General features: G+C 43.3%; 1 protein-coding gene across 1 annotated transcript; it reads left to right on the forward strand.

Moving 5' to 3' along the window:
• The first annotated feature begins 5,600 nt into the window (after window positions 1-5,600).
• On the forward strand, window positions 5,601-76,759 carry PAH (phenylalanine hydroxylase). Its single transcript, XM_032645755.1, has 13 exons — window positions 5,601-5,776; window positions 13,209-13,316; window positions 27,150-27,333; window positions 42,582-42,670; window positions 55,511-55,578; window positions 62,317-62,513; window positions 64,685-64,820; window positions 65,881-65,950; window positions 69,489-69,545; window positions 71,901-71,996; window positions 72,525-72,658; window positions 74,035-74,150; window positions 76,215-76,759. The coding sequence occupies exons 1-13, from the start codon at window positions 5,717-5,719 to the stop codon at window positions 76,256-76,258; spliced, it is 1,359 nt and encodes a 452-aa protein (XP_032501646.1). The 5' UTR covers window positions 5,601-5,716; the 3' UTR covers window positions 76,259-76,759.
• Window positions 76,760-118,994: the final 42,235 nt, after the last annotated feature.

Here is a 118,994-nt window from a genome sequence, read left to right on the forward strand (position 1 = left end):
TATAATAAATGTAAATGGGTTAAACTTTCTAATAAAAAGATGAAATTATCAGATTAGATTAAAACACAAGATATGTATGTATACATACATACTTATAAACTATGTGTAAACGTTTGAATGTATTGTTTGTGTTCTACATCATTTTTGTCTGATTTATTAACTTCTGAAATGAGTATGTTAAAATATCTATATCTATCTATCTACTTATATCCGAGAAATAAGGAATACCTATTCTTTGCTAGCATGCCCGAACATTTACAAAAATTGACCACATGTGCTTGGCCACCAAGAAAGCTTCAATAAACTCCAAAAAATCATAATCATAAAGACTGGGCTCTTTAACCATGATGTAATTCAGTTAAAAATTTAAAAATGAAAGTTAAAAATATGTCAAGTACCTTGAATAAAATAGTAGATTACTAATAACTCTTGGATTATTGAGAAAATTATATTCAAAATTTAGAACCAAACAATAGTAAAAAACACTGACTGTATCAAATTAATGAGACACAGCCAAAGCAGTACTTAGAAACATTTCATTTTAAATGCATTTATCAGGAAAAAAAGAAGATTGAAAACAAATAAGTGTTCAACTCAAGAAGTTGGGAAAAGAACAACAAAACAAGCTCAAACAAAGGCATAATAAAGAAAAGTGGGGAGAAACAATGAAATAAATGACAACACAAAAAATAAAGAGGAGCAGTCTTATGTAATGCTGACTCACACTGGACAAACATCTGGCAGGATAAGAGAAGATTCAAATAAACAAAATACAAAATGAAACAGGAAAAATAAATGTAGACACAATAGAACTTCACCAAATAAGAAAAGAATGTTTTGAACAATAATATGTTAGTTTTGTTGAGACCTTGCAGACTGAATTAATTTCTGAAAAAAATATAAAATGAGAAGAAACAGAAAACATAAATATGCCAATAATAGTTAAATAAGTTGAACTATAATCTATTACTTTTCCTGCCTCCCAAACTTTCAGGTCCAGTATATTTACAAGAGGTCCTACCCTACCAAATCTTCACGAAACAAATAATTTCTATCTTATAGGTTGTTCCAGAAATTATAAAAACAGGGAAAGTTTACAAGTCCTCCTGTAGGGCTACTGTAATCTTGATGTCAAAATAGGATGATGATGGTACAAGTAATAAAACTGCAGTTCCATTTCACTAATAAACAGAGATGGGAAAATCTTACATAAAACATAAGATAACCATATCTAATAGTGTAATAAAAATTAATATATCATACTTAAGGAAGGTTTATCCTAGTTTGTAAGAAGAGTTTAACATCTAAAAAAGTCTACCAATGTGATTCATCACATTAATAGACTAAAAGGAATATGTCACATAATTTTCTCAGTAGATGCAGAAAAAACATTTGCTAAATTCATTGCTTTATGATAAAAATAAGCCTCAGCACACAGGGGGAAGAGAGGGTTTCATAAATCTGATGATAGTTACAACATCAAAAACATACATTTAGCATAATATTGACGGAGAAACTTTGGTTGCATTCATAACAAATTGGGACCTAGCATGTATGTCTACTCTTGACTACTCCTGTTTAACACAAGTGTCCCTAGATTAGCCAATACATTCAGAGTTAAAGCAATTGATGTCTCAGCTGAAATATGGAAGAACAAGTGTGCATTAATAGACAAATAAACTTTGGGAAAAAATACAGTCAAGAAGGGAGACTTGACAACCAGATATTAAGATATACTACCAAACCATATTGTAATAATAAATGCAGTATGATATGGATGCAAGAGAAGACATAATGCAATAAACCAATGGAATAAAATTAAGCTTTAGAGAAAGACTCATGTATAAATGGCAATTTCATCTCAACTCAGAAAATTCTGACCTAAAAATTGGGGAAAAGTCTTTGCCCATGTTATTGAAAAACTGACTCATGATATGGAGGGAGAAGAAAAAACAACTGGGTGATTACCATATCCCATATACAAGAGATACAGAAAGATTAAAGATCTGAATGTGAAAGAGAAAACTCTAAGGATGACAGAAGGAAGAAGAGAATATCTTAGCAACTTAGGAATGAGGAAGGACTTCTTAAAAAAGACCCCAATAGCACAAACCACAGCATTATTTTAAGATGGATTTTTATTACATCTGAATTATATTTTTTCTCAAGGAAAGACATCAGCTGACAGTTAACTGAGAGTGATAGTTTGGGAGATGGTATCTTTGTGACTTGAGAAAGGCACGAGGGTAATATCTAGACCATACAAATTATTCCTGCAAATCAAGACAAAAACCAGGAAACCCAGCAGAAAAATAGGCAAAGTATTTGATAATGAACTATTCAAAGTATGGGAAATCTTATGTAGCATGGTGTAGAAAGAGGTACTCAAACTCATTCGTTAGAGGAGGGATGCAAATCAAAAACAGCAAGAACATACCTTTTCACACTGAGTAGACTGGCAAAGAATCAGACACTTGGAAAAAGCCAAATACTGAGGATACCCAGCAACAGGAACTCTTTTGCCCTACTTGTGGGAGTGTGGACTGAGTACAAGCTGTTCAAAGGGGCAGTCTGGCAGTACTTTGTGAAATTACGAACGCACGTTCCCCATGATTCAGGAACCTACCCTTCTATCCCAGAAAAATTCTCACACAGGTATATAAGTGGACAAGGATGAGGATGCTTCCTGCAGTATTGTTTGGGGTGGTGGAAAATTAGAGATAGCCTAGGTGTCCATCACTGCGGAATGGAGAAATCAAATGTGGTGGATACACACGGTGGAATGCTCTACTCCAGTTAAAAGTACAGAGAACCAGTACATTCAGCAGCATGGCTACATCCTAAGAACATAGCTGAAAGAAAAAGTTAGAAACCATGAAATCTATAGTACATGTATATACCATAGTAAGTCTATACTACGACATCACTCATATCCATGAAAAATACATACACACTCCAATATTTCCCTGCATTTAACAAATCCATGGCTAAATATTAAAACATGTTAAGGATGTGGCCTCTGGGGTAAGGGAATGGGAGTGGGGAATGAAGATAAAAGAGAATGAATAAATAAAACAAGAGAGGAGCCTTGGAAGCTTTGATTTTTGGCCATGAACTCAGAGGTTATGATTAACTTACTTCTCTACCTGTGAGGTTAAATGAAAAGCGATTGATAACATGCAGTGATTGGGAAATCTTCAACTTCCAAATCAATGAAGGTCAGCCCTAAGTTTACCAGGTACACAACTGCACATCTTGCGACATGGTGCCCACCCCTTTCTGGCCATTCGCAATATCTCAGTGGTCTATAGGCTGAATTCTTGAATGTTCCCTTCTACATCAATTTTCTTAGGACTCAGCACTGCCCTTGTTCATAACAGCAACACATTATATTCCATCCCAATTAAAATGATAGTTTGAAAATCATCTACAAAATTCATGTCACCATCAATCTCATCCCAAGTGAGTTTTTATCTTATTTCATGGATACATTTTCCCTTTTTGCCAGAATAATTTTAAAAGAAGCTGTTAAGTGATTTTCTGTGAAGTAGCAGACAACTAGTTGCGCTCTCCTCCCAACACAGATCCGGGGCATTTTTATGTGAGAGGAAATTAAGAATTCCATTTTTAGTAGGTGTGAAAAGAAAAGAGAAGTGTGCTATTATTTTGTTGTCCTAAAAGTCAGTGTTGGTCTTATTTTAAAAAGGGAAGGAAGAGTATTTATGAGCCAGTGTCTTGGAATTGGGTGAAATGTAGTTTGACTTTGAACTACTTATCTAAACTTTGTGTCTCAGTTTCCTTATTTATAAAGTAGGGGTGCACATTTCAAGTTTATGAGGGAAGAAATGAAATCATGCATGGGGAGAGCTTGGCAGTGTCTAACATACAATGTGCATGTAAGTAAGTAGCTGTTACTGCTGTTTTCATTCATTGCATGCCTGTTATATGGCAATACAACAGGCGCCGTCACATTCATTGCTCTCCTTAGTATGCCAGCAACATCAAGGGTTGACGTGACGTTTGCAAGGCAATCCTAGGGTGCAGTAAAACTCTTCATTTCATGTCTACCACACTAGAAAACCACTGGAGTCAGATAAAGGATACCGATTCTCCTGAGGGTGGAAGTCAAGGTCTTGCCCTTCCATGTTCAAAAACACTGATCTTCCAACTTACCACAGAGAATATTAATCACACACCCAAGGACTTCTTTTGGACAGAAATTACACTTAATGTATATCTGTCTTCTTAGCAGCCAGTAGAAAGCCTGGCACATCATACAGGCTCAAAGAATCCTAAACAGCAACCCTTAAAGCCCCATTTTAAAGACAAAGAAACTGAGGCATGGACTTGACCAAAGTTAATCAGTGGTGGAATCAGGAGTTCATCTGTTTGTTTTGAATCCTGAGTCTGAGATTTTTTTTTCTCTTTTGGAAGGTGCTTGGTCATTCCGTCAAAGGATTATGGGAGGGGAGGGGGCGGATTTCTAGCAACCTCTATTATTGGCTTGTTTTCTCTTAGCCCATTGCCCTCTCCTGGCTAAATATTAGGCAGGCACTCAAGGTCTTGATGCCCTTGATTTTTTCACATCCTTTCAGAACTTCTGACTCCGCAGTGATCTTCTATATTTTGTTTTGCCTGGTGGCAATGAATGCCTCGTCTCGGTTCCTGGGTCTGAAAAAACTGAGGTGAATGACATTTTCCTGCCTACTAGCCCATCTCCCTATTTTATTTTCTTCAGAAGGCTTAGCTCTGCCTAAACTTATTTGTTTGTTTTCTGTCTCCCTCCCAGAATGGCAGCACGGGTGTGAGCAGGAGGCAGGGTCCTCCACTTAATTCACTGCTGTATCGCCAGGACCACCTGGCATGCAACAGAGGGGTCCGCAGTAAGCATTTGCTGTTGCATACTTTTAAGCAATACCTTCTAGTTATGGAGTGTTTAACTATATGGCATGAACTGTATTAAGTGCTAAATGCATCACCTCGTTCTTTCTCTTATCCACATTCTTAAAACATCCTGGCAAGACTGAGCTTGCGTCCTCTTCTGGGTGCTCCCAGCAGTGATGTAAACAGCTCCGGGACACATGGCTGCATTTCAACCCAGGTCGTTTATCTTATTATTCTCTTTGCTCCTTAGCCACTGTGCCCAGCGTTCACAACATCACCTATATGTAATGTTCTGAAGTCAGAGCACAAAAAAAGGCAGTTTCCTTAGTGGTAACATAGAAAGGAATCCCCCCTCCCCCATCTCGGTTAAGATCTTGGCTCTGTTTCTTATAAAGGTTATCATCCGGCTGTCACAGGTTTTCACCAATCGCAGAGAACCCGTGCCCAGGCTTCTGAGAGTCCCAGAGTGCCAAACCTGTCTAATCGCCACGGCACGTGTGGCCCTGCGTTCTCTTGTTGGCCTTCCTCCATGCAAGGCGGGCAAGCCAAGTCCGTACTCCCGTCACCAGCCACACCCTCCCCGGCCCGCTCCCCCTGACCCTCCCCTCCCCTCCGAGCGGTCCAGGCGGGGGTGACCCGGAGCTCGCCGCGTCAGGACAACGCCCACCGGGGGCGTGACTGTGGCGGGTAAGCGCGGCAGGAGACACCTTGGAATCTCTCCTCCCTAACGCCAGGTTAAAAACCTCAGCACCACGTGCTGTTTGCACTGTTTGCAAACCCGCCTGCGACTGACGACCCAGAGCTCCGGAGACCGCACGCGCCGGGAGCTAGCATGTCAGCCGTGGTCCTGGAGAACGGAGGCTCGGTCAGGAAACTCAGCGACTTTGGACAGGTGAGCCAGGGCGGGCCTTAGCTGCGCAGGGAGGGGAGTTTGGCCCCCGGTGGAAAGAGGTCTGAGGAGTGTTGGGTTTTCCTACTCCCGTGAGCTCACCAGGAAGGCTGAATTCGCTTGAAGATGATGAAAATGTCTAGGAAGTTGACAGATAACACGTGCTCAACAAATGTTTCCCAGTGAGAGGACATCTGTCCCGTGTGGCTTTCAGGGAAAGATCACGGCTTGAGGAGTCAGGGAGCTGGCTTCCAGAGCTGCCACCAACTAGTTGCCTGTCTTTGGACAAATCACTGCCTGTATCTTCTGTAAACTGGTCCTTGACAACTGGAGTGGCAGTTGGGGTCCACGCAGATCTGCTCTTCTTTGATGTTTATAAGTGTTCTCAGCCAGGTATCAAAATGGCAAAATTATGAGAAATTGTAGCTTTTTTTCACCTTTGGGAGAAAATGGGGTATGAAGACGTCTCACACTCAGACCTGAGGAAGAAGAAAATTAAAAAGAGAGGAAAATGCACAAGAGTTAGCCTTGGACTTGGAATGTAAGAGAGCCCTAAACGTGGCAGGGATAATGTCCAGGGTGTATTCCGTTCGCTAGAACTTTTGCCTTTCCCTTGAGGTGAACAACTGCAGAATATACTCTTTAATCGACTGATCACACTCTCGGATTCTGGGGTTCAGACTTAAAGCCCAGCCCTGGGAGATAACGTGGGTCTAAGGCATCTGTCAACTGTAGGATTAGTGAGAACAATCTAGAGAACAGGGAGCCTGGACAGGAGAGGATGATTGATGTTTTAGTATAACTAGAGACTGCAGAACTTTGGACTAACTTTTTTTGAGTCCTGAAAGAAAGACTTCCTTTGAAAATGGTACGTAGGGCTTGGGAGACAGAACTTGGTGTTGAAGAGGGACGGCATGGGCGTCAGATCCCAGAACAGATGCCAGCTTTGCCATCATTTAGCTTCTGTGCTGCTGGCCGTGGGGCCCCCGTGACTATGGCGGGAGGTTAGGGGCAGCGATCTGGTTAGGGAGCTCTGGGGACTAAAGTTTTATTTGTAGAGCACTTAGAAGATGGAGAACCACAAATTGTCACTGTCGGTGACTGGGGGTAAAGAGGAGGGTTTAGAGAGTGCTCTGTAACACCCGTGTGTTGAAAGCAAGGGATTTAACTTTGCAGATCCTCAGGTCTATTCATATGAAACATTGGAATAAAAAAATGCACATTCTAGAGTTAGTATGAGAATCAAGTGAAATAATGTCTATAAAGGTCTTAGCACACTTCCTGGAGCACAGGAAAGTGCCAGGGGTGTCTAGCCAGAAATGATTTGTTTGTTCAACAAAATGCATCAGAACATTGACAGAAGGAACACACACTGGGTCAAGCACAGTGGCTGGTGGAGCCTTGCAGTGGAAAGATGCCGGACCCGGAATTAGGAGTTGTGGGCTCTCGTGTTTGGTTTACTGAAGCTATGTACTGGAAAGTCACCTAATCGGGCTGGAGAGGCTCAGTCTGGTATCTGTAAAATTGGGGGTGGTGGTGCGGATTTTGAACCAGAATAGTCTTCAGGACTCCTTCCAGCTCTGACGATCTGCAAAAAAGACACATTTATGAACAGAACACACTAGATGTAATCCTGACATAAGGCTGGTCTCCACCTGCGAGCACAACAGTCCTGCGAAAGATGTTCAGCTCATTCATCCACTCAGCAAAGACTTACTGAGCACCTACTCTGAGCCAGGCACAGCAGAACCTCTGCCCTGATGAAAATTACATTCTTGTGGAGGAGACAGACAGTAAAATAAATTCACCAAATGAACATATACTTTCATGTAGAGGTAAGTGCTGTAAAGAACATAGAACAGGGTGATGGATTAAAAGATTAAGGGAACTCAGCAATCACAGCTCTGAATGGCACAAAGCCAGGTTTCAAACCCAGATGTGACTCCCAACACCCTGTGTACTCCTCCACCACACTGCTTCCTCCTGTAGATAAATTCTGGAATACAGAGGCAGAGTATGTCCAAGGCAGGATGTCTGCATCTTGTTTTTGGGTGTCTTACACTGTAGATGTGTGTATGTATAATCACACATGTGAATACACACCTCCTCCCATGACCCCAAAAAGCACTGCAATTGAAAGTCAGTGCCGCTGGAATATCCTTGCTACAGATAAATTGCTGGTAATTGTGAAAACTGCTCTTTTCCAAAGAGAACAGAATGTATTTATTAGACACAACCAAAGAGAATGTATTTCTATTGTTAAGGGCATTGCTCAGTGATCAAAATCCTTTCCTTCTTGGTTGCTAGTAAAGTTTTTGCTCCCTGCTCTTCCTTCTTTTCTAGTTTCGGAGCTACTTTTCTCTACCTTTGTGCGTCCTGAGTGTACATGTCTTTCTAAGTCAACTCATATGTCTATTGGAAACAAATAAAGTAGAGATTATGAGCCATTATAAACATGTTCTGGAAGAGGTTTGTCCAAGATCTCAGGCTGATCCGCATAACAATGCTGGAATCAGAATCCACTCAAGGCCACACCATTTCACAAAATTCCATGGGCTTCCTTTCATTTCAAGTCCCTCAAGCTTTGAAAAGGGAAGCTATTGTCCCAGTTGGGTCACTGGGGGGTGGATTAAGGATTTTGGAGTTGTTGGACCTGGGTTCACATGCAGACTCTGCCACTCGTTAGCTGAGTGTCCTTGGACAAGCCACTTAGTCTCGCTGAGTCTATTCCTTCATTTTCAAAATAACAGCACCCATATCATGGGGCAATCGTGAGGACTGAATAAGCTATTATATGTAAACTCTTCTCTTCTGCCAGTGCTAGTTTCTACCAATGGTGATGTTTATTAACTGTAAAAAGTACCAGATATGGCTCCGGGCACATGGTGGGTACTCAGTCATGGCCGGCTCTACTTTCAATATTAATAACAATAAAGAGTAGTGCCTTATGGTAAATGTGAATTTGCAGACACAGATGAGAAAAGTCATAATTAAAAAAAATAGGCTATATATTTATCAGTGGTTTCAAAATCTTCCATGGTTAAGAGACCTCTGCGATGCTTTTGAAAATGCAGATTCTAAGATCCTACACCAAATATTCTGATTTGGTAGGTTTGGGTGGGGCCCAGGAATCTGCATTCAAACAAGGAATCACGAGGTAATTTTGGAGTGGAGACCCAAGGAACACCCACTTAGAAACCCTGATCTAGAAAGTATATGGGGAGAATGACGAAAGTGAAAGGGGACAGACGTGGGAAGGTATAGGCTGTTAGGAGTGGTATTGAGTAACCTTCTGGTGATTGGACCAGAGTACAGCCCTTCCTATGCAAGAAACAGAGCCTTTAATGTGGACATTGTGTCCATAGCAGAGGGAATTGTATAGAATGAATGACATTTAGGAGCCTGAGTTCTTTTTTTGTTAATTAATTAATTTTATTGAAGTATAGTTGATTCAGAACGCTGTGCTAGTTCCTGCTGTACAGCCAGGTGATTCAGCCAGACATATACAGACACATTCTTTTCCGTTATGGTTTATCACAGGATACTGAATATAGTTCCCTGTGCTGCACAGTGAGACATTGTTTATCCGTTCCATATATAATAGTCTGCATCTGCCGATCCCAAACTCTCAATCCATCCCTCCCCCACCCCCCTCTCCCCCTTGGCAACCACAAGTCTGTTCTCTATGTCTGTGAGTCTATTTCTTGGAAGTCCATTTATGTCATATTTTAGATTCCACATATAAGTGATATCATATGGTATTTGTCTTTTTCTGTCTGGCTTACTTCACTTAGTATGATAATCTCTAGATCCATCCATGTTGCTGCAAATGGCATTATTTCATTCTTTTCATGGCTGAGTAGTATTCCATTATATATATATATATATATATATATATATATATATATATATATATATATACCACATCTTCTTTTTTTTTTCTCCGTCATAACACTTCTTTTTTATTTCACTTTTTATCTTACATGGGAATATAGTTGATTTACAGTGTTGTGTTAGTTTCAGGTGTACAGCAAAGTGATTCAGTTATACATATACAAGTATCTATTCTTTTTCAAATTCTTTTCCTAATTAGGTTGTTACAGAGTATTGAGCAGAGTTCCCTGTGCTATACTGTAGGTCCTTGCTGGTTATCCATTTTAAATACAGCAGTGTGTACACGTCAATCCCAAACTCCCTAACTATCCCTTCCCCTCACCCTTCCCCCACTGGCAACCATAAGTTCATTCTCTAAGTCTGTGAGTCTGAAATAAGTTCATTTTTTTTTAGATTCCACATATAAGCGATATCATACAATATTTCTCTTTCTCTGTCTGAATTTCTTCACTTAATATGACACTCTCTAGCTCCCATCCATGTTGCTGCAAATGGCATTATTTCATTCTTTTTAATGGCTGAGTAATATTCCATTGTATATATGTACCACATCTTCATTATCCATTCATCTGTTGATGCACATTTAGGTTGCTTCCATGTCTTGGCTGTTGTAAATAGTGCTGCTATGAACATTGGGGTGCGTGTATCTTTTCGAATTAGAGTTTTGTCTGGATGTATGCCCAGGAGTGGGATTGCTGGATCATATGGCAATTCTATTTTCAGTTCTTTGAGGAAACTCCATACTGTTTTCCATAGCAGGAGCCTGAGTTCTTAATCTGCCACCCACTGCCTGTGTGATGATCTCAGGTGGCCCATAGTCTCCCCATATGAAAAATGAGAGTGTGGAACTAGACGAACTCTTAAGACAAGTCCACCTCTTTGAGTCAGTTATCAAGTCCCACGTGGGTATCAGAGGCCAAATGGAACAAACAGATCAAGGAGGGATTGTTCACCTTGGCTGAGGAGTACATAGGTTTTCTGAGAGAAGTGAGACCCAAGAGGGCTTTTGAGGAAAGATGATGTATTTGAAAGGGGGAGAGGGAGGGGTGCAGTGCATTTACTCTAATGAGGAGTTGAAAGGGCAAGGAGGAACCAGTTTTCTGGAGGGGAGGTTCCTGTGGGTGAAGCTCAGGAGGTGGGGTACTAAGGGGACTTTTGAATATCACAAAGAGGTCTCGTATCCTGTTGGCCATGGGGAGCCCCTAAAGAATACTGAGTAGAACAAGGATGTGAGCAAAGTTCTGCTAGCAGGGCTCAATCACTACAGATCACTAAGAGCTGGATCACTGTGGTGGCAGTGGGAACCAAAGAACGACCTAACCCCGAGAATCATTTCTGGAGAAGGTCAGACTGGACTTGGTGATTGGCTGGACACACACAGGACTGGGAAAGTGGTGGATGACAGAGTTTCGAGCACGGTGCGTTCACATCGGAATTGCCCCAGTCATAGGTGACATCCATTGAGGTGTGTCAGAAATATGCTCCCTTTCTTGGAGGCCAACAGGAGAGGAGAATGTTGCCAAGTGAACTAGAAATGGAAATCTTTTGTCATTTCAAGGAAACTGGAAAGAACTGAGGGCTCAGTGTCCTCTCCTAGGAAGAAGACTGACATCAGAGACTGCTCTGCGTGTCTCTGGCAGAGTTTACTAGAAACAGAAGGTAGAGCAGAGCCTGCAGGAAGCTGTGATTCATGGACAGCATGCTGGGATCCAGTGGCATGGGTTCCACTGCTAACCATGCAACTCTGGACAAGTTACTTAACTTCTCTAAACCTTCATTTTGTCATCAATAAAAGGGGCACTTGAAAAGTAGTAAAACCTACTTTCTAGATTGTTATCAAAATTAAATGAGATAGGGCTTCCCTGGTGGCGCAGTGGTTGAGAGTCCGCCTGCCGATGCAGGGGACGTGGGTTCGTGCCCCGGTCCGGGAAGATCCCACGTGCCGCAGAGCGGCTGGGCCCGTGAGCCATGGCCGCTGAGCCTGCGCGTCCGGAGCCTGTGCTCCACAACGGGAGAGGCCACAACAGTGAGAGGCCCGCGTACCGCAAAAAAAAAAAAATAATAAATGAGATAATCCAAATCAAGTGCTTATTATAATATCTGGGACATTATAGGGGCTTTTAATGTACGGTAGATTAAAAAAATTTTTAGAAAGATAATATCATGGTCCATATAAGGATATATAGCAGTTCAGTTTTGCGATTCATTTAAGGCTTCCTCTAATCACACTTGCTGATAATTCTGGTTCTTCCTCTGCACCTCTGTTTCAGGTAAGGTTCTGGGAAAATCTGAATTAAAAGAATTTCATCCTGAGGGTCATCCATGTTCATACAGGGCTTATGATGCTAAGTCACTGAGACCCTGCCCAGCACAGCCTTCTCATGGAGATGATGTAACAGCCATTCCACTAATTTCGTTAACTTGCTTACAAGGGAGTAATTGTTCTGCATGGGGTTTTTTCCCCCCCAGTTTTAGGTATATGCTGTTTATTTGAAAGCACACATGGAACTCTATGTATTATTGTAAAACTTAATTTAACACTTAACTTTAAAATTTTAAAAGATTTTGGCAAACCCTTTCTGGAATGGCAACCCTAGTCCCACCTTAATCTGCTGTCACATGCATGTAGAAAGTTGCTAGATCCTTGACATTCTTTGCTGTTTTAAGGCATCCATCTTCCAATAAGTTATATATGTGCTCTTATGTACTTAGTGACTCTTTTTCAACAATTGGTGTCTCAGACCCCAGCATCTGGGAACAAGTTTAATATTCCCATGACATCTTTGCCGAAGACCAAGAAATCATTCGTGGGTATTCTTAGTATTTCCATCATTTTTACATATTTCTCTTAATATTATATTTAAACTATTTTATCTTTTTCATCATCTGAATACTGTTTTGACAGGGCTTGTCATGATTACAGATTAGCCTGCTTTCACACACGAGGAAGTTAAGAAGCCTAAGCTATCCCAAAGTGTTCTGGTTGGTAAATGGAAGAGAGAGGATTCCAAACCATGTCTTTGGACTCAAAAGCCTGTGTGTGTTCTATTTTTAGTATTTTCCACCCTGTATTTCTCAATGTTTTCTTGGGACAATTATTGTACCATATTATACCACCTCTAAGATCTTTTTTAATTTATCTCATTTGCTGTGTATGTGTCTACTAAGTCAGAATTTGGACTTCTGATGAATGGGGCATCCTCTCATTCATCTTTGTTTCTCTCAGAGCCCTAATTGTACCTAGCACTTGGTAGGTGCTCATTAAAAAGGCAGTGAATCTGTAGTGTAACTGGTGACATTTGTGAACAATTAGAGCTTTCTAAAGTTGAAGTCTGATCTAAGAGCACCACTGAACATTTTACTTCCCTTGATTTCTTATTTTCCACCACACATATACTTCTGTAGAGAATATATGTAGCTCATTGTATTCCAAGACTTAACCAGAAGAGGAAGTTCATGCTCGCCTCTTCCTTGGAGGCTTCACAGGGATGAATTGCTGAGCTGTGAAAAACATTTTACCCAAATGCATTTAATCCTGTAGGAAACAAGCTATATTGAAGACAACTCCAATCAAAATGGTGCCATATCCCTGATCTTCTCACTCAAAGAAGAAGTTGGTGCGCTGGCCAAAGTCTTACGTTTATTTGAGGTAAGTGCTTTATTCATTTCCGCCTTGAATAATGGCATAGCGGACTTCTGTGTTATCTTCTAGTTTGATGTAGCTAAAAGGACATAGGATCTGGAATTGGAAGACTTGATTTTCAGCTTAGGCTCATACATGACCCAACTGTGTGAACTTAGTTAAGTCTTTCATTCTCTCTGAGCTAAGGCTTCTCCATTTCATAATTAGGATCATTCGAAATCACTGGCTGCACACCAGGAAGCCAGTGTTGGACTCACTCTTCTTTCATCAACATTTCCGTGAATTAATTACAGTCAAGCCTTCATGTTTGCGAGTCCTACATCCCTCGGATTCAACCAAAATTTCTATCTGGGTTTGGCTGAATCCGCAGGTGTGCAGCCCATCGGTAGGGAGGGCAGACTGCATTCATTGTACCACTATCACCATCTTCTATAAGGGTCTTGAGCATCTGAGGATTTTGGTAGCCATGGGGTCCTGGAACTGTTTCTGCGTGGATACAGAAGGACACCTGTGCTATCCTCTCAGTGTTCCCGAGGCACTCTTTAACTTTTAACTGCAGCACTTATTTGCCTTGTGAAATGTATACATTTCTGTTTGACCCCGAGGGTAGTTTCTTCAGGCAAGGAGCCTTGTGTGCGTCATCTTTGTGTCAGACTCAGTTTTTTGTTTGTTTGTTTTTCTTTTAACATCTTTATTAGAGTATAATTGCTTTACAGTGTTGTGTTAGTTTCTGCTGTATAACAAAGTGAATCAGATATATGCATACGTATATCCCCATATCCCCTCCCTCTTGAGACTCCCTCCCACCCTCCTTATCCCCCCAACCAGGTGGTCTCAAAGCACTGAGCTGATCTCTCTGTGCCATGCGGCTGCTTCCCACTAGCTATCTATTTTACATTTGGTAGTGTATATATGTCCATGCCACTCTCTCACTTCATCCCAGCTTACCCTTCCCCCTCCCTGTGTCCCCAAATCCATTCTCTACATCTGCATCTTTATTCCTGTCCTGCCCCTAGGTTCATCAGAACCTTTTCTTTTTTTTTTTTAGATTCCATATATATGTGTTAGCATACGGTATTTGTTTTTCTCTTTCTGACTTACTTCACTCTGTATGACAGACTCTAGGTCCATCCACCTCACTACAAATAACTCAGTTTCGTTTCTTTGTACGGCTGAGTAACATTCCGTTGTATATATGTGCCACATCTTCTTTATCCATTCATCTGTCGATGGACACTTAGGTTGCTTCCATGACCTGACTATTGTAAATAGAGCTGCAATGAACCTTGTGGTACATGACTCTTTTTGAATTATGGTTTTCTCAGGGTATATGCCCAGTAGTGGGATTGCTGGCAGACTCAGTTTCAATATATATATTAAATGTTCAACTAAGAGTGAAATTTAATTTAAATATGAGCAAAGGAAATTAGACTTTTCAAAAACACTTTCGGGGGCTTCCATGGTGGCACAGTGGTTAAGAATTCGCCCGCCAATGCAGGGGACATGGGTTCGAGCCCTGGTCCGGGAAGATCCCACATGCCGCAGAGCAACTAAACCCATGTGCCACAACTGCTGAGCCTGTGCTCTAGAGCCCACGAGCCACAACTACTGAAGCCCGCACACCTAGAGCCCGTGCTCCGCAGCAAGAGAAGCCACCGCAATGAGAAGTCCGCGCACCGCAACGAAGAGTAGCCCCTGCTCGCCGCAACTAGAGAAAGCCTGTGTGCAGCAATAAAGATCCAATGCAGCCAAAATTAATTTTAACAAGAAGGTCTTTAAAAACAAACAAACAAAAAAACAACACTTTTGCCCTGGATTTTAAGAAGGAATATTTTTGAAGCAAGTAATTTTTTACCCCTAGTACTTTAATTAAATTCTACCTGGTGACTGCAATACATAAATAGATGGAGAAGAGACCAGTCTCCCAGGCAGAGGAATGCCAAATAATTTAAGTAGATCCTCTGGAGTCAGAGACGGAGAGCATAGCTCCCCACTCCTTAGGTCTGGGCCATGGAGAGTGACTTGATGAAATGGCCTTTTACCTCTGTGGCCTTCCTCCCCCAAACCCATAACCCCAGTCTAACTATGAGGAAAACATCAGGCAAACTCCAGTTAAGGGACAGACTACAAAATACTTGACCAGTACTCTTCAAAACTGTCAAGGTCATCAAAAACAAGAAGTGTCTGAGAAGATGTCACAGTGAAAAGGAACCTAAAGGAATATGACAGCTAAACATAATATAGTGTCCTGAGTGGGATTGTAGAGCAGAAAAAGGACATGAGATATAAACTGAAGAAATTCAAATAAAGTATGGTCTTTAGTTTGTGATAAGGTATCAACATTGGTTCATTAATTGTAACATTTGTTCCATACTAATACAAGACATTAATATTAGGGGAAACCGGATATAGAGTATATGGGACTTCTCTGCACTATCCTCTCAATTTTTTCTGTAAATATAAAATTGACCTAAAAAATAGTCTATTTTAAAGAAATTAAACTTGGATATCCAAAAGGAGGAAGAAAATGTCTGCCTGAATGAGAGCAAGAAATGAGTAGATGAGTAGAAAAGAGAGACAGAGTGCTGTCTGAATGACAAGCTGGTTGTAAGAAAGAATATATCCGTAAAATATAGGAATGTCACATTCTAGTCTTCGTGTTATACGGTTCATTAGCATTTTCCTCTTAAGAGGTCAGGCCTTAGTCAGGGTTAATAAATTAAATAATGGTAAATTAACAAGATGTTTTCAACCTAATAAATAAGCCACAAGTAGCTAAATTACTAGGGTGAATGCACCCAAGGAGCATGGACTGTATGTGGGAGGGTTGAATCCCAGAGTTCATTGACCTTGACAGGTTGTTTAACATGTGCGCCTTTGTTTACTCATCTATAAAATAGGGCTAATGATCCACACCTCCCTGGGGCCGTGAGATTTTATGTGCTATGTGAAATGCATGGTATGACTGAGGCCACAGATGACGCTCATACGATATCTATTCCTTTCCTCTTTTCACATGTGTTCTATGAAACCTACCAGAAATCTTTGAGAACATGTGAAGAGGAGAAAGATGACTAGAGACAGTCAAAAGCCTTGATTTAAATTTTTTTTTCCCCAAAAAAGTAAAAAAAAAAAACCCCAAACTTAGAATGAATTACTTAGTATATTTATAGCAAATGGCAACGGCCAAGAGTCAGGGCAGCGCCATTAAAGAAAAGCAGAGTAGCTTAGTAGAACCGAGGGATTATGGTGGCCACAGTGTATTTGTGTACTTCATGTCTTTCGTGGTACCTGAACGAGATGGAGATGTAAGTGTTAGATAAAATTACAGACAAACCCTTTAAACTGTGTAGTTGACACTAAACTTCTAGACCATATAAAATGAAATCAAAGGTAATAAATGGCAAAAAAAGAAAGAAAAAGAAACAGGAAAAATCTAAACTACACTTTTGGGCAGTGTTTTCTAAGCAATATTCTGTTGAATGCCACAAGTTAGTAGATGTTTTCTAGAGAGTTACAAGGGTAAATATGGCTGGAAAATTCTGCGTCTAGATTTTGGAGAGCCAGCATGCCTGTGAAAAAATTAAAGACCATGGAAAGCCCTGCAGAGTGGAAACCTATTCAATGCTATCTTACTCAGAATTTCCCAAACATTTTTGGTCATGGAACCTTGTTCAAGAAAGACCTTTCACCATTTTGCAGGCACTAGTGTTCCACTGAACTTATGCTATTTTAGAGTTAGGAGCTCCAGACTATCAGTTATAACCTAAGTTTGGGACCCTGAGGAGTAGAACAGCATTAGGATTAAGACTATATTGTCTGGAACAAAACTGTTTCAGTTGAAAAACCAGTTGTGCCACCTGTGAGCTGGGTCACCTTAGGAAAGTTATTTATCCTCTTGGTGGCTTAGTTTCCTCATTTTTCAAATGAAGGTAATAATAAGCTTGCTTTATAGGGCTGTTGTGAAAATTAAATGAATTAATACATGCAAAGTACTTATTAAAGTATCTGGCACATAGTAAGAGCTAAATAAATGTTTGCTCTCATTATTTCTATGCACCATAATTTTGGAGAGTCATGGAGCACCAGAGACTCTTAAATTCTTAGCTCTATGAGAAATAGTTAAAGGATTAACGGGGGCTTCCCTGGTGGTGCAGTGGTTGAGAGTCCGCCTGCCGATGCAGGGGACACGGGTTCGTGCCCTGGTCCCGGAGGATCCCACATGCCGCGGAGCGGCTGGGCCTGTGAGCCATGGCCGCTGAGCCTGCATGTCCGGAGCCTGTGCTCCGCAACGGGAGAGGCCACAACAGTGAGAGGCCCGCGTACCACAAAAAAAAAAAAAAAAAAGGATTAACAGGACTTCCCTGGTTGTCCGGTGGGTAAGACGCCGCACTCCCAATGCAGGGGGCCCAAGTTTGATCCCTGGTCAGGGAACGAGATCCTGCATGCATGCCGCAACTAAGAAGCCCACATGTCTCAAGTAAGACCTGGCGCAGACAAAATAAATAAATAATAAATAAATTATTTAATTAACAATTTTTTTTTTAAAAAAAGGATTAAGTTTAATTGGCTTGAAGAGGGAAGATGGAGTGAGGAAACAATAGGTTCATTCAAATATTTGAAGGGCCATTGTGGAAGAAGAATATTAGTTATTTTTTATTACTTCAGTGGCAAAAGGGCAAAGCATAGAAATTATAGGAAGCATATTTCAAATCACTTGAAGGAAACGTCTCTACTGTAGAAGGGTGCTGGAAGCCATTGATTTCAAGCATTATTACTATCAAAACAGCTGATAAAAGGCAGGGCAGAATCAAAGCAAAAATTATGGTATAAGTAAACTTACCTTTCCTTAATAAAGACAGAAGATAAAAATCTATTCCAAGGATTCCCTGGTTGTCTAGTGGTTAGGATTTTGGGCTTTCACTGCCTTGGCCCAGGTTCAATCCCTGGTGGGGGAACTGAGATCCCGCAAGCTACACAGCATGGCCAAGATTAAAAAAAAATACATTCCAGCTCCTCCAAGATTGGCAATGGAGGAGCAACATTCCATGTGGGAGAATCACCTGCTCCCTGTGAGTCCCTTGCTAAGTACTCCTGCAGTCACCTCCATGCTTAATGAGCACTGCCGTCTTTTCCCTAGATGATTAACACCAAAGTCGTCATCCCATTAAGGGATGATGTTGCCTGCCAATGGGCTTGTAGTCTACTAGACTTCAGCTAGTAACAACATCAGAATGCAACACAATAGGCTCGATTATTATAATGAAAATACAGATGTATAGTGTTTACATGTATTGGGTGGGTGGTAGGGACAGTGAAGCAGATGGTTTAGTGAATTGGGGCCAAATGATGAGAAACATACCCAGCCCTCTATCTGCCAACCCACAAACATCCCACTGTCCTCAGCAGATTCATCTCTCAATTCTCTGCATTTTCCATACCTCTCTATATTTTTAGCCTCTACGTGCTCACATCCCGCGCCTTCTTAGTCTCCTGAGAGCCTTTACTGCGAGTGGCTTAGTAATGGGCTATAAAATTAGAAGCAGGCTCCTGGGGGAAGCTGCAAAGAAGAGGTCTCCCTTCCTCTGCCAGCACTCCGCTAATCGTTTTACCGTGAATTCGCCAGGGGAAGGAACAAGCAAACAGGCAGATATACAGAGACCTAAAGTATCAATACATGGGTGTGTTCAGTTGTCATCATTTAATTGATGGAGACACACAGGTTCAGACTAAGCAAGCTGCCCAAGACTGGACACTTAGAGGTAAAAACTGCTTCCAAGTTCACCTTCCATTTTCATGGCAGATTGGTCTTTTGAAAACAAATCTATGTATTTGTTTATAGTCTAAATGTGATATATACAGTCTATGTTTGCCGCATTCACTTTCTACGTGTGACCTCTGCCCAGATGACCCACGCCTTCCCCTCATCGGATAGTCAATGAGCTCTTATTTTCTCATTTATGCATTCAATTAATGTACTTTGAGTATCGGCGGGGTTTTGTTTGTTTGTTTATTTGTTTTTATTGGAGTAGAGCTGCTTTACAGTGTTGTGTTTCCACTGTACAGCAGTGAATCAGCTATGCATATACATATAATCCCCTCTTTTTTGGATTTCCTTCCCACTTAGGTCAGCACAGAGCATCGAGTAGAGTTCCCTGTGCTATACAGTAGGTTCTCGTTAGTTATCTCTTTTATACATAGTATCAATAGTGTATATATGTCAGTCCCAATCTCCCAATTCATCCCACCCCTGTTTCCCCCCGGGTGGCCATACATTTGTTCTCTACTCTGTGTCTCTATCTCTGCCTTGCAAATAAGACCATCTATACCGTTTTTCTAGGTTCCACATATATGCGTTAATATACAGTATTTGTCTTCCTCTTTCTGACTTACTTCACTCTGTATGACAGTCTCTAGGTATCGGCTGTTGTCAGACCGTATATAAGTGCTGAGGAGACTGCGAAGAGCCAGGCAGTCAGTCTCTGCCCCTTTAGAACGTGGAAGAGCTCAAGTTTCCATGAGCTTTCTTAACCCAGGCTTAGGGAAAAATTGGCCAGGGGAGGTTTCTTGCAGATACAATGTTTAAGCTGAAACCTAGAGGGTTGGCTACGGGAGAGGAAGGGGGGACGTACATTCCAGAATGAAGAAACAGATGACTTGAGTTGAGAGAATAAACAAGTGTCCAGGTCACAGAATCCTCAAATCCCCTCACCATCTACCAACCTCAGTGTTCCTGGAGATAGAGGTGGGATCGCAGAGGGGACATTCGGTCAGATACGAGATGTTTATTACTTTAAAGTTTGGACTTTAAGGTCCTGCCTATGACCCCTGGGTCTTGTGAGCAGGACAGAATCAAGAGTGAATCACAAGGGTTGCTTTTGCCCCTTTGGCCTTAGGTCCAGAGCAGTTATGGCAGTAAAATGTTTACAGGGAATGTTCCATCTTTAATCAAAGTAAGAAGAGCCTTGAGTTCCACTGGAGGGAAGAAAGTTCTGACAACCCAGATGACTTTTTCATCTTATTTGACCCCCCTAATATAGATAATGATATAAAGAACGCCCATGTAACTCACTCCCTGCTTAAGAAATACATCATTACAGAAATGACTACAGTCCCTGCGTATCTCTTCCCCATGCACGTCCCTCCTCAGAGGTAGCTGTTAATCTGAATTTGATACATACTATTCCCATGCATCTTTTTTTTTTTGCGTTACGCGGGCCTCTCACTGTTGTGGCCTCTCCCATTGCGGAGCACAGGCTCCGGACGTGCTGGCTCAGCGGCCATGGCTCACGGGCCCAGCCGCTCCGCGGCACGTGGGATCTTCCCGGACCAGGGCACGAACCCATGTCCCCTGCATCGGCAGGCGGACCCTCAACCACTGCGCCACCAGGGAAGCCCCCCATGCATCTTTTTAGGCTTTTGTTATACAGACATATCCATTAAGATATATGGCATGGTTTGGCAAGTTTTGTTTTATTTTTTTGAGGTATAGTTGATTTACAATGTGTTAATTTCTGGTGTACAGCAAAGTGATTCATTTATATATATAAAAGAATATACAAATGAATAAATATATAAAAAATATATATATTTCTTATTCTTTTCCATTATGGTTTATCACAGGATATTGTATATAGTTCCCTGTGCTATACGGTAGGACCTTGTTGTTTATCCTGCAAGCTTTTAATCTTCATAAAATTGGAATCATATTGTAACCATCCCTCTGCAGTTTTCTTTTTGGGGAGAAGGTGGGGAACATTATTTTGATATTTGCACATATATTCTTGCTCATTTTCCCATATCTTCCATCGTGTGACCGTATTTCCTGTTGGTGGACGTTTAGCTTGCTCCCATTATTTGTCCATGCAAATCATGCTACCCTAAACATTTTGTGTAGGTTTGATGATCTAGCTATTGAATAGAAGAACCTCAGATGGAAAACTGGCACTGTTTTCAGCTGCTGACCTGTTCAAAGCTGGGCATATTTGAGAAACAGCAACACGGAGCTGACTTTCTAAACTTTCATCATGAAGTTAGATCCCACGCTGTGAAAATGTAGACAGAGTGCCGTGGTCCATTGATGGCACATGACTTGTGATTGTGCATCAGTAGCCTGGACTGAAACAGGCCCCGGGGCCATTTTGATTTTCTCTCTCCAGTGGCAAGAAAAGGGAGAAAGGGAAACTTGGGACAAGAAATCTCTTTTCTCTAAAGCCTTGAAAAGAGCCTGGATTAAGCTGCTAGCCCGGCTCTTCTCCAGGAAGGGGTTCCCTCCGAGTTGGACACAATCCCGACCACATGGAAGGGAGGGTGGGGGAAGAAATAACCTAACAAAGAGGGACAAGACTGAGGGAAGAAAAGACCAAGAGATTACAACAGAGACCCTTCCAGGAGAAGCAAGAGTGGGATCCCAAAAGATGGTCTCCAGGGCGTGAATCCTTCTGAAAGTTCAGCTGGAACCTGCCCAAGAACTCTCCCCCACAGTAGAGTGGGAGATGATCTTGAGCTCCCTCTAGAATTTAATTGTGCTTCTTCTGCTTTCCTGTTCAGCCCAGTGGGTTTAATTTTCAGACTCCTGGTCAGCTAGGGCTGTTGCTGGCCCTCTCGTGAGCAGAGATCAGTAAAAAATATACAGGAAGTCCTGCCTGTACTTCTGTGAGACTTATCTTTGTAGTTACCATTTCTCACCCCAAATGTTGACGTAGTCCCCACACTGTTTCTGCCTTTGTCCCACAACAGTCCGTTCTTCTTCTTCTTCTTCTTCTTTTTTTTTTTTGACTGCGCCATGCGGCTTCTGGGATCTTAGTTCTCCGACCAGGGATCGAACCCATGACCCCTGCAGTGGAAGCGCAGAGTCCTAACCACTGGACCGCCAGGGAAGTCCCCAGTCTATTCTTAAAATAGCTGCCAGACTGCTCCTTTGAAAACATGAGTCAAAGGATGTCTCTCTCTCTCTCTGCCCTATTACCCCTCATAGTTTCTTAATATCACTCCAAGTGAAAATTAAAGTTAAGATAACGGCCGATAGGTCATTCTTGGTTACTTCTCTGCCTCATGTCCTATTGCCTCCTGCCCCGTGCTCACTCTGCCCCTGTCACGCTGGCCTCGTTGATGGTCCTCAGTCATATTGCACAATGTCTGACCCCAGGACCATTGCACTTGCTGTTCCCTCATGTCCTACTCCCTCACTGACCTCAGGTCTATGCTTACATGTCACCTGTTTATTGTTTGAGGACTTCCTGACCCCATTGTTTAAATGGCACTTGCATTGAACCCCTGGAATATTCTGTCCCTCTTTCCTGCCTATTTCTGTCTGTTCCATCTGAAGGCAGTATATTTTATTTATTTATCATAGTCATTGTTTGTCTCTTCCTTCAAGAATGTAAGCTCCAGGAGGGCGGGGATTTTTCCTGCTTTTTTGTTTTTGTTTTGTTTGTTCTTCTTTTTCTTTGTTTTTGCCACGCCATGCATCATGTGGGATCTTAGTTCCCCGACCAGGGATCGAACTCTCACCCCCTGCATTGGGAGCATGGAGTCTTAACCACTGGGCCACCAGGGAAGTCCCCAGGTTTTTCCGGGTTTGTTTGCTGTTGTAGCCCAGCACCTAGGACAGTGTTTGGCACAAGGAAGGTGTTGGATCGGCTGAGTTATGAAAGCCTCCTGTCCGTTTGCTTGAGACCAATGACGTGGGACACCGTTTGTGACTGTCTTTGATGTTGCCCCCAGAAAGCTCTGAAACAGGCCAGGACATAACTTCATTTGCACTTATGCCAAGGCAACAGCACGTAGGGGGTCCAAGAAGCTCCCCCTTTCCAGTCTAGTCTCATCTAACAATATGCTTAGCACTTCCTTCTCCTTTCTAAAACGTGCTCTCAGGGAAAAAGCTGAGAAAAGTTTAAGGTAAAGCAAATATGAAAGGGTAAAATGACTCATTAGCTTAATGTGTTTCAATTCCCAGGGAAATGTGTCTCTATACCAGGTTGAGAAAGGTAGTGTATAATGAGTTCTTACTGAGTATCTGTGAGCGAAGCCACAATTGTGCTAGGTACTTTCCCTCTTTTTAATTCTTATTAAGCTGCCAGGTAATATTATGATTTTTATTTTAAACACAGACAAACAAAAGTTGAGAATGGCCAACTAAAGTATCCAAAGGTAGTGAGGAGCAGAACAGAATCTGAACTCAGACTAGTTCCAAAGCTCACATGCTTTTCGCTGTACCATTCTTCTTTCCTCGAGGAATGAAACGGAGGAGGAGAGGAAGGGGCCCTAAGCTGGAGGTCAAGAAAAGGTCCAGAAGCATGAACCTGTTTCCCACAATTCATCATATTCATTCTGTGTATCTATAGCTTTATCCACTTGTGACGAATCCCCTTTTAGGAAGATTTCCTCATGGATGGGAGCAAAAACGGGTTTCTGGTCAATCCTTGTTCAAATAGACTGTTCATTCCACTTTGCTTTTCTCTGGTCCCCACACCGTCTGCTCAAGAGTCCTGAGTAATCAAGTTGTTACTCAGCCATCTTGTATGCAGAAATTAAGTACTGGACAAATTGTGAAATTGTCTTTGGAATGTCTAACTCTAAACCTTTCTTGCCTCTGCTAAGATGTCCACGTGTATTAACACAAAGAATTCTTTCATTATCCCTCCCCCAAGGTGTGGTGAGTGTGTAGGGGTCAATTTTTAACCTGCATAGAGCCCTTGTTTAAAAATAAAAATTCATTTACTAAAAGGTAACTAAGATCATAATCAAGTTTGGAGGTTCATTTCTAAAGCCTCTCTTAGCAACCGAAGTTATTGGTGTCTATCTAACAATCCACACTATTAAACTGGAAAAACTCCACTAAGGAAATTTCATGCCAAGCTAAAGAGTTAATTGTTAACACATTGATTCAAATGGGAAAGGAGTCGTTTAAAAAATTTGGCTGGATATTCTTAGCCAGAAATTTCACTCACATTTAAAAGATATAATTTAATTTTCATTATATGCGTAATATTATAAGACATTTGGCAGATAACTAGAAGATACACATAATCTCGTCATAACTCATCATGACGCATTTCCTTCTAGTCTTTTTTTCCTTGGCCTGGGCATACTTTTTAAAAACATATTTTAATGATCACATATCTATATCCACCGTATTTTCCCAAGTGGCTGTGTCTTAACCACTTAAGACAGAAAGTTAAATTTTCATTATAAAAGTAATAAGTGTTGTTTTCAGAAAAGTTGAACTGTGATAAAAAAGAAAATAGAAAGGAGACAAAAATCACCCCTAGGCCCATCACCTAGAGACTGTCACTCCCATCCCGGAGTGCTTACGGGAGCTGTGTTTTGTGCATGTGGCTGTTGGTTCCTTTCTAATAGTTGCATAACCTCCACTGAATGATTACACTGCAGTCCACCTAACCATTCCCCCATTATGGGAATTTAGTCAGCTTACACATTGAGGTAAGAATTTTTCCCATAAGTTAGGTCTCCAGGATTATAAAGACCGAGTCACGGGGCACACGTTGTCTTATGGCTATTCCCAAAGTGCGAGTCTTCTCTCTGGAAGTGCTGTCACGTCGGGAGCGGTGGGGTATGGGTGGGGAACATTATCAGCCTGTAGTCTGCCTCGCCGGCCTTTTTTTCACTCCACACCCTTTCTCACCTCCTACGCCACCCGCCCTCCCACACTGTCTCGCAAATAACCACGCCGAAGGTGTGTGCACTCCTGGCTCTTGGCTTTGCTGTTTTCTCTGCTCTACACAAGGCAGAAATTGGTTATCTCTTCATTTGAAGTTTCAACTTAGGTAAATAGCGGGCGGAGCTTAACCATTCTCTATCATGATGAGCCAAGAAGGATGACACTGCTCTTGGCTGCGTTTAGGAGGTCACCTCTGTTTGCGTAAAAAGCTTTGGAGCAACCGCTATCTCTCTGGCCTTCTCTCCTCCACATACTCCGTCTCTAGTCGGGACTCCCACATTGGGATACCTGGTCAGGAGGTGTGTTCTCTGCAGCTGGTGCCCATAAATAATAGCTCCATCATGTACGCCTGAAAATCATGAGGAAGAAAGAGCAGGAAGGGTGCCTGCGTAGGAACGCTTTTTACTGTGTTTACCATACCCAGAGGTTTCATTTGGGGGGGGGGGGTGTTGGCATAATAGCAATAACAACGATAAAAGCTGATATTTGAGGGATGCTCACCGTTCTCTCTGGCAGGAAAGGCTGTGTGGTTAGAAGACCAATGTCTGAGATTAGAGGAAAAGGGTCTCCCTCTCCAGCCACTTTTAACAAAGCACCTTTATCTCTGATTTCATTTTTTACATGTTCCTTAACCTCTTCAGAGGTTTGTTGGGAAGGTCACAGAAAATAATTCTAAACTGTAAAGTGATATTCAAATGCGAAAAGGTACGGTTATTGTAATCACCCCTGTGCCCTTCAACCGTATGCCACTAACCATCAAGAAAAAAGATACACTTCTTGAACTACAAGGTCGATGAATTTCATTTCTTTGAAATTATAGAGTTATTCAAGTTAAACAATTTTTCTGGGTACATTTTGTCCATTTCAATGTTTGGAGCAACCCCCCCTTTTTTTTTATTTTAATAAAGTAAAGAGGCTTGGTTTTCTTCACAAAGAACAGTACTGTCAATGAAATCAGACTTTTGAATAAGTAGCAGATGAGTACCACACATTCAAATTTGAGGACCAATTTAAGTAAATAGTTCTTCTTAAATGACAAACCCCATAATAACTGAAGTACCACCAGCTAAAGACATTGAAGTTGAGACATTTTATTAAGTGAGTATTATTTTTGTGGTATTTAATGAATGCCTGTACATGAGCCTTCCCTTCTCAATGAGGCCTCGTGTGTCCGCTCTATTAAATACTGTAATCTCCCTCATTCCATCCCAGGACTGCCTGTTCCCTTCATCCTGCTCTGCTTTGTATTTTTTCCTTAGCCTTTATCATTATAATCATTATAAAATAATACACAAATCGGTTATCTTTTATGTTTGTCGTTTGTCTCTTCACAACTTGAATGGAAGCTTTATAAAGGAAAATATCTTTGTCTGTTTTGTTCACTGATATATCCCAACCACCTTGCAGAGTGATCAGTACCTAGTAGGTGCTACATATACATTTGTGGCATAACTTGAATGAAAAGTAATTATATAAAAATATGAATGATATTATACTGGATAATTTTAACTGAGCATTTACTAAGTACCTGGCAATGTGTTTGTATCATCTCATCCAATGTTTCCAACAAATTTATGAAGCGGGTACCATAGTACCACCAAATTGCAGGTGGAGAAATTGACGGTTAGAAATGTGAGAGTACATTTTATAAGGTCTCGTAGCCAATATAATTAAGAACTTTGATTTAAACCCAAGAAGCCTGACTCCTGTGGACTCTATTCAAGCAGAACAGTGTTGCTTGTATTTATTGATTTATTTATTGAGGTACTATTACTGAGATTCTGTGAGATGTCAGTCAGGAAAGGAGGTTTTCCTGTGTAAATATTTTTGGCAACCACTGACCCAATGAAATCTTATGTTTGCAACTCTAAGCCCTGAGCAGATTTCCACGTGATTAGATTCTGTGGCATTTGAACTATCTCCCCCACCTCTTGTGATTAGTTATTTGGTTTTGCAGAAGAAAAGGTAAACAACTTTTGCAGTGTTGAAGACTTTCTTCTATTCTTATATTTAAAAAACAAAAGACAAAAAAAAAAAAGAACTACTCTTCCTCATCTCTTCTCCTTTCGTTGTATTTTGCTCTGGTTTTGAGTGTTTGGTCTGTGTCAGTTCCAGTGACTGCCGCCTTCACATACTCCCTTACACCTGTTTTCTAGGAGAATGATATAAACCTGACCCACATTGAATCAAGACCTTCACATTTAAAGAAAGATGAGTATGAATTTTTCACCTATCTGGATAAACGCAGCATGCCCGCTCTGGCAAACATCATCAGAATCTTGAGGCATGAAATTGGGGCCACTGTGCACGAGCTTTCCCGGGATAAGAAGAAAGACACAGGTAAGAGACAGCAATGTTGCAACACAGATGACCCTACGTTCTCATCATAAAATAATGGCAAAAATAATCTCTACCGGGCTTGCCTGGCGGCGCAGTGGTTGAGAGTCCGCCTGCCGATGCAGGGGACACGGGTTCGTGCCCCGGTCCGGGAAGATCCCACATGCCGCGGAGCGGCTGGGCCCGTGAGCCATGGCCACTGAGCCTGCGCATCTGGAGCCTGTGCTCCGCAACGGGAGAGGCCACAGCAGTGAGAGGCCCGCGTACTACACACACAAAAAATAATAATAATAATCCCTACCCTGGAAGACCAGGATTAAGTGAGAGGATATAGGTTAGGGACTCAGACAAGTACCTGGCATATTTAGACATTTAATAAATGTTGTTTTTCCCCTTCCTCAAGATAGCTGTTTCTTATATTAGTTGTCTTCTGCTGCAATTTTCATATATTTTTCATTCGTGGATTATTTTGCTGTCAATTTCGTAATTTCTAGAGGTAGGATGATTAGGGTATCCAGGGTGCTTTCTATATAAATATAATTTCGAGACAAATTCTTTAGTTACCTCCATTTCATCTCATAGCCTCTCCCCAAGTCCTTCTCATGACATGTCAATTCTGGAGCTGGAGCTCCTTGGCTCTGTTCTTAGGTCTTTCACTGTCTCTCTGTCTCTTCCACTAGATTACAAGCTCCTTGTGGGCAGGGAGAGTCTCTTGCCTATGTTAATATCCTCAGAGTTTAGTACAGTGTTTAATATACAGCCCTCAGCAAATGCTTGTGAGCGATGGCTAAACAGAGCAGTTGTCATGACTTGTTCTGCCCCCTTATTTACTTACTGAAATTGCTACTGAGTCCAAACTTGTCCTGCTCGGGTCATGTCAGGCCAATAAATCAGGAGACCAGTTGTTAGGGCAAGGAGTAACGACTTTATTCAGAAAGCCCTCAGACCGAGATGATAGCAGCCTAGTGTCTCAAAGAACCATCTTACCTTATCGAAGAATTCAGGCCTTCTTTGAAACTAAAAAGGCGAAAGAGTTTGTTGCAAACTTCTTGGTGCAGGAATCCTTTGTTCTTGCAGGTGCCCACATAGGTCAGGTCCTGATATTCCTATAAACCTCCAACAAAACAAATACTGTTCTGCAACTAGTTATCCCTGTATGTATGAACTCTTAAAGGTCAGAGCCCTGAGAATAGGCTATCCTGTATATTTCAGGCTATAGGCAACATTCTTTTACAAAACGTGCAAAGCCGTCATGACCAAGCAGAAGCGACGGAGTACAAAGGTTAAAGTAAGAGAAACAGCTCTAATATGGAGTCAGATTGGTTCTTCCCTATTACAGAATGTAATTGATGTGCCCTGGAGGGGAGTAGGGCAGTGGAGCGAAGGAATTAGGAGTATGGGCTTGGGGTTGGACAGGCTTCAGTTCAAGTCCTACTTTTTCCACTTATTGGCTTTGAGACCCTTGACAAGTCTCTTTAACTGCTCTGACCTCAATTTTTCATAGGGCTTTTGTGAGGACTAAATGAGATCTTCCATAGTCGGTGCTTAGAACAGTGCCCAGCTGGATAAATGAGAGTATGTGATGGTTGTTAAATCGATGAGCCATGCTAATACGTTATTATTAACTAATACATTAGTTAATACTCTACATTAGGGATCATGCTTTGTATTGTGTAGTTCTGTTGGTTTTGGTAAATGCATAATGTCATGTATCCACCATTACACCTCATGCAGAATGGCTGCAATGCCCTAAAAATGCCCCGTTCTCCCCCTGTTCATCCCTCCCTCCTTATCCCCTCCCCCTGGCAACCACTCGTCTTTTTATTGTCTCCATGATTTTGACTTTTCCAGAATGTCATACATTATGAATATGGAATCATAGAGAAGATATCCTTTTTAGGCTGTTTTATTTTTACATTTAGCAAGGTTCCTCCATGCCTTTTTGTGACTCGATAGCTCATTCTTTGTAATTACTGAGTAATGTTCCATCGTATAGAGGCGCCACATCTTGTTTATCCATGGGTAAGGCTGTTAAACACTCACGTGCAGGTGTTTCTGTGGACGTAAGTTTTCGACTCATTTAAGTTAAATACTTAGAAGTGTGATTGCTGAGATGAACTACTTTTTTCCCATATAATCAAAAATTTTTTTCTACCGTAAAATCAAAAGCTTTTTTTCTCGCCAAAACATTGACGACTAGCTCAAGAGGATTTCAGGCTCTGTACCTGAAAATAGTATGTTAATAGGCAGAGGTGCTTTAAAATGAGACAAGACCCACCTCTTTGCATAGACCATTGAAACATTTTCCAAAAGACACCTCCGAGGCCATCCTAGGAGACCTCCTCTCTTCCTGCTCGTGTCCTCCTGTGGCTGTAATCAAGGCAAGGAAGTCCATCCTGGGCTTCTGCCTTGGCCAGGGGTGCTCAGCGATGCACGCGGTCTCTGGTCACTGGGGGCGCGTACTTGGAATTCCTCCTCAGATTAACCCTATCTGCCTTCCTTCCTCTTCCACCTCCCAAGTGAGCTGCTGCCCTGATGATGATGGCCTTCTCTCGCTTTTCCGGCCACCTGCTCCCAACAGGAGCCACAGGCCCTCAGGGCAAAGGGTCTGCCGAATCGTGGGTCAAGCTCTGTCTCTGTTCAGAGCAGGTAGAGGGCAGGCCAGCTGGGGCCCTGGGGTAGGAAGTCAAAGCAACTGACAGGCAGGCAGGCAGCCCCCTGGAGAGGCAGGGAAGATGCACAGAGATCAGCTGAAGGGCTGGCAGCCTGAACGGGAGGCTCAGAAATAGGATGTGGAAGAACAGTTAGGAGCCCAGACTCCGGAACCAGGATACACACTTGGTGTGACTTTGGGCAAATTACTGATCACCACAGTCTATCGCTGTATCATTTGGGAGTACGAGTCTCTGCCTCACGGGATTAATGAAATAACAGCAGTGGAGCATCGAGAACAGCACTGAGCGTGTTTAAGGGCTTAACAGAAGTTCTCTATTAGCATTATCATCCTCATTATTATAAATTATGACCTGAGCACGGGAGCCATGAAGAGCCAGCCTGTACGCAGCTACGTTTTCGGAGATTCTGGGACCTAGAAAATAACCTCACGTGTCAGGCGGCCCAACAGACTCCTTAATTTTTCATCATAAAAAATGGAAGCCGTGACTTGCCTTAAGGCACAGAGTGAGTTCTGTGCAGCTGTGGGCAAGCGGATGTCTCACACTGCTCCGTACCTGGCACTGTGCTTGGAGCTGGAAGGAGAGAGCGTCAGCACGGCCCGTCCCTCGTGAGCTCACAGGCTGGCGAGGATGACAGGACAGCCAGGTGAATACAGAAGAGGGGCGGGCGCTGTGATGGAGACACGTCTGGTGGAACTGGCCCTCTTCTCCACTTTTGACTCTGAGGACCCAGCAAGCGTGAAAGTGAAGAAGCCAACGTTCTGACACGGAGGCACCACGTCATTGGTGTTGGGCTCGTCAGAGGTGGCACGTGACACAGGTTTGATTCCCTGGTGGGGCTCAAAACGGCAGGGCGTTGATGTTTAACATTGGATTGATACTTTACCTCGTGAGGAAAACACTGCTCAGACTAACCCTTTAAAACAACACGTGTTTCTCGACCCTTATTTCTTTGGATGGCTGTGCACTCTGTCCCATATTGGCTGCCACTCCCTGACACGGTTTCCTGACCTTCATGTCCACGTAACGGACCGGCTGATCTCCATGCAGTGACGCTGAAACAGCCCAGTTTGGCACCTGCTGAGAGACACGGGCCCTTCGGGTTTCTGGGGTAGTTTTTGTGAACTGGAATCTGGGCCCAGGAACAGACCTTTTCAGGGGAAACAACCATCCTTTTGCAGAGTTGTTCTTTCCGTTGAACCCCACGGGAGGTTGATTGGAAGAAGGAAGGCATCATCATAGATCCGAACCTTTGATTCTTTCACTTGACAAAATGCCCTTTCTATCGAGGGGCTCAGATCTCAGGGGTGAGTCTGACAGCAGGTTGAAGGGGAGAGATCTGAACCCCTCAAATCAATTAGGCTAAACCACTTTCCATTCTGGTTTTCAAACCGTTCAAAAGGCCGTGTGGGCGCTAGAAAATGAAAGTTTTCAGTTTCTTAATTGCTAAATTTCCCCACCCAAAACAGCTTAAGGGAAGGCTAATTATGGTGACATGTTAAAGAAACCCCAACCTTCTAAAATGCGTCCTAGAGAAGCTGATGGGAGTTTAATAGGATTTTAATCCAGAGTCTTTTGAATACTTGAGGTCTATTCTCCGGCTACCCTCTCTCCTGATGACCTCAAATCCTTCTCCAACCCAACATGAAAGAGCATTAATATCTTCCATCGATCAATCTGCTAATCCTTTTACCTTTCCCTTTGAGTCTTCTGCATGACATTACATTGAGCGGGGGGAGTGGAAAATTCCTACATGGAGCCACATTGCAGCCAGGAGAAGCAGATGGACAAAATGACTTGGCTAGACAGAGGTGTAGGATCATCACCTTTTGAGAAATTTATCCGTTTGGCGTTATTTTCCAAGAGCAGTTGGCCATTGAGTAGATTTCGTTCACGCTGTGGTGGTGATTGTAAGGGTCTTGCTGTGGAAACAAAGGGAGTCCAGACTGCCAGGACAACTGCGATTTTCTGTGGGGAGTAGAAAGGCTATCTATCTATTTATTCATCTCTCTATCTACTACCTATATCTAGCCTAGGGGCTCTTATGATTTTGTCTTCTTATTTGGATGAATTCCTGAAGCAATGATTTAAGTGGAGAAGACAAAGATTTAATTGTGAGACGACAAAGTAGCATCACTATATTTATTCCTTCCCTCGTATATGCCCCTCTCCCCTCCCAGCCCTCTTGAGTTTTTCCCTTTTCTGCTTCAACATTGCTGCCGTGAAAGGCAGTGCCATGGTAAGTCTGCAGTTTCAGATCCGTCGTGGGAGGAGGAAGGGTAGGGTTCCTCGGAGGAGTCTGAAAAGCCCCTGGGATTTTGGGCAAAGTGGTACATGTGCACCTGCATGCATATTTTTTAGGAGAGAAGATTTTCAAAAGGGTCATTGTTCCCAAAGAGTTGCGACCCTGTGGAGAGAAGCTGCTTAGGGCAGGAGGGGGTCCAGATGGTCGGGGGTTTTCCCCATTTCCGTCACCTGTGCCTGCTTTTCCTCTCTCTCTCCCTCTGCTCCTCTGTTCTGTTTCCATCATCTTTCCTTTGTCCCCCTCCTCACTTCCAAACCTCCTCCCATGCATTTCACTCAGCCCGAAGTGTGCCTCAGGGCTGTAGATGTTCGTGGCCCTGGGCCTGCAGGAGACCCAGGGTCGGCATGTTTGTAAAGACACACAGGAATGACTGACAGCCTTTTCCAGTCTACCGGGATGCTTGCTGCCTGTGTCGATGTTGCCGGAAGTCCTCTGGCAGCTGGGGACGGGACTTCCGTTTGCACTCTGCCTCATCGAGACAAGCAGACTCGCCGCTGAGAGGATAAGCCCATTGAGGGGAGGGTGGCATCAACCCTGCAACTGGAAGCCGGTCCAGGGCTTGCTGCTTCGCAATCTGTTAGAGGCAGCTCCGTTCACTGGCAAGGGAAGATCCCGAGTAAATGCTGTGCTTGTAGCCAGTCTGTTTGCCAGGTCGCAGGGCTTCAAGCTGAGGAAGATCATAAGATTATAAGCAGGCTTTCATTCTAACAGGAATTCCTTATTTGCATGCCAAATCCAAACGATTTTCCCCTTAGGTTGTCTCGTGGAAGCTTCGCCACAGTCAACTCAGATAGCCAGGGCAACAGATAACGTGATTCTCACTCTCAGCATTAGGGAGTGAGACAGTGGTACACTTGAACCGTGGTGTGGATTTTGGAGTCTTCACTTTTCCAGTTCAGTTCCAGGGCTGTAGTTGTTTTGGCCAAGTTACTCGCCCTCTGTAGGCCTAGCTTTTCTCGTCTGTAAGATGAAGATATATCTGTGTGCCATTGCGGTTGTGTGGATTCTGTGATACACTTTGCACAATGTGCCTGGCATAAAGGATCCATGCAAAATGGTCAGTAAACTTGTCCCTGAGTCTTTTCTAAGGACACCCGGTGAATCTTACGGTTGAGGCAAAGCCAGAATCCCCAAACTCCTGTTCTTTGGTAAAGATAGGCCACCGTGATGTGCTTTTGGGATTGTGAAAATTACAAATAATTACACTGAGAACCCCTTTTCTGTCTGTGACAGGTGTGTTCCCTCGACTGAAGGGGTAATAAAGGAATATGAAATGATTTTAACTGAATGTCAAGTTGCCATTCATGCTGGATTGAGGGAGTATCACAGGAAGTCAAAAAGAGCAATTAGTTTAGAGTCGAGAGGCGGGATTTGGAGTCCTGTTCTGTACACTGCCAGCTAGGTTTGAATCCCATCTGACTCCCTGCCATCTGGGAGACCTCTTTACCTCTCCTTCCTCACCTGTGAAGTTGACCTAAGACCCACTTGGCCACCTTCTAGGGCTCATGGGGTCTTCGTGCAAGGCACTCTGCGTGTTAGGGTGTTTGATGGGTTGAGTTGAACAGGCCCTTGATATTATTCCTCCTTAAGCCTCAATAAGGGAGGAGCTTTACGATCTATAACCTCAGCTTAATGTCAGACTATTTGCCACCACCAGCTCCATCGGGTGGACACACTGACCAGGCTAATAACACAGAGGGAGTTGGTGGCAGTCACCCCCTCACTGGGGCCAGCCTCACCTCGCAGCCAGGGAGATAACTTCCTCTTTGGGAGGATATGGGGGGCCCTGGGAATGGTATCTCATTCCCAAAGCTGACTTCCTGTGAACATGGTTTGGACGCTTGACATTATCCACTTGGCCATGTGTTATATTGGAAATAGCCCTGGTCTAGGAAACAGCTTCACATTCAGATTTCCCGCTTTTTTCCCTCCCTCCTTCCCTTTTCCCCCCTCCCTTTTTTCCTTCTCTTCTTCCTTACCACCCTGACAACATCCATTACCAAAAGCAGTAACCTCTTTCTTGCTTTCATCCTCTTTGAAATATTTGTAGCCTTTGACGCCATTTTCCCCCTAGAATTCTCTTTTTCCTTAGTATTTTATGAATTACGTGGCTCTTACCTATTAAAATCCTGACGATTGGGGTTTTCTTCCTTTTTCTCTTACTACTCCTTCTCAGAAACCGGAGTCTGCTTTACCACCTTCTTCTCTTTCATTCCCATTTATGCCCTAGTTCGGTTGATCATTCATTCAACTCATTTATTGAGCATCCATTCAGTGGCAGCCACACGGAGGGATGCAGTACGGAAAACAACACACGTGGTGCCTTGACTCACATGTCCTGTGGTGTAGGAGGTAGTTGCTGTTTGGCCATGTCTATGCAGGAACAGGGAAGTAGGCGTGTGTCAGGAGCACCTCGAAGATACACTGAAGTCATTCTTGGGCATGGTGGGGAGAGGGGGAGCAGGGCCAAGGAGGGGCTCCTGGAGGGGGACAGACATATGGAAAAGGCTTTCGATGCATTCTGTTTGATCCAATGGAGGTTGACTGTAACTCCAGCTGTAAGTAGCCAGTAGTCAGATCTCAGGGCAACGTGAGCGCTCAGAAAACAGAATTCAGTATTTGGGAATATGGTGGACAACCTGCCAATAGGTAAGTTTATAAGATAAGTGACATCTTAAAAAGGCTATGAGAAAAAAAAAAAAAAAAAAAAAAAGGCTATGAGGAGGATAGCTCCAGGTTAGATTGGTGTTTGGAATAAATGCCCTTTTCCTTATTCATTATTTCCCTTGTATCTTTCACTCATTCCATCCATTTATTCATTTCCACACCATTTCACTCTTTACTTCCTGCTAGGTTCCTTTTATTCATCTGGTTCTCATTCTCATTTTGACATGTGGAAGGAGAGATCAAAGGCTTTGCCTGGGCTGTCAGTGATAAAAGTGGGCCCTGCCCTACCACGCCTGCACTCCATCCAGGAGGCAGGGACCAGCTTGGCTCCATCGGCCAGCGTTTGGGTCACCCGTTCTCGCCAAGACCTTCCTGAAGGGCGTTCCTTCTTCAAAAAAGAAAATAGAAGCTCCTTAAAAGGGAAAACTAACCCCCTCAGAAGTCTTCATCTGTTGTGATCAGCACAGCAAAGGCTTCTCTGCCCAGCTGGAGGCCATAGGAGGCTTCGGAGGGGACATCCAGGAGCCTGGGAAGAAGGGGTGCAAAACACCCTTCTATTTTGGGCCTAGGAAGCCGAGGATTTATGGCTCTCCCCGAGACAGCCTGGAGACAGAAGTCTGGGGCAAGCCTGGGTGCCTTGTTGGCGACACCCTGGGGCTGGTGGAGGGAGGGGGTTAGATAGGACCCAGGCTGCACCTTGAACTGCTATAAATTTAATGGGCCAGTTCTGACCCGCTGGGAAGCAGGCTCCAGCCAGGCCTGGGGGCTGCGGAAGGCTTTTGCTCAGGAACACCCCTGAGCCAGCCGCCCCTCGGCGCCCAGGCTGAGCAGTTGACCCCGACTTAATGAGACCACGACGTGGGTGTCCAGGGCCAGCTCTCCCTCGGGCTGCTTCCCTTGGAGCCAAATCAATATTTATTAATGATCCGCACCCCGCCCCCACCCCGGATGTCTCTTTCTTCACAGAGGGCCTCTGTTGCACCAGCCTGCCCAAGCCATTCATTAACTGCGGAGCCCCGCAGCCCGTGAGCCCGTGGAGGGGCTCACAGGGGCCAGCCCACCGCGGATGTATTTGCAAAGGTCATTAATGAGCTAATCTGATTTAACTTTTCAAAACAGAGGCCTGGGTCGCTGGGGTCAGTCTGGATTCCCGGCTTTGTGAGTGAGACTGGGTGGGAGGGGAAGGGCCTGTGAGTGTCACTGAAGAAGAGAAAGGAAATGTGAAGGTGTCTTTGAGGAACCGAGGACTTAGGTGTTAAATAGTCACCTCCCCTAAAGCCAGGGGGGCTCGGGATGGAAGGTGGTGAGGACCCGAGGCTGTCCTAGGGATTTTCTTCAAGCCCCTCTGAATTCCTGTGTTAGTTTGTCATCTCCTTCCCCTCTCCAGGCAGGAGAACAGAAATCTAAAGTCAAGGGCCGCTCACCTGCACCTTATTCTAAACCAGCCTAGCACAGCTCAGCGCACACGTTCAGGGCACAAGCTACAGGGTTCGGATTCCCTCCCAGCCGGTGCTGTGATCTTGAACAAGTCGTTTCCTCTCTCTGAGCCTCAGTTTGCCCATCAGTGAAGCGGAAATAATCGTGTCTACCCCCCTAGGGTTACTCTGAGAATTAAAACAGACAATGGAAGTAAAGTGCCTAGTGCAGCATCTGATGTATGGGAAGCTCACAAAACATGTAACTTGAAAAATAGGTAACTGTAACTTTGGGGCTGGGGAAATTAGAAGAGCCCAGGTGTCGAGGATGGAGACACAAGTATGAGCCCTGCCCCTGCCACCAGTGGCCTGCGGAACCTTACTTAACCGGACAAGTGTCCCTGGGACTTTTTTGTGAGAGGTTCAAGTGTAATGATGACACACAGGTCTACCTACTGGGGGTCAGTGGCTTCTCATCCTAACCGAAGAGTAGGTGAGCGCTTGGCTGCCGCACCTGTTTCACAGATGAGAAGCCAGAAACTCAGGAATCAAGGAACTTTGTCTGTGGGAGGGATGGGTAGGAAAGCTGAAACTTGAACGCAGACCTACCGGCTTCCAATCGGTTCTCTGCAGTCTCCTGCCTGTAGCACTTGCGGTCCGCACCCTGTTTTGCTTCCCAGCCGTGCTCAGCTGGGCCTCTTCCCCAGGCAGTGAGCCATGGCAGGACCTTGGTCCCCCCTGACCCCCCAACACCCAGAACTTGCCTCTCCTGGGTCTCATTTCCTTAAGCCCTGCTCGTCCCTGCTCCCCAGGCTGACAGCTGGTGAACTACTTCTCTTAATCGTCAAGCCCAGCCTGGGTCCTCTTTTCTACCACAGAGGCTGTACCCAAGGGCCTCCGGGAGACGACACCTTAACCTCACGTGAGGTCTGGGGAGGGGATGGGGGAACCGATTCAAAGGTAGCACTGGGCTGCTGCCTGGAGAAAGTGTGTAGCAGGCCCCTCCCCCCTTATTACCTGGCTTTCTCTAATGATAATAATGATCACGATAGTGATAATAATACCAAATACTCATAACGCATCTGTGCCAAGCACTGTCCTAGTCCTGCCTTAGCTCATTTAACCCTCACACACTCGGAAGTACATACTCTTATTATAGCCGTTTTACAGATAGGAACCTGGGGAACGAAGGGGTTAAGTAATTTGCACAAAGTCTCAACGTCTCAAAGTAGCAGTGGTGAGATTTGGACCTAGGCAGTCTGGCTCCAGAGTCTGTGTGACTATAGCCACAAAGCTTTGCCACTTCTCTAGCCTGCTCTGTTCTGGGCCTTTTCCACATGATGATGGGGCCCAGAAGCCACTGAAGGCCCCTGGACTTGGGTGAGCACCCCATGGCCTCGCAGTGCCCCCTCCCCTGGGGGTCCCTGACAGTCTCCCTGACTAGGTCCTGGGGCTTGCTAAGCTGCTTCGACCTTTGCCTTCTCTTTGTCAAGACTTGAATCCTTTGAGTCTTTGCAGCCCTCTCAAGTTCTCTGATATTCTTTTCCGCCAAGAGGTCTGAACCAAGCCATGTGGCCCAACTACAAAGTGTTTTCCCTTTGGAGGAGAGAAGAAAAAAAAAAAAAAAAAAAAAAAAGGTCAGCCAAAGCTGAAAATATGCTGCTCTGCTGCCCTCTGGCGTTCAGTTGGGAGCCGGCCAGCACACCCAGCTGTGAACCGAGGCGGGGACAACAAAGCTTCTCTCCGGAGTAGAGCCCTGTTTCTTGGGTGAGAGAAAGGGAAATGGTGGGGGCCATGCATTTTGGATGCTGAAGAAGTGCAGTGGCTCTACTTCCAGAAACAAGCGAGGCCGACACATTAACTGACTGGAAGTATCAATATATTTTCATGTGTCCCCTGGCCAGCCTCAGCCCTCCATAGTTGGAATATGAAACCCAAAAGGGACTACAGCGGCTAGTGAATCCCCCAGCTCGAATTTTATACAGGGGGAAACTGAGGCCCAAGCTCAGGAACGCTGGTAACATCAGAGCCAGATTGAAAAGGAGCTTCTAACTCCAGTCTCCCTTCTTTCCTCCTCTTCCCCTCCTCCTTTTTCTTCTTCATCATCATCATTAAACTTTTTCCCATCCTAATTGTAAACACCGATTGAGCACTTACTGTGTGGGCCAGTCACTCTGCTAAGATGTGTCCCATTTCCTATAGCATTTAATGTATGCAATGATGGCAATAATAGGGAATGACAGTTTTAATCCATTTCGTGGCTAAAGAAACTAAGGCTCTGAGCGATAAAATAGGCACTCAGTTACACAACAGAATAAGTGGTTGACTTCCTGGCCTCGCGGAAAGACTTTCTATTCTGCTCCCTGCACTATATTAACGGCAGAGTAAAAAGAAAAAAAAAATCCCTGGAGCTTGCGGCTGAATAATACTAGTACAGACGTACCTCTTCTGTTGTGCTTTGCTTTACTGTGCTTCACAGATTCTGTGTTTCTTACAAATGGAAGGTTTGTGGCTGCCCTGTGTCAGGCAAGTCTACTGGTGCCATTTTCCCAACAGCATTGGCTCACTTCCTGTCTCTGCGTCCCAATTTGGTAATTCGCATAATAGTTCAAACTTTTTCATGATTATATTTGTTATGGTGTTCTGAGATCAGTGATCTTTGCTATCACTACTATGACTCATTGAAAGCTCAGGTGACGCTTAGCATTTTTTAGCAATAACGTATTTTTAATTTAAGGTATGTACATTGTTTTTTCATACATAATACTATTGCACACTGAATAGACTACAGTATAATGTAAACATAACTCTTATATGTACTGGGAAGCCACAAAATTCACGTGACTCACTTTACTGTGCTATTCTCTTTACTGCGGTGGTCTGGAGCCGGACCCACAATATTTTCAACATGAGTCTGTATTTACTATGTACCAGACACTGTTCTCAACAAATCACACATATTAACTCTTTTAAACTTCTGTTGTTTCTATAAAGTATACTTTATTATCCCCACTTTACTTATGGGAAGACTGAGGCGCAAAGAGGAATAATTTGTCCTGGATGCCACAGAGGGTAAATATAGAGACAGCATTCAAGCCTAAGCCTGTGTGGCTCTGTTATCCAGGTCCTTAACCATGACCAGTCTGTGTCTCCCTGAGGCAAATAGGGAACCGGATCTGGGACAGATCTAGGAACAGACTCTGGCTATTACAGTCCCCTTGAGCCATGGCAAGGTCGTGTCATGTCTCTAGGACCCTCACCCTGGGGTCTGGAGCCACAGGATCTTATATAAAATAGTATCCCCATCTCCTTGCACTACTTTGTTCTTCTTCAGGAGCTACCCGGCATTGTTATATATTTAAATTTATTTATTGTTTATTCCTTGTCACCCTCACTAGAATATAAGCACCACAGGCATGAAGACTCCACTGTATTCACCTCTCAATATCCAGTGCCTGGTAGTAGTGGATGCTCAGTACATAATCATGGAAACACCTTTGGCAGGGCTAACGGCCACGCCGCCCCCCCCAAGTCAGAAAGGGGTGCAGCAGGAAAGGGCTGGGGGCAGCTGTTATTGCCAGAATTATGGATAATTATTAGGCAAAAGAGAGACTATGAACGAGTGGGGATGGGCTGCCTTGGAAGTGAGGTAACAGGACGACAACATGCTAGAGAACCAGGAAGGGTCTTGGAGGAAATCCCGAGTCCTGGCTGACTGCAATAGGATGTCCTTCCTCAAGCCCTTCCAAACTCGGGTAGGGAATAGACCCCATTTTCAGTGCTGATAACAGAGGTCCATTGTGCAAGGGAAGGCACTGGATTCAGGGAGAAAGAGAAGCTTGAGGAGAATTCAGGTGACAAAGTGGGAAGTCAGGTCCCATGCTAAGTGAACAGAACATGGCGCTGAGTCATCCCAGACTCCAAAGTCTAGCCTTTGGGACCGCAGAGGTCCTTGAAGAGGTAAAGTGTTTAGGGCACTGCCTAGCACGCAGCAAGAACTATATAAGCATTAGCTGGAATTACTGCGTCTGTTCCCATTATTACTACCATAGGGAGCTCACCTTGAGAAGTGGGCTGGTTTTAGGGGCATGGAAGCCTTCAGGTGGGAAACTGTAAAGACAATCAGGCCGTCAGGCTCCAGCCCTCACAACCACTGTGCGCCCCACCCCCATACCTGGCAGGACAGATTTTGCGGTCCAGACCTGAGACCACAGAGTCATCCAAGCCCGAGTTCCAATCCTTAATCCACTGTTTCCTAGCAGTGTGTGTATTTGGGTTTGTCACTTAACCTCTCTGTATCTCAGTTTTCTCATTTATAATATGGGGAGACCCACAGTACCCACCAATAGTACAAATACTAAGCAAAGTATTTAGAATGATACTCAGTGTTAGTTTTTATTACTAACATAGGAAGTAGAAAGCTTAGCATCTCAGATCTATGGAAACGAGGCTCTAAATGGACCGTTATTACCGCTATTCAGATAAGCATCTTCTTTTGGTGGAATGCAGCTGTTTCCCATCTGATGCCGTTATTATAGACCATGGAAGACAGTTCCTCACTCTGGCCACTAGATGGCATGCATGTTCTTTCCTGCCCCACCCGAGCAGGGCCAGAATCAGAAATAACGTGCAAGAGATGGAAAGCTACCTTTTTGTGGGCCACTCGGCTGCACCCTTTGCCTGCATTCTCATTTACACCCCGCAACAATCCCCAGATTAAAGGAGATATTTCACCAAAGATGCTAAGCATAGAGCCTGGCACATGGTAAGGTCTCAAAAAATGTTTGGGATGCTTTCTATCGCTCTTGCTGCTATTCTCCGTTTTACGGAGTTGGGACTGAGACACAGAGAAGATAAATAGGCAGCTAGGGCCTAGATTCGAAGCCAGACCTAACTGGCTGTAGGTTCAGCATCTTCTCCCCTAACCTTTCCTCCTTTCCCTCCATGCACCTAGAACTACAGTACACTCCTGCCTGGTTCCTGACTGCTTGGAACTTACAGTTCAAAATGTCCTGGTCTGTTCATTCTTAGGATGGCTCCACTCCCAGTGTGTCTTCTTTCTTGAAGGCCACATCCATTTAGGAGCTACCATCTGCGCTTTGCCCCGGGGTCCCTCTGCAGGACCCAGTCACTGTGGGTCACACAACGCAGACCCCATCTTCTCTCCCGCTATGCCACTGCTTCAGAACGAGCCCACAGATTTTTAGGTGCTGCAAGGCATCGTCAAACTGCCGGACTGCATTCATTCTACGTCACCAGTGGCTTTCAAATTGACTTTGGCATCAAACGGTTTTGCTGGGGTCCCTGGGGGGCCCTTTTGGGAGGGAGACTCATGATAGGAAGATGGGGTCAGGAGAAGAGAGCTCACGGGCTCATCTGTGCTTACAGTAGAACAGCTCTGTTTTACCTAATTTATATTCCGGAATATGCCTGAAACACATATTACATGAAATATTCTGCTGCTACAGTAAACCTTCAAAAACCACTCCACTATGCTACGATAGGCGGAGAGGAGATGAATTTTGATACAATTCAGAGAAAATTTCCAGGAAAGAGAGTATGTTTAGGAATGTGTTTTCAAGTTAGTTTCCAAGGTGCTAAGTGAAATAAGTCAGACAGAAAAAAAAAAAGTTAAATACCACATGGTATCACATCTAGGTGGAATCTTCAAAAAGGTAAACTCATAGAAACAGAGAGTAGATAACTGGTTGCCAGGCGCTTAAGGGTCGGGAAATAGGGAGAGGTTGGTAAAAGGGTACAAACTTTGAGCTATAAGATGACTGAGGTCTGAGGATCTAATGTAAAACATAATGACTATAGTCGATAACACTGTATTGCATCAATGAAATTTGCAAAGAGAGTAGAATCCTCCCCCCACAAAAGATACATATGTGAGGTGATGCATGTGAATGGGGAGAATCCTTTCACCATGTATATGTCTATCAAATCCCCATGGTAGATGCTTAAAATACCTTAAAGTTTTGTTGATTATACTTCAGTAAAGTTGAATAAGTAAATAAAATTAGTTTCCAAGGAAAATAAGATTTGACTTTTGGGGGTTATCTGGGACCCCACTTGCCACCACCATGGACTTTAACTGGAGCTGGTCCCAAGCTTCTGATCTTGGTGAGGCCTTTGGCCGTGTCCTGCCAATCAGCTGCTCAGGACTTTGCCCTTTCTGTGTTGCAGTGCCCTGGTTCCCAAGAACCATTCAAGAGCTCGACAAATTTGCCAATCAGATTCTCAGCTATGGAGCGGAACTGGATGCAGACCACCCCGTGAGTCCATGGCCCCTCTGATGAGATTCTATTGGTACCTCCCCTGCCGCACCAGACTCCTCGCCCTTCCTTTGGAGCAATGTGTCTTTGTTTGCTTGTACCACAAATATTTATTGAGTGCCTACTTAGACATCTTCAGCAACATCGTTACCATGGTTACTATTGTTGAAGCAAATACAGATTATTATCTACATCCAGAAACTATTGTTTATGTATCATATATGTATGTAAGTGATGTGTATACAGACACACACACACACACACACACGTAAATTATCTTTATTTCTGACTTGGTCCAACTCCAGAGGTTTAAATCAAGCGTTTGGGAAACACTAAACTACTAACAACTCTGCCAGGTACAGTGGAGCTATAGGGAGTGGTGACACTGGAACTGGATTTCAAAGTCTAGTCCAATAAGGAACTGAGAGGTTTTATGAGCTGAGGGTACAGCATATGCAAAGGCTCAGCGTTCTGAAAGTATCTGGAATATTTGGGGAATGGCTGGCTGGCGTGTTAGGTGTGAGCGTTTGAGCGTGTCAGATTATGAGCCTGGGTGGTGGGTTGTAGTCAGAATTTAAAAGATCTGATGTATCTGACAGAGAACTAGGACTGTGTCCCGTGTCCTTTAATATTTCTAAGTGAAGGACTGGGGTCAGGGACCTTAATCATTCCCCTTTTCTAGGGCGGAGGGTTCCAGGGAGGAGCAGCCCGTAGGTGAGAAATGCCACCATCATGTTGATGGTCTTTTATTCTCTGCCCAGGCAAATGGTCCCTCAATCTTTAAATGACGTGGAAGCTGTTTTCCTTCACAAAAGCGATGGTTACTGTAACTTACTGGGAGCCTCTGCATTTCATCAGGACTCTGTTTTCTTCTTCCATTTATGTGGTCTTTACAGTTGAGCAGGTTGTGAACTTGCTCTTCACAAGGGCTCTTTTCAGTAAGCAAAACTGACGTTCCCATTTTACAGACAGATTCATTAAGGCCCAACATGAGTAAATAACTTTTCTAAGGTCCCATGCTGAACTTTGGATCCTTTGACTCTTACCTCAGTGCTCACGGTGCCTGAGGACAAACATTTAGCCAGTGGCAGAAATTCAGACCCCTTCACAGAGACAAAGAGCAAACTATTTCGGGGGTAGGCTGGCCTTTTAAAATATGAACAGTTGTTGTTCCAATTCAAATCGTAAACCCCTTAGAATGGACTCGAAAGTACAGAAAAGCATGAGGAAGAGAATGAAGATCATCCATAATCTCTTTTTTTATCTTATTTATTTCTCTTGGTACTATTCTGCATTTTTTTACACTGAGAAAGTGTTTTATAAACAGAAGCAAAGGTGAATTCCCCCCCTGCTCCTAGGCTTCAGAACAGAAAAAACAAAAATCACCTATTACACTGTCCAAAAATAATCAATATTTTATTTCTTTATTTAGACAGACATGAATATATATGTGTTAAATGCAGTGCCATAACTTACTAACCAGCCCCCAACAGCAAGCTTGTAGGAGGTTTTCAGTCTTTCACTGTTATGATAATTTGGCAGTGAATCTTCCACCTGTGTGTGAACTCCCAGAGCTTCTTTGATTCTTACTTGTGAAGTTACTTAATCTAAGGATAGAAATTGGATTTCAGGCTCCTCACCTTTATTTTATTTATTTATTTATTTATTTATTTATTATTGGAGTATAATTGCTTTACAATTGTGTCTTAGTTTCTGCTTTATAACAAAGTGAATCAATTATACATACACATATATTCCCATATCTCCTCCCTCTTGCATCTCCCTCCCTCCCACCCTCCCTATCCCACCCCTCTAGGTGGTCACAAAGCACGGAGCTGATCTCCCTGTGCTATGCAGCTGCTTCCCACTAGCTATCTATTTTACGTTTGGTAGTGTATATATGTCCATGCCACTCTCTCACTTTGTCCCAGCTTACCCTTCCCCCTCCCCATATCCTCAAGTCCATTCTCTAGTAGGTCTGTGTCTTTATTCCTGTCTTACCCCTAGGTTCTTCATGACATTTTTTTTTCTTAAATTCCATATATATGTGTTAGCATACGGTATTTGTCTTTCTCTTTCTGACTTACTTCACTCTGTATGACAGACTCTAGGTCTATCCACCTCATTACAAATAGCTCAATTTCGTTTCTTTTTATGGCTGAGTAATATTCCATTGTATATATGTGCCACATCTTCTTTATCCATTCATCCGATGATGGACACTTAGGTTGCTTCCATCTCCTGGTTATTGTAAATAGAGCTGCAATGAACATTTTGGTACATGACTCTTTTTGAATTATGGTTTTCTCAGGGTATATGCCCAGTAGTGGGATTGCTGGGTCATATGGTAGTTCTATTTGTAGTTTTTTAAGGAACCTCCATACTGTTCTCCATAGTGGCTGTATCAATTTACATTCCCACCAACAGTGCAAGAGGGTTCCCTTTTCTCCACACCCTCTCCAGCATTTATTGTTTCTAGATTTTTTCATGATGGCCATTCTGAATGGTGTGAGATGATATCTCATTGTAGTTTTGATTGGCATTTCTCTAATGATTAATGATGTTGAGCATTCTTTCATGTGTTCGTTGGCAATCTGTATATCTTCTTTGGAGAAACGTCTGTTTAGGTCTTCTGCCCATTTTTGGATTGGGTTGTTTGTTTTTTTGTTATTGAACTGCATGAGCTGCTTGTAAATTTTGGAGATAAATCCTTTGTCAGTTGCTTCATTTGCAAATATTTTCTCCCATTCTGAGGGCTGTCTTTTCGTCTTGTTTATGGTTTCCTTTGCTGTGCAAAAGCTTTGAAGTTTCATTAGGTCCCATTTGTTTATTTTTGTTTTTATTTCCATTTCTCTAGGAGGTGGGTCAAAAAGGATCTGGCTGTGATTTATGTCATAGAGTGTTCTGCCTATGTTTTCCTCTAAGAGTTTGACAGTTTCCTCTCCCTGCAAAAACTAGAGGTAAAGTCGGAGCATTTGGATGCTGGGCCCATCTTCCTGGGTAGGATGCAACCCAGTCCCATGGAGCCCTGGGGATGGCCAATGTCGTACAAGGAGAAGCTTTACATCTCCTTTGACGAGTCGGTGTCGGGCCTCTCTGCCCTGGGAGCAAAGCATCTCCAAAAATACTGTTTCTAAGAAAAGCTAGCCACTCTTGACCCCGTACCTGGTATGGGCCTGTCGGGGTGTTTTCTCCTCTTCCCCAGCTGCCTCCTCCTTCCCTGTCTCATGTCCCATCTGTTGGCCACTTGCCTGGCTCACGTGGCACAGTGGGGGAAGAGGCCAGTCCTCAGATATGGCCTGTTCCCTCTCTTTATCCTCATGTCTCCTCAGAGGCAGTCAGGGCTGGGCTTAAAACTACCCTGGAATTCATTGTCTTTACAGATCCAGCCCATATCTTTGGGTCGCTGGCCTCTCCATGTCATGCATTTTATCATAAAACTATAATTTATGAGGTACACAGTCCCCCTGATGAGGAGGCCAGGCTCTCTCTGTTCCTTCCTGTGGCTTCTCATCAGATCCCGGGAACTCACGGGCCAATGTCAAGAGTAAACCCTCCAGGGTGCTTCCCTGCAGCCTCTGGGCCTCACAGGGCCTGGCCTCGCCGTGAGGAGTGGCTGGGATGTCCTACCCTGAAAGAACCCTCCATTCCTTGTGGTCCCCTGGTGTTCAGGACGATCTCCCCCTGACCCCCTGCCCTGGCAGCATGGGCTGGCATTGGACCCAGCAACTCACTTCAGGGCCTCCAAAACAGCCACTTGGAGAAACGAGGCCAAGGGAGATTGTTCCTGAAATGCAGGGTAAAGGGCATTTGCCTTTCAGCTCGCTAGTGAAGCGGGGCCGTGAAATGGGGTAGCTGACCTTCTTTCTTCTGCCAGCAGTCTCCCGCCTTCCCTCCTTCCCTCCTTCCTTCCACAAACATTTATTAAGCAAATGACATTCACAGCTAGCATTTCTTACGCGTGGACTGTATGTCAGGCACTGTGCTAAATGTTTTATCCACATTTTCAAAATTTAAACGTTATAACCATCCTGGGAGGATTGTATTTTCTCATTTTCAGAGGGGAAATCTCAGACGAAGAGGGCTGTGTGGCCTCACGTGTATGTGAACTGTGTCCCAAACCGCGTAGAGGGAAGGGGGCTGAAATGATTCATAAGACATGGTTCCTGCCCTCCAGCGGAGTAGAGCAGGGAGGGGTGCCCACTCTTCCCAAGGGATGCCGGAGGGGACTGGGATACAGCTTGACAGGCGGAATTCAAGTGGGTCTGTGGGATTCCCATTTATAAAACGGACTCTCCTTTCTCTGACCATCTCCCAGCCTCTGTGCTCCTGTTCATGTCATTTCCTTTCTCCGGGACACTCTTCCTTATCCTCTCACTTCTTTCCCTGCTGGCAAACCTCTCTTCATCTTTTAAGGCCCAACTCATATATCCAGGTTTCCGTAAAGCCTTCCCCCTACTTCTTTCCCCAGGCCAAGCTTTTCACACTGATGCTGCAGAACTCTGTGCACTGTGTTTTATACTTTGAACACAGAGTATCAGATCAAACTAAATTCACTGCCTCATAGGACTTCTACAAGGGTCATGAGCCTGATTCTCAAATTGTAGTCTTTGAAAAGAAATTCATGATCAAAGGGAGAAAGGCTGTATCCTAGAACCTCATTTTAAGAATTTACAAGTCCCATTATCTCATTAGAGGCTTTGGAAAATCCTGTAAAAATGAAACCCATTCAACCAATGCCCCTTAAGTTTATTTACCCATGGAACCCCTTTTTCACGGAATACCATGCAGTATTATCTTAAGTGGTAAGTGTTCCATGAAACACAGCTTGGGTGATATTTGGTTAAATCATGACACACAAAGTACATGATTAAACACCAGGTTTAATGAGTCAGATAGCATACAGTATCAGTTCTAAGTTCACTATCAGTTCTAAGGTTCGGTCCAGTTTGGGGACTGGAATGGTTAGGGAGGACTTTGGGAAAGAGGGAGGTCTGAGGTGAGCCCTCTAGTAACAAGGTCAATAGGGCCAACTGTTTATCGAACAACCCCCAAATCTCTATGGATTAACCCAATAAAAGTTCATTTCCAGTGTTGGTCAATAGGGAAATTGCTTCCTGCAGTCTTGGCAGAGACCACGTCTCCTTCCATCTAATGGCAGAACCTCATCCGGGTCCTGGCAGCTGTCTCCATTCTCCCAGGCATGGGAGAAGAAAGTAAAAATTACGCCCGGGAGGTTTTTATGATCCAGGATTCAAGGTGACTCACTTACCTTCACTCGAATTCCACCGACTGCAGCTCAGTCACAGGGCTGCTACTTCCTGCAAAGGAGGCTGGGAACAGTGGTTTAGCAATGTTCTCTGAAAGTAAGGGGGCTCAGATCTTGGGGAGCTCAGCTCTGCCACACAGACCCAAACCCCAGAGCTCCCTCCTCCAGTTTCCCTGGCACCTGCACCTGTGTCTAAGCTGAAGATCTGCACAAGGGGCGGCTTTCTGGTGGAGAAAATATTAGCTAATACAACTGCTTTTCTGTGTCTCTTTCTACTTCTTGATCTAAATCTCTCAAACTGCTTTTCAATCTTTCAAGGCGTGGATATTGATTTTCCCCGCTCTCCAAAAAGAGCCTCGCTCATCCCCAAGAGCAGGGAAGTCTTTCCAGTACTTCTCTCCTTCCCTCTTCCTTTGCCCATCCATCCTTCTCCACCCGAGAGCCCTGTCAAAGTCTGTTCTAAGGATTAGTCAGCTAGCTGAGTCATCAAAGACTTCCTTTAAAAAAAAAATTATTTATTTATTTGGCTGCTCTGAGTCTTAGCTGTGGCACAAGGGCTCTTAGTTGAGGCATGCATGCGGGATCTAGTTCCCTGACCAGGGATCGAACCCAGGCCCCCTGCATTGGGAGCATGGAGTCTTAACCGCTGGACCAGCGGGGAAGTCCCTCATCAAAGACTTCTTGCACTTCTACTAAGCTGCTCTGTCAAAGCATAATTTTTAAAGAGATACAGGTAGATAGTGAACATCTGTCAAAAATCCATTGACTCGGTTAGTAAGGGAAACAACAAGATGACAAGGATGGTGCAAAGGAAGATACAAGAGACCAAAGCCTATATATGGTCGTTGAAAAGTAGGACGCCAGAATGAGACTGAAAAGGTGAATACACATGGTTAACGTCCTATAAAACAATAAGCCATCACCATGAGTGTTTTCTATTGGAAAGAAGTCATTTGCAACTTGATCATAAAATAAATGTTTTGCAACTAACCAATCTTCTATAAGTCAACATCTAAGTTTGAAGAGTTTGGGCCTTACTAAGTAGTCGATTGCACATCAAACAAATATACCTGCCCCAGAGCATACAGTGAGCTTGTTAGCCAGTGATCTAATAGGACTTTGAAAAGGCACACAGTAATTTTTTTTGCCTAAGTTTTGCGTAATTTTTCTTAACAGCTCCTACTCAGGAGTATGCTAAGTACGCTTTGCCCTGAAAATTCAGTGATAAGTAAAATAAACAGATTCCTGAGTTTAGTAATTATTAACAAATATAATGACTGAAAGGAGGAACACTCAATTTGCCGAGGGAACCTATTGTAGAGGGAAACCAATAAACTTCAGGACAATCAAGGTAGGTTCCTAAAAGCTGAAACCAAGTTGGAAAGACCAAGTAGTAGCTTGTTAGTCTGAGAGAGTGTGGAAGAGTGTTCCAATCAGAGGGAACAGCATGTGTGAAGGCCTGAACATGGGAAAAAGCATAGTGTGTTCAAAGAATTCAAATAAGACTGATTTGGATGAATTTGGAGACGTAGTATACAGGCAATTGTAGTTGGAAACATAGGCAGGGCCAGATCACGTACAACCTTGTGCACAAAGTTAAGGATTTTGGACTTTATCCTAAAAGTGGTAAGAAGCCATTGAAAGTTTGTAGAGCAGAGAGAGACCCTACCAGGTTTGTATGTTGTAAGTCTCCTTGGGCTGAAGTGAGGGAGGGGGTTATGAGGAACAGACAAAGAAAGGCCACTTGGAAAGTATTTGTAGTAGTCCAGGAGAGAAATGATGGGGGCCTGAATCAAAGTGTAGCAGTGAGATTAAAGTAAAAAGGATAAACTCAAGATATTTGGAAGGAAAAATGGACAAAATTTATCAAATGTGAAGAGGAGAGAGGTAAAACAATTCCCAGATTACTGACTTGGGAAGTCAGGTATCCGAATCTTTTCCAGGACAGTCTTCTTGGCCTTATTGGTGGTGACCATGGCCAGCAATGCAGAGTGGGCAAGAGGAGGGGTTGTGGTCAGCACTGTCCTTGTCTATTGACTTGCAAGTCTTTGGTGAGTGTCTACGGCATGGCGATGGCAGGTACTTAAAAAATACGACTTTGAACTTCTTGTCTCCTGTGTACCATCCTTCCTCCAGTTGGTGTGGGACTGATAGAATGCGGAAAGCCTCTCACTATTGCCCCAGATGCAAAATAAATCGCAAGGTAAGAATTCGGCAGATGCTCTTTTAAAAGCCCAGGGATGGGTGACGGGACTGAGTGAGTACATCCTTTTCATATTCTGAGCCAGACTTCTCAGCTTGTGGATTTCCCACCATTGTGGACAAATGCATCATTTTTTCACTGTCTCCTTTGTACTCAGAATTTTACTTGATACCCTGCTTACATTACCTAATCTAATCCACCCGACACTGCGAGGTAACTACCGTTACTAGTTTCATTTTACTGATGAAGAAACTAGGGCTCTGAGAGGTGAACTAACCATCCGGCCATGCTCCTAGGGATTGAATGAGTGAGTAATCCAATCCAGCGTGTTCAACTTCAGTAGTCTAAAGATGGCATTTCTGAGGTTTAATCTCCGCCATGATATCAAGAAATGATAAAGATCTCAGTCTAGAAGAATACTCACTTGGAAGACTTTTCCATATGGTTACAGTCTCCCCAAAATCCCCGCTGAAGCAAACAGACTTCAACACCACAAGTAACAAAAATGCTGAGATGAAAGAAAGTGATTGCTTGTGGACCGCAGGTGATGTTACCACTTTGCACCCTGTAGAATTCTCTCCCCTTTCTTCCATCCATTTCTCCTCTCTTCCCCCCCCCCACTCCTTCACCAACAATATATTTTCCTGTCAAAACGTACTTGGTTACATGCAGTGCGACCAAAATTGCTGCTATTAGCTTAATTGAGACAGGGTGATTAGTCATCACCAACTGTAGCTTAATTCAGAGTGTATTCCACATGTCTGCGGAGGCCCGTGGTCACCTGGCAGCCCAGAGGATGCAAGACCAAGTCCCCGAGATGCAGGCGGAGATTTTCGCTGCTAACTGAGAGAACAAAAGTCTATGCCGCCTAGTTGGCAGGGTCCCTTCGCAGGCTGATAATGAACTTCTTAGAAACTTGAGCTGGCAAAGGACCATGGTTAGAAACCTTCCCATATAGAAAATCTTTGTATTATATTATATTTGGATGTGTTGATGTAGCTCAATGTATGAATCTGCTGTCACCTCCCATAATCATCTGAGATGGATTTTTAATATTATTTAACTTTTCTTCTAATTATAAAAGGAGTAGGGATAAATTAGGAGGTTGGGATTAACATCTACACACTACTATATATTGAATAGATAACCAACAAGGACCTACTGTATAGCACAGGGAACTATAATCAATACTTTGTAATAACCTATAAGGGAAAAGACTGAAAAAGATATATATGTATATGTATGTATAACAACCACTGTGCTGTGTACCTGAAACTAACATGATATTATAAATCAGTTATACTTCAAATAAATAAATAAAAGTGAAACAATAAAATAAACTCAAACTGTAAAAAGGAAAAAGAAATCCACACTCACAGTAGAAAAATTCAAAAGCCTAAACAGTACAGAAGAATAAAACAGTTCCCATTTTCATACCTTTTGTTGGATTTGGTTGTATTTATTCCATCATTTAATTTTTATACTATTTATATAATCCCTCTGACACAGTTGATACCTACTGGATATATAATTTTATATTAAGATTTTTTTTTCACTGATGGAAAAGTCTTTAAACTGCCTAGACAAAGTACATTGAAGATTAAAGATAAATGGGAAGAGAAATTGCCATGGGCATCCCATTCTGGAGACAGTATAATGAAGTGGAAATCCACTGGGTAAGGGAATTCTTCGCTTGTCTTCCTGGTTACCTGTCTCAGCCCTCAAACCTCAACTTACCACCTGGCTAGGACCAGAAAACCCAAGTGGAGGTACAGCTTCTGCAGTTCAGGGCCCCTGGGCAATTGGCTCTACGGGCTTCACTTTCTTCATGTCTAGATCAAAACACAAATATAGATATTCTCCAAGGCACCCCACAAGCGCAAAAGTCTATGCTTTGTACTTAGGGGCTAGAGAAGGCCAAGACTTGTAGGTGAGGATGACTGTAAAGGTCAAGCATTAATGATTGACAAACATTAACATTATATTTTGAGTCCTAAGTATGGAGATGTGTTCTTCATTTAGCCCAGTAGACAGGTTCCTAAAAGGGTGTGTTAGAGCTGCTTGGAAATCAAATGATAGTGCCCAATCTTCTTACTATATCATCCCACAGCAACTTACCTTCATCCAGTAGAACTGGGCCCAGCATAGTTTTAAGTTTTCAGATTCCTAAACTTTCCTGTTTATTCAAAACCATTCAGTGCTTAAGAGAAAACACTATAGTTATACTTTGTAATGACCATGTCCTGGAATCTTTTCTAAATTGAATAATCACTTAATTTTTCTGGGATTTAGTTTTAGAACAAAAAAACTAAAACTAAACAGTATGGTAATTTTACTTTACTTTTCCAGTGTGAAACATTTAGATTTCTCTGTTTCTCAAGATATATCCTGGGAAACAAAATAGGGAACTCCTTTCTTCTCTCCCTCCCTCCCTTTGTTTATCCCTCCCTCCCCCTTATGCTTTTATTCCTTTCCTCTTTCAGCAAGTGTTTGTAGTTCTTTCTGTGTGCCAGACTCTATGCCATGGATTATCAGGTGAAATTACATTATATCCATGAACACCTAGGTTTTTGGAATTATTGGTAGAGCTGGATTTTAAAAAAATAACCAACCAACCAATCAAACAAACCAAAAAAAACAATATCTGAAAGTCAGGGAGTATTTATGCTTTTAAAAAAGTCTTTACATATTACTCTCTGCGACATTAGCCTTTGTTTTTGATTCACTAATGTCTTGGTTTGGAGGAATGGTGGGACAGAGAAATTTCAAGCTAAAGTGATGGACGGCATGGTTTATCGGTAAATGCTTGGAGGGAACAAAGCAAAGTTCTACAGTGGTGACACCACTGTCTTGTCTTACTAAAACTCAGATCACAATCAATTTTGGGGGGAAAATGACCTTTTTTCTAGCTTTATTGAAATATAATTGACACAACATCGTGTAAGCTTGATGCTGATTTAATACATGTATATATTGTGAAATGATTACCATAATAAGGTCAGTTAACAACTCTATCACTTCTCATAATTACCATTTTTTTGCTGTGGTGAAAACATTTAAGATTTACTCTCTTAGCAATTTTCAGGTATATAAAACACTATTGCTAACTATAATTGTCGTGCTGTACATTAGATCCAGAACTTATTCATCTTATAACTGGAGGTTTGACCCCTTAACCAAAAAGGGGTCTCCCTGTTTATCCCACTCTCCATCCTCTGGCAACTACCAATCTACTCTCTGTCTATGAATTTGGCTTTTTTGGATTCCACATATAAGTGAGATCATACAGTATTTGTCTTTCTCTGTCTGACTTATTTCACTTAGTAAAATGTCCTCAAGTTCCATACGTGTTGTCAGAAGGTTTCCCTTCTTTTTTATGGATGAATAATATCCCATTATTTGTATATACCACGTTTTCTTTATCTATTTATCTGTCAGTGAACACTTAGATTGTTTATTATGTCTTGACTATTTGAATGAGGCTTCAATGAACATAGATGTGCAGATATCTCTCCAAGGAAGTGATTTTATTTCCTTTGGATATATACCTAGAAGTGATATTGCCAGATCATATGGTAGTTCTATTTTCAATTTTTTGAGGAACCTCCATATTGTTTCCCAAAGTAGCTGTACCAGTTTACATACCCACCAATAGTGCACAAAGGTTTCCTTTTCTCCACATTCTTGCCAACACTTATCTCTTGTCGTTTTGATAATAGGTATTCTAACAAGTATGAGATGATAGCTCATTGTGATTTTGATTTGCATTTTACTGATGATTAGTGATGTTGAGCATCTTTTCATGTACCTGTTGGCCATTTGTATGTCTCCTCTGCCTATTTCTAAATCAGATTATTTGATTTTTTTTCCATTGAGTTGTATGAGTTCCTTATATACTTTGGATATTAACTCCTTATCTGATGTATGGTTTGCAAATATTTTCTCCCATTTTATAGGTTGCCTTTTCATTTTGTTAGTTGTTTCTTTTGTTGTGCAGAAACTTTTTTGTTTGCTGTAGTCCCACTTATTTACTTTTGCTTTTGTTGCTTGTGCTTTTGGTGTCATATCCAAAAATTCTTTCCCTAGACCAATGTCAAGGAGCAATCTAGAGAAAGAAGAACAAAGCTGGAGGAATCACATGTCCTGATTTCAAACTATATTACAAAGCTATAGTAATCAAAACAGCATGGTACTGGCATAAAAGCAGACAGACTAATAGAACACAATCAAGAGCCTAGATATGAACTCATGCAGATACAGTCAACTAATATTTGACAAGGGAGCCAAGAATACTCAATGGGGAAAAGAATAGTCTCTTCAGTAAATGATGTTGGGAAAACTGGATATTAACATGCAAAAGAATAAAATTAATCCCCTATCTTACACCACTCACAAGAAATGAATTTGAAATGCATTAAAGACTTAAATGTAAGACCTGAAACAATAAAACTCTAAGAAGAAAATATAAGGAAAATGTCCTTTTAACCAATGGGGATCATGTCCATCTCAGGGATGTGACCTCCCCCTACACCCCCAACACTGAAAGACACACTTGGCCTCTTTTCACTCAGAAGTGTGGTGCTTGCAAATTGCTGAGGAAAGGCTGCCTGCAGGTCAGCCTCAGAGGAGAAATTATTATCATCCTTTCTATGTACTAAGGCAGGATCTCAGTGAGTTGAGCCCCTGCCAAGTTGTAAACGTTGACATTTACTGAAGTGAAGTGAAAAGAGCAAGAACTGGGTGATTCAAATCCTGGCTTCAACTTCACCGGACTGCACTTCTCTGAGCCAGTGTTTATTCTGGAAAGAAAGGGATAATCATACTGGCCTACCTTACACATTTGTTGTGAGAGTTATAAATAAAATAAGTTCGTAGCACGCGTAGACTAGTACATAATAGACACTCAATAAATGGCATTTTTTTCTAAATTGCAATAGCAGTAAGCATGTACCTGTTTGTCTCTCAAGAAGTTAGGAGGCAGTGCTAGACACATACCATTGGTCAGGAATTTAGCGGCTATTGTATATCTTCTTCATAGGCATTCATCCTACTAACTCTGCCGAGTTTTGCAAGTTTACAAGTTAGAATGCTGTAGATGAAATATCTTTAAAACCTGGACACTGTTTGCACTTTGGAATCCCGAGGCAGAGGCTCACACTGAGTTGAAAGCATTGCTAGTAATGCGTCACTCACGATATTTAGTGGGAGAGCTTACCCTCAGTTTAACTGAGACTTTATTTTCAGAGTATAATCAGGGGAAGGAGAGATGCACTGTCAGAGCTCAAGGACCCCCATTCAAAACGTGCATAGATACGCCAGGTCTCTTCCACAAAAGCCTGGAGAAATCAACTATCTCCTTTCTTCCTAGGGCTTTAAAGATCCTGTGTACCGAGCAAGACGGAAGGAATTTGCTGACATTGCCTACAGCTATCGACAGTAAGTCTGCTCTTCAGGGTGGGAGGTGGAGCAGGGGGTGGGGGGCGTGAGAAGAACAACTCCTAGCCTGCCTCTCCCTCGCCCAAAGGGAAACTACCGGTGTAGAGAATCCTCCCCTGTGTGTGTGTGTGTGTGTGTGTGTGTGTGTGTTTAAACCCTCCCTTGAATAACACACATTTTAAAAAATCGACCGCAACACAAAACAAAATTACCCTCTGTGCCAGGGCCCAGCTCTCTCCCAGGCTTTGTTGTGTAATTACGCGGAACGTCTGAAGTAATTATAAAAGGCCTCAGTCCTGAATAAAATAGCCTCTGGTATTCTCCACATTGCACCAGAAGCTGGCAAAAGAGAATTATTTACATTCAAGAGGGAGTTGGCTGCTTTACTGAAATAGTGAAGCATTGGAGGTTTCAGGAGAGCCAAGCCTCAGGGTTCTACTTTCATCTGATCTGACCCAGATGTGAAGGGCAATTTTAGGATGAGTTTTTTTTTTCTATCTGGGGTTCTGTGCTCCTCCTCTACCAGATTTCAGTCAAAGGAAAATGCAAATGTCAAATATGTTATTTGGGAAGAGAACCACTTTGCTATTTTGAGTCCTCAGAAACGCTCCCATGAGAAACTCAGTGTTTTGGGACCTGAGCTCCATTCCTGAGTTAACAGTGTGAGAAAAGACATGCCCAAGAAGAAAGGAACACTGAGGTGATGGTATTTTAACAGCTTTGCTAGAATATGAGGGAGATAAAGGAGATGCTAGGGCTCTGTATACTGAATAAAAGCCTACCTTCCAAAGGGAAAGACTTCCAGAGAAAATGAGAAAATTCCTTTCTCTGAAAGAGTCCTGGTAGTAGAAAGATCCAGAATAGTGCAGACCTTGGTCATATCTAGACCCAGCTGGGCCTCGGCTTGTGGCAAGCAGGAATCACAGAACATGGTGACCTCTCTCCCCTGTCCCTACAGTGGCCCCAGCATGGACAGGTAGACACCATCAAATCAGCTACAGACAAGAGTCCTTCTTGAGATAGTCAGTAATAATAGGTCATATTTATCATCTCCTTGCTATGTCTGGGGCTTTGCTAAATGCTTAGTTTACATTATTTCATTTAGTTTTAATAATAACTCCCCATTTTTCAGGTGGAAAAACTAAAGCTTAAAAAAGATTAAGTAACTTGCCAAAGTTATAGAACTAGTAGGTGGCATAGTCTGGTTTTGAACGCAGGCTTGTTTAACTGCAAAGTTGTTCTCAACCACTTCCCTGAGTGTCTGCGGATCTCTGAGTCAGGAGACCACACCTCTCCACATAATCCAGGAGCTGCTTATGAGATACATTCACTCCTTCTTGGCTGCTGGGATTTGAAGGGAAAAACTCAAACCCACCTCCTTTCCACAAAAATGTTACACCTGACGAAGAAGTATGGAATTGGTTGAATGCCTCCTGATTCTGGATAGTCATCAGATAAGTTAAACTGGTTTTTGAAAACTATTCATAGATGGCTGGTACTCAGAGGAATACCAGAGATCTTCCAGTCAATTTTCTACCTTGTATAGATGAATCCCAAATGGTTAAGTGATGTACTCAAGGTCATATATCTCATTAGGGACTGAACTTGTCCTCTAATTCAAAGCCTATTTCCAGCCTCATCTCAGCTCATCTCTTTTGAACTTTTGATGCTATTTACTACCCCTTCCTTCTTTGCAATTGTCTTTTATCTCGGTATCTGGTACAATGGATTCTCATTCTTTGAAGATTACTTGCTTAAATTTATTTGAGACCCCCAAACTTGGGGCACTTTCACATTCATTCCCAGACATGCACAGAGCAGGGAAAAATGTGTCCCCTGCCACATTTGTTGAATTTTTGTTCTTTTTGTCGGTAATTTTGCTGTTTAAAATGGCCCTCCAGCGTAGTGCTGGAGTGCTGGCTAGTGTTCCTAAGTACAGGACGGCTCTGACGTGCTTAATGGGGAGAATGTGTTAGATACGCTTCCTTCAGGCCTGAGTTGTTGTAGTGCTGTTGGCTGTGAGTTCAGTGTGAATCTATCAACAAATACGTTAACCAAGGTGTCTTTAACCAGAAGCACACACAAGACAAGGAAGGGATTATCAGTTGTGTCCTGCATTTCCCGCAGGAGCTATGGTTCAGTACTCACTCAGAGTTCATGGTGACTTTATGGAACAGAACTGCCGCCAAAAAGGAGAATCAGCTCTACTCTGCTCGCTGCTGGTTTCCCTCCTTCCTCTTTGAGGCTTCTTCTCAGTCTCCTCTGGCCTCCTCCTCCCACCCCAGAAATTGTCATGCCTTTCAGGACTCAGCTTTGACCCTCTTCCTTGGGCTCTGCCACCCTCCATGCCAACAGCCCCGCATTCTGGTCTCTAGCGCCTTCCCAGTCATCCTACCCCATGGGGCTCAAACTCCTGCCCCTTGAGTCCTAGAATCACAGGATCAGTTGATACAATGTGTTTACTGTGTTCCAGGATCCATGCCAAGAGCAAGACAAACAGACTCTGTGTCTTCTGGGGGATCATTGAGAAAGACAGACAATAACAAAAAGAACAATAAACGCAATAGGTATGACTAAAGTCAAAACACAAGTGTCATGAGGCCACATAATTAGGAACTTTAATGTAGACCGGGGGAATTGGTTAGAGGAAGTGATATTTAGACTGAGAATTGAAGATTGAGTAGGAGTTTATCAGCTGAAGAGAATGAGGATAGTGGATGAGAGGGCAGGTCTGGTTAGAAACAGGGCTTTTGTTTTATTAGTAGATGTATCAGTATATACTTGGGTCCAGAGCTGAATTAGGCAGTAAGGAAGCAGCTAAACCCTGCTCCTGTTTGCCACCCTCTTCTAGGCCCATCTACCATGTGATGCTTTGACTCTCCTCCAGAAGAATATTTAACAAAAGTCTTAAAACATCACTTTGAAGAGGCACTGATTACTGTTGTGTTTTGTGGGCACCAAATTATTTGTCCTGGTAATAATTCCATGTGTGGGGACTTGGTGTAAAATAAGACTGAGTGAGGAAGGCTATGCCAGGTGCTGGAGTACCTTGAATGCCATCTTTGGTTGGTGGAATAATTCAAAAGCAGTGTCTTCTCCTTAAAACATGGTTTTTTTTTTTTTTGGAAGAGGGATACTAATTGGCTTAACTAGAAATCCTTTTATTTCAAGCCAAATTGATACTCTTCCCAAAATATCTTAGTTTATTTTAGTTAATGAGATCATAGTTTTAAAAAATTAATTGATGATATATTCAAAGACTGAGGATCTTGTAGAACCTCAGGTCTCTTGATAGAAGGAGAAGATGGAAAAAAGGTGTTGAGTTCAATTCCTAAGTAGACCATGGAAGCTGGTGTGTGTGTGTGTGTGTGTGTGTGTTTGTGTGTGTATAAAACTAAACTCTGAAGTATTTACTATATCCAGGCAGCATTTCACACATTGCTTACTTGATCATCACTACAGTGTTACTAGGTAGGTTTGATTATCCTTATTTTGAAAAAAAAATACAGATACAGATACAGGTACAGATACAGATATAGATATCAGAGAGTGGCAATAACTTGCCCAAGGTCTGACACAGCTGGGAAGCTGCAGAGTTACAGCTCAGATTCTCCTGCCTCTTCCCAGGAAAGCAGGGACCCCTGGGCCACTCATGCCTAGGTTGGGATGAGCTGCCCCAGGAGGCATGTAAAGAGCACAGAGCTGTCACTGCCCCAGACTGTAAGGATGGGTGCTGTCAGGCTGAATCTGCAGGAAGTCTGAGTCAGAACCTCAGACAGGCAAGTGCAGGTGAAAGGAGGGCTCCAGAGTGAACCCTCACCTCCTTGGGTCTTTATACAAATGGCACCTTCTCAGCCAGGTCTTCTCCAATGTCCCATGTAAGACTGAAACCCCTCCCTGACACTCCCCATAGGGACCTTTGCTCTTCTTTTTCTCCCTTACACTTTTCACCATCTAACAGAATTGTGTGGATTTTCTGTCTCCCCCCCACAGGGGAGACAGAAATGTGGGCTCCACAGGGCAGGGATGTTTATTTTTTGTTGCGGTAAAAATATTTAACGGGAGATCTAGTTTCTTAACAAAAATTTAAGCATACAATACAATAATATTAACTATAGACAATATTGTACAGCAAATCTCTAGAAATTAATCATCTTGCATAACTGAAATTTAATACCCGTTGAACCACAGCCTTCTGTTTTTCCCTCCCCACAGCCTCTGGCAACCTCCATTCAACTCTCTGCCTCTGTGTGTTTGACTCTTTTATGTACCTCATGTAAGTGGAATCATGCAGTATTTGTCCTTTGGTGACTGGCTAGATTCACTTAGCATGATATCCTCAAAGTTCATCCATGTGTTTGCATGCGGCAGGATTTCCTTCTTTTCTAGTGCTGAGTAACATTCCATTGTAAGTGGTAGGGATTTTTGACTGTTTTGTTCACTGCTGTATTCCCAGAGCATCATGAGTGTTCAATAAATATTTGTTGAATGAATAAATGAATGCATGAACCTAAGAGACCATACGATAGTAAAGATTCAAAGCGGTGAGTCAGAGATGGAGCTGGGAATTGTGCCGAGAATCACCTAGAAGGCAGCTGCAGCAGGTTTGGATTATGTCACTGGGGTGGGGGTTAGGCTTTAAAATTTTATGTAAGAATACGCTAAATGGACTATAGGGATTTATATCTTTCAGCTGCAAGTCAACTCAAACAAAAAGGAGGCTTTTGTTGGCTCCTATAAGTGAAAAGTTTAAGGGAAGTAATTGAGGCACAGGTGGGTCTGGGACTCAGCATCTCATTCTCTCTCCCCCTGACTCTGGTGTCCTCTGTAGTGACCTTGCTCAGAGGCACTGGCCTCATGTCTCTTGGGGGTGGACCCCAGCACCGCCAGGCTGACACCACAGCCCAACCAGAGATTCTGTCTCTTTTCAACACAATCAACAAAAGTTCTCTCATTGAGTCTCATTGGCTCTCATCAGGACATGGGCCCATCTCTCAGCCAGTCACTGTGGCCAGGGAAATGAGACAGTCTAATTGACTGGGCCTGGTCACATGCCCACCTCTGAAGGTAGGAGTGGTGGAGTCTCCTCTTACCTGAACCTGCAGACTGAGATGGGAGAAGGGTGCTTTACTGGAAGAATGGGAATGGATATTGAACCCCTGGCACGGTAAATGTCAACCAGGGGGACAGCTCGGTGCCTAGGACGTTACTAACTCTTGAAAATTTGTTGCAGAAATAGCAGATACCTTTCTTTCTAAATGAGAATCCATTATCATGATAATTACCAACTATCCAATGGTATTATTGTCAGCACCAGTGTTACGTACTTTATACATAGCATTTCTTTTTAATTAAAAAATTTTTTTTAATTTTTTAACATCTTTATTGTATACATAGCATTTCAGTTAACTCTCTTCCATACCCTCCAAAGAGTTAGTTGGCATTAGCCCACCTAACGGCTATGCAGACTAGGCTCAAAGAGGTTTACTAAATGGCTTGAGGCCATTCAGCTAGGCAATGGCGGAGCGAAGCAGTGAACCCATCTCTGTCAGTTTCCAAAGCCTGTTCTTTCCCTGCATCGGCACTTAGCCCTGAAACAATGGTGCATCCATAGGCAGGGGCTTTCCTGATGTCCTTTTCAGTCCCTACGCCATTATAGAACCCTCTGGGCTTGTCTTGCTTTCAATTCTGAAGCAACAGTCTGTCTTTTCCCCCTAATCTCTGCCCATCTTTCCGTGGAACATAATGATGACTTTGCTTTAATGTCCTTGGAAGAGCGACAGCTCTGAAAGGGCAGGAGGGACCTAGTTTGGAGCCTGAAGATGATCCATAATTCTAAGGTAAACAGTCTCGCCTTGTCCCAGACACCGTGTACCCTGTTAGGAAACAGGCCTGTAGCCCAGAGAAGAGTCACGGGTCTTTGAAGTCAGGCTTTGTTTGGTTTTCATTTGTTTTCGCTGTTCAGAACACAGCTCACCCTTAGATGGTTTTCAGAAGGACCTATCGAACTAATGATAGGAGCTTATTGGAATCCAGATGCCCGGGCCCTCCCCTTCCCCACAGGTTCCGGATCTGAGGGGCACGTCCAACATCCATACTTTAATAAGCTCCCCGTACTTTTGTTATGTCATAGCGGAAGATGCCAGGTAAGCAGATCTTGCACCTCGCATGCATTTAAGTACCTTTATAACTTCCTAGGGGCAGAAATATCAAATCCAGCAAGTACATGCCCATTAAACAAGGGATCTCAAACTCATGGTACACATACTAAATCCACTTTAGCCAACAGGTAGAATTGCTTTAGTTTGCTTGAACTTGGATGCCTTTGTTTAGAAAGAGGATGTATTCTTCACTTGACTCAGCCTCCGCCCTCCTATTATCTATACCTGCTACTTCACACATTTGTATTACAGGCTCCCGGAGGTAAGTGAATTTCCATACTGGGTAAAGAATATGAGATAGGAGAGCAGAAAAGCCAAGTGGTTTCCCAAAGTGAGAGGAGATCCTTGGTGCAGTAGACCAGGTGAGAGCTTGTATCTTTGCTTAAAGTCACATGAATGTTTGCTATATCAAGAAATGGAATTTTCCTCTTTCAAATCACTTATGAAATATGAAATCCGCTGTGGTCGGGGGCGGCAGCTCACAGACTCTGAACCCGTCTCCCTCTGCTATGGCTCCTTCATCCTCTACTCTTGCATCTGCCCTGCAGCGGACAAATATTTCATGTCTGTATCCTAGTGGGCAGCCCATCCCTCGAGTGGAATACACGGAGGAAGAAAAGAAAACATGGGGGATAGTGTTCAGGACCCTGAAGTCCTTGTACAAAACCCATGCTTGCTACGAGCACAACCACATTTTCCCACTTCTGGAAAAGTACTGTGGCTTCCGCGAAGATAACATCCCCCAGCTCGAAGAGGTTTCTCAGTTTCTGCAGAGTAAGTCCACATCAGGGTCAAAAGGTCGGTGTGGGGAGGATGGGGAGGGGAAGAAAAGTAAATGGAGGTGAGTGTGTTCATGCTGATGCAGGCAGGTTGCTTGTCCCAGGAAAACCGGGATTGCACAGGCTCCGGATGCGCAGGCTCAGCGGCCATGGCTCACGGGCCCAGCCGCTCTGCAGCATGTGGGATCTTCCCGGACCGGGGCACGAACCTGTGTCCCCTGCATTGGCAGGCAGACTCTCAACCACTGCGCCACCAGGGAAGCCCCCTGAAAGGATTTTTTAATACTCAAAGCCCAAGGTGCCTCGTCCGGGTTCTTCCTGCAGCTCCTGCTACTTTACGAGCTGGCTGCAGTGTGCGTTTGTGTAAGAAAATGAGATTTGTGCCGAGATACCTGAGCTCTAAGTCTATGCATCTGGTATCTGGAATCTTGCTTTGATCCTCTCTAGTTGGGAAAAACTACCTCAGTTTAGTCATCTGTCAAATGGAGACTGTCAACCTTTTAGCCTTTCTCCTAGGGAAATTGTGAGAATGAAATAAGATATTGAATGTGAAAGCATAGTGTTACCTAGTGTTACGGCAGGTGCTCATTGAATCTGGGCTTCGTTGGAATCTGAGTAACTCAGTGGGTAAATTCGTGATCGGGTTGACCTGCCCATCATTTCCAGGGGAGATAAGTGTTTTCCTTTCTGCCAGGTGGTGTTGATCTAGCAAAATCAAAATAAACAGACAAAACATATTAAACGCCTATTACATGCCAGGTAAAATGAGGGAAAGTGGGGATACAGATCACAGGGTTATAGAAAGAGTTTTCTGTGTCTCTGAACTATGCAGAGATGCAATGGCCAGCTCTGGGGCAAAAAGCCAGGGAAGCTACGTGGCAGGGAGGGAAGTGGTAACTAGGATAGATTGGGAGAGGGAGTGGCTAGAGGACCTTTTGAATCCCTTCCATTTAGAGTCTTTACTTCTCAGATAAAGAGAGGAGCGGGGGCCCAAGCAGAATGAACTTCAGCCTAAATCGGAGGGACAAAGGGGTCTTAAAGACATTCTTTGACTAATTACACACGTTGCTATGGCCAATAACAAGAAGAATATAGCAGTAATACCAGCAGTTGGGGAGGTATAGAGTAGCAATTAAGGAAACAGACTCTGAAGCCAGACTGCCGGTAGCTGTGACCTTGGGCAGGAGCCTTAACCTCTGTCTGCCTCAGCTTCCCCATCTATAAAGTGGAGATAATAAGAGCATCTACCTCCTAGAGTTAGGATGAGGATGAATTTGTATATCTAAAGTGCTTAGAACTGTGTCTGACATGTGGTAGGTATTATATAGTGTTAGCTATTATTACCATGATCACTGTCATTACTATTCTCCTTCCAGGTTTGGAACAAATTGAGAGACAGATAGATATAGGAACCAGAGAGATGGGTGATCAAAATGACAGCTGTATTACTGATAGAAGCTACTTAGAGAATGTGGTATAGAGGTGCAGCAAAAATGGATTTCCTAATATTTCACCCCTGGATTAGGTAACTTACTCGCCAATTCATTGGTGCAGTGTGTAGTCCATTGCCTGGCCAAGAGCAGTCCAGAATGAGCTCCTGTGTGGATCGTGAAGAGAGAAAGGGCAGAGAGGGTTAAATTGAGAATATTCATTTCCTCTTCTCAGATCCTTCAATCAGAGAAGTCACTGTTCCTCAAGGGGTGTCCTGTGTGAAGCACATATAGAAAAGCTAGAAGTGTTCCTTTCATATTCTTCCGTCTTGGGAAGTAGAGTGAAAATTCCCTCCCCACTCTGGAAACATGAGAAGTAGGGAATAAGCATTCCACCCTAACAAACAATAATGAAAGCTAAATTTATTGGATGTTTCCGATGTGCTAGGCTCTAAGTATTTTATATTTATTAGCTCTTCTGATTCTCAGACTAACCCTAAGAAAAGTATCTACCCCCATTTTGCAGATGAGAAAACTGAGGCTCAGAGAAGTGAAACTCCTTGACTCAAATCACCCAGCTAGAAAGTACTGGGGCATAGATTTGAAGCCAAGTCTGCTTGGCATCGACACCCATGCTCCTGGACAGTTGAGTGTACTGGTTCCCTCCCTAAAGGTCTTTAGGCCCTTTTGGCTCCCTGTGACGGGCTTTCAGTTTTCTTTCTCCTTTGCTTCCCAGCTTGTACTGGTTTCCGCCTCCGACCTGTGGCTGGCCTGCTTTCCTCTCGGGATTTCTTGGGTGGCCTGGCCTTTCGAGTCTTCCACTGCACTCAGTACATCAGACATGGGTCCAAACCCATGTATACGCCTGAACCGTGAGTATCGTCCTTCTGCTATCAGTTGCCAGCCACAGTGAGTGCCATCTCTCCCTGCTCCAGGCACACTGTGGGCTGGTCCATGGGACCAGTTGCCTGGATGACGACAGTACGACAAGGGAAACTCATCTCTTCTGGGGATTTTCTCTGTCCGAATAGATTGTACTGATTGGAGATTTAGGTATGTTGTGACTCAAAGGTTCAGATCTCCTCCGAATGAGAGAATGAGAGCTCACATTCAAATTCCAAAGAGACGGTAGAAGTCAGAGCTGTGAAGTGCCCAAGAGGAACAGGAACGAGTGACAGCCAGGCTGTCTCAACACCTCCTCATTCCTGAATCACACCTAGATGATTCTAATCTCTCTTTGCCTAGACTGTGTCTCGGCTGGAGGTAGTGAATGACTGGCCACCATGCTTTTAGCCATCTTCTTAGTCAGATAGAGCTTAAGCAATTGATATGAAAAGTCAGCAGGGTGCCCCAAATGATCTTTCCCAGCCTGCAAAGTTCATTACTGTAAACCAGAAAAGACCGGTTCCTAATAAACCTGGTGCCGAAAGTGTTAAATAAATGTTAAGCTTTCTTCTCTGACCAACGGCTGCCCTCTCCAGAATAAGAGAGGACTCTGTCATTATTATTACTATTATTATTTAGTTCCCATGAGGAAAAACTAACTGAGCATATTGTATCTGCCCAGGGATGTCAATACCAACGAGAAGACTTGGGGTGGGAAGTGTCTGTGATCCACAGCTCGCACAGGCGTATGGGAGGATGCTCATAGGAATATTGCCTCTTTTGTTCTGCATCCCACCGGGCGTACACCTAAGACCCCCTGGCTGCCATGCCCTGCCCTGTCCCTTACTTTTCTTTCCCCTTCTCCCTTTTCTCTTGTACCTTGTCTCAACTGATAGCAAGCCTTACACACCACTTATTCTTAGGAATGAGTTTGTAAGACTGAATGAGTTGCTTCCTTTCTTCCACCCATTCCTCACGTAGAAAGACTGAGTCTGTCATGGCTTATAACCCTCTTCCCCTCCAAGCTCTGTGCTTTCTGTTTTTCAGTGACATCTGCCATGAGCTGTTGGGACATGTACCCTTGTTTTCAGATCGCAGCTTTGCCCAGTTTTCGCAGGTGAGGAACTGATCTCTCTAGCCTTCTACTTACAGGGGTGAGACCTGGACTGCTCAAGATAAATTGAATCCATGGAGGGGCCTTCGTGTCCTCTGCAAGGGTAGAAACCAGGTACAGTTATGTGCTCCCATCACAGATGGGTGTGTGGTCCCATGGAGCTGGCCAATTGCCAATCCCAGGGACCACAGCATGGAATTGGTGACTCAGTCATCCTCTGAATTGTGTGTTATTGACTTAGCTAATCTTACTTGTCCTACCAGGTGTAGTTTAAGAGCCTTTTCATCAGTGAAAACCTTCCTGATCCCCATGCAGAAGTAACCTTACCATCTTCCAAGTTCTCCAGGCATTTTTTTTCCCCATCCTCTTTAGGGCCTTTGCCACTCTCTCCCCTGTCAGGCAGTCAGTTTTGTATATGCTTTAATTAAGTAAGATGGCATTTGACAAGAATCCAATGCCAATAGCCTGACTCATAGCTGACAAAAAATAAAGAGCCAGTCGCCTCGTCACCATCATCAAAGCAGCAGGCCAGGCTTTGATTCATCTAGCACAGTGGTGAGCAGGCTCGAAAATGCGTTTTGGATGAGTGAAAGGATCCTAGTAAGTCTCTCCTGGCACTGAGAGGCAGCCCTAAACCGTGACTGGGTAACTGCGATCGTGGGAGAGTTGAATGGTGCTTCTGGGGGGCGCGTTGCCAGGCCACCCTGTGCCTGGGTCACAGAGACGTGGATCAATAAAAGCCCTCCCTGACAGTTTTCTTCCTCACAAGGAAGAATGCAGATCAAATGGAATGACCCATGAGCAAAGCCTGGACCACGTGTGTGTGAATTTCACAAGCATTTCCCCTCAGCAGAAAGAAATAACTATTTGCACTCTTGAATGAAGAGGCTACCACTGAGTAGCTGAAACAAACTAACAAACAGCAAGCAGAATTAACTGCTTGCTAACCAAGGGAAAACTGCACTTGTTAGACACTGCCTCTCTAAACAAAGACAAGGATTGCTTTTATGTGGGTTTGGGGGGATTGTGAAGTTCAGAGGTTGTTGGACTTTTAGAAGTGGGAGTGTTTAGAAATTAGGTGAACTTTAACCGTGGAAGCGTCACCATGGGACTGAGGCTATTTGCCGACCAGCTGACTTTCAGAAGTGCGGTTCCTGCTGCTAAGATGTCATTGATTGCTTGGGATAGCTTTCAAACCAGGATATGTTAATATGGCCAAAGGAAGATCAGTTTTTTCCTCGGGGAATAGGAACTTTTAATTCTCATCACCAGAGGTTATTCTGCCCAACCAGAGGCCAAGTGGCCATTCTCCCCAGGCCGGTTCCATTTTGGGGACTCCCCACAGAAGACAGGGCAATTACCTGAGTCAGCAGACAGAAGCTACTGGGTCATCAGTGTTCACGGTTCCAACTTTCACCTGGACAGTTCCAAGGCAGGGAGTCGTTTTGAGTTCCCTGAGCGTATTCCTTTGTGATCTAAAAGCAGGACACTGGAGTGCAGGATGGAGTGGGGATGAAGCACTTTGGGCCCCTTGTTTTAGGCAAGATCTGGGCTCACAAAGAATGGTGACTATGAGAACAGGGCACTCTTTCAACCTTGCATTTGTCTGTGACTTCTGTTCGATTCAGGACCGTGGCATGTCTGAGCCGGGTGGATGGAACATAGATGGGGAAGGGGCAGGAGAGTGGAGCCAGGCTAAGTCAGTGTCTGAATTTGATTTACTCTAAATCAGACAGCATTTTCTTTACATGTAATGGGCTTGGCCAGGGAGGGATACAGAGATGAAGACCATGTAGCCTCTTGCTTCCAAGTGGGCCCAGTCCTTGGTCCTTCTCTCTGTCTGCTTTAAGTACCATCCAATCTCATGGCTTTAGGTACCATCTCCACTCTGATGATGAGCACATTTATATATCTAGCCCAGACTTCAGTCCCAAAACTGAGACTTACATATCCAACCATCTACTCAATATCTCTGCTTGGATGTCCGATGGACATCTCTATTCATCCTGTCCAAAATGGAATTCCTGATCTTACCACTGAAACTTTCTCCACCCACAGCTCTTCCTGTATTAGTTCATGGCAACTCCATCCTTCCAGTCGCTCAAACCTAAAGCATTATTGACTCCTCTCGGACATACCCCACAATCAATCTTGCATAAAATTCTGTGTTTTACCTCCAAAATATGTAGAATCTGACCATTGCCCATCACGTCCACTGCTACCAATTTCATCTCAGCCCTATCGCTTCTCATGCTGGTGACTGCAGTAGCCTCCTAACTGGTCTTTATGCCTCTACACTTGACCCCCTACGGTCAACTCTCACACAGCAGTCAGAGTGAATCTTTGATGGCACAAATCAGATCTTGCCACCCTTCTGTTCAAAACCCTGCCTTGGCTCCCCGTGTTGTAGAGAGGAGAATCTTAAGCCCTAAAACAGCCAAGGAATTCCTACATGATTGAGCTTCAGATCCCTCTTTGCTGTCACCTGCCACCCCTAATAACCCTTACTCTGCTCTAGCCACAGTGGTCCTTCCCCGTTGTTTGAACCAACCGGCATTGCCCCTCCTTCACGAGCTTTTCCACGGGCTGTACACTTGGCCTGCACAATTCTCTTCCCTCAAATATCAGCAATGCCAACAACCTCTCTTCCATCAAGTCTTTGCTCAATGATGCTTACTCTGGAAGCTTATTTAAAATCCCAGCCTCCCCACCCCACCCCCGCTTTCCTGGTGCTCCGGGTCCCCCCTTGTCCCTTCCTCCTTTTGTTTCTTCTTTCCAAAGAACTTACCACCTTGTAACATACCTATGTATAGGATTATTATCTCTGTCTTTCGCTATCCACTTAGACACTATTTACAAGGTCAAGGATCTTTATCATTTGGTACACTGCCTGCCACACAGAAGGCATTTGATAAATATTTTGGGAATGAATAAATGCATATAGTAGGAAAGAAGCATATATATTTGTATATATACGGTATGTCTGATACAAGGTAGGCTGGAACAAATGCTGTGAAAGAGGCAGAGACCACTAGGGGATCCTGGATTTGGAGCTGTGATGAGAGGTGGTCCATGACATCTCAGACTCTCCAGCTATGTATATACCTGGACAGATGTCAAGCACTTCTCTGCAAGTCTCCTGTGGTGTCTTCAGGGTACATGATTAAGTCTCATCTAGTGCTCCAGGAATGTTCCACTTGAACTATGGAATAATAAACAGGACATGAAACTTCAGATGCCACTTATCGCGTGACCTTGAGCAGGTCGTCTCCCTTCTCTGTGCCTCCGTTTTCTCTTTTGCAAAGTGAATACAAAGGACCAAGTGATGGATAAAGGCTTCCCCCATTCTAGAGATCTGTGATTTTATGAAATGTGGTCAAGGAAGATTTGACAGAACAATGAGAGTCTATCTGGGCCCTTCTGAAGGCATCTAGCCACCCATCCCTTTCCTGTGGTCAAGTACGAGGTCGGACCCGAGGGTAAAGGTTGAAGATAGGCAGACCCCAGCCATGCCAGTGACTTTGTTTCTCCACAATTACAGGAAATTGGCCTCGCCTCTCTGGGTGCCCCCGACGAGTACATTGAGAAACTTGCAACAGTAAGTTCTCTCTCTTCCTGGTGGATGGTGTCAGGGCCTCAGGTCTTTGAAGTTTTGCTCCTTCCCTGAAAGCCAGGTCATTTGCGGAAAAAAATCAGAATGCCCTGGGTTACGTTTGCATGAGTGACATTTCACATTTTGACTTCTTAATGGTTCAATTGTGAAATCAACTGTATGTAGACATTGAATTTTAAACAGTGTCTTGAAAACACCAACAGCCTATAATGATAGTCCTTGAGAACACCCTTAAGTGGGTGGGAGGTTGTCTGGATTCACAGCTTTGAAGAGGGAATATTTACTCTCTACCTTTACACTGAAGCCAGCATTAAGATCTTTCCTTTCTCAGACACCAGGTAGAAAAGGGGGTGGGCTTTCCCCTTCTAACTGAACACTTCCTTCCCCAGTGGATGTGATGGCTCATCCATTGAAGCCATGGAGGCAGTGACTCTGCACAGACTCTGCACAGGGCTTTCCTTCCTACAGACCCCTTTCCAGCTTGCATGCATCCCTCCCCAGCCTCTAAGCCACATTTCTTATAATGTGCTCAGCTGGGAAGATGAGAAATAAAACTTTATAATGGAATTAGGGACCGCAGATGAATGCAAATATATCATGAAGATGTATCAGTTTAGAAGTTTATGAATTCAGTTTATCAGAAGGCCCCAAACTCCGATCCTTTCTCATTGACCAGCTGCTCTGAGACCCTGGGCAAGTGGCTTTTGCTTCCTCATCTCTAAAAATAGATACAATCGTTTATATTCTGCCGGTCTCAAAAGTATATCATGGTCATCTTGAGGGTCTGAAGAGTTAAACTTGTGTGAATGTGAGTTTTTAAATGCCAGAAACTGTTGTGATACAAAAAGCAACTTTCAAAGAAAACTGCAGAGCTTGATAGAATCTCTCACTTGTAAGAAAAAAAGAAACTCAAATGCAGAGCATCGTGTTACTTGCTGTAACAATGATAAAAGTACTCATTACCAACATAGCTTCTCAAAAAAAAAATCTTGTTATTGATATACTGAGCTGGAAACAGTCTTGGGCTCCTTGCTCTGCCCTTGAGATGCTGTGCCACTGTATGCATGTAGCTTGACCTCTCTGGGCTAAAGACTTCTCATCTGTATGTGCGGAGGTCAGACTAAGTTCTGACAGCCTTCGCAGGTTTAGCATTCTCTAGTGCAATCAACGGACTTAACTAGAAACCCACAGCTAATCCTCCAAGACTGTGACAATCTCTAGCACTAACTGGGCCTTGGCTTTCTCTTGGCTCTATTCGGTAGGGTGGTGCCAGACTTCCAGGACCTTATTGCCCAGGCCATTTATCTAGGGCACGTTGCACTGGGAGCTATTGAAAGAAAAGGATTTGGTTTTTGGGGAGGATAAGTGCAGTGACTGACAGGGTTTTAACACAGATTGTTGGATGGTGGGGATATTAAATAATAACCTCCGAACTGAGAAGGAAGTTTGAGGCCAAAAAAGGAAGCAGGAAACTCCATAAAATGCAACGATGAAGTTTATTGTGGGTAACTTACACACAGGCAGGGCCAGGAGGACAACAGCCCAAAGGCATCTGCAGCCTCACTTTGTGCCAGGAGAAGGGTACAGGGGGATTTAAAGGGACCAAAACTAAAGATAGAATCTGACTACTAAGGGAGAAGCATGTCCGCTCTGTCAGGAGCCAGGGTTTTTTCATCCCCTCAGGGGGTCTCATGACCATTATTCCTCGTGAGCCATTAACCGTCTGCGTCAGCAAAATTTTTCATATCAGGTGAAGTTTTTATATCAGGCAAGGGTAAAAGTAGATGAGGAACTTGCCTGGTGCATTCCTTGTGAATAGGCTAAAGCTCAGTCTTGCAGAAAGGGGAGGGGTTAGGACTGCAGGCTTAGATGGAGCTGACAAAATGGAGTCAGTGTGGTTCAGCCACACAGACGATAAGATGCCCCCTCGCTGATTCTATCATGACCCAATCCCGTACCTCCCCCTGTGGAGCCTTATGGGATTGTCTGGTAACTCCCACCAACTTAGGGGAGAATCTCACTCTAGTTGATGCCATGGAGAAGGCAAAAGGGGTGGAGGAGTTCCTGTCACAGAGAGAGTTGCTTGCTGGGAGTATCCTCTGGGGGCTTCCTCAGTGCTCCTCCACTGCGTCCCATCACATCTTGCATTCAGCCAACCCTTGATTCAACAGGTGACTGGATAGGGTAAGACATAGGACACAAAACCATGAACCCAGGTCATGCTGATTCAGAGAACAGACCTGCACAAACTCCCAGCTGGGCAGTCCTGTCCTTGGCCCTGGGTCATCTGCGGCCTTTCCCTTCCTCGAGGTATGCTCTCAACTTGACGTTCCATTTCAGATTTACTGGTTTACTGTGGAGTTTGGGCTCTGCAAGCAAGGAGACTCCATAAAGGCATATGGTGCTGGGCTCCTGTCATCCTTTGGTGAATTACAGGTATGACCCTAACAGAAACCAAGGATGGATCTGGAAGTGGTGGGTGCAGCAGACCATCCCTTTTCTCTTTGCGCTGTTGAGACCCATTTGTATTCACTTTGATATTCAACCTGGGGGCTTCTCCTCAAGTGACTGATCTCTTAGCGGCTATGATTTGGTCACGACTGTGGGTGTTAGAGGTAGTACACAGGTCTCCAGTGCAGAGGGGCCTCCTGAGCCCGAGGTTGAACTGTACGTTGGGATATATGCAAACACATGCCGGAAAATGTGGTTGGCCCCCACGTTGTCTATTGATCACCTTACTTGAAAATGGTTGGGGTAAAGTACTCCTTTCTATCTTGACTGCTGGCTTTAGATGAGCTATAAAGGTTATCTAGTATATGCCTAATAATTCAGTTTACTGCATTTGGGCTGGGGTATGGAAGGAATCAGGATGGGATGGGAGGGGATGCACCAATGGCCTCTGGGATGCGGCAGGGACCACCAGCCCTGATTTAACCATGAAAACTTTCCATCTGGGACCTGCAGTATTGCTTGTCAGGCAAGCCGAAGCTCCTTCCTCTGGAACTGGAGAAGACGGCTCTCCAGCAGTACACAATCACAGAGTTCCAGCCCCTGTATTACGTGGCTGAGAGCTTTAATGATGCCAAGGAGAAAGTGAGGTGAGGTGATGACCAAGGTGGGTCAACGGCTCTTGGGACCCTCCGGATTTGCCCTAGTGCCCCTGATCAGTGGGTGGCCTGGAGAGTGGACTCCAATGACTACAGCAAGGGCAGGCATCAGACCGCGTTATCTCCCAGCCTCCCCACCTTTGTGTCTTTCCACTCTCTGTTGAGAGAAGTTCTTTCCTTCACGGGACCCTATTTCATAGCTTATTGGCTGAACTGTGCCGAGCCCTGCAGACAAGCCTGCCAGCCGATCCTTGCTCATTGCCACCCCCCAGTCCACACCTGAACTCTCCTATGTACAGGGCGGCCACAGAGGTACCCACACTGAGCAGCGCTAGAAGTCTTCTAACGTGGGGAAGTCCCTGTCGCTTTATTCTCCCAGATACTTGCATAACTCGCCCCCTCCCCTCCTTCCAGTCTTCACCGGCATTTAACCTTCTCTGTGTATCTCTCTCTAACCAGCTTATTTATAGTCACGACCCAGCCTTTTCCCGCCAGCACTCCTTATCCCCTTCTGTGGTTTATTTTTCTCCTTAGCACTTTTTTTTTGCAGTACACGGGCCTCTCACTGCTCTGGCCTCTCCCGTTGAGGAGCACAGTATCCGGACGCACAGGCCCAGCGGCCATGGCTCACGGGCCCAGCCGCTCCACGGCATGTGGGATCCCCCTGGACCGGGGCACGAACCCGTGTCCCCTGCATCGGCCACTGCGCCACCTGGGAAGCCCCCTCCTTAGCACTTATTAATGTCTAAACTCTTGTATGATTTAAGGTCCACGAGGATAGGGACTTTGGTCTTCTCTGTTTCCTGCTCTTTCCCTGACCCTAGCACAGCGCCTGACACATAGCAGGCCCTCAGTAAGGAATTAGCGAATGTGCCAGTCTCAGAGGCAGTTCAGCAAGAGGCTGATGGAGTGGTACCAGGGCTCTAAGACTCTCAGCCCTCCGTGATGATGGCCTTGCCATCAACCTGCTTGAGCCACTCTGCTCCCAGCAGGAGGCAGGCCAGGCAGAGGGTCTACCAGCACAGGACAACCATGATGCCATTTTTTTACCACTTGTTTTATACCTTATCAGTGATGGATAAAAAGCATGAGACGTATAAGCCTCTGGGATCCTGTGGAGCTGGGCATGTCAGCTTTCAATGCACTGGGCTTAGGTGAGCAAAGGCAAAGTGCTAGCCCACAAACGCACTGGCTTCCCAAGAGGACCTCACTAAAGTTCCATTTCACTTCTCAGCCTGGTTCTAAAGCCCCTGTTCTAGTGAGGTTTCAGTGCTACCAAGAGCCAAGTGAAATGCAACGGAAAAACCTTTTAAAATTATTTTTCCCCAGATGGTACCCTTCACTTAGATCTATGGGTTTGGTTTCAGGAACTTTGCTGCTATAATCCCACGGCCCTTCTCAGTTCGTTATGACCCATACGCCCAGAGGATTGAGGTCTTGGACAATACCCAGCAACTTACGATTTTGGCTGACTCCATCAATAGTAAGTAATTTACACCCTTTGAGGCCATTCTCCCATAACTAGAGGATTGTGTCTTCTTACCTTCACCATAGGAACGATAAGAGATGTATTAAATCTTTAATTAAGAAGAAAAGCATCTCCAGGGAAGCCACTGATTTACTGAAAGAGAAAAACTTGGCAAAAAGGCCAGCATTGCCTTGCGTGTCCTTTCTCCTTTGACCTTCCTAGATTTCACCCCACCTCCTACCGTCACACCACTTTTCCACTCTGGCTTGTCGCTGCCACATCGTTCTTTCTCCTTTGCATCTTCACCCCTTTCTCTCTAAGTGTCCACTGGATCTTGCTCTGCCTGGAATACCAACCCCTAAGGAATAGGTTCTATCTACTTTATCAACCCCAGAGTAGCTCATCTATTGACTTTTACTCTTCCTGGATAATGAGGATGTTATCATAGTTGATCTTAAAAAATCACAGTGTTATTTGTTCATCGCCCGATTTTTTTCTAGCCTTCAGACTCCCCTCCAGCAACACCCACCATGCTTTCCCCTGGGCCCTGGCCTTCGCCCATACAGTTCTTGTTTAAAATAGTCTCCTTACCACTCTCATTTAGTGGTCCCAACCCCAGTTCATCTTTTAATCGTTCATAGATATCTCTTCTGATAGGAAGACTGGTTTGGGTGTCCCTCCTACATCTTGGCATTCCCACAGATCCCTCTCTCAGAGCATTTATCATTACATTTTTTTATAATTTGGTAATTGTTTACTTGTCTCCCCAACTAGACCTGAGCAGAGGGCCATGTCAGATTTGCTGTCAAACCCCTAGCAGTTAGCCCTATTCCTAAAAATCATATTAGGTACTCAAGAGCTATTGAATAAATGGCTAAAACCACCAAAAGATCGAGCCTAAAGGGAGGAGCTCTAGGCCAAGTGGAGGTTTCTATCTCAAACAATGCTAACGAAGGCCAAAAGGGCAGGTGGGCTTGAAGTATCCCTCTCATACCCCTCTTATGTTGCCTGAGGCCACTTCTAAGACGTAGAGCTAGCCCATCATAGTCATTCCTCCTTAGGTATGGCCCCCTGCAATCAGCCATGCTGAAAAAGCCCAAGGCTGATTCTCCCCCATAGACACCATTTGGACACTCGGCTGGAACAGATCTGCTCACCAAAGAGGCCAGCCAAGGGCTCTGGAGGCTGGGGTGTGAGATGGAAGGGTCAGGCCGTAGCTGTTTGCTCTCTCTCTCTCATTTCCCCCGAGGAAGCAAAAGTAACTCCATAGACTATTGTTTATAAGGAAATTTTTAAAATCACAGAACAACAAATTTCGGAACTGAAGGGTCCTTAGAGCTGTGTGACCTAATATAAGGCCCCATCACCACTCTGTACTTTCCTCAGGATCTAGGAAGGAGGGAAGCTGATGTGTCTCCAAGGTCCCTTCCACTTCTATGAAGAGTCTGTGTCCCTGTGGCCCCCTGGCATGTGAGAACATGTCACGAATGGAAGCAGCTCCATCGTACCCTCCTTAGTCCAGTGGTCTGGCAATCTAGGCTGACTTACCTGCTTGGACCATGCCTTTTCAAACCTCGTGTCCCTTAGAATCACTTGGAGAGCTAGAAATCATTTGGAGAGCTAGTTAGAAATGAATAGTCCTGTGTCATATCCCCAGACTAAATTCACTGAATGCGTGATATGACTCAGGAGTTTGTATTTGTAATAAGGCCCCAGGTGATTCCGACACAGCGGGTTTGTGTGGCTTAGGTTCTGTGGCTTGGCTCCTTGCAAGCATCTGTGGTTGGTCACGTAAAAGAGAAACAGAACAGCTAGTGATTTCCCGGGGAGAAAACGATTAACTCCTTCCCTGAGAAACAGCCTATGGAAAAGGGAAACTAATTACATTAATAGCACTAGTGCCTCCTACAACTTGGAATCGCCTGTGACAACCCAAATCCTAGGATGCCAGCTCCTTGAAGGTTGCGGTGGTACCTAGTATATCCACACACCCCACCGATCCCCTAGTGTTTTACACACTGTGGACACTTGAAGGGTGTTTGTTCATGGTATGAGTGGCTCCTTTGTTTTTCTTTGTAGGTGAAGTTGGAATCCTTTGCAGTGCCCTCCAGAAATTAAAGTGAAGCCATGCACTGAATCTGATCTGTCAACTTGAGAATCTGTTGATGGAAATCCAACTACTTCTTTCATTTCATCTGAAAAAGTCTGAAAAGCAAACCTTAATTCAAAATAACAGCCTTGAATCCTTTCTAGAGCAAGATGGAGGGTCAACAAATAAATCAAAATAATCTGAAATGATAGCATGTTAATGCATACCCAAAAGCATAATGGTAGATCTTTTGGGGTCATCTTTGATTTAGAGATGATAATCCCATACTCTCGGTTGAGTTAAAAATCAATAACCTGTCACATTTCGTCAGAGTTAATGAAAATTCAGGACCTGCTTCATTCAACCTTCCTAAATACTTTTGTTATTTGCTCTAGAGAATTCCTAAAGGAGTATATATCACTCGTTGTGAAACACAAGTCTGTCAGAATTGAATTAACGCCTTTATTGGAGCATAATTGCTTTACAATGTTGTGCTAGTTGCTGCTGTATGACAAAGTGAATCAGCTATACGTATACTTATATCCCCATATCCCCTCCCTCTGGTGCCTCCCTCCCACCCTCCCTATCCCACCCCTCTAGGTGGTCACAAAGCACCGAGCTGATCTCCCTGTGCTATGCAGCTGCTTCCCACTAGCTATCTACTTTACGTTTGGTAGTGTATATACGTCCATGCCACTCTCTCACTTCGTCCCAGCTTACCGTTCCCCTTCCCCATATCCTCAAGTCCATTCTCTGCATCTGCGTCTTTATTCCTGTTGCAAAGGTCATCTTCTATTTCAGGGAACTATGATTCTAATTACTGCTTTGTTATTTTGCCTGTGGAGATTTTCTTTAATTCAGGAGCCTATTAAAATAGTTATAAATATTAAAGTTCAAAGTGTAAAATCAAAAGATTTCTGTATGCTTTATTGTAATCATAACTGCTACTGTGGAGGGTAGTAGAGCCCCCCATCTAACTTCTGCAACGTGCAGTGTCATTCTCCAGTTGATTGTCAAGTCTGCTTTTGGAGACATTTTGAAGACCCTTAAGATGCAATAGATGTTAATTAAAAGCCTGGCTGGTAGATATTCAGTAAATATTCATCGAATGAATAGAGGAATGCATTATTAAACATCAAATCTTCAACAGATGTGAGAATTTTAATTATGTTTAAAAAAACTTTAGGGGTTACACAATTTTGTAGTTTCAAATATTTCCTGGAATGAAATAGTCCTCTCACTGCCCTTAGAAATATATTATCTGGATAAACTTGTGCTGAAAGAATGATCAGATTCCCAGATTTCCAACCCATCGCAGGGGCTCATTGTGATAATCCAAGTCAGGTCAACAGATCTTTACTTTTATTGGTTGTGCATTTTACACGAATATGAGAAACAGTGGGGAGAGTAACAATGCCTTAAAAGCTTTGCTTTAAATTTTCACACCACTCTACCGTATTATTTTGGAAATAGTTAAAGGATTTTTGTAGAACTTCTTCAAGTGTGATTCTCAGACCAGTTGTATCATCATCAACAGTAAATCCTAGGTGCCATCCCAGCTTACCCAAATAGAATATCTGGGGATGGGACACAGAGACCTGTGTTTTTAAGTACCCCAAGCGATTCTTTTATGCTCAGTCAAATCTACTGGGTACATCAAGTTTGAGAAAACCTGACTTCTGGTGGTCAGTTCTGCCGCTTGCCAATTAGGTCACCTTGCATAAGTCACTTCCCCTCTTTGGACCTCAGTTTAACTCTAACAATGAGGCGTTAAACTGGATGACTCAAGATCCCTTCCAGCCTTGAAATACATTTCACATGCTAACATGTGTCTTTAAACAACTGTCCCTAATGTATTAATAGGGTGTAACAATACCTGCCTAAGTATGCCAGCAGGGTGGAAAGAGCAATTTGGTCTGAATGTGTCTGAGGTTTCATTGCTTTGAAGCTGGGATTTTCTTGTCTGTATGTATTTCCTCATGCCTTTGAAGAACCCACTGACAAGCACTGATTCTAAAAGTGGAAGCGGGCTTTTTCTCTGGTGTTCCTTTAGTGCCCAAACACTCTGCAAAGGGACTATTTTGATAAATGTTTCTTTACATTAAATGCAAATTAGAACATTTCTTGACTCTGGAACTGAAATATTGTATAGTATTTTAGACTGGAAATTTTATTTTATAGTGATTTTTAGTCCTACTGAAGATAATTTAGTGTGTTCTAAGTCAAAGCTTAGGTTTAGGTTGTAATTTTGGCAGGAAGAAATTACACACTGAATGGAAGATATAGTCTCTGAAATTTTCACGTGTTACTCAGTACTTTTAATCTGGATATAAAAGCTATAGCGATGGAATTCAATATATTTCCATGTGCTAGTATTACTATCTATTTAATATATAATAAGCGAGCAGTTTTGAAAGAAACAATATTAATGTTTTACTGACAGCTAACCTTGGTGTGTCCAAACAAAAGAAATATATGGAAGAATATTAAAACTGTGTGACATTAGTGTTCAATGAGTTTTTGAAAGGAGGAAACTAGATTTTAATTCTAGATTTCTAAGTTATATCGTTTAGTTGTGCTTCAAAGAATCTACCACTAAAGTATCAGCTTCATAAATACAACAGCGTTGATTATCTTCTTCACCTCTGAAAGCCTCAGCGTGTAGCACATGGTAGGTGCTCAAAATCTTTTTAAAATTTTTCTGAGTTGAATCACAGGGGGTGTAGTGAAGACTGTCTCTCACAAACTATTTTGCAAGAAAAAATGGATAAACAACTAAACTTGCAATTTTCCCTTTTAAAAGCTATTGAAAATTTTGCATCTTAGTCTAAGCTATGATTTTTTTTTAAAAAGAAAGATATTATCCCTTGTATAGGCTAGGTTATGGCTCGATAGTTTGTATTTATACTGCTTCAACAACTGACATATGGCAGTGCTTAAAAAATGTCAATTAATAAAGGGGACAAAATTGCATCAGTGAAACTTCTTAGTTATCCACAGTGGGGCTGAAATGGTCAGAAAGCCATGAGCGACTTTCCTAATGATTGCAAAAAAGCACAGAGGAGACAAAAGAAGAAAGCTTCGTAAAAAATGGACTTTTCAATAGAAAAAGAAAGAAATGTGATCAAACCTTTCTCTTCTCAACGGAGTCTGCACCTACACACACAGTCACTGCTTTTTAATAGCTTTCCCGTTCAGTTTCAAAAACCATAAACAGTAGTAGGCTTGATACATGCTATAAATGAACCTAGTAGTTTCCGTGCCTTGAATTTTCTCCTCATTTGTAATCTTGCAACTTCGCTAGCTTCAAGGCACAATTTACCTTCTCACATATAGTAAGCACAATTCCTTTAAAGCAGGGGTCCCCAACCCCGGGCACAGGACCGATACTCGGCCTGTTAGGAACCGGGCCGCACAGCAGGAGGTGAGTGGCAGGCGAGCCAGGGAAGCTTCACCTGCCGCCCCGCATCGCTCTCCATCACTTACATTACCGCCTGAACCCTCCTCCCTCCCCACCCCGCTCCCCGCCCCCATCCGTGGAAAAACTGTCTTCCACGAAACCGGTCCCGGTGCCAAAAAGTTTGGGGACCGCTGCTTTAAAGAATAAGCTCAGAGTGATAAGCATTTGCGGAGAAGATGGATTCTAGCCCTCCAGGGTATATACAACTCTCCTCTATAACGTTATTCATAATCGTTCAGGGTACTCTTTAACAGTATTTGTTTTGTATATTTCTTGCACATTGTTTCTTTTATGACAACAGTCTCTAAATAATAGAACATTTATGAAAAATAAAGAGACAAGAAGATGTGCTTCTCTGAGAGATGGACTTAAGTCTTCCAGAAGAAGGAGATGATACTGCAGGAAGCATAATACCTGCTCATTTTCAGGTTTGTCAAAATGGATGAAAGGTGAATGGTGATTCGCTTGAACTGCAGTCTGTATTTTTCCTCAGATTATTCTTAGGAGGTGGGTGATGCCCAATGAGAGTAAGTGGATCAGTCTCTTTCATGGAGGTTATTAAAATTAGTGCATACTTTGGATGTCTATGGTTTATTCTTCCCAGAAGCAAATTAAGGAATATCTATTAAAGAAGAAATAAACTTAGTCTTCTCTGAGGCCTCTTTATTCCTAAAGGTTCTCAAAGAAATGTCAGCTGCATCCTGTCCTTTTCTGCAATGACACTTCAAATGGAGAGAGTGCTGGCAAAAGGCTGATTTCCACTATTCCTTGTGAGTTGTCAGGGGAGAGTGGAGTTTGGACTTCGAAAGAAGTGATCAGGAATGTATATTCCTTTGTGTTTTTGAGTTTCTCCCTTATGTCTCTGTTTTCAAAATTGCAGCCCTTGGGTTTCTTTGAAAAGTCACTCATCCTATCACACACACACACACACACACACACACACACACACACACACACACACACACACCATTCCTTTGACCTCTAAGAGATTTTATAAAAGACGAGCTGGGGCTGAGTTGAGGTCTCTGCCAACGAAGGCACAGAGAACATATTTGAAGGAGAACATGTTTTAAATCTGTTTCTTAGAGAGCCTGCAGCCATTGGCACCACCCAGAAGTAGAGAATCAGCCTGGAACAACAGCATTACTTGCAAAGGGTAACTGTTGGCCTAGGAAGGCTTTCAGTCTCCTCCAGTGTCCAAATACTCCTCACGCCGCCAGCCCCTAAAGCTGTGGAGCCCAATGAGCTCTGTTTCTTTGGCCTAACAAAAAATCAAATTTCCAGCAGAAATGAACACACCATTGTAAAGCAATTATACTCCAGTAAAGATGTTTTTAAAAAAAGAAATAGATGATCTTTGCGGAGCTATATTTATGGACAAGAATTTTGCCCCTTAAACAGAATAAAAAATAACTATCTAAAATTGGCCAAAAAAAAAAAAAATCAAATTTTCGAGTGAGGAAGGAGGAAACAGAACCTTTCCCAAACTTTCCATTCCCAGAATGTCCTGGCGACAGGGAGAAAAAATCGCTTCCCAGCGCAAAGGGCAGGCTGGGATTATAAAAGAGCAGTTTTATGACAGTGAAGTGCCAGGTAAGAGAGCTAGAACGTGCCTGAGGCTGGAGAGGAGGGAGAGGAACAGACTAACTGCGCCTCCCTAAGCCGCATTTCTCAGCACCGCGGACAGTACCCACACCCAGCATGGAAATTACTGGCCTGGAAGAGGATGGAAAAGCCCGAAGTCTATCCTTTTACTGAGCAAAAGTAAGGAGGGGTAAAGAGTCTAGAAGGAGTAAGTACAAAGATCAAGAGGCATGACTCTGATGGTAGTCTTCCTCATTACAGACTGAATAAATTTTGGCTGAATATTGGAAAGGCAAAGTGGACAAGTGTGATGCGGTCCCCTTGGTGACAACGTCCAGTGTTTCGCACTTTATACAAATGAAACTTGGGTATCGTGTTTTCATTAGTGGTGCACTCCCACATGATACTATTTGAGATCGGAAGATGTAGCATCTTTCAGTAGCACTGCTCTGGCGACCCCAATTCAAGTGCCAGTTTTTCCATCAAGTTGAACCTACTTGGACAGACTCTTAATCTCCCTGAGTCTCAATTTCCTCCTCTGTAAAATGGGGAAGAGAAATGCCTACCTTATAAGATTGTCACAAAAATCAAACAACATATTTTGTTTATAGATGCCTCTCAACCACTTTCAGTAACATTCTAACAATTTTAAATATTTATTATGCTGGCATAAAGCACAAATGAACTCCCATAAGAACTGGTTATTATTATTATGGTTGTTTGGGTCCAGCAAAATGATCCCAATTGACCCCATCATTCCAAAGAGATGGATGATTGTGGAGGTGCCCTACATAAAGACTCTTTGGCTTACACTTGAGAAAGGAGTTTGACTAAAGCAGAATTTAAACCTTTCAACACAATCCAGCTGTACATACTATATACATTAAAGCTGTGAGCAATAAAATAATGAAATGTGCATCAACTTGAAGCTAAAACTATATCTTGAAAAAGATAACTTTGGAGATTGAGATGGAAATTTCCTGTTTAAAGCTCGCAATAGACCTTCACTCCTTTAATCCCATTTCTGACATTCCCACACCTTTGTGTGTTCCCTTTTTCCTTCTGGACCTATGGCATTACCAGCACTCTTTTAAACCATAACCTCCAAAAGGCCAGCATTCACTCTGCTGCTAATGCCACTCTTTTCTGCTGGGAATACCATGTTGTGCTCATTCTGTGACATGGCTAACATAAACGAAATTGTCCTGAAAATCATCATTCTCTAGATACGTTGTTTTACTGAGGAACCAACACAAGAAAACCTACCTTCACTTTGCTGCCCAATTTTAAGGTCGCCTTGGGACATGGGAGTTGGCAGGCTTTTTGTCTTTCCAGGGGCAGGAAATAGAGACCAATTTTTAAAATAATAGTAGTTGGTACTATGGTCAAGCCATCTCCCGCTCTGAACATTTTGCTCCAAAGCCGACCCAAGAAACAGCCAATGTAGAGGGCCAAATGGAAGTAACAATTCTTGCAAAATAGAAGAGAATGAATTAGTCCCTCAAAGATGCGGACGATGTAAGAAAGCATCCTCATAAAAGATGAGAATAAATGTTTCCAAAATCTGCCATTGGCTGTATACTTTGACAGAGGGAAGAGAGAATCAACCAATATACAAAGCTTTAAAACGCAGTTTATTACACTTTTCGGGTTTTATTCAACAAGTATTTATTTGCCTGTCTACTTCCTGCTCAGCCCGGGACCAGGCGCCTTAAAATGATTACTGCGAGGACAACGCGGAAGTTGGTTTAGCTGGTATGTTTCCACCTTTGTACCACCCCATTTCCAAACCTCCTTTTCTCTTCTCTCCCAGGAGCTCGCCGAACTAAAAGGGAGCACTTCCCGTGTTTTAGTCCTGGCTCAGATTCAGCTCGGACGGAACCGAAACACATGCTCCATTTTTAAGGGGTTCAAACCTCACCGATCCAAAGATCTAGTTTCTATTTGGTGAAATTAAAGTTGCATCCCCCGACACACAGACCAGGGCCGTGGATTTTAAGCCAGTCCCAGACTCATTCCACCCTGCAGCTTCCAGGACCAGGTTGGCGGCTTGGGGATCGCGAGTAAAGCAGGAAACGATCACGTGGCTACGCAGCCCTCACCTTCCGCTTTTCCGCCTGCACCGAGAGGCAGGGCAGGTAGGGTGCCCGAGGCGGAATTGCTTCGAGGAGGAAGCAGGGTGAGAGGGTGGGAAGCGTCCACATCGTTTTAGTTCACAAGGGGAGATAGCACTGAGGGGGGAAGTGAAAAGAAACTTTCAGATCCGCCCTGGCAATTGACACACGGTTGGGAGGGTGCGGAAACGCGGCACGCAGATTTCAATTAGCCCGCCTACAAGCGGGTTAATTAAAACCATTTCCGGTACCACAGCCCCGGACTCCATCCGTTTTAGCGGAAGATGGGCGGGATGCTGTTGGTCTTGAGTATCCGCGCGTTGAAGTCGGGCAGGACCACGGAGAGCTGCCGCCTCCAGGTCCCTCTGTCCTCCCAGCCCGGGGCAGTCTCCAGTTCCACCCGGGAGGACTGTGGCTCCGAATCGGCCCTCTCTTGCTCTGCTCTCCCCACCACCGCCGGTGACTTCTGGGAGCCTGGAGTCCCGCCTTGAGCTAAGTGCCCTATGAAGGGTCAGAACCAGAGAGCCAAGAAGGGGCGCCCCATGAGTACCGAGGTCTGCAGCGCTGGGAGCTCAGCTTCCGCGCCCGAGGGGCAGCACCCAGGGAGATGACAGAGGGGAAAAGGCGGCCGCAGGACCCAGGAGACGACAGGGTGAAGGTGACCTTGCTTCCCCCCCCCCCCCCCCCCCGAGGGCTGCTGCCTTGTCAAAGGCTGCCCAAGTCATCAAGGTACCCCTTCCCTTCAAAGTGAGGGAAGGGAGAGAGATGTTCTGGAAGCCTCTCTGTGCAGTGGAGCTGAGATTTCCCAGGACGCTGAGCTTTCCCAGGTAAGCTCAGTCCCTCCGTTTTCCCCTCCACACCCCATCCCTCTTAACATGGCTCTTTGTGGGGAGGGGTGGCCAGGTGTGGAATTCCCTCACCCGTATTAGTCTTTCGTCCCAGGGTCTGCATTTCGACAACCACTGGGTGATTGCCTCACGCCCACCTCCTCTCTTTCCAGATCCCAGGATCCCCAGGCCCTGTAGAAAGAACTGAGAGGGAGGCCTGGTTACCAGGGCCCAGCTGGGGGTTGAGGTCTGGGGGTGCTTGCCTTTTGTTGGAAGGTGGGAAGAGAACGTGAGATCCTTCTGCTTCAGATTAGCCTTCTCTACTGGTTTCCATTCTAAGTGTAGAGGCAGAGCTCAAGGAGAAAAAGGCTTCCTGTTCATACAAGTCTGAAGAAGCTTTCCACAGATAGAACCTTTGTTCAAGGAGCTGGAGCTTTCTTTGTGTATGTGCGGTCGGTGGGTGGCAGGAAGCACGGGAAGCGAATTTCAGTTCAACTGAGCAGCATCTTCTAAGGTTTTGATCTCTGAGAACCCCAAAAGTACTCAGGGCTGGCCCAGGAGACAGTGGTCAGGGTGGAAGGCTGGACCTATGACCAGGTTGAGCGGGGCGGGGAGAGCCAAAGGAGGAGGGAGGAGGGAAGATGCCCACTGGATTTTCTTCCTGGTTGGGTGTCAGAATGGGAATGCAGACACACTCTTGCTTTTAGGGATTTATAATTTAAATTATTGCTACTGGTTGTGGGCATCTAAACTAGGATCAGAAGCAGGAAGTATTTGTGGAAGGGAGTCTAGGACTCTGAAAAGAAAATATTCAGTTAAGCTTTATCTGGGTGGTTCAAGGGGGGTGGAAATCCCAATCATCTGACACCTTCAGGCAAGTGCTAAATGCTCTAAAAAAAACATGAATTGGGCAATGTAAAAAAATACACCAAGGTGATTTCTGTAGCACTTTTTGTATTAATAAATATTTTGAAACAAGCCAAATGTCCATCGATAACAGATTGTTTAGATAAACTATAATCTATATACTGGAGCATTGTGCAGGGGCTCAAAATAAAATGAGGTAAATCTGTAAATACTGACTATCAGGGAAGTCTAGGAGATATGGTTAAGTGAAAAAAAAAGCATGATCACATTTTCATTTTTTTTAAAAAAGGCTGTCAATGGTGTACACGTGTGTACTTAGTTTATAGGTATATTTTTACGATCACAGAGGAAAAAACAGACTCGTGAACACCAGAACGTTGACAGTGGTTACTTCTGAGGCTGGGATAGGGGGTCAGAGACTGCTCTCATTCTTCACCTTATATAGTGGTTTTAAGAAAAGAAAAAAGATGGTGCAATTAAAGACAAAATTTCAACTTTTTTGGTTGATTTTATTTTCTTTATTTCAATATTTTCTGTAGAAACAAATACCACTGAAATGAGAAAAAACAAGTACATGAAGATGTCAATTACTGATACATCTCTCCCTTCTAGTTCTTGGAAACAAGGATCCGCTGTCTAGAATCCAAACCTGCTCCCAAAGCTAAGGGTGCTTTGTCCCAGCTGGTTATTTACACGAATATGACATTTCTAAGTTCAGTGTCAGCCTATCTATTTTTTTTTTTTTTTTTTTTTTTTTTGCAGTACGCGGGCCTCTCACTGTTGTGGCCTCTCCCGTCGCAGAGCACGGGCTCCGGACACACAGGCCCAGCGGCCGTGGCTCATGGGCCCAGCCGCTCCGTGGCACGTGGGATCCTCCCGGACCGGGGCACGAACCCGCGCCCCCCGCATCGGCAGGCGGACCCTCACCACTGCGCCACCACGGAAGCCCCCAGCCTATCTATTGATGCCTTAAAACAAGAGCTCAGAAATACACAAGTTCGCCCAGAGGCATATCATTGTATTTCCTTGTTCATACTTTCTGAATCAAAACTGAGTAGAGATACCGTTTCCTTGGATTGGCTATACTCACTAACTTTGTCTCTTTTTAAAGGTAGTTCCTGGAATTGCCAAGTGCCGCAGCCTACTCAAAACTTCGTTCTTGTAAATCTTTCTAAGAAGACAGCAGAACATAGGGACTAAGCTAGGGAGTCAAGTCAGTTTGCAACTTGGGTTTTCCCATCCACTGAATATATGGCCTCGAGCAAATTATTACCACCTTGCGCTTCTGTTTCCTCATCAGTAAGATGGGAATACAACAGGAAACGCCTCATGGGTAAACCTCTGAAGAGTTTAGGAGAGTGCTAAGTGGCAGCATTAATTATCAGTGGCGCTGCCTAGAAAAATGCTAATCAAGGGGCAACAGAAAACTGTTGGCAGCAACTTGGATTTTTTTTTTTTTCTGGATAAAAATACCCAGCATAACCAAGAGGGATGGAGCTAGAGAAATGGGAATTGATTAAGGAGCCTGAAGCTACAGTCTGCCTACTTAGATGCAATAAGATAATGGGTTTTAGAGTCAGACCCACTGGATTCGACTCCTGGCTTTACCATTTACCAGCTATTTACATACGAGCAATTATGTTACCTCTCTGTACCTTTTGTTAATTACAAAATGACAACAATAATAGTGCCCACTTTATACAGTGGCTGTGATAATTGAGGCTAATCATTAAGAAGTGTTAGCTACTATGTTTCTCTGGCCCTCTAAAAGCAAAACTGCTTAGACACTGTCAGTGATCCACCCATATCCCTGTGCCCGATCCACTTCAGTGCAGGAAGGCTGACTCCCAGCTGCCAGCTCCTGCATTTCTTTTCCTGAAAGTTTTAACTGGATTCTAAGGCACTTTGCCTGCCCTATGGTAGAACAAAAATGCCTAGAAATTAATAACCCTCCATCAGTCTTCTACCAATGACCAATAAGAGTTGGTAGAGGATTTTTTTAAATGTATATATACACTGGCTCTCAGAGTTTCTTCAGTGAGGTTAAGCTCAGTCGCCCACAGTAAGAGCTGCTCGATAACACTCCCTTTAATGATTGCCTTTCCTTCCCCGTCTCTCTTTCCTAATTTTCTATCTTCAGTTCCTAAATAAACTATTTGCACTAGAATCCTTTTCTCGGGTTCTTCTTCTGGGAGAACCCAAAGTAAGAGAGGAATATAGTGTTTCAGTGATGACTATGGTGGTGCCATGTGAGGCTCATATGAGCTTCTATATTTTCTTCCACAATCACCATCCTTAAACCGTATTCTATGATGTAATTGCTCTCGCTTTACTCAGATGTCTTCATTTCTCTTTCTTAAATTTGCTTGGATTCCAAGGAAAATATAAGCTCTCGACAACCGCCACCATCTGGCAACCAAGCATGGACACAGTTTGGACCACTATCACCCTGTTTGTCTGAAATTCATTCCAGAGCTTACAATTTACACTCTCCAAAGTTCTAAAATGGGACTCCAGGCAGGCTTCTCATCTGCACTGAGAATAAATACAATTATTGTCCCTGGCATGCAGGAATCTGTCATGTAGGCAGACCCCTATCTTTCCTAATAATAAGGCTGGAAATGTGAACGTGGATTTAGGCCAATGTATATGTACTGCACAAACTCTAACCCCAGACGTACAGATAAAGGGAAATTGAACTCTCTTGTTCATGAGTTCCTGGGAAGGAAAAATTCCACATAGTAGAGTTGGTAGCCTGTAGTCAGACAGGCTGAGATTTCATCCTGGCTCTTGCACAACCAGCTGTGTAACCTTGAGAAATGTATTTAATCTTGCTAAGCTTTGGTTTTCCTCATTTGCAAATTGAGGATAATCATACATACATACATATCTCACAGGGTTTTTTTTAGCAATTAAATATGCTAATACCTATTAAGTACTTAACACAATGGCATATGGTGTCTAAGAAATGTTAGCCCTCGTTTTAACTATTAATAATAATAACAACATCTTGTAGAGGAACCATAAAGGACCGTATAGTATACAATACATTTACAGAATCTGGACACGGGAAGGAGACCATAGACATCCTGCAGTACAGCATTCCTCTGAGATAAAAGGAGGTAACACTCTACAGCACACATATTTGGCTTCAGCAAGCAAATGTAGTCATTTGTTCAGCACGTGTTAGATATGATTGTTGGCGCTGGTGTTGCTGTTGGAACTACAAGCGAAAGGTAGAGCTAGTTGATGGAAGGTATTAAGGCTACAGGCCAGTGCAGAGCCTATTCATCTTCACCCAGCAAGTAGCCATAGGTAACACCTAGCACCAGCTGAAAAAAGGAGACCATCTCTCTTCTCCAGGCCAAGAATGTGGGCAGGGACCTAGCTACCTTGGAAGGGGAGGCAGGGCTCTCTGGATGCAGTTTGCCAGAGGGAAGAGTGGGTTTCATTAGTGTGGCACTGAGTTGGAAGCACGTAGGAACAGAGAAGGAGCATGGCTTCTGCCTCGACACTCTTACCGGGTAGAAATCTTGATTGGCCGGTTGATCATTTCCCAGGATAGAATGAGTATCCATAATACGCAGGTCCCATTGCTGCTGGTGGAACACACACTGGCATCTGCCCTAGTAATTTCTGCCCCTTATGTCCAAAGGCCCACATTTGAGGCCCTATTCAGAGTGAACTGCTGGAGTTCTTTCAGAAATTTTAACCCAAATAGAGCTGCACTGCCTTATGGCCTATCTTATCACAGTATTGCTTTCTAAAGAAACATCATACTGGCGGTAAAGAAGCACTGTTGAGCAATTTCATTCCTTACTGGAATCTTTGGAAAGGGCATCTAAAGGAAACTATTTCTTTCCTTACAACAAAATACCCTGATACTCCACAAACTTCTCTCCTTTCTCTCTCCTGTACTTAATATCTCTCAAACACACACCCCGTGAAACTTTTCTTTCTCTCTCTCGTATTTACCTTCCTATCTCCTTCCAAATTTCTGGCTCTAAAGATAACATAGTATCATGGTTCAAAGCATAATCTCTGGAATCAGACTGACTCGCTTTGAACCCTAGCTGCCATTGTTTGTTTTTGGCCTTGGACAAGTTGCCTAATAACATTATTTGACATGTATTGACTTTTACCTTGTGCCAGGCAGGTTTTAAGTAACTTGCCCAAGGTGAGTTAACTAGTTAGTGACAAAGACAGGACTTGAGCTCAGCTGGCTTGACTCCAAAGCCCATATGATTTGAGGCTATACTACCCTTCTATGCTATGCCTCAGTTTTTCATCTTTAAAATGGGGATAGGGCTTCCCTGGTGGCACAGTGGTTGAGAGTCCTCCTGCCGATGCAAGGGACACGGGTTTGTGCCCCGGTCCGGGAAGATCCCACATGCCGCGGAGTGGCTGGGCCCGTGAGCCATGGCCACTGAGCCTGCGCGTCTGGAGCCTGTGCTCCGCAACGGGAGAGGCCACAACAGTGAGAGGCCCGCGTACCGCATGGCAGGGAAGGCAACGTACTTGTGAGTGGTAAAGCTGTAAATACATTAATTTCCTCAACTGAAGTTCAGAGAAGCTAAGTTACTTTCCTAGTACTGTAGTCCCATTAGTAAATTGCTAAAGCGGACTAGATTTAAATTGAACTCTACACTGCTTCTAGACTAGGCGTTCAAACCCATACTCAGCCATCTTCTAATGATGTGATATTGAGCATGTTTCTCCACCTCCCTGGGCTTCAGTTTCCTCATCTTTAAATTAAGGATGATAAAACCAGTCCTGTCCACCTCACAAAGCCAGGGTAAGGATAAAACTCAGATATGACAATGCAACTTGTAGACCTTCAAACGGCAAGGGAATGTAAGTTAAGGTACCAGTGGTGCCTTCTAGAAGCTGTGGCACACAGTAGGGAAAGGAACAAAGTTTGGTGGGCATACCAGACACCCTAAAATTACACAAGGACACCATAGATGGCCATTCAGTCTACTGGGAGATCTATCAAGAAGACCTACTGAGGAGCGGACAGGGGAGGGCTGCCAAGGTACCTGAGGCCAGAGCTATAGAAGAAACAGAGAGCTGCCCCTGCTTCACATTTGAGGATGGGAAAAGAATCTCTGTTTTACTGAAACAACAGTGTACTTCAAAGAGGTTACTTACGGAGAAGAAAGAAGTTGCAATAGTTGAGCTCATGGAGAACCCAGTCACCTATACATCCAATCTTCCCTCATCCCCTGTCCTAACAGAATCACTAGGATTGCCTCCCCTTAGGGACCAGGTTGCCTCAGTCAGTTGTTCAAAAAATATTTGTTAACTACCTATTATGTGCCAGGACATTATTCTAAACAATGCAAACAGCTTTCCTGCTTTTGTGACGTCTGCATCCTGATATATGGGTAAGGAGGCAGGAGGGGAGACATAAAATAAAGAATGCAATTGTTGGGTTGGCCAAAAAATTCGTTCAAGGTTTTCAGTACCGTCTCATGGAAAAAACCTGAACGAACCTTTTGGCCAACCCAATATTTTGTGTGATAAGGGCTATGAAGAAAATAAACATCTGATTGTTCATTAAAATAATTTCTGATGATAGATCACTCTATACTTTTGGCAAATAATCTGAAGGTGTTCAGATAATTGAGGGACATTACTATCATAAACCTCATATTCTCATTTGCTTACTTACATCAATAAGGTTTCTCAGTACCTACAACTATAAAATTTTTTAAAACAGACAAATAGAATCAATACTGGTTCCTGACTCATTCTAGCAATAAGTAAACTAGCTCTATATGAACTAATGGAGGTAGAAAAAAACCCCTCATTTATCTAATTAATAAATGCATTTCCAATTAAAGTGAACTTTTGTAGATTTGAACTATTTATAAATTGTGTATTAATAATATTTGTACATTTTACTCAATCCAAAAGAAATATTTTAACCCTTAGGATCTTATAGTTGCCGGAACTTTTTTAAAAAACATACTTACTTTTAATTTATATTCATATTTTTGTTGCAAAGATCAATAAAATGCTTTAAGAAATGAAGTATACTGCATTAGGATAAAATTCTGCATGCAATATGGAGTGGAAATACGACTTTTAAAAAAAAACAGAAAGATATACATTTTCTAACTATGAGCAAAGTGTTTATTCACATATTTTGAATGGATTATGATGAGTACCAAATTGCAGTGGAATTCAGATTTCATTAGATACCTATAGAAGTATGGTCTACAGTTTTATTTTAAATATCAATATTTTAATACACCAGGAATTATATTCTTTGCAACATATGATAAAATAATAACTTCAAAATATATAAGGGGGGGCTTCCCTGGTGGCACAGTGGTTGAGAGTCCGCCTACCGATGCAGGGGACGCGGATTCGTGCCCCGGTCTGGGAAGATCCCACATGCCGCGGAGCGGCTGGGCCCGTGAGCCGTGGCCGCTGAGCCTGCGCGTCCAGAGCCTGTGCTCCGCAACGGGAGAGGCCACAGCAGTGAGAGGCCTGCTTACTGCAAAAAAAAAAAAAAAAAAAAAAAAAAAAAAAATATATATATATATATATATATATGGGGTATATGGTTTTAAAGAATTCTTTTAGGGATTGTGTGAGATAAAAGTTTGAATAAAGACTGTGTGTGTTATCTGTAGGCTGCCTTATATTTAGTGGCCCCTAGAGGGAGTCCCTTCCCAGTTCCACTTGAGGACAGCTTAGAAGGGTAGAGAACTCTTACTTGCATTGATTGTTCCATAAATTATTAGAAAGACCTTGGATGGAAAGTTCACTGGGAGGGAAAAGCCTCATCGTGGAAATAGCACTAGTTCTAATGTGAGTCTTGAGTCTTCTCGTAACTAGCTCTTTGGTTCTCTGAACCATAGTTTCCCCATTTGAAATATGGGCATAAAACCTACTGTCCCTAATCCACAGTGTGCTGGAATATAGTGATAAAGGACACAGACCCCAGGGTCTGACTGCCTGAGTTCAAATCCAGCTTTGCCGCTTACCGGCTGGGTGACTTGAAGTATGTATTTTATACCTCTGTGCCTTCTGTCTGTCATTTAAAAGCATAATCCTGAAAAGGATAATAGGATCAACAATAGTACCTACCAAATAGAGTTACTGTGATGATTAACCAAATTAATATTTATAGGTAGAGTGCTCTGAATAAGCCTGGCGCGTAGCTATTATTAGTACATATTACCTTAGTTATTACTGTTATTATAATTGTTCACATGTTACTGACATGTAAAATCAAATGGGCCCTGTGGCTGCTAGACAAATAAAAGAAATACTTAATAAACTATATTGGTTGTGATGCTTTCAGCAGCAAATTACAAAGCAAAACTGACTAAAACTGGCTTAACCTATAAGAGGATTTATAATTTCCCGTAACAGTAAGTCCACAGATGTGACAATTGGGGCCTCAGTGACATTACTTTGGCTTTGCCCTATGCGTGTTCTTTGTCTTCACAATGACATCCCTCACGCTCACGGGATGGTTACTGAAAGAAGCTGAAGACCTTGTTCTTCCCTTCCGCCATGGTCTGAATGTTTGTGTCCCCCCAGAATTCATATGTTGAAACCCTCACCCCCAGAGATGATAGTGTGAGGAGATGGGGCCCTTGGGAGGTGCTTGGGTCATGAGGGTGGAGCCCTCATGAATGGGACTAGTGTCCCTATGAAAGAGACCCCACAGAGATCCACCTCGCCTTCCACTATGTGAGGAAACAGCTAGAAAATGCCAGCTATGCCCCAGAAAGAGGGCTTGCACAGAACCCTCTCACTAGAACTCTGGCGCCTTGATCTCAGACTTCCCAGCCTCCAGAACTGTGAAAAATACACTTCTCTTGTTTATAAGCTACCCAATCTGTGGTGTTTTCTTACAGCAGCCTGGACAGAATAAGAAACACCTTCCACCTGATTGGCCTACGTAAGATAGGTGCCCATCTCTGGATCAGAAACATTTGTTAAGGGAGTACCATGCACTGACTTCCTCAATCCTGGTTGTCTGAACCGATTGCTGGCAAATGGGATACTGTGACTAGATTAGACTAATCAGGATCCAGCCCCTGAAACTGGAGATGTGAGTCACGTGATGTCTTAGTCAGGGTCCCAGCAGGAAGCAGATGACATATTAAAACTAGGTAAATGAGGAAAATTTAATAAAGGTACAGTTTATGAAGTTGTGGGCACAGTTGAAGGAACTCAGCAAGGGATGGTGCAGTGCCCAGGGGCTAGCAACTACAAAGAGCCACTACTGCCCCAGCCTGAGGAGTAGGGAGCTCTTATTAGAGCGTACACACAGAGAATGGGATGGAGAGGGCTGACCAAGAGGATCTTTGTCTGCTTATGAAGGAATGCTGTCTACCTGCAACTACTTAGCCACGGATGAAGCCAACAGAATAAATACCCCAACCTTACTCGTCTTCCAGTTGCTGAAAGCCTCAGTGCCAGGAGCCATTAATGCCACCAACGCATGCCCATCACCAGGTCAGGCACCCAGGCCCAAGGTCAGAGCGAAGAAGGATAAAATGCGGTTGGAGGAGCAATTGGAATAGTGAGCACTCAGACTGCTCAAGGGAGGGGAATGATACCCAAACAAAACCATGTCCTGGTAGGAAAGAAGAAAGGAAATGCTGGATAGAGAACTAACAGGATTCACCAGAAGTACCCTTGTTCAGAATAACATTGTTCTGGGGACTTCCCTGGCGGTCCAGAGGTTAAGACTTCGCCTTTCAATGCAGGGGGTGCAGGTTCAATCCCTGGTAGGGGAGCTAAGATTCCACATGCCTCATGGCCAAAAAAACCAAAACAGAAAACAGAAGCAGTATTGTAACAAATTCAATAAAGACGTTAAAAATGGTCCACATCAAAAAACAAAATCTTAAAAGAATAATGTTGTTTTCTTTCTTTTTCAAATATAGATTATCTAAAATTGCAAACATCCCTTATTTGTAAGTAAAATGCATCCCCAAGGGGGCTGCACAAGAAGATAACAAAAGACTGAGCTGCCACTACTTGATGAGGGATACAGGAAAGAGGGATGTACTGACCTTTCAAAGAAAAGTGAAGAAATCCATTCCCATCAGGGATTGCAAAGAGAAGTGGCTGTTCCCTTGATAAAGCCAAAGAGGGCAAGCCTAATGAGGCCTAAGCCAGTTACATGGTGTAATTTACTGAATGGGGTTGGCCGCCTTGCAATGTTTCAAAGCAATTTTTTTTGTAATACATGATTAGTAGGAAAGGATTTGGATGTTGCCATTTTCCAAAGAAAACTTGACTACACTTAGTAATACAGAAAAATATTCTCCTTGGAAATTCTCATGTTTCTAGGCAAGGCGGTATCGTAAGTCAGAATTTACACAATGTATTATTGCCTAATGTATGAGGAGTAATTCGGAACTAAATGTCAAGACAGACCATCCCTAAGGGACTCCAAGAGTAAGTGGCAACATCAAGCGCCCATCAAGGGCAAGGAGAGTCTACACCAGTGGTTCTCAACACTAGCTGCACATTAAAACAACTTGGGGAGCTTCAATTGTATTCTACACCCAGACTCCTCCCTAGAGCAATTAAATAAGAATCTTTCAGTGAGGTCCAGGAATTGGTACTTTTGGAAAAGCTCTCTGAGTGATTATACTTATATCTCTGGTAGAGGCAGCATGCCCAAATCAATCAGATCACTTGCTTTGCTGGTTAATTCATCAGTTCAATCCAAATAGCTATCCTGGAATGTGGTTGTGCCATGCTGTGTCTTGCAGCCAGGTATTAAGGCCTTACAATATAAGGGTTGGGAGCGGGGGCTCTGAGATCAGCCTGCCTGGGTCAAATTCTGAGTCCACTCATGGGCTTATGTGACTTTGGGAAAGTCATTTAACACTTTTGAACCTTAGTTTCATAATCTGTGAAACAGGGGAGAGGCAATGGTAGGAATTACAACATAGACTGTTTTGAGGATTAACTTAGAAATAACTTCATGTTTATGAAGGTTTTAGTGCAGTGCCCGACACAGAGTGACTCTTCATTAAATGCAAACTATTATTAATGTGTCTAGATTTAAGTCAACTGGATGTCTCAGAAGTATCCCCACATTCTGCCCAATTGGCTTTCTGGAGTTCTCTATGGAATGGGCTTGGGAAGGTGGGGATGTTAAAGTAGTTGACCCTTCCAACTCAAAGTCTAAGGGTCTATGAGTTGCTTTGGGGGGTCACTTTGCATGAAAGGCAAGGACGTTAACAATTAACAAGTAGAAAACGACTATTATCCCAGCCAACGGTAGTCACTATTTATTTAATGTGCCAGGCACCATGTTAGGCACTTTACATCTTTTCTCACTTAATCCTCACAAGAATCCTACAAAAATAGAAAGTATCCCCCATTTTGCTGATGAGGATCCTTTGGCCCAGAGAGGGTGAGTAACTTTCCCAAGATTATCCAGCTACGAATCGACTGAATTAGGATTTGAACTCAGGTCTTTCTGGCTTTGTAGCTCATCTTTTGTCAACTGGGCCATGCTGCCTCTCTTGAATGACACTCCTCAACACTAGGACTGCTGTAACTTCTTCTTCTAGAACGAATGGAACCATGTCTCAAGGATGGAGCTTTCTCAGCTAGTCTCTTCCTTTGTAGGATAACACAGATCTGGAGTACAGAAGCTAAGAGCATACATTAAGGCTTTGGGCTACAGAGAGTAAGCAAACCACCCAGGCAATGTTCCTGGGTCCAGAGCTTTTCCTGGAAAGAGAATTATTTTCCTCACAGAAATATTTTTTATCTTGTAGGATGAGCCAGCACGTAGTGGTGCTCCATGGAGAAGAAGGGGCAGTGTCTGCTAGTGGTGTTCTGCTGAAGACCCACTCTCATGGCATTCAGCACTGGAGGGTGATTAGTGGGTGGATTAGCTGCTTGCAGCCCGTCTCTAAGATATGAATATGAATCAATGCATAACTGCTGAGAACCTGCTACTTACCTACCGCTGGGCAGGGCTCCAAGCCATTGTGATCCCACTTTCCCCTGCCCCAAGTATAGACACTTGGCAACACATACATTTTTCCTAATTTTGAAAAGTGCTTGTGTGAAAGTTCCCAAAAAGGTAACATTTTTAATCACGTTTACATATTTTTAAATAACCTCACTGCAGAGACAAAATAATAGCCTAGTTTTATTGAGAGTTTTTATGTGCCAAGCTTTACATGTATTATTAACCCATTGAAGGGTTAATAATTATCGGGTTAATTAACCCAATGCCCTGTGAGGTACTGATCCAGTCTTTCAGGCGATGAGACTGTAGCCCAGAGAGGTTAAGTAATTGCCTGGTGGATTCTGTGGTAGGTCTCTGGTATCTATCAGGTCCCAGCAGGAAACAGAAGAGATACTCAAACTGGGTAAATGGGGAAGAGTTTAATATTGGGACTAGATACACTAGATAGTACGGGCAAGGTATAAGGAAATTGAAAAAGGTTAAGCAGTACCTTGGCCCTAGGCATAAAAGGAAAGACATCTGCCAGGAGCTATGACCTTGAATGGGGAGAGGTAGCCAGGCCTCATGGCCCAGCATGGAGGGAGCTGGGAGAACAAATACCCCCAATTACTCTCCTCCCGCCTACCTCCCTCCAGTCTCCTGCAGTGCTTTCCATCAGCTGAACCCAGATGGAAGTCAGAAGACAAGAGATCCTTGATTCAGTCCATCCAGGTTGACTTCCCTGGGGCACAAGACAGGATGGAGAAGATTAGAGAATGGATCTGGAGGAGAAAACAGAAAATACTGAGTGCACATGTGATCTCAGTTTGGATAATTAACTCTTCTCTTTCTAGAATTTGAGATTGGAAACAGACACAGAAACTGTCCTTAAAAAGGAATACTGTTAATGGTTCATGACAGAATGTCCGTGAATTTCTGCTGCTGAAGAATCTTGAGCTTTTCTGCTTCCATTCCTTCTACACATTGGCTCTCGGCAATCCAGGATGTTTCTGACAAGTCTCTTATTTCTGCCTAACCCAGTCAGAGTCATTTAGTGTGGCTTGTAACAAAAGGTCCCTAATGAAACAATGCCCAAGTTTTCTCCCAGTCATCCTAGCCCTCTCTAGTGTTGGCATTTAGATCACTGCATTTATGTCTATATTCCCACCTGTGCTCAAGAGAAGAACTTATGTAGGGGGCTTCCCTGGTGGCGCAGTGGTTGAGAGTCCGCCTGCCGATGCAGGGGACGCGGGTCCATGTCCCGGTCTTCCCGGGAAGATCCCACATGCCGCGGAGCGGCTGGGCCCGTGAGCCATGGCCGCTGAGCCTGCGCGTCCGGAGCCTGTGCTCTGTAACAGGAGAGGCCACAACAGTGAGAGGCCCGCGTACCACAAAAAAAAAAAAAAAAGAAAGAAAAAAGAACTTATGTGGAAGAAGAGGAGGAGGGGGGAGGAGGGGGAAAAGGAGGAGAAAGAGAACAAGAATGATTTTAAGAACTTGGAAAGTAGGAACTTCTTCGATGTGCTCCTGTTGAGAACCACTGGTCCCATCATCCACTTTCTCATATAGCTCTTTCAGGAAAAACTTAATCACAGGGTTGTAAGTTTTTAGAGCTCGCTCTTCTGGTTAGCTGAATTTGCTAGTTAACTGTTCAGCACCTATGAATTTTAATTCTAGTTGATACCTTTGTTTAAATGCTATTAGCTTACTTCCCTTCATTAGTGTGTAGTGACTCATCCCAGGGAAAAGGATTCCAAGCCATATTATCTGACATTTTATATAGATCCGCAGCCGTTGCTTAAGATCCCTACAGAGCAGATTGGAGAGACACAACTCAGTTGGATTTTCTGCCCCTCGTTGAGAGAAATCAACCAGGCAATCATTTATTCTGCAAACATTTGTTGATCACCTGTGTTGCGCCTGCCTGGAGTGGTCCAATCAGGGCATATAAAAATGAAAACAATATCTTTTCATGGGAGGTGTCTTACAGCCTTAGCCGTTTAGTGTTCCCTCTGCCTGGTAATATCTATTTTACTCTGTATTTTAACAAAGAACTCTTTTTCAAATTATTTTAAGATATGTCTTATTAAAAAAACATTTGTTGGTGTGTTTCCCTTTCTCTTAACTGCACCCGTGGAGAGCTTGGCTCTTTTCAACTCCAAGTTTCCGGCCAAGACCTTTCTGTCCACCTGGGGGCAGCATATCCTTACATAGAAAAGCACCTTGAAGGAAACGACTGGCTTTCTGAGCTCCTGACTTTCAAACACAAGCCTTTGAAGAAGTGTTTCCCAAATGACTGACCCAATAAATATTCAGTCTGAAGAATTATCCTTGAAGAAAGCGTTCCATAGTCAAATAAGTTTAGGTAACTCTGGTTTAAGTAACGTTAAAAGGTGTCTTCCCTGCAAGACCTCTCAGAAACTTTAAAATACTTTTGTGGTACAAAGTCACAGTGCCTGGCACTGTGCGAAGTGCTTTACTTACATTGATATATTTAATCCTCGCAGCCATCCTGTGAGCAGGCACTAATACAATTCTCCATTTTACAAATGAAGAAACAGAGGGACAGAGCTCCTAAGTGGTAGCTGAGTTTCAAACACAGGCCATCTAGCTACAGAACTTGCATATTTGACCATTACACTATAGTGTTTGCAATGTGAGACTCCAAGAGGAAGAATTTAATAGTCACTGTTTCCTACATGTATTTGGCTTTGGAACTCTTGTCTTCCTGCTGGTCAACACAGAGGACTGGTGTTTAACAGAATACGCTATGAGAAATGCTTCCATAATGTGATGACAAATGCCATCCCTCTTTAAAATTTAACCTAAATATAAATCCACGGGTCCAGTATGTAACTGAATGGTTAACATTCAGCTGAATTCTGATTTGATGGGAAAGCTCCTGTCATGTTAATCTCTATTCTCAAAGCTAATGTCACTAAACCAAGACTAAAGTATGTATTTAAAGTATATCAAATACCAGTCAGAATTGAATTTTCTTGGGAAGAAAAATACAAAGTAGAGAGGTGAAACTAGAAAGCCACAGGCACAGAAGCTAAACAGAGTGTGGAATGTTCTGGGAAAATAAGGAAATGCTCACCTCTTCATGGGAATCCAAAACTAAGACTGAGATTCTAAATAATGTTGGAGAATTAGAACTGGAATACGAATGGCACCTCTGACCAACACAGGCCATTTTAGAACAAAGTTAAAACATCTGTAAAACAAAAAATGTCGCTCGCCAGTTAGCCACTGCAGTCGTTGACCAATAGTTCACCCTGAAAGGAATTCAGGACAAAAAACAGGATGAGGCACTCTGTGCTTTGGAAAAACAGGCCCCTTAGAGAGTTGATGTGTATCTCAGGAAGAATTTTAGTGAACCCAGATTCTTGCATCTTCCATAGAAACATAGAAACACTCTAAAGTCATTAACTGAGATATCTATACCTTGTGACTAGCAGTAATATTTTACCGAGATTCATGCTTTACTACATGTATTCCCTAGTCAAAAATCATATATATACTGACTTCTCCTCTACCTGTTGAGGGCACTTCCCTCAGAGCTATTGAGAGGCTGCTTTTCAGGCTATAGTTCTCAGTAAGATCCCTAAATAAAACCAAAACCCACAGCTCTTACATTGTGCGTTTTCCTTTCAGTGGACAGCTTTTGATGAGCACGAAGGGACCAGAGCAGACTTCTTTCCTTCTCCTGGACGCTATGAGGATCCAAAGCCATACTACCACTAAGGGCCCCTTATGCCCATCTGCCTCCTTGGCAAGTCCAGACGACTCAGTAAGTCTCTCTTGTTCTCAGATCTCCCGTTTTGGTTGACGATCCTGAGTTTTATTCTGTGGTGGATAAAGAGGTACTTGACGTAGTTGAAGGACACCGAGAAAGTTTTTGGTCATTTATAGGCAGTTATTATTTTAATAAAAATGCCTCTCTTCTAGAAGATTCATAGAAAGGACTTTTTGACAAGTACAGGTTTCTGATAACTTTCAGATCATACCACTGAACTGGATAAGAAATTACAGAGTTATAATGAAAACTCTGATGGCTTCATAAAACTGTTATCAGAAGATCAACAAGAATTAGTTATGTAAGGCTGAACGATAATTTTGTGACTTTTTGTCTAAAATATTACTGGCTTTTCATCTTTGTTTTCCAGATATAAGGAAACATTTCCCCTTAAACTAATTATGGCTTACAACAATTTGGTAAATTATACTTTTGTAAACAGAACTGAAACCTTTATCTTTTTCTCTCTACCTGATCCCTCCAGAAGAGCATTCTTATTTTCATGGTAATATAGTTATTTGCATAAGTTCGATAAGAATCTGTTCTTCTTAGACATAATTGGGAACACTGGTTATGTCACCGTGGCTTTGATTGGAGTGATATATTTGAGAATATACACAAAATCAAATATGACCAGACAGCTTCCAAGAACTAAGGTGGACTTTATGGAGCCACAAAGCCCCTTGGAAAAATGACCTGATACCTTGCTCACAGGGTTCCCAGCATCCTTACAAGGTGAATAAAGGAAGTTATTTCCTGGCAAATGCGAGAACCTCAAAATATTTGGGGGACCTCAAGAAGAGGGGAATTCACCCAAATCTGTAGGTACTGCAGGCAAAATCTGATGTCAAGTATTTGGCGTGGCTTTCTTTGCCTTGAGAGGCCTTTTAAAGTTCAATCTGAGATTCCTTATGAAAAGCTCCAGGAAAGCCAATTTAAAAGAGCCTATGATCAATTACACTTATGTAAATAGTCAAACCAAGTTTATTGAAACCAGGCATATTTTGTGGAAAAATTTGTCTTAATTCAGCTCTATTTGATAAAAATGAGGGTTAATTTTAGAGAAAAAAAATGTTTCAGTGGATATTAAGTTCTAGTGTTGTTAATTGACTTTGCATTTTGGTGTTTACTGCCTAAACTCACTTCCTAGGTGGCTCCTTGTAACTATGTTGCATTATTGTAAAGCTTAATTGAATTAGGAAAAACACATTCTAAGCTTGTTTTTGAAGCTTATCTATCTTTTATTTAAGGTAATTTATCTTTGGATGAAGATTAGACGCCCTATGACCTGCAACCAGGAGATTATGTGTATTGGAAAAGACATCATTTAAAGGACTCCCTCCAGCCTAGACGGAAGGGCCCTTATCATGTACTCTTAACTAGCTTATGTGCAGCGGAGAAAAAAAAAAAAAAAAACAGAAGGAAATTGGCTCTTGGATTCATATTTCTCACATTAGAGGGCACCCAGCACTGGACTGGTCTATAGAGAGGACTGCTGACCTCAAATTCACCTTAAAATAAAGCTCAAACAGAGGAGAAATGACACCCAGGCCAGGACCAGAAGATGACACCAGAAGTAGACAGCTATCCCAAGGTGCTGGACCTGACCCATATGATTATTTATAGTACTTTCTTGATTTCTTGGACATTTTGCCTATGAATAAAATGCTTTTCTATCATGGGCACGACCCTATGCAGAGCATAAAAATTAATCCGATTGTTGGGTTTATGGTCAATTATCTACATCTATTACTTCTGGTTTACCTTGGTGGATTTCTCCTCTCCAAGGCTCTGATTACATGGTCCTTAGAAAATTAGTTTCGAAGAAAGAAGTTATAGTTCTATTCAGGACACTATTGATATCATTAGATGAGATCCCCTCTTTTGGCCAGTCAATCATACTTGCTATGACTCTGGCCATAAATATGAATTTTCTTTAAAAGTTACTCAAGCTAAATCAGAGCGAAGAGCTAAGTTTCAGTCAAAAATCATAACCACCCATTTATTATGAGGGACTCTCCCTCAGTTATGGGATGGATACATACAGGCTACAGTCATTTAAGTTTAAAGACCCCCCTTATGTTAGGGCAATTAGATCATACTAAGCATAATCAGCCTAATAACACTGGGAAATTGGGCTAGATCCCTTATGAACAATTCCAGTATGTCATTACCCTTAAAAATAGTGGGTACGGAACAGACTGGATCAGACAACCGGGGATATACTTGGCTGCATCTAATGGAAATTCTTGGCTTAAATTCTTACTTATGACCTAATTTACGCTACTAACGATGTCATATACTGTATTCTGCCTATTCTATAAGATTGTTGTTTCTTGTATTACCTAATGCATAACTGAGTCTCTGACAAAAATAATGATGACTAAGAGACTCAAAATGGTTGGCCAAATATATAGTTCCATATAAGATTAAAATTATTGTAATAGTGTAACTCTAGATGTGGGAAGAAGCAACAAAGGAGAATCATTTCCTGGACCGTAACAGACTGGTAAGGCCGGTGGTCCAGAGACTCTCATGGCTACCATTAACAAGATCCAGTCCGGTCATAGAACATTGAGTGGCCTATCAAAGAAATCCTCACCTGACTTAGGAATTAGCCTTTACAGCACTGTGAGACAAGTTGGTCATGAAATGCTTCCCACACCTTGGTCGAATTTATGACCAAAAGGGAGGACTGTAAAATAAAGAATGTTGCCCATCATCCTGTTCTACAAAGATTAAGTCATTAGCTACTGCAGTTCCAGAACGACAATACACCCTGAAAGGAATTCAGGACAAAAAACAGGGTGAGGCGCTCTGTGATTTGTAAGAATAGGCCCCTTAGATGGATAGACGTATATCTCGTGAAGAATTTTAATGAACTCAGATGCTTGCATCTTCCCACACATACAAACACTCTAAAGTCATTAACTGAAACATCTTTGTGACTAGCAGTAATCTTTTGCCCACATGTGTGCTTGCCTGCATATACTCCCAAGCTAAAGAGCATATATATACTGGTTTCTTCCCCCTACCTCTTGGGGTAGTCTCCTCAGAGCTACTCAGAGATTGTTTCCCAGGCTATAGTCCTCAGTAAGGTTCCTGAATGAAACCCAAACCCACAACCCTTACGTTGTGTGTTTTTCTTTCAGTCAACACATCTAAGGGATAGTCTACCTGATAAGACTGGTAGTTACTTTAAGCAGTATTTTCTAAACCTTAGTCATTTATATACATACTAACTTCATGGTTTTTTTCCTATCAGGATACCACTACTATTATTTATCCAGTATTTTCCATAAATTGTCTTATACTTTTGTATAAATTAATTTTTTAAAAAGCTCATTACCTGAGAATTCATGGTTTTGAAGGAATAATTATCTTTTTCTAATATGTAAATTTAAAACTGAAGAAATAATTGTGTTCCATCGAAAGTGATCTGTGTACCATTATTTCGGAAATGCTTTTCTAAAGGATAAAATCCTTCCACTGCTGTGAAAAAAGAAAAAGGTAGAATTGAGACTGAGTTTTAAAAGGTTAAAATATATTTGAAGAATAAGACTGTTGGTGAGAGATGAAATATATATATATATACCTACTTTGAGGTGCAATTTAAAACTCCTTTCTAAGGTTGTTCTAAAAATATTATCTATTCTTTTGTTGTATTTTAATACTGTGTTTGAATAAACAGATTACCTACTTTCATAAACAGATTATCTTTTTCTTAGTTCTAATCACAGCAATGAAAATATCAAATATACTTGAAATAAACTGTCAAACCAAAAGAATGTTTATTATATGGGATATTTTATTTATGAAAACCTATACCGCAGCTTTGTGTTAATATTCAATATCAGCTTCATGGCAATTTTGAATTTTTGAAAACTCATCTTTTGCTTCTAACAAGTACAATATATATTAATATACTACAAAGTTCACTTTACCAAACAGCATTTCATCTATCCATAGATTAATCATGGCACCAAACACTTTTCCATACTGTATTTGACACAGAAATTGAGATACAGGTAATTAAATCTGTTCCAACAGCATGAACCAGAAGATTATTTGATAAAAACAAGAGACAGGGACTTCCCTGGTGGTCCAGTGGTTAAGACTTCACCTTCCAATGCAGGGAGTGAGGGCTCAATCCCTGGTCATGGAGCTAAGATCCCACATGCCTTGCCACCAAAGAACCAAAACATAAAACAGAAGCAATATTGTAACAAATTCAAAAAAGACTTAAAAAAAAAAAAAGAGACAGGGCTTCCCTGGTGGCGCAGTGGTTGAGAGTCCGGCTGCCGATGCAGGGGACACGGGTTCATGCCCCGGTCCGGGAAGATCCTACATGCCACTGAGCGGCTGGGCCCAAGAGCCGTGGCCACTGAGCCTGCACGTCCAGAGCCTGTGCTCTGCAATGGGAGAGGCCACAACAGTGAGGGGCCCGCGTATCACAAAAAAAAAAAAAAAAAAAGAGAGACATTTCCTTATAGCAATACTATACAATAGAACTTTCTAGGATGATGGGGAAAGTTTGACATCTGCATGTGTAACAAGTAGCTACTGAACTGGAATTGGCATAATGTGATGTAGCCCATGCCCAAGGCATGAGCAATGATAGTCATATACAATCATTGCTCATGATGACCAAAATTAACCTGAATAACCAATAAATGTTTCATTATTTCTGTCCAGACCCCAGATTTATAGAACCAATGCTAACTTGATTTAGCCAGAGTCACATACCTGTCTCTTGTGGTAATGTTATTTTCAGACTTTCTAGGAGGCATAAATTCTATTTATTTTCTTTATTGCCACTTGGTAGTACTATAAAAATTGTAAAAGCAACTTGAGTTCATTCATTTGATAAATATTTATTGCAAGCTTATTCTTGGCAAGATCCTGGAGATGCAGTACTAAACAAGATAGAAATGGTTCCTGCCTTCATGAAACTTAGACTCTAGCTGGATGAGGCTTGGTGGTATCATTAAGGTTCATCAATGAGAAAACAACCTTGTGAAAGCATTGTCCAGATTGTTCAGAAACTAAGGTGTCCAGAACTGACATGTATGCTTAACTCTGGTACCCTTGTGGGAGGAAACTAATCTAAACCAGAAAGTGAGAATCTATTTACAAAATGTGTTTTATCTTTTTCCCTACTTTTCAAGTGATGATGCCTTTCCAAGGGTTAATTATACACCCCAGAAGATTTCAACCTGGTGAACCCCATTTCTTTCTTTTCTTTTTTCCTCCCTCCCTTCCTTCCTTTCTTTCTTTCTTTTTCTTTCTTTCTTTCTTTCTTTCTTTCTTTCTTTCTTTCTTTCTTTCTTTCTTTCTTTCTTTCTTTCTTTCTTTCTTTCTTTCTTCTTTCTTTCTTTCTTTCTTTCTTTCTTTCTTTCTTTTTTTCTTTCTTTCTTTCTTCCTCTTTCTTTCCTTCCTTCTTTCTTCATTTATTCATACATATTGACTTTATACTCTGTGAAGAGAATTTCTAAAATTATCATGAATGTATTTTTTGTATAACTTTTTGATGGCTCCACCATGCAGGGTTAGAGAATTTATTGCTCTATATGTCAGTTGCCTTGGCATTTTGAGGCAAGTGAATAGAGAGGTTAAGGCTTGGATCTAGCCAAACATGTACTCTGTATCACAAATGGATAATCTTAAATGATAGAATAGAGCCACCTGTCTACCTCAGATATACTAGTCAATTTGATGTGCAAGACCTATGCTTCATAGGCAGGGAAGTTACAATTTATAAAATAATAAGAGTTGGGGTTGGAAAGCCATCTTAAAATCTTTCTCCTGAAAGATAATATGCAAAAATCCCAGGGCTAAGTAGACAATACGAACACTTGTAAACGGACGGTGGTGCCTAAGACCCCTGAGGCTAAACTGCTTGTATTCCTATCAAGCTAGCTCCTGGCTAGATTTGTTGCCTGTTAAAATCCATTAGCCAAACAAAATTAGGGGTGTTTCATCTAGTAGGTGCTACTAAAGGCATACCTAGGACCTAAGAATTTTTTAGAGCCTATAAACATGTTTGAGACCTAAAAAAAAAAGTTTTGACTCCAAAACTTACAAAGTGTAACATACCAACCAATCAACTGCAATTCAACTATTTTGTAGCTAATTTAAATTATATTTAACTTGGGATATGGATTATGGTTAATTTTAACATGCTTGATAGATTTGACGGGCCTAAAAGAGTAAGGATACCTAGAACTCCAGAAAAAATGACAATACCAAACTTTTCTCTTTGTCATCTTGAGTCACCAAGTTGCTAGTTTGCAAGCCCTGAATTATGTGCTGGTTGTCCAGATAAGAATGTCATATCTAGGGAGATCAAGTGAATTGGACAAGTTCCCATAGCTACACAGAGGCATGTCCCCAACTAGAACTTTCATCTCTGAGTCCCGCATGAGGGCTTTTGCACCCAGTGTCATCTACATCCGATTCATCGGGATACATGTTAAAATGCATATTCATAGGCTCTACTGAATTAGAACCTCTAGGGTTCAAACCCAGGAATCTGCATTTTGTCCCACACAAAATGTATCATTTTACATTTCCAGGGACAGAGCTATTTAACTAGTCAGCTCTGGTCAGTTCATTGAGCCAATTTGTTTCCAGTGAGTTGATGAATTGTATTCAGTTGACTTGCTGGTATAACGTGGACACGAAAGTCTAAAAGTTGGGTTTTTTTTTTCTTTTAAATGGCCCTAAAATGGAGAAACAATAATGCTTAGATTTTTTCTTCAACTGTGACATTGGATCAAGTATTTCAAAGCTCTCTTGGAAGAAGAGCCTTGGACCTGCTGGTAAAAATACCAGGGGACAACTGTCATGGAGGGGAATTGTGGGCCAAGATGAAAATGTTGAAAGGTTCAGGGATAAGCCACTCACCCTTTCGGCCTCTGCCTTTTTGACTTTTTTCCCTGAATACATTAGTTCAAACTGGTGAATGTACAAATGTATGGAATGTTCCAAATATGTAAGTACCAGGCACTGTCCTAGGTGCTGAGGAATCCATGATGACCAAGACAGACACAGTCCTTGACTTAAATTTGCTTACAGTCTAGCTCAGAACAAGGTAAACAAGAATTTAATCCCATTTCTGCCAGTAAAAAGCTGTGTGACCTTGGGTAGGCTACTTCACCTTTCTGGATTTCCATTTTCTTATTTTAACCTCTAGCTCAGCATAGCCCCTATAGGAAGCACCAGCGGCCTTAGAGAGTGGTGGGCTACCATCTACACTGACATTTCATTGCTGCTTGTGCCTCTCTCTGTCTTCCTACCAGTCAATTTTTGTTTAATTCAGAGCTAGACCATGCCAGACCAGTGAAATGGCTGTCTTCTCCACACGACCCCACCCAGGGACCCCTGGGGCCAGTTACATCAACCTTTTCTCGAAATTTTCTCTCTAAATTAATTCATATGCGCTCTGGCTATGTGAGAGAGTCACATCCATTACCTCATGGGTGTGATGGCTCCAGCAAAGCCCCCAGGGAGCTGTGCAGCCCACTGCAGCCTCCTCCAAGGGCTTGCCCTCTGCTGTGCCACTGGTCCATGAAAAGAAAAAAAATGACCCCAGAGTCCACAGATTCACTTCCAAAACAGCCCCAGGGCTAGAACAAACTGTGGTGGCCGACTGGTGGCAAGAAGGAAGTAGGATGACACCACAGAAAAGAAACAGTGACCTTTGTGGATATTAAGGGAAAATATGCATTCTTCCAATTACAAGGCTAATCAAGTCTGGCAGATTCTGATGGGGGCATTTTTATGAGCATGTAAGGTTAATCTGGGCTTCCCCATTACTGAGTTAGTCCAGAATACACACTCTGGGTTATATACTGGGAGTAATAGTAACACATAATAGCTGTTGATTTAACCAGTATATGTTGAGCAACTGTTATGTGCTTAGTATCGTTGTGGGCATTGGGGATACAACGATGAACAAAGCAGTCTTTGCCTTCACGGTACATACATTCTAGTTCAGGGAGACAGAAAATAAAACCATACTGATTAACAAAAAGCTATATATTGATATGACATAATTTCAGGTAATGATAAGTGCTATGAAGAAAAGGGAAGCAGGGCAGGGGATAGGAAATAAAGGAGAGGTGGTGGGGTGGGGGGGAGGAAAGACTTCTTGACTGAGGCAACATTTGAGCAGAAACTTAAATGAAGGTAGGAGATGATCTAGAGGCAGATATCTGAGGAAAGAACATCTCACACAAAGGAAAGAACATAACAAAATACCTGGCAGAGGCTGCTGTGTATTTTACACACATTATAAATATTTGCTGAATTAGTTCATACAGTATGAGACAGGTATTTCTACCAAACTTTGAGAAAACTGAGGTTCAGAGAGGTTAAGTGATGCATCCCGAGCCACACAGCAAGTTAAGTGACAGAGCTGTAAGGTGGCTCTACCTCAGTGCTGTCCCTTCCTATGTCTAATTGTTCCTGGGATCAGTCATCCCTAAACTTCCCCTGAATCCCCCCACATAAGGCACACCACCCTAAGTTTCTACCAGCTCTGAGTTCTGGAATTTGATGAGAATCCCTAGAGACAGAGCTTGGTATTAATACCTGACTCCCATAAAAGGTTGGATAAAGAGCCCCTGAGAAACCACCTGCAGGCTGTGCCCAAAGATGTTTGGGTCTGAAAGCTTCTGGAGGCATCGATGGAATTTGTCCTCATGGTACTGTGGGAGGTCAGCCTCTCCCAGGCACTTAGTTAGGCTGCTGCTGCCATTTCTTTCTTTCCGGGGAGAAATGGATGTCTGGGGGAGATGTCAGTTACACCCGCCCTGACTAAGGAAATGTGCAGAATGGAAAGACAGCCATTACCCCAGGCTGGTCATTGCACCCTTAGCAACAACAACCATGTACACACTCACACACAAACACTGCACCAAAACAAGCAAAGGTCACTCTCTCTGGTCACTTCCAAGAATGATCTCAATTTTTCATAAAACAATGTTTATAAATTAGATGGAATTCCGGAGCAGTCCGGGAATAGAAATAACCATTTTATGGGGCTTACTGCCATTACATTATTGCTTTTTTTGCCCTGAATGAACAAAATAGTGTGCAGCCCGCCTCTTCCAGAGCCAAGCAAAGACCTTTTACAGAGGATCCAGCCAAGCAAGTCTGAATGGGGAGGTATCCTTGGTTCTAGTAGGGGCTTCCATTTACAGCCTTTTGACCAGAAGCACCTTGAAGTCAGGGGCTGTGCTCTATTCATTTTTCCATTCTAGCACCAAGCACAGTCCCTAGTACAACATAAGTATCTAAGAAATGATGTTGATTGTTGAATGAGTGAATATGTAACTGAATCAATGAATGAAAGAACAAATGAATAATTTGATCCCCAGGGCTAGTACCAAGGAAAATGAAGATACTCAACAAGACTACAAACACTTTTGAGCCCTTGTTACATGTCCAAGCTTTATTTGTGATGACACTGAAGAAGTATCCCATGTTCTTCAACCTGCTTCCTGCTCTCACTGGCTTTTCCTTGGTCCCTCAGGGCTTCCATGCTGCTTGTCGTAACTCTTGACACAGGCTGCTCTTCAATCCTAACTCCAGAATATACTTTCCCTCTCTACCTATAAAAATGTCCACTGTCTCAGTCCCCTGGATGTAACTGGCTGGCATATTGATGAACTAAATGCCTTAGCTGAGTTCCCTCAGAAGCAGAGCTTGAGGCAAGGATTCAAGTGCATACGGTTTATTTGGGAAGAGAAGCTGGAAGAAAAGACAGCCAATGAAGGGTGCATTATTAAGCCAGTTACCTTTATGGACAAATGGACTTTAGTCCTATGTGAGAACTATGAAAAATGGCACAGGAAATATGTCACCTTACTACAAGTTATTCCACCAGGAAGCAAGAGAGTGTGGTCTCTGTTCACCATCTTGTTGGTTGCTGGCTGAGAGGTGTTAATTCTCTGGTGCTTCCAGGCTTCCTTGCACATGAGCAGATTGGTCTTCCTTGGCTTTGGAGAAAGCACTCAGACAAAGCAATGCTGATGTCTATAGTTGGAAGTAACTGGAGCACAGTGAAGTGGTAAAGCTGAAGGAATGTGGGTGGGCCACTGACCGCACTGGCCACCCTAACTCTTAAAGGGAGAAATGGCTGATCACATCCACAACAAATACCCTCCTAGAGGCACCCAGTTTTCTAAAGAATAGCTTGAATGGGATAATGTCTTAACACAAATGAATGCCTCTCTTATTCAGGCTGGAAGATGAGAGAGGGAGTTGAGATTTGGTGGTGGAAGGGGGCAAATGAGTCTCCACTTAGATATGGCAGATGTACCAGCTTTTCTTGGAATTCTGGGTAAGGTGAGCTCAACTTTTGTAAAAGAGTTATAATGCAGCCAGTATTCTTTACAGGAGAGAGGTCAACCAGAAATTAAGTAGCCTCTATCAAACCTATGCATGGAAGCAGTACCTGGATGCCTTTCAGCTACTGGAGAAATTCTGTGGCTACTCAGAGGACCACATCCCTGAGCTGTAGGACGTATCTAGGTTCTTAAAAGTCAAGCTTCCCTTCTTTTCTCCTCCTTCCTTGATCACAAACCTATGAGAGAGGACTTACAGTTTCATGGAGTTTTACTGACATTAAAACCAGAAGGAAACTGAGAAGTCATCTCCTCCAAACCTGTCATTTGACGGCCTGGAAGCTCAGGCCCAGAATGTGGAAGTCACTTGCCCAGCATCACACAGTGTTGAGTGATAGGCTCGTTTTACCAGGCAGAGTTCAACCAAGAAATTAAAACCGCTTGATGTTTGTCAAGCAAAAAGGGATTTAACACAGGGCAGTAAATACTTTCAAAACCATTGGAAAGGCTAATGGGGCAAGAGTCAGGAGGAATGTCACTAGCGTTTAAGCTGTGGTTCCAACAGCCATAGAACTTTGGAAGCTGTCCAGAGCTTGGAAACCAGTCCCTTCCACAGACCTGAGGCATATAAATGTCAGGAAACCCTAAGCAAACCCTCCCGTGCTTCACATCACATGCTGATCCTTCCAGAAGAAAATGATGGCTTCCATCTCTCTTCCGCCTTCCACATCTGCCAGTCCATCTGGCTGGCAGACTGTAAATCATACGTAGCAGTGTGGTGAGCTCCTGTTTGCAGGTATATGTGCAAACCTAGGTGGTAGAGGGAACATCTGCTCAGTGGTATATACTTTTCCCAAAGAGCAAGTGAGGAAGAGAGGTGGGAAAGAGGGCCACCAATGGCTGGAATTCTGTGCCTGGTCCCACCCTTGGCAGCAGTTCTAGAGACCCTGACACAGGAGTACTTCCAATGTCATTCAGTCCATCAAGTTCATTGTCTTTGTTTTTCTGCCTCCCCCATGTATGTCAGTCTATAATGCTCTATTATGGGTGCGAAGTGACAAATCTTAGGGGAAAACTGGGGTTCCTCAGGACCTGTAGTGGCTACAAGTGGAACAACTTGATCTAGGAATCCAGAAAACCTCCCTTGGTGGAGCCTGCAGGCGTGCATCAGAACTGTTTTTAGCACTTCGTTGGTGTGTAGGAATTTGGAGTGACGTGGCTTGTTGATACTCATAAATTTAGGGTAACTTGGCTGGGGTTATGTCTCTTACACTGATTTGATGCATGGCTTTAGACAAGTTACCTCAGGGTCCTCATCTCTAGGGGGAATGTTGTTGGGCTACATTGTCTGTGTCCCCAGTCCTGACATCCTAGTATCGTGACACCAAAGCATCTTAATTGTAAGGTTGCAACATTGTCCTGAACCCCAAAGTATGGCGGTTTCACAACAATCTGGAGCTTTCTATCTTAAGGGGAAAAGTTCTGTCTAGACAATTCCCACCTGATCCTCTCTCCCTTAACCAGAGTTAGAACTGACTCTGTGAGGCCAATGGGGTCACTACAGTGTTTGGTTCACAAACAAGTGTGTAAATTATAGTACACAGTATAATTGTGAGCTATCCATTAGAAACCACTCCAGGGCTCTGAATCCTGTGTTCAGAGCAGCTCTTGTGACAAACTTTGAGACGAGGCTTTTGGGAGGACAAGATTCCCACTTCTTTTTAAGCAGCCCATGACTTCCTCTTACCCTGTTTTAAAGTCTTCTGGAGGCATCACATGTTCCTAATCTCTTTCTCACTAATCCACACCTACCAAGTGTCACTTCTTCCAAGGTTCTTGCTCTCTGTTCTGAGATGAAGGTGGCATTATCAGATCACTAAATCCCTGTTAACTGATTACTGCATTAATGTGTGATCTCATCTAACTTATGAAATATCAGAATCAATTTCAAATGTGGTGATCTGGGTGGATTTATTATTAGTACTATTGTTATTATTACCAAACAACGATACTATTATTGAGCAACAGTAATAATTCCTAATGATGATGGTGATAGCACTGAACCTCTGCAGAGGGTTTCGGGGTCTTCAAATTCTTTTATTATTTATTTTCAAAGGAGGGAACTAAGACTCAGATCAGTTAAGAGATTCGCCCAAGGTCACCCAACTGATTGGCTGTAGAGCTGGAAATAAAACCTAAGTCTCTTGGCTTCCAGTTCATGCTCTTTTAACTCCATATATCGCTGCTGGGAAGAAAAGCTTACAGAAGTTCCTGAGTAAGGCTGAATGAGGAAGACGGATGAACTGAGTAAAAGGACTGAGGTCATGGTGGGTGCCTATGTGGCATTAGACAGACTTGCAGTCTTTCATACCAAAATACCCATCCTGGTTCACAGGATGGTCTGATTTCTGAGTTTTAGAGGGAAACACTCATTTCTAAATCCATCAGTCAGGTTTCCTGCTTAGGAAGCAGTCAGGGCCACCATCTCTGTGTGGGTTGGACACTGCACAACCCCAGGGGATACCATTCCCACGATTAGGCACTGTAGATGTCTGTATTCATCATGAACGCTTTCTGGAAGATGACAGTAAAATGTCTTGTTCTAAAAAATCAGTGCATCCTGACAATTTTCTGAGAGCTGGAAGTGGGGTGTTTTGAGGAAGGGAACTTTTTTTTTTTAAATCTCATTCACTCAGAGCTGGATAGGTGAGTGTTTATCATGTACACAATCTACGGTCCAGAAGGATGGAAGATATGGAAAAGAAATGTGCCTTTCATTCGTGTCCTTATTGATTTACTCATCGTTCATTCATTCATGCATTATGCATTCATTTAAAAACTAGACTTGGGAGGATAGCCTGTGCCGGACACTGTGCCTGACACTGGGATGCTTAAGACCAAGTTCCTGCTCTTGGGGAACTCAGCCTAATGGAGACTCAGACAGGTACCCAAAACACCCTATAGTAGTGGAGTGTTTTACGGAAACCCAGAGGCAGGAAATGTAACCTAGCCTCACGTGGGAACAGACAGTGTGGGGAGAGTCAGTGAAAGTCATTTTCCTACCCAGGCGGCCTGAGGGTGTTCCAGGTGGAAGGAACAGCGTGTGTGAGTCCCTGCAGGTAATAGGCTGTGTCCTCAACACCTGACACGTATTAGCTCATATAACCTCAGAACAACCGTAGCAGGCAAGCACTATTATTATTCTCATTTAACAAATAAGGAAAGAAAGGCACAGAGGGATTAAGTAACTTGCTCAGGGTTACACAGCTGATAAAGAACAGACCTAGCATTTGAACCCAGAGAATTCCGCTACAGAGTTCACACTCGAGAGGGACACCATGGGGGTTTTAGGAGAACCCAGTTTGGCAATTGTTCAGTGCTGGGGTTGAAGGTGGTGAGACACGAGTCTGGAGAAGTCCGTGGATATGAGTTAAGGGGACCCTTCGTGACTCGGGTGGTCTGACTCAGGGCTGGTTGTAAGAACATGAGCCTTATCTTTCTTTAGCTCCAGCTGGTGACTCCACCTTTTCTTGTGGCTGCTTCCCAGAATCCACAGCCCAGTCTCCCAAGGGGCATATACCTAACAAACTGTGAGGACCCCAGGAAATTACTCATCTTCCCATTCTATGTCTGTACTGACTCCAGAGATATTTCCCAGAAGTTGCTTTGTCAATTTTTAAACTAAATTTCCATCTCTTGTTTTGTTGTTATGAAGCTCTTTTTCCCTAAATGTTGAATGATGGGAAAAGGTGACCCAGAAACTAAATTTCAGTTATTTGAGGGCTCTGGTTTAGATTGATTCCAGTTAATTGTGAGTTTACTCTACTGGGTTATTTTATGATTTAAGTTCCAAAAAAGCTGGAAGGAATGCATAAATTTCAAAAAATCTGTTACTTGCTCTCTCAGAACTTTTGGTCTATTTGGTCAGAGTCGAAATTTATCCTTGAGAGATTATTAGAGAAAAATCAAATTAAAATTTAGCTGAAAAACAACTTACTCTGTACCTGTTATAATAGTCCTTTTAAAATCACTATGCAAGTTCTTGCCAGGGTTCATAGGCTTTGATCAAATGAACAGAGAGCACTTTTTTTTTGGCTCTATCCCGGGTTCAACAATTGTTCAACCATCAGATACAAATACTCAAATATTAAAACACCAGATCATTGCACAGGTACAATGAGCTACAAAACATATTTTAGCAAACACTAGAGTACTCCCATGCAAAACATAGCAAAAAGATCTTAAGAAAATGTCCCTCTGAAAACCAGTCCAGAGTGGATATTTTGCTGTTGATCATGGAAAGCAAAGAGCTATCCCTTTGGTCCATTTGCTGTTTGGGTTAGCAGCCCATATGGTGAAAAGGGTACCGGCCTGGGAGTCAGGGGAGTGGGGAGAAGAACTCAATACTAAACCCAATTCTACCATTACCCAACCCTGAAGAGTCCCTTTACTTTGGGAACATCAGTTTCTTATCCAAAATGGACTGAACTCTATGATCTCTTGTTTCAATGGGGAAACAAGACCAAAGCTTTGATATTGATATAGATAGGCAAGCCTCAAGTAATCTTACATTAAATTTAATCAGGGCTCCACAAACTTTTTTTGTAAAGGACCAGGTGATAAATATTTTAGGCTTTGCAGATGCAATATTGTGATTTGTAAGAAATATATATATATTTGTTCTTCATCCACAGTCACTGGTTCACAGGTCAGAAAACCGTTGGAATTTCCTAAGCTATAAGAATAATGGGAGCATCTTTTGTTATGATGTTTGGTCTCCTGTCCTCAGCTCCTGAAAATGTTTCAGAGCCATAAAGGTAACACAGGCGTCTTGTTATCCATAACTAGCCCCTTTCCACCACGACTGGGTTTATGTTAATGAAGATGACTTTGGCCAAGTACCTAAAGATGGAGGCTGGTTGCCAAGGGAACCAACCTGAATAAAGGGCTGGACTTTTCAGTCCCACCCCTTGATTTCTGGGGGGAGAAGAGGAACTGGAGGTTAGACCTAAGGCAAATGAATTAATCAATCATGCCTACGTAATGAAGCCTCCATAAAAACCCAAAAAGGAGGGGACTTGGAGAGCTTCCATGTTCTACCATGCGGGGCCCTAAGCTCCACGAGGACAGAAATCCCTTTGTTCGGGATGTTGCCCTATGTATCTCTGCATCTGGCTGTTGACTCATATCTTTTTTTTTTTTTTTTTTTTTTTTTTTTTTTTGCGATACGCGGGCCTCTCACTGTTGTGGCCTCTCCCGTTGCGGAGCACAGGCTCCAGATGCGCAGGCTCAGCGGCCATGGCTCACGGGCCTAGCCGCTCCGCGGCATGTGGGATCTTCCCAGATTGGGGCACGAACCCGTGTCCCCTGCATCAGCAGGCGGACTCTCAACCACTGCGCCACCAGGGAAGCCCGACTCATATCTTTTAATATCCTTCATAATAAGTTGGTAATCTAGCGAATAAACAGGTTTCCTGAGTTCTGTGAGCCGTTCTAGCAAATTAATCGAACTAAGAAGGGTGTCATGGGAATCTCTGATCTATAGCCTTCGGTCAAAAGGACAGGTAATAACGTGGACTTGCAAGTGGCCTCCTGAGTTGGAGGCGGTTGTTGGAACCTCCACCTTGTAACCTGGGCTCATGTTTGGTGTCTAAAGTGGAGGGCGGTCTTGTGGGGCTGAACCCTTTACCTGTGAAATCTGATTCTATATCCAGGGGGACACTGGCGGACCTGAGTTGAATTCTCAGACGCCCTGCTGGTGTCTGAGAATTGCTTGTTGGTGTGGGGAAGCCTACACGTGCACACACACACACACACACACACACACACACACACGTTAGGATTGGGCCCATGAACCTAACTTCCTAACTTAGCGGGCCATAATATCTGTATCACAACTACTCAACTCTAATGCTTCAAGAAAGCAAACGTAGACAGTACATAAGCGAATAGGCGTGGCTGTGTCCCAGTAAGACTCTGTTTACTAAAACAGGCAACAGGCAGGACTCCAGTTTACAGCACGATGGAGAGGATGGCTCTAGGGATATGATTGGGATAGGGGAGGCCCAGAACCGTGCTCCAGGCCCAGCGTGCAAAGGCCACCAAAGCTGCCCAGCCCATTCCACCTGCGAGGGACCAGAGAACAGACTTGGGATGCGTCTCCCTCTGGGATGGGGATGAAAGAGTTAAAGAGGCAGGGGCAGACACAATTGTTTCTTTCTAGGGAAACTATTCAGACTTGGGGCTTTGCTCTGTCCCACAGCTGGAAGTCATTACTGCTGAAGTTTTTTAAGGGAAAAAGTTTTATTTAGGCCCTCGTGAAGGTTTACTTAGGCCAAGGGTGAACTCTGTGCTCACGTTGCTGCCGTCCCCAGCCAAGGGCTTTGGTCAGTCCTGCCCTTGAGCCGTATTCTTGAGCCTTCCTTGCCCTCCTGCTGACCCTCTTGCCACCTGGCCTCGTCCCTCTCTCCTCCTCGCCTCTTTTGTAAACTATCAGTCCATATAGATCCTCTCTGGCAAGTGGGACCAGCCTGTGCCAGCAATACGGAAAGTTGCATAACTCAACAATGGGAACGTTCACCTTCTTGTTAGCTGGCGTCCAGAAATGCCAATGTTTTAGATTAACTCAAGAATCTCTCACCTGGAGCCTTGGGTACAGATACAGTGGATAGGGTTCACAGACCATCAAAAGTCAGGTCAACACACATAGGGAAAATCAAGTGGAAAAAGTAGACTCTCTTTCCTTCTTTCAGATTGATTTAAATAAAGGAGACAAAGGGGTGGTTTGCCTAGTGTGAATGATGGTAAGCCTCTTAGTGAACTAAAACCCAGCGAGCAAATGCCCTTAGTTAACTAGACACCTTTGGTTCTTTGTCTTTTTTTCTTTACTTTTAGGCTAAAGAAATAAGGGTAAGGAAGCAGCTGGTGGCAGGGCTTGATAAGCAGTGTTTGCAGCTACCCTCCTAGTATCACTGCGTCTGGGATCCCGTCTATACACCCAACTTGGCAACAGTTGGGTAGAATGGTTATAGTTTAAGTTCAGAGTAACCCTCTTTGGCACTGCAGGCTCAGAATCATCACAATTCAATGGCATTTTCCATCCTGTGTGTCACCAAAACAAGGGGGGGGGACCCTCAGACTCCTAATAGGATCATCTGTAAGACTGGCAGAGAGGGCGTCTCTGGTGAACCTCCTAGCTCATCAGAAGATTGCTAAGAGGAGCGGCCCTTTCTCCAACCACTAGGTTCAAGAGCTACTAACTTTAGGTAACGGTGGGTAACCCTTGGCAGGTCAGCTGTCCTTTCAGAAGTTCAGTGGCAGAGCTACGTGTGGCTGGGATAGAAACAGTGCACAGAGGATCGAGAGGCAAAGATTTGGGTCTGAGCCCTCACCCAATAAATTCAGCATTCAGTATGCAAATTTGGAGTAAGCCAACCAAAATATTCCAGAGTCAGGAAGGAGATAATAAGAGCAGTCATGTAAGTGATGACGAACATCTGCTGAGTCCTTACAACGTGCCAGGAACTGTGCTAAGCGCTTTCCAAGCATTAGGTGGAGCAGATGCAGCTGCTCCCACTTTCCAGAGAGAAACTGAGGCTCAGAGAGAAAAAATGGCATATGAAGTGACACATGGTTACCACACAGTACAGTCAGAACGCTGACTAAGGGCTAGCTGGTTGCCAAGCCCATGTCCCTATCTCCATGCTCTGGGTGGACAGGAGAAAGGGCCCCCGAATTAGATGTGGAACCTGGATTCTAGACAGAGCTCTGTCACTCAGTAGCTGGGTAAACACTTCCTCCTCCCCGGGCCTCCAAATCCACCTTTACAGAGGGGCTGTCCCGGTGAATCTGGGAGTGTCCCAGTGGCCTGGGATTCTGTGTCAGAGGTGCAGCTCATTCTCTTCTCTATGAACAGACAAAACAGGCTTTTAGCTGCAACCCACTGAGGACTGCTGTCAGGTCAGGGCTTCCTTGCCAGCCTCACTTTTCGGTCATCAGACACCCCTAGTTCTCAGTACACTCTCTGAACCACAAGTGCCAAGGATGCTCACCCTGCCCCTGCCTGCTGTGTGATGTGCACCCTTTCAGGGCTGAGCCCCCAAGGCTGTTCTGTGAACACTCCTAGGAAGGGCCACCACCTTACAGGGGCACCAGGCAGGGCTGTGATTCATGATAGAGCCAGGGTGGAGATGGAGGGGTTGACAATATATTTAAATAGTCTGGGCTTCCCTGGTGGCACAGTGGTTGAGAGTCTGCCTGCCGATGCAGGGGACACGGGTTCGTGCCCTGGTCCGGGAAGATCCCACATGCTGCGGAGCAGCTGGGTCCGTGAGCCATGGCCGCTGAGCCTGTGCATCCGGAGCCTGTGCTCCGCAACGGGAGAGGCCACAACAGTGAGAGGCCCACGTACTGCAAAAAAAAAAAAAAAATTTAAATAGTCTGAACAGCTACTATAAGCTTCCTATATGATCCCTCGTGATCCAACCACTCTCCTGGTGCCCCAGAACATTCTGGAAGCCAGCCAGTGGAGAGTTAATACCTGGCCCAGTGACCTGATCCGGTCTACCACTGATGTCAAAACTAATGGGTGGATGCCACCAGAGCAGTTGTTGCATATTTTGAATATCATCCCTGGCCCCTTGGGCAGAGCAAGGGGTACTCTCTGGGAAACTTTTCCAAGGATATCAGAAAAGCTCCTTTCTCCATCCACTTGCTAATGCTTAAAACCAGACAAAACTTTTACTGCAATTAGAAAAGATTCCTACAATTTATTCATTTATTCCTTCATCATTGCTATTGTCTGAATGTTTGTG

Source organism: Phocoena sinus, chromosome 10 (assembly GCF_008692025.1).
Source record: "Phocoena sinus isolate mPhoSin1 chromosome 10, mPhoSin1.pri, whole genome shotgun sequence".
Classification (NCBI taxonomy): Eukaryota; Metazoa; Chordata; class Mammalia; order Artiodactyla; family Phocoenidae; genus Phocoena; species Phocoena sinus.

Bases quoted from the DNA above. Each gene is read 5' to 3' on its own strand.
- PAH (XM_032645755.1), top strand. From the start codon at position 5,717: ATGTCAGCCGTGGTCCTGGAGAACGGAGGCTCGGTCAGGAAACTCAGC. The intron at 69,546-71,900 runs GTAAGTTCTCTC...GTTCCATTTCAG, and splicing joins ACATTGAGAAACTTGCAACA to ATTTACTGGTTTACTGTGGA. The intron at 72,659-74,034 runs GTGAGGTGATGA...GTTTGGTTTCAG, and splicing joins GATGCCAAGGAGAAAGTGAG to GAACTTTGCTGCTATAATCC.